This window comes from Patella vulgata, chromosome 5 (assembly GCF_932274485.2).
Source record: "Patella vulgata chromosome 5, xgPatVulg1.2, whole genome shotgun sequence".
In the NCBI taxonomy this organism is placed as follows: domain Eukaryota; kingdom Metazoa; phylum Mollusca; class Gastropoda; family Patellidae; genus Patella; species Patella vulgata.
Window position 1 is genome coordinate 21,564,711 of NC_065883.2, and position 144,179 is coordinate 21,708,889.

The 144,179-nt window shown below is 36.3% G+C and overlaps 3 protein-coding genes and 1 long non-coding RNA gene across 9 annotated transcripts; 2 read left to right on the forward strand and 2 right to left on the reverse strand.

Annotated features, from left to right (window-relative positions):
- The first annotated feature begins 18,431 nt into the window (after positions 1-18,431).
- On the forward strand, positions 18,432-60,992 carry LOC126821506 (complement C1q-like protein 4). Of its 2 annotated transcripts, none has more exons than XM_050549951.2 (4): positions 18,432-18,861; positions 56,775-57,046; positions 58,322-58,530; positions 59,798-60,992. In XM_050549951.2, the coding sequence occupies exons 2-4, from the start codon at positions 56,776-56,778 to the stop codon at positions 60,005-60,007; spliced, it is 690 nt and encodes a 229-aa protein (XP_050405908.1). In that variant the 5' UTR covers positions 18,432-18,861; position 56,775; the 3' UTR covers positions 60,008-60,992. The 2 variants fall into 2 exon arrangements, with proteins under 2 accessions (XP_050405908.1, XP_050405907.1); XM_050549950.2 differs by lacking the exon at positions 18,432-18,861 and adding an exon at positions 52,832-53,122.
- A 3,969-nt stretch (positions 60,993-64,961) lies between these two features.
- On the reverse strand, positions 64,962-77,318 carry LOC126820909 (uncharacterized). Its single transcript, XR_007680196.2, has 4 exons — positions 77,275-77,318; positions 75,375-75,446; positions 69,185-69,571; positions 64,962-65,404 (listed from the first exon to the last, which is right to left on the reverse strand). It is a non-coding gene; the product is annotated as an uncharacterized LOC126820909 (long non-coding RNA).
- Positions 77,319-91,021: 13,703 nt separating this feature from the next.
- Positions 91,022-106,078, forward strand: LOC126821106 (A disintegrin and metalloproteinase with thrombospondin motifs 12). 3 transcript variants are annotated; one of them, XM_050549428.2, is made up of 17 exons: positions 91,022-91,317; positions 92,572-92,792; positions 93,175-93,261; positions 93,885-94,008; positions 94,554-94,653; positions 94,894-94,990; positions 96,405-96,482; positions 97,174-97,342; positions 98,237-98,342; positions 99,831-100,001; positions 100,625-100,754; positions 100,977-101,087; positions 102,048-102,099; positions 103,065-103,235; positions 103,711-103,795; positions 104,334-104,500; positions 105,133-106,078. In XM_050549428.2, the coding sequence occupies exons 1-17, from the start codon at positions 91,233-91,235 to the stop codon at positions 105,315-105,317; spliced, it is 2,139 nt and encodes a 712-aa protein (XP_050405385.1). In that variant the 5' UTR covers positions 91,022-91,232; the 3' UTR covers positions 105,318-106,078. The 3 variants fall into 3 exon arrangements, with proteins under 3 accessions (XP_050405385.1, XP_050405387.1, XP_050405388.1); XM_050549430.2 differs by having other exon boundaries at positions 92,578-92,792; XM_050549431.2 differs by lacking the exon at positions 91,022-91,317 and adding an exon at positions 91,372-91,606 and having other exon boundaries at positions 92,578-92,792.
- Positions 106,079-106,970: 892 nt separating this feature from the next.
- LOC126821107 (NXPE family member 4) lies at positions 106,971-118,157 on the reverse strand. Of its 3 annotated transcripts, none has more exons than XM_056101277.1 (5): positions 118,032-118,157; positions 112,977-113,035; positions 110,273-110,459; positions 109,213-109,265; positions 106,971-108,571 (listed from the first exon to the last, which is right to left on the reverse strand). In XM_056101277.1, the coding sequence occupies exons 4-5, from the start codon at positions 109,247-109,249 to the stop codon at positions 107,796-107,798; spliced, it is 813 nt and encodes a 270-aa protein (XP_055957252.1). In that variant the 5' UTR covers positions 109,250-109,265; positions 110,273-110,459; positions 112,977-113,035; positions 118,032-118,157; the 3' UTR covers positions 106,971-107,795. The 3 variants fall into 3 exon arrangements, with proteins under 3 accessions (XP_055957252.1, XP_055957251.1, XP_050405389.1); XM_056101276.1 differs by having other exon boundaries at positions 109,883-110,459; XM_050549432.2 differs by having other exon boundaries at positions 109,638-110,459; positions 118,032-118,151.
- Between the last annotated feature and the right edge of the window lie 26,022 nt (positions 118,158-144,179).

Genomic DNA, 144,179 nt, shown 5'->3' on the forward strand with positions numbered 1-144,179 from the left:
CAGATTTTTTCGAGGGAATCGATTTCCCAAATTTCTGAAAATTAACCCACTTGACATGGAATGCCCCATTCTTAAGAACCCAGTATGTTCTTTATGTATTTACTTGTAAGAATCTTAACTGATTTAAGAGTTAATAATATCTTCCACCAGACTGCATTAGAGATTATTATGATGCGCATCTTCTATATAAGTTACACACTGATAGAGATAGACCAGTATTAATATCTATAACACTGTATATGGAGAATGCATTGTGTTATAGTTGTCATTCGTTGCTATCTCCACGGGCACCCCATCTTGTTATTTTTATTTATTGATATATACATGAATATTACTCAATAACAACCGAATAATAATATTTAGACATATATATGTATGTTATATTTTATGTACTATGGGGTTATGACCCATTGTCACTGAATAAATTATTATTATAAATAGGCCTAAATTGGTTGTGTAACTAGCTGTTGATTTATTGGGTCTTAATTAATTTTGGGAAAAGGGAGACAACTGCAATTTTTCTACAGGACTAAAGACTGAGGGGTCTTCGATTGGCTTGACAATATCCTGTAATTTCACATGACAGTGTTATCCTATCTGGGTTGTCCTATAAAATTACATCCACTAGTTACGAGAAAGGGCAGCATAAAAGTCCAATATTATGGATTTGGGGCATGTCAAAGTAATAATAATAAGTATATTTATAATGCGCAGATTTCCAGACACGTATGCATGCTCTAAGCGCATGTACACTATACATCATTCACTATTTACACAACAGTATATTCGGTCAAATACAACTGTACTCACATTGAAACATGTCTTTAAATCTCCATTTTTAAGGGCAGATTTCACACTTATTGGTAATGACTTTCTAAGATTAGGAGCACTGAACCGTCAAGAATTGTATCCAAAAGTTTAAAAGTTAAATAGTAAACACTGATTTTGGGATCGTAAATTGCGTCGAGGAATATACACATGAATTAGATCAGACAGATATACTGGACGAGTTCCATTGAGACATGGCAGAGAATTTTGTAGTGGATTCTCAATTGGATAGGACGCCAGTGAAGATCTTTTAATAACAGTTGGATATTTACACGTTTCGAAGTGCGACTGACTCCCCTGGCACCAGTATTTAGAATAATATGTAGTTTTGAAATAAAGTTGCGATTTAGTAGACCACTCAAGCTGCTGTTGCAGTAATCCAGTGGTCTAATACGCGTATGAGCAGAGTCATTTGTTAGATGTCTGATATTGTCAATAGCTCTCAAATGAAAGTAACATGTTTTTCCATTGTTAGATTTGAGTCTAAGAATACACCAAGCTTTTTTTATACGCTCAAATTTTCATGTGGACGTATATTGTCGTCTCCCCTGTCCGTCCTTAATTTGTTTGTGGACACTCAACAGGTCATGGGAGCCACGGTGGCTAGGTGGGTAAGGCGCTGGCTCGCTAGCCTGGAGGTCGGGTGTTCGATCCCTGCATTGGCCGAGAAAGTTCATCCCGATTTTCCGACGTGGTTTCCACTTGTCAGTAATGCAGGACGGAGGGCCTGACAAGGGCAGCTGTCTAGTCCTTCGGATGAGACGAAAAACCGAGGTCCAGTGTAAATATTGGAATGCACGTAAAAGATCCCTTGGCAGTAGGAATTCGATATAAGAGTAGGCGATAGTGCCGCTGCCCGGGCAAAATTTCCCTCATGGCACACTTCATTAGCCCAGTATAGGAGCAGAACAGTAGGACGTTAAACCCCATTCCATTTCATTTATTTCATCTCAACAGGTTATAATTCTTATCAGATTTTGACGAAACTTGAAGTGTAGCTTTATTTGCAAAAGATCTCGGTTCCTGTCCATGTGGGCATGTAGCGGATCGAAACTTCATAGATTATGGCCCCTGATTGTACGAACAGTCACGTTTTTAGCTTTTGGATACTCTAGTGGTCACATTCTTCATCCGATTTCGATGAATCTTGAAATCCATGTTTATAACCCAAAGATCTTGGTTCCTGTCGATATTTGCGCATATTGTTTTGTACCTTCCTGAATTATGGCCCCTGATTGTACGAAAAATCGCCTCTTAGCTTGTCCCTCTGGGGGTCACAATTATTATCCGATTTCACAAACCATGCGAATATATCACCGTTACTCTGTAATGTCGGTTGAGGTTGAAAATCGGACCAAAAATCGTGTAAAGATATATCAAGGTTGTGTACCGCCGTCTAGATGTCACAATTTTGATGAAACTTGAAATACATGTTTATAACCCGAAGATCTTGGTTCCTGTCGATATTCGCGCATATGGGATAGTAACTTTCTGAATTATGACCCTTGATTGTACGAAAATGCACGTTTTTAGCCTGTGGTCCCTAGGTCACAATTTTCACCCGATTTAAAAACCGTTTGAATATATCACCGCCATACCCTAACACAGAGCCTTCAGGTTCACCATAGGCTAATAGGGTTGTTTCTGATAACTCATTGCCAAGAGGTATAGACCGTGTGCGACCATGTAGGTATGATCGGAACCATTGTCCGTCATTAGCTTGACAGGTGTATCTTTTCTTTTCAAATTTTCTCCAATTTCTGTTATCAGTTCATTCATTTACGGCAATAGAGAACTTCTAAAATAGTGGCATCATAACTTTTTCTTTCCTTTTAAATTTAACAGGTGCTCTTCTTCGGGGTCTTTTCCGGTTTAACATGGTCATAAAATGGTTTCTGGAACATGTACGACCACCTAGCCGCTTGTTAAGTTCGTAATAGCATTCTTTTATTCATTTAATCACTTACTGCGTTTACATCTGGGCTACTCTTTAGACATTCTGGAGCAGCTCCTCCTGTTCTGCTGTAATGTAATCTTACATTTTCAGGACTAATTGTGATATACCAGTAGATCTATTACAAGGCAGTAGAAAATAGATGTTATCAATTCATGTACCATACAATTCAAGTAATTACTTTATCTATTTACCGTAATGTTTACAGTAGCCCTAGTATTAATTGTTTGGATTGTTACATTATTTTTCTTTTAAGTAGACTATGTTGTCACCACGAGGATGTGTAATTCCAGATATAAACGAAAAACTGTAGTCCCGGAATTTGAATCATATTTTGTGCATACGTTGCAAGTTGCCGATGTCACACGTAATCAAAAAACGTGTTGTGTTTGTATTTTCAACAACAATCCAGGGGCTAAGCGAACACCAGCTGCAGACTGCTGACGACTTTTGTCCACATTCATAATGTGAACGTATTATGCCGTCGCGCCTACGGGGCGCAATTCTTAACGGATCATCTTAAAACTTTGTATACTTATTTCTTATACCCTAGGTTTTTTTTCTGCATGGCCGACCTCTAGGGACAGAGCCACGCCCATTTTTTGTATTTGTTTGTGTGTCGTTTACAGGCCGCATTTTTTAACTGATCGTTTTGCATACTTATTCCACCCTAAGGACCATCCCTATTGTGCATGCACAATCCCGGAGGCATAGTCACGCAGATCTTCTCTTTGTTTGTCGCCAACAGGCCGCAATTCTTAATGCATCTTTGTGAAAACTTTTCATACTTATTTCTTATACCCCCTCCCCCCAAAGGTGATCTCTGTTATTATTGCTGCATGCCCGACCCCGTGGAACAGAGCCACGCTCAATTTTTATGTATGTGTCGCCTACAGGCCGCAATTTTTAACAGATCATTTGGAAACTTTTCATACCTATTCTTTATACTCTACGGATGATCTCTATTGTGGTCAATGCTCGACCCCCTGGGCAGAGCCACATCCATTTTATTTCTTTGTGTGTCTGGCCTACAGGCCAGAATTCTTAATGGCTCGTCTTGGAATTTGGCATATGGAACTTGGGATATATATATGCTCAATTTTTGTGTTTAGCACCTGAAGGCCACAGTTCTGAATGAATCGTCTTGGAACTTGGTATACTTATTCCTTGTACACCAGGGTGGTAACTATTGATTTTGGTGCATGATCCGCCCCCATTGGGCATTCCAACACCCACGTTTTGTCAATATTTTGTCTGTAAATAATCTGCAGGTTGCAATTATTAACAGATTTGGATTCAATTCGCCATGATCTGTCATAGGGTTGTACCAATTTATATTGGTCCATGTCCAATCCCCCAGTGGAAGAACCACGCCCAATTTTTGTGTTGTTTTGTCTGCAGGTTAGAATTCTGAATGGATCATCTCGGAACTTAACACATTTATACCTTATACTGTAAGGATAGCAACTATTTATTTTGGTGGATGTCCCACACCCACATTTTTGTTAATTCCTTTGGCTGTAAATAATCTACAGGTTGCAATTATTGACATATTTTGTTCAAATTCAGCATAGCAACCATTTCAATAACAGGGCTGTCCTTTTTATATTTTTCCATATATCTGTAATTTTTGTTCTTATTGCGAATTGAATTTTGAGGCATTGATTGTTGAAATTGGATTATTTTTTAATTTTCTTCTTTTTGGGGGTGGGGGTGGGTGGGGTAGGGTGATGGTGTATTAATTTCAGCGAAGCAATTAATTGCGGTAGATGACCACCGAAGCAGGTTAAAGAAAAATCATCGGCTCTTGTACCCAAACTCCAATAATGTTTATGTGTAACTGTTATGTCCCTCCCTCCCTAAAACAATTAAAGCCTGACAATTCTAAGGTTTTATGTTACGGGAAGCCTAAAATCGTGTTTATTAATGACGACGGATAGGGATATACATGTGCATGGCAAATTTAGACGGAAATGAAGGCATATTAATGGCAATATTTTATATACTGACAATCCAGTGACGAGCTCCCATGGATCACAGTATATATTGTAGTCGTATAAATCAAACTCGTTTAATGTGGTCGGCCAACCCTAGTATCTTCACCTGTTAATCGGACAGTAAAATTGCCACATTTTGAGATTGTAACTTTTTCTGAAGAAGGGAAGTAACTCCAAAACATCTATTGGGTTGAAGCCGTGAAACATTGATTGCGGATGTGTGTTACACAGGAGCACATAAAACGAACACTTGAAAGTAGTTTCGTGATATAAAAATTTTACTGAGATTATCGGAAGACCGTTTACATGTCACACGATCCAATTTTTTGAGACCAACATCCCGAAGGTTCTTTCAGCCCACACGGTGATTTGAACCCGGTACATTCTGACATACCGTGATGGTTCAAAACATTTGTTTGACATTCAATGTAAGGCCTTCTATTTTGAAGGGTTAAGCATATTAAAACTCCCCACGACTTCCCATTTTAATAATGCTGTGCTAGTCCAATCTGGAAATACAGCTCTACACACCGTACATTTTGCAATATATACGAAGCATCCCAACAAATTTGAAAAAAACATAATCCAACAAAAACACCTACCTGTAGAGCGTTTGGAAGAAACAACATAAAGTACCATACAATTTTAATGTGTAAATGACGCCTTACGGATATTTTAATAAATTGATGATTTTGGAATAAATTAAAAAAGTTCTGAATTTTGTCTTCGCCCGGGGGGGGGGGGGGCTGAATGGTTAGCGTGCGCGCGCTGTATCATAAAGTCTGTCATTGTGTCGACTGGCGTGGTTTCGAATCTCCGGTTGTACGTGACAAGGAGTAGGGTCGCCTGTCCAACCTCGTGGGTTTTCTCCGGGTCCTCCGGTTTCCTCCCACTGCTAAAGACCCCTACGCGCAAGCGAATTATGTAAATAAAATTAAACCGTATGTTAGTCCCGAAATGACCTAGTTTGTGTCGAGTGGACGTTAAACCCCATTTCTCTCTCCCTCTTTTTGTCTTCGCCCACATTTCGTCAGTCCGAAAACCATTGGCTCGTTATCGCGATAGCGGCTATTACTATTTCAAATTTGGTGTGAAGCACTGGTCTCATGAGAGGACAAATCCTTATGATATTCAGCGTTCCTTAGTTACGACGGCCCATTCAAATTGTACCAGATGATTTTTTTTTAAAATCTTGTTTGAAGCAGTGAGCTCATAGGAGGAAGAACTCCTTCGGTCATGCGCAATTACCGAAAATATGAACTTCAAGATTAAGTTATAGTACTGTGAATTTTTTCGACTATAATTAAAGATACATTATGGGAGATTAGATAAAGAGCTGGCAGTTCTCACATATACACAGTTAAAAACTAGATAATGTAAAGGGAATTTGCTGAAAATTTAAGTGAAATTGATCCACTCTGAACCAAGATTTTAGCGATTGAATTTTCGCCCTATCCTCCATCATCATTACTATAGTTGGCATGATGATAAACATAGTCTCGATTATCCATTTCATGATTAAATCATGAATGGAAGTCGAACAGCAAACCGGAACCTAATCCAATAAACATCGCAGGCAAGCGATGACATCTAGAGTTCATTATGGTCTGGATAAGTTAATTAATGACTAATTAATAATTTTGATAACATTTCAGACCTAAAGACAGACCTACAATAGGCAGATTTAGCTCTTGGGTAATGTATGTTTAAAATACCACCTAGTCTTTTTTTGCCAAAAAGAACCAGGAATAACACGTTTTCTAATCTTGTCTTCAATTTGCCATTAAGTATTGAAGTGTATAAGAGTTGAAAAATCAATTTCTTTTCTAGAAGACAATTATCAAAGACAAGTGATTGCGCAGTTTAATTTTCTAGAAGCTGCTTATCAATTTTTCAGAATCAATAAGTACTCAAATTGAAAATTTAACTCGTAAGAACGAATTATATTACGCAAAAGATTCTAACAAAAGCACATTAACATTATTTTTGTATTTATAAAGTTCAAATCGTAAAACGATGCATTGTGACCCGAAAAGTATTCATGAACAATAACGTCTTTACTATCGTGTAAACAACCGGTACATACTTGAATTCATTGACTCGCCATTTGTACAGGAAAATTAAGTATCTAGGTGATTCATAGAATTCGTAAATACACGACAGGATATTGTAAGGTGCGAGAGTGTCCAAGTCAGAGGAGGGCACGTTGGGGACTTGTCAGTGGGGATTTCTGGTGCATATTTGTCCCTGAATAGAATAAGGAAGGCATATTGTAAGCGTAAAAACGGGCCTGCAAAGTCGACCTTTTTTGAAGCCACGAAACTGTAACATGATAACATTAACAAAGAAATTAACCTGTGTTCCACAAGTCAACCGTGCCTTCCCGATGCGACAAACTAATTGGGTGTTTCTTCCATATCGACATTTCTGCGGCAAAACTATTATCTGTCCAGGGGCGTCTGTCGACTTATATATATATAAATACTATTGTACAAACGGTACATGTTAGCGAGCCAAGATTTAACACATTATGCTTCAAAAGTTTAAAATCTTTTATGGACTCAGAACCAGCTGTGTGCTCCTGGTCAAGTAACATTTAATGATTGTGCCACGGACTGGTCATATTCAAGTACAGCTCAATATCAGTCTCTGTAATGATCATTATATCTTGACCATCTCATTCCACTCTCTTTATTAAGCAATCTATACGGCCATCTATACGTGTCTCCGAGCCAATCACTTGACCAATATTATCATTAGAATTATAAAGGCTAACTCACTAGAAGTAAGATTGATGGTGGTGGAGAAATTGCTTATTTAGGAAGGAACAGAACGTACACAACAGTAAGAAAATATTCCTGCATATTGATTTATTCCATCATGCTAAACAAATCATTCAAGCCAACAAAATAATAATACTAGTACTAAAAAAAGGAAAGGCTCTTGTCCATCAAGAACCTAAACAACAGCGATAAAATGGTAATTATTAAATCGATAACAGTTTTGTATCGAAATTTATAACTGAAAGTATATTTTTTTGTACTGCCCTACAGTGCCACAATCTAAGAACAAAACTTAACTAGCAACCAATTCTCCCTATATAAATTCTGACCTAAACTATGACACTCATTTGGACTAGTATTTCCGTGTATGACAGGGAATTCTTATTTTTCTTCAATGCATTAAATAAACGTTATTAATATGCTAAGTGAATAAAGCTATACTATTTTTCTGTTTTTGTTGTACTTCATAATAACCTTTGATCGCTTGGGTATTGGGAAATACGTGCAGAAATCTGAGGCACATGAATACCGATTGTGGTCTACTATGCAAACATTCAATGATACGAAGACCGATGATTATAATTGGCTATATCTACTGCTATTTGGATGGTCTTATGATATTCATGAATATTCTTTAAGCCAGACAGTCTGTCTACGGGCTATAACAATGATTCCTTAGTAATAACACTTGAATACAACGTACATTCTCGATAAATCTAACCGTAACTTAAAATTAAGTCAAATAGTTTGATCTAATTCTCCGATTAATGTCGTTTCAACGTATTTGACTTCGCTACTATGCTATTGACCATGTGTTCATCCCGTCTTCATTAACCCCGATGGAGCAGAACAGTAGGATGCTAAACACCATTTCATTTCATCTGCACATGAGTCTGTCAAAGAAGTGATTCCTGTCATGCATGCGATCTTATTGCTGCAAAGTAATGAACATAACACCACATTGTTTAAAACACCATGCCATTGACTGTTGTTTCTTTGATGAAAAAAACATTTTGAAACGAAATCGCTGGTAATATATTTTAAACTGGCATAGTAAACCGCCCGGACCCTAAACCATACCCATTATTAACTACACGAAACCGTCACGGGCCTTAATTTCTTATAAACAAAATCATTCTATTGCCTATACGTATTTTAAATTGTTGACGTTGTCTGTAATAATACATTCTATAAGATGTTGAATTGAATCTGTCATGCTTTGTAGATAAGTAAAAGACGAAGAACACATAATGACATCGTCTCCATGGTGAACTTGGGTCAGCGTTTAATGACAATAATGATGAAATATTGTTCTATTGTCATCTCAGTGTCAGTTAAAACATTTTTCAATGCTTGCCTTTCAGCGAATGAAAACCCTACGATGTGATATAAATACGATTCGTGTTCATTATTCTGCAACAGTTGGTTTATTTCATTAAATTTAAGTTAAACGTCAATATATCGACAAAAGGAATAAGCTAATATGACTGATAAGTGTGCGTAAAATTAAAACTATTTATTTTGATTTCCAACGAATCTATGACACTTTCTACTGATTATTTACTTCGGATTTTAAAATCTATGTTAAATACACCCCCAGATATCGTGCACAAGGCAGGGTATGATTCCGCTTTCTGAAAAACCTGATACCTATTCTCATTCTGTGTTGAAGTTGCCTTTTCCATAGACTTTTAAAGGAGCTAAATCGCTAATATTTCGGACCTAGAAATTGACACAAATGGGCCGCAACACATATAATAATGTAATATGAATGTATATAAACTGATTTACATTCAGCCGTTTCCGTTTTAAGTCTAATTTTAAAACAGTTATGTTCGGCGAAATATGCCAAAAGTCTCAATCGAATAGAAATCTCTCGCGTCTGGTAATTCGAGTCAACACTGATAGTATTCATTGCGCATGCTCTCCATATAAGAATATGAAGTCACCGTTTGACATGACTTGTTGAATATGTCTAGCCTCATTTTTCGAATTCCTTGTTACAAATAACCCTTAAACGCATTATGGTACACGATTCATGTACCAATGGTAAACTATTTATTTTGTCTTGAATATTGGAAACCCATCTTTTTCCGGTAACATGACTTGTTGAATATGTCTAGCCTCATTCTTTGAATCCCTTGTTACAAATGACGCTTAAACACATTATGGTACACGATTCGTGTACCAATGGTAAACTATTTATTTTGTCTTGAATATTGGAAACCAATCTTTTCCTGGTAAGATCACAACATCAATGTTGATTTAAATTGACAAACAAGATGACTAGTCATCACTATCCCGCGCCCTTGGACTTGTTTGGAAGGCATAAGGAAAAACAACTTCTTGGAATATCAATGGGACTAGTCAGACGATTCATACTCTGATCATAGTAGCTCGGCAAGGCAAAGTCGCTACTTTTTGTAAGGATTGCACAACAAATTTGCTTTCCTCAGAGTTTCTGAAAAATTAAATGATCTTCCGGTGTTCCTGGAGAAGACATCGACTCGTCTCAAACCCATCTTGCATCGATAACAACGATTAATGTTCCGCGACCTTCCGTTCTGGAGTCACACACCCTCCCGAAAACCTTGTCGATAAGCTAACGTTGACAACAGATGTCCTGCATGATAGGACAAACCCTTTTCGGAGAACATTGTAAACGCAATAGAGGCTAAATGTAAATGTGATAGATACTACAGTTTTTAATGTAATGGATATTTTTTCCCCCAGTAAATCAATGCGAAGCGTTATGGACCGCGTATGCTCACAAGTTCGCGGGTGTAGTAGTCCGCCGCTATCTATTATTGTCATTTTTACGTTGGATGAATACATGTAAATGCACACCCGTAACAAACTCTGACAATAATACTAAGGCGCCCACCCTGACAATGATACAATTCAACCTACCAATGAAATGTAACGACGCACCCACTCTGACAATGAAATGTAAAGCACCAACCCCGACTGACAATGAAATGTAATGCACGAACCCCGACAATGCAATTTACGCAATGCATCCACACTTAGGTTTTATCATTCGCTGTATCGTGATTTATGTGATATCCCTCAATATGTATGTGAACAATATAAATTCAAACATTAGATTATTTGCTATCGATACCTCTTTATACTTAAAAAATGAAGACCCAGAGGCAAGTGCTGCTACCATTAACGATGACTTAAATCGAATCAGAAATTGGGCTGAGACATGGCTGGTAACTTTTAACCCCCTAAAAACAGAGACACTGACTATTACTACTAAACCCCACATAGTTAACCCACCATTATTTATGAACCAGGTACAAATCAAAGAAGTAAGTGAACATAAACATCTAGGTCTAATCTTTCAAACTAACTGTAAATGGAATAATCATATAGATAGCATTGTAAGCAAAGTATCCAAACTAGTAAATTGCCTTCGTTCTCTAAAATATCGATTAAATAGAAAATCTTTAAACATAATATACTCTTCTTTTATTCTTCCACACTTTGATTATGCCGACATTGTCTGGGATGGGTGCAGTGATTATTTAGCTAACAAACTAGAATCTCTACAATTAGTTGCACTGCGCACTATCTGTGGGGCGGTAAGAGGTACTAGCCATGCCTTACTCTATAAAGAGACTGGGTTTGTTCCACTCTCGGAAAGACGTCGACGTCATAAATTAAAATTAATGTACAAAATTACTAACAACCTCGTTCCATCATATCTCTCTGACCAATTAGAACTGTCCTCTACCCCTATCAATTATACCCTTAGAAACAAAGATAAACTAAAGGAAACCAGATGCAGAACCGAAATTTTCTCAGAGTCCGTCATCCCTTCCAGTATACGAGAATGGAACAAACTTAACGTTGAAATTAGAAACTCTCGATCCCTTGCTATCTTTGGAAATTCACTAAATAAATTAGATACCATCGTGCCATCATATTACTATACAGGGATACGAAAATTACAAATAATCCACTGTAAACTAAGATTATGCTGCTCGAACCTACAAGGCCATAAATTCCTCAGACACGTCGATGATAGCCCTGCTTGCCTCTGTGGTCACAAATTCGAAGATACCGAACACTATTTACTCGTATGCCACTTATATTCAGATGCAAGAAAACGGACAATCCATAACCTTCAACATAATCATAAAACAATCAGTTGTCTGTTGTATGGGTCAACAAAACTTAGTCCAGAGATAAACACACTTATTTTCCAAGAAGTCCAACAATTTATTTTCTTGTCAAAAAGATTTAAATCTCCATAAACAACTCTTAAGTCATTCCAAGCCCTGCACTCTGTATAATCATCTAAGTCTCTATATTATCCATGATGTATCATATATGCTATGCTCTATAATTATGTAATTATGTATGTATGTATGTAAATATTTATAATGTGTACATGTACTTAAATCAGAGAGAGGGGTTACACATAGGCATAGCCTGTTCCCCAATCCAAATTGAATGATTAAAAATATTGTTTAAAAAAAAAAAAATATGTATGTCTTGCATTTTTTAAACTTTGGTAGTTGTTTAGGTTGATCGATATCTTTAATATTCGAAATATCGTTCTAATGGTTTTTTACATTACAGTATTGTGGTGTTAATTGTGCTCATTTAAGCATTCTCAGAATTTACCTCAACCTTCCATCACTGTTTATTAGAAATATCCTTGATTCAGAAATACAAAACTTTGCTCGTAATTTCTTATTGATGTATTTCATACATTAAAACAAGAGTTTTATAAAGGGCTATATTTTAGTTAAAATAAGGCAAAAATTTTGAGTAAATTAGGGGACAGCACTACACATAATTACACAAACCAAATCTTCGGACAAGACACAATACGCAGAAATCACAAACAAACGTACACATCAGATTAGGTGAATGGATCCAGGGGCTAGCCGTAAGCATCCTTTGCGCTGTACAGTCCCGGGCCTGTAGTGATACAGACTTCACTCCAAATTGAAAAACAAACAATCGAGAATATAACCCAGAAACATTTTGTAATACTAGTTCGAGTCATCTGCTATATGTCACATGAAATATGAATGTAAGCTTATTGAAGTAAAAAAATAACGATACAAGTAACCATATCGGTGAAATGCATAAAAAAGCCAGGTAGTCTAATAAAACTCAACTAATGGTCGATGTTATAGTGAGAAACATTTTAAGTTTTTAAAAGGATTGAGGTATATTGACTATAAATGAAATGAAATGGAGTTTAACGTCCTACTGTTCTGCTCCTATGCTGGGCTAATGAAGACAGGCATACGTCATACAGTGTGCTATGAGGGAAATTTTGCCCGGGCAGCGGCACTATCGCCTACTCTTATATCGAATTCCAACTGCCAAGGGATCTTTTACGTGCATTCTAATGTATACACGGGACCTCGGTTTTTCGTCTCATCCGAAGGACTAGACAGCTGCCCTTGTCAGGCCCCCCGTCCTGCATCACTGAAAAGGGGGAACCACGCCGGAAAATCTGGATGAACTTTCTCGGCCAATGTATATTGACTATAAAGTTACAGCTTATGTTCCATTTACCACAAAAAAAAGGGAAAAAAAAAACTGAATACAAAGAAGCAAGCTGAGAAAGTGCAAACCCTCTGCTGACTGAATGGCGTGACGTAAAAGGCGGTAGGTTGCCAAATGACGTGATGAGGTCGTTGGTTCTAATAATATCCATGTAACAATATTTTGACTCTTGACTTTTGACCTTGACCATGACAAAACATGACCTAAAACCTTCAGTAGGTCCTGCTGAATTATTTTGATACTCATATGCTATGCTCTATAATTATGTAATTATGTATGTATGTATGTAAATATTTATAATGTGTACATGTACTTAAATCAGAGAGAGGGGTTACACATAGGCATAGCCTGTTCCCCAATCCAAATTGAATGATTAAAAATATTGTTTAAAAAAAAAAAAATATGTATGTCTTGCATTTTTTAAACTTTGGTAGTTGTTTAGGTTGATCGATATCTTTAATATTCGAAATATCGTTCTAATGGTTTTTTACATTACAGTATTGTGGTGTTAATTGTGCTCATTTAAGCATTCTCAGAATTTACCTCAACCTTCCATCACTGTTTATTAGAAATATCCTTGATTCAGAAATACAAAACTTTGCTCGTAATTTCTTATTGATGTATTTCATACATTAAAACAAGAGTTTTATAAAGGGCTATATTTTAGTTAAAATAAGGCAAAAATTTTGAGTAAATTAGGGGACAGCACTACACATAATTACACAAACCAAATCTTCGGACAAGACACAATACGCAGAAATCACAAACAAACGTACACATCAGATTAGGTGAATGGATCCAGGGGCTAGCCGTAAGCATCCTTTGCGCTGTACAGTCCCGGGCCTGTAGTGATACAGACTTCACTCCAAATTGAAAAACAAACAATCGAGAATATAACCCAGAAACATTTTGTAATACTAGTTCGAGTCATCTGCTATATGTCACATGAAATATGAATGTAAGCTTATTGAAGTAAAAAAATAACGATACAAGTAACCATATCGGTGAAATGCATAAAAAAGCCAGGTAGTCTAATAAAACTCAACTAATGGTCGATGTTATAGTGAGAAACATTTTAAGTTTTTAAAAGGATTGAGGTATATTGACTATAAATGAAATGAAATGGAGTTTAACGTCCTACTGTTCTGCTCCTATGCTGGGCTAATGAAGACAGGCATACGTCATACAGTGTGCTATGAGGGACATTTTGCCCGGGCAGCGGCACTATCGCCTACTCTTATATCGAATTCCAACTGCCAAGGGATCTTTTACGTGCATTCTATCCGAAGGACTAGACAGCTGCCCTTGTCAGGCCCCCCGTCCTGCATCACTGAAAAGGGGGAACCACGCCGGAAAATCTGGATGAACTTTCTCGGCCAATGTATATTGACTATAAAGTTACAGCTTATGTTCCATTTACCACAAAAAAAGGGAAAAAAAAAACTGAATACAAAGAAGCAAGCTGAGAAAGTGCAAACCCTCTGCTGACTGAATGGCGTGACGTAAAAGGCGGTAGGTTGCCAAATGACGTGATGAGGTCGTTGGTTCTAATAATATCCATGTAACAATATTTTGACTCTTGACTTTTGACCTTGACCATGACAAAACATGACCTAAAACCTTCAGTAGGTCCTGCTGAATTATTTTGATACTCATAATTATAGTATTTTGTTATAGTGGTATACTAGTGAACCCGCGAACTAGTGGTCCCCTCGCTTATGGACTGCGAGAGGACGAACCTTGGTTTTTTTCAGCAGGAGGCTGAACCCTATTGATTTTCAAATTTGGAGTGAAGCAATGGCAGCGAAGCTTAGGCACCCTGTTGATTTTTAGACTCTTTGGTGCAGAGATATATTGATTTTGGTCAAATGATTTTTTTTCTCCAGACTAAACTAAGTGCATCGCTTTTAAAATTATTTTGTTGTCCGAAAGTATATACAGCCCATGGAATGCTGTGCCATTATTTGTTCCAGTTAGGTAGGGTAATTCCAAATAGATTAGTTAAGAAATGGCGTTTCTGTCCTTTAATGGATCTTAAAACATATATGTATATTCACTGTCTACGCGTTAATACTTTTAAAATAACTGATAAAATCTTAAACAATTCTAACCGTTATCTGGTATTAGACTTTATCCTCTCCACAGTCTACATCGTCTAAATGGGTCGCTAAAATATTGAATTTTCAAAACTAGATAAACATATTATACAAACCTATTTATTTTTACGTGTCAACTTTGGGACTTATTACTTCATCTATTTGATGTGCTTCTCACAATTGATATTATCAATTGGTTGGTGAATGTATAATCTTATCATCATGGTGTTGTAGCTACCCTTGTTGCCTTCTAGCGGCTTCCATTGCACGCATACAGTCTTACTGATTGTCCAAGGTTAACACCAACGGTAAATACAAGAATTGTTTGATAATGTCTGGAACATTTGTAATTGTGATTGATAAAAAGACGAAAACACATTCACTTAACGCTATCATCACTACTTTTTCTTTGGAAATTTGACATATTGAACTACTAGTTGATAAGAAAAACAGAATCGATTTCCGTAAGTAAACGAAAATGACAAATGTTTGGTAAATGCCGATTAAGTCGATCTGTGTAGAATACATTTCCACGTGATGGTTGTAGTCCCGGGGATGAGTTAAGCATTAACTGTTAGTTAATGCCGCTGTTCCGGCAAAATTTCACCCACAACCCACTGTTTGGCGTATGCCCGTCTTCATCAGCCCAGTCGGAGTAGGACGTTAAACCCCATTTCATTTTCATCAGGGTTGGATGGCCGGATGTAGACCAAACGGCATATTATCTATGGATTCAATCCCTTGTTTTTACGTGTAGGATATATGCGCGGATATTGAAACGAACCAAGATCGTTGGGTTGTAAAGATACATTTCATGTTACAGCAAACTCGGATAAAAATTGTGACTTCTAGAGGGTCAACAACCTTGTATTATACATACTTTTACACTATTTGTGTACAAGGAGAGGCCATTTTGTCCGGCAGTTTCGGTCCGATTGTCATGAAATTCGAACTCAACTGACATTATGGTGTAACGGTGATATATTTGAACGTTTGTTTTTCACAAAATATTAAATATTCGAACGCCATTTTAAATTGGGTAATAATTGTGACCTCTGGACGCGATTTTTCTTAAAACCAGGGGCCATAATTCAGGTAGTTACGATCCAATATATGCAAATATCGACAGAAACCAAGATCTTTGGTTTATAAACATGCATTTCAGGTTTCATCAAAATCAGATGAAAATTATGAATAAAAACGTGTTTTTCGTACAATCAGGGGCCATAATCCTTGAAGTTATGGTCCGATACATGCCAATGTTGAAAGGAACCGAGATAGACCTATATTTCATGTTTCGTCAAAAACAAATTGTGGACGGAAGTCAAGACGGACAGGGTGACAGCATAATACGTCCACATCAAAATATAGGCGCATAAAAAAATGCTAGTTAAATCACACTCTTTCATGCGCTAGCCTTTTGTACGTCGTAGCCACTATCCGTTGGTCCGCCTGTCCACAATTGGCTTGCTAACACGATAAGGGCTTTAGTTGTGAACGAATTCTTTTTTTCAGATTTTATCCGATGTTTTTCAAATTGTGTGTGAAACATTGGCACCATGAGATGACAAACACTTTCAATGATCAGCGTTCCGCAACCTTCAAATTTGGTCAACATCCAAGTTTTACTTTCGGATAAGCTACTGTCTAGGGCTATAATTCTTTTTCGAGACATATCAGTGTATGTGTTGGCGTATTTCCACGATTTGCGTGGCTGTCTTATTTAAGGAAACAAGGTGTTAGATGATTGCTGCAGCCAATTAGATAAATGAACATTGGGCATTGCCGTTGGATCTCATTTTCTGACAAATGTGCCTCTAGGGTAAAGACATATAACATTTCAGAATACTTGAAAGAATTACAGCTTCCTGGCCTGTTTAAAGTAATTTTCTTCGAAGAAAGTTGTTAGACATATTTAACTGAATTTTCTCCAAGGACTATTTCTAGAAAAAATTATAAAGGAAATATTATTTACTCATTCTTTGATTTCAACCCACATAGCCCTAAAATAGCAAACTTTTCTCCAAGAGACTAGAAGAATTTTAACAGAAATATCATTTACTCATCTTTGATTTCCACCCACATAGCCCTAAAATAACAAGATGTTTAAAGAATATTTGGAAGTTAAGATTTAAGTGTACTGGTGCGGTTACTACGCTGGGTTAGGGATGCGTTAGCGATGATATGTATACGTTGTCATTTTTTACTTTAGCACGATCCCGTATCTGAAATCAGCTCTTTTATTCCCAGTTATATCAGTCGGTGTTTCTTAGAGAGTGACCATCAGTTAATAAGGGTCAGTATCACTCCCTGTGTCAGTTGTAGCAGTTTTATTTACCTTTGGGAACATTGAATTTGACCCGTCTGATAAGGACCAACATTGAAATAAAATTAACTTATGTTTCAAATACACTCGTTAATAGTTTCAGGTGGGATTCTTAATATATCCATATTCGAATGGCATTGTACATGACAAGTAAAATTTCATGAAGTCTAAAAAAATTTTTGACCCATGTGAAGACATTTTGCTGCCAAGGAAATATTCATTCACCCCCATGAGGAAGGTTATATTCACAATTCCAAACATTTGGATTTTATTGCTACACTATGATGATATGACATTTAAGTTGGAAAATAATTATCGTTACATATTGTTGGTTAAAAGGTGCCATTCGTTTTGAATAAATGGCGGGATGCTTAAATTATGGTACATAGTGCAATGTATATTTTAACTCTAACGAAATCTGAATGTCTTGAAAATATCGCACTTTACGTTTCCGAAATGAATGCAGTTTTGGCCACTGTTCGTTTAAAACCCTTCCAGAAGAATTATTTTGTTGCAGAAGAACCTTTCAATTTTCATTAAATTGTGAAAACGGTCTATTGATAAACATTATCTGTTATTATATCTGATTAAATATAATTACCATGCAAATCAAACTTCTTGTCCTATTAACCAGGTTTTGTAGTTGTTGATTATCAGAAGAAAGAAACACAAGTTTTTGGTTCGTTTTTAAGATAGAACGCATTAAGTCAAGACCTAATCACCGGCTACTTAATGTAGTACAAATTGATGTTGATTTGAATAAGCCGTGGTTTAAATCGAAATCACTTCATGGACGCTGGAATCTTTTGAAAAAGATTAAAAGGGAAAAGAGGGTATAATTAAAAGATGGGAATCGTGTATGTTGTCATGTAAAAGCAGTCATTCATTTACCAAGTTGAAAGACGGACGATGTTTCTCTTGATGGTGACTTGTGTAAACTGCATTGATCAGTAATCGGGTGATTTCTGAGAGTCGGAGAAGACAATTTCCTTTCCACACGTAGCTCCAGATTGCAGGATATATTAGTAAATGTCGAAATACTCGACGAAAATTGATTTGCCAGGATTTGGTCGTAAATTGTGATTTGATGAACTATGGCGATAAGTGACAATTGAGAACGGAAGCACAACTCGGCACCATTGATCCTCGAGACTGTTAGAATGGTCGTCTGCTAAAAACATTCCATTCGATAAATAGACGTCACGCAGATTGGCACCTTTTTCACTTTTGCCTTCTAAATGGTGAAAACGTGTTTTTCAACAAAGGAATTATCTCAGAAACTTGGGAAGTCTCTTAATTCTTAGACAGAACACACGCGTAAGATTATTCTTTAATTAAGGTAAGCCGGTTCTATTTACTTCAAACACGTTTTAAAAGACATAAATGTTATGCCTTCAGATTTAACAATTTTATCCGCTCATCTTAGAAGAAAGCGAGACTTGAAAAAGATTTTAGTAGAAAAAATGTTACAAGACATCCTAGTACCAGTGTGCATGGCTATTGGAGCTTAATATGTGTAAAAGATAAGGAGGTGTGCTTACCTTATCGAGAACACCCGGTACCGCGTTTTCTTTAAGTGAAAAGCGCACATTGCTAACGCGTTTTGTCAAGGACTAATAACATCATGTTAACGATAATACGAGCCTAAAATATATTGACTTTTTCATTTAGAACACACAAAAATTGACTAATTTTATAGAAATATCGACTATTTGAGTAAATAGTCGAATTATATATTAGAAGAAAGCTAATTATGAACGAACAAAAATAAAAGTATGGTCTGTGATGATAAAACAATGCTTAACAGAATACTGGTTAGAAAATGAAATGAAACGTTATTTTATCTCCTAGTGTTCTGTACCGACTTCGCTAAAGAGTGTGCCATGAGATAATGTTGCCCGTACTGCTTAATTTATTTCGAATTCCAACTGGCATTGGTTCTTTTACGTGCACACTAATGTATACTCATGACCTCGGTATTTTGTCCCATCCGAATGACTTGGCACTGTTGGTTGCTAGGCCCTCCTTTACTGAGTCGGGGGCACGGTGCCTAAGTGGGTAAGACGCTGGCTCGCTAGCTTGAAGGTCGGGTGTTCGATCCCTGCATTGGCCGAGTAAGTTCACCCAGATTTTCGGTGTGGTTCCCCTTGTCAGTGATGCAGGATGGAGGGCCTGACAAGGACAGCTCTCTAGTCGTTTGGATGGGACGAAAAACCGAGGTCCCGTGTAAACATTGGCGTGCACGTAAAAGATTCCTTGACAGTAGGAATTCGATATAAGAGTAGGCCGTAGTTCCGCTGTCCCGGCAAAATTTCCCTCATCGCACACTGTATTGCGTATGCCCGTCTTCATTAGCCCAGTTCGGAGCAGAACAGTAGGACGTTAAACTCCATTTCATTTCATTTCATTTTCTTTACTTCCTTCAGCGGGAATAATGCCTTAAACAATCGAATGTCGTTGGAATAATACACTACGCACATCAATTGGGCAATTTATAGATAACCCCTTCTTTGAAAACTGAACTATTCGGACGCAGTAGCTTTTATAACCCAAAACATTATTACATAATTATTATTGTAATATTCGGAAGTATGTTACAACGAAGCACAATCACTACAAAATAGTAATTGCCATGTAACTGGTATTTTAAACACTACCATTATATAGAGACGGTTATCTTCTCATATAGAATAGAAATAGTCGAATTACAGACAGAAAATATGTTATGAATGTCGTTAAAGCGTGAAACATAAAAGACAGCAGAAGATAATTGGATTAAGACAGAATGGGGACACATGTAAATCACAACATAAAAGATTTTATATTTCCAATTTCGAGGGAAAAAAGCACATTTACAATATATAATCACTTTAAGATAAAAAAAAAGAATCTTACAAATCGAATAGTGAATTTCTGTATATTTTGTCCAGCTTCACGAGAATAAGGGAATGCTAATTTAATTTTTTGATAATTTCCCATAAATAATTGATGTTTTTGTTCATCTTCGCACAACTGGGTTTCTACGTCAATGTTGTCCTTAGCTTAAGTTCACTGACATATTTAATACTATACAATAATGTCCATTTTGTTGGGTGTAAAATGCACAAAATAATTTAGCCCAGGACAATGGTGTTCCTGATTACTATTCCTATAGTACTATGGACCTTGGTAGATGTTGTTACACCAAGAAAGGTTTACCTCGAATTGTCTCTTTTAAATTCCCAACTTACGACCACCTGAAATCAATTTAAAATATGATTGAATACGTGTATATGCGTTCAATTATTTTAAAATAGGCGGAGCTTTTATACATTTAGCAACCCACCTCATCGTTCCGTCATAATAAAAAATAATGTCGATCACAAAATGAACTTAAAGAGAAAGTTCTAGATGTATTGTAGTCAATAATACTAGTCAATTCCGATGGCGACCGTTTCTGAGTCTGTCAACGGTCTAAGAAATTCCCCCATTTGCTCTATTTCAAGTAAATAGAGAACCGTTATGTCGACCTTACGGGCATTACTCCTGGGATGTACCACTTGCTTAAGTCGAACAGCAACAATCAAAACAAGCCAATATGGAGGCTTTCTGCACTCTCCATCAGTTAGAATCAAAGTTATCTTGTCCCTAAGCATCGACCAAAGAAATTGCTTAGCTTTAGTGGTAAATTTTAATCTTTGAACTCAGTCAAGACATTCACCTAATGAACACCTACACCAAGCTTTTACATTCTACCGCAATTAAAAGCAGTTGTTATGCCCCAAAGTCTTGACCAATCCAATTGCTTATCGCTACTTGGCCTAAGCAGGAAATTCTCATCATCGAACTTAGTCAAGGTATTGGTATACCGATAATGAATCTATACTCTTGAGTTTCATTACTCCCACCCGATTAGAACCAAATTTATCGTGTTACAAAGTCTCAGCCAATACAATTGCTGATCTCTGCTTAGCTTTAATGGAAAATACACACGCTAGAACACTGTCAATGTATTCACCTTATAACACCTACACCTAAGTTAGAACATTCTACCTCAATTAGAAGGAGAGTTATTGTGTTCCAAAATCTCGACCAATCAGATTGAAGTATATACTAAGCCTATTAGAAAATGCTCATCATCGAATTTAGTCAAGGTATTGATGTAATTAAACTATAAACGAAGTTTCACCATTCTCACTCAATAAGAATCAAAGTTATCGAGCTCCAAAGTCTCAAACAATCAAATGATCATTATCAAACCTCGTCAAGGTATTGATATAATAATGAAACTATACACCAAGTTTTATCACTCTCACTTAAAGTAGCCAAGTCTCTAACTCAATATCACCCAAAGTCTTCCACATTGAAAACACGAAGTATTTGTCAATTTAAATCAACATTGATGTTGTGATTTTACCAGAAAAATATGGGCTTCTGATATCCAATATTTAAGACAAAATAAACAGTTTACTATTGGTACACGATTTGTGTACCATAACGCTTTTCAGCGCCATCTGTAACAAGGGACTCGAAGAATGAGGCTAGACATATTCCACATGTCATGTCAAATTGTAACCCTATATTCTTATCTGAAGAGCATGCGCAATAAATACTATCCGTGTAGACTGGAATAACCAGACGCTAGGGATTGCCATTCGATTGAGACTTCTGGCGTATTTCGCCGAACATAACTGATTAGAAATTATGGTAAAACAGAAACGATTGAATGTAAATCAGTTTATATACATTCACATTACATTGTTATATGCGTTGCGACCCATTTTTATCAATTTCTAGGTCCCAAATATTAGCGTATGCCAAAGCATAAACTAATCAAATTGCTTGTCCCTGCTTAGCCTACGCAGAAAATGCTCATCTTCCAATTCCGCCAAGGCATGCATCGAAAAAACACCTAAACTAAGTTTGAACATTATAGCTTAATTGGGAGAGTTATTATGTTCCAAAAAGTCCCCTGCTTTCTTCGCAGATAAAGAGATATCTGTATATTCTGATACTTTTTGGATATCAAGCCGATTCTAATTGTAGATTGGAGAAATATAGACTTATCGGTAGCGTTTTACAAAACCTCGCTTGTAGATAAAGAAATAATTACTTAGTGTTCAAGATTTAACCATGCAGTTTGCGTCTGGAATGATCAAAGTTGGGCATAACTTAAGGGTATTGGGTGAGTAATAGTGTAAACGGCTATTTCAAATGTAATATTTTTCAAAATGTATTTTTCCTTGTCAGGGTGAGACTGTCCCTTTAATATAGTGTATGCGAATGCATCTTAATCAATATTTTTTTGATTTCTCAATCAATAAAAAAAACTTGAATATTTGAAGAATATTAGACTGAAAAGGCGGAAAAACAGAATGTAAGAGGCTTATACTTTTTAACCTAGGGTTTCCTTTAAACACATACTTTTCCAATCTTATGAAAAAAGGCAATCTTTAAGAAAGTTCTAATATCTATTCGGTCAAAAAGTTCTTGTAACAGTAAAAAAGGATACAATATTACAAGTAATAATTTTGATTGGCTGGGTTTTTCTTTAGCTATTTGAGATAAGTTCAAATTGGGTTTAACATCAAATTAACAGACAATACAACTTAGTCATTTGGGACTAAGATATGGTAGTTATTTTGTTCAATTTATTGAAATCAGCCGTGGGTTCGTTTTGCCAAAACCGTCAAATGCCATTTTGATTTAGATTGAAGGTTTCGTTTAAAAGCAGTTCTTGGTCATTTTGTCTCTTTAAACTTGATCTGGATTTACAGGGAACTAAAATAGAAATGAATTATAATTTCAACAATTTTCTCGATATTAAAAGAGCGATATGGAGAAAAATACAAGATATTCTGGATTTCGAAATGTTTTTTTTAAATATCCAAACATGGAGAGGCTACTGTGAATCCCCCAAAATGTATTTAAGTTTAAAGGTCGATATATCGACTAAATGTAATTAGAATAGATAAGTTTGAGATGTAATAACTTAGACATATTATATTTTTAAGCCTAAAGGGATAATAATATGCCAGAATAAAAATATAGACATAATCAATTTATTCAATTCGACCAATTATAAGTAACCGCATGCCACTATGTGTCGGGGCACTAGTGATTTAACCCGTTTCCGTGACGTGTAAATCGTGCTTGTTAATTTATCGACTTTTGACATATTCCACATTTTCTACAAAACCGCTCATTCAGATTTGCTCAAATGACGTTGGTTGGCCTCTTAAATGTTCAGATATTATTATGGATCCTGTACATTATTACATGTAGATCCATGGTATAAGAAACTCGTAATTCAAAATCTCTTCTACCCTTAGATAGATTGAGATTGGATTTAACGTCTTACTTCTCTGTACGGACGGTTAATAAGACTGACATACACATTGGTTCTTTTACGTTCACACTAACGTGTCTCTTTTACTATGGACCTGTCAAAATAGTCACATAATGTTCATTCTGGAACTGAACTCTCTAAATTGAGTATATTAATCCGTTAAAATACAGTCCCAATTAAACGATAAACACACTAACATTTACAGTTGTCAACGATCGGATGTGAGAGTGGATCATGTCTTAATTAAAGGGATATTAGGTAAGATAAGATACAGAGCTGACAGTTCTTGCTATAATAGTCCAAAATAGATAAAGAAAACAGAATATGCTGAAATTTTCAGTCAAATTCCTTCACTCTGAACCGACTTATTCAATTTTAGACTCGCCTCGATCGTCATTTCTAACGTGGGTACGGTAAAAACAAAAGTCTCAATTATCCATTTTTACTTTATATTATCCAACACGAAATGTATTCAAATCCGCTAAAGATGGCATCTGGAGTTGATTCTGGTCTAGATAAGTCAATTAATGTCTAATTTAGATAACATTTCAGCCCTTAAGAAAGACCCCCAATAGGCAGATATGTTTAGATACACAGCTACACGGAGAGATGAGGGAAACAATGCCTTGTATAGTCTTTAGTCCTCACTAACACGATATCGTTTATTACTAAATGTGACGTGGTATAATAATATAAACTGTCATACTGTATACCGAGAGCATTATGTCTTCGTGAAAAAAATTAGATGTTGTAATTCAGTATATTATTTTATCTCACGAGCTTATCAATTCCTTAAAGGGAAGGTGGATATGTTAATTGATAACTGCAGATTTACAGGAAAACTACTGGTAGCATGGTTGACAAATTATGTTCGGAATATAATTTTGTATCGAAAATATTAAGTAATTTGTCCTTTTGGCGTTTTTTCCTGTAAACAATCCGCTCGTAACAATGACTTTTATACTGCAGAAAGCGCAACAAGTGTGTTTTCAATTAACGTGACGTTACTCAAGTTTATAAAAAGTGATCTTTATCTATTTATTAACAAACTTTTGTTCAGTATACGGGACCCTTAATGGTGCGATTGTACAAAGTTCACCAATTTACATTAAAATTTCAAGAATATTTGGTAATCTTGAGAGAATAATGATGAGATGAAAATTGTTTTTAAGACGCGCACACCTTATCTCGCCAATTATGTTTTCATGCATATTGCCTGAACATTCTTGCACATTGGGATTGGCCATGTAAAATAGTACCACGATTTCATCTGTATTTATTATTCATGTATTCAGAATACCATATGCTTAACAACATTACTGTATCGAATTTCGGCGCCAACAATTTCTTGAATACACAAATTGTTTCGAATAAATCTTTTCTGTATATTTTAAAATAGAATAAGTTAAGTAAAAGTTATCCGCGAACAATCTATATGCGAACCATGAATTTAGATTAAATTGTATGATGACGAGCGTAGGTATTCCATCACGGTTCTAGTATTGGAGCAAAGTGTAGGTCCTTAATGAAAATTGACTAGCTGCGTTTTAAAACAAGGAAACCGTGTTATAAAGTATTAGAAGCAATTTCCCCGGGGATCAAACTTCATTTAAATATCTAATAAAGCAATCTAAAGCATCTACTGTCTACATTAATAATAGTTTGTTAGTAAAGTAACTCCTAATAGATTGACAAACTGAATCTTATATAAAACAAATATGTCGCCGTGTTAAATTAAGGTCGTTTAAAGAGGCGTGTAGTCGGAAATTATTTTTTAAACGTTAAAAGCTTTGTATCACTTCAATGTTTTTGTCAACAAGAGTTCGAGTCGCAGCGAAATCTGAATAATTCAAGTGGACTCTCTATTCGCGACTCTGTTTGTTGCCAGATGGATACAAGTTAATGGTCGTTGTTCTTCTGTCACAATCATAATTCACGCTAGTCTTCAAATGAAATGAAATCGGGTTTAACGTCCTACTCCGAGCTAATAAAAACTGGCGTACGCCATGCAGTGTGCTATGAAGGGCTTATCCCGAAGTATACTTGTCAAGGGTTATTTTACGTGCACGCCAATGTCCCATTCGAAGGACTATACGCTGTCCCATGCCAACCCCAACGTCCTGCATCACTGACAGGGCGGAACCACGCCGGAAAATCCCGATGAATTTTCTCGGCCAACGAAGGTTTCGAACATGGGACCCCCAGGTTAGGGAGTCGGCGTCTTACTCACTGAGCCACTGTTACTCATGTAACATGGTTCTAGGAGATATGTCGAAAATATTGTTGCATCCGTAGTTGCAGACAGTAATAATGTCATCCCCGACTGTGATTCGAAATAACGTAGTCATTCTAATATATATTTTATCAATCAAACGTCCACTCGACACAAACTAGGTCATTTCGGGACTAACATAGGGTTCTTTAACAGTGGGAGGACCCGGGGAAAACCCACGGGGTTGTGCAGGCGACCTACTCCTTGTCACGTACAACCGGGGAATCTAAACCACGCCAGTTGACTCAATGAAGCCAATTAGAGGGAAGGGTCGAGACCGGAAGTGGGTCAATAGTTGTTGAGATAACTCTTTGGCCTTTCAATTGATTGTTAGATTAATTGGTCTTCTTTATTTTGTTAACTAATTGCTGACTATTCTTGTAAATAATGGATTTCTGTCCTAGATGTTAAACAAATCAATTATTAATATAGCGTGGAGTTTTGTTCTCTTTTAGTATTAACGTTATCATCTACCGTTATATTTTCACTGAAAAGGGTTTAACGTGCACCATCCTATATTTGATAAAAATGTATTTCATACGGTTCAAGATGCATTAGGTAAGAGCTAAATCTGTCTATTGCCGGTCTTTCTTTTGGCTTCGAGTATTACATTGGATGGTCGAGATTTACATGGATTTGAATACCCACGTGATTTAAACATTTAAAGATAAAATGGATAACTGAGACTTAGTCTTGGTTGAAAAGTAGCGTTGCTACGATAAATAAACGATCTGCGCTACATCTTCATGACTGCACCCAGAAAAAAATAATTTGAATGAAATTTTCAGTAGGAACGGCCAGCTCTTTATCTAAATACTGCATCTTTACATTGATATTTCTCGATTTCACCAGTTTGATGATCAACTACCTTTAAATGGGAATGGTTAAATTGGGCTCAGATATTATTTTGATATATAAAAGGAATCATATGTACACAACATTACTATTCGTTTGAATAGCAAGATGAGGTGAAAATTACTACATATAAAAAGTTCCATGCTTTCTACTAGACCATTACTATAATATGCGATGCATATTACGGTATTTCGGGAAACTGACTAACATAATTTACTATTAAATGCAAATAATATTAATTTTAGGCCAAATCTTAATAAAGATAATTCGCCAAATCATCATAAAAGAATCTCATTTGCGGAACATTACAGGAAAAACGTACATTACACCAAGAGACATCTTAAAGACTTCAGGGTACAGCTGGTGGGTAGCTTACCAATATTGACCAAATTTACTAATTAGTGTAATAATTTTGCGGGGATATCTTCGAAGCAAATATAAGCTTGGTGCCATCGCAAATTGCATGTCTTCCAGAAATGTTCTGTTAAAGAAATATTGTGGAAACTTGTCATGTTTTCTTTAATCATAGTACTGGTAATGCCGGTTATGTGCATTAACTGATCAAATAACAAGTTGTGGCCGATTTAGTCGACTAGAGAAAAGTAAATTTAGATAACACGATTTTATAATTTGATATTTCAATTTTCTATAAAACAAGTCCATTGTGTATATTGCGATTTGTAATTGCTAAATCATTAAATTACATGCCTTTCGTGTTTATCAGATGATTTCTCGATAACTATTTATTTGTTTTCATTTCTAACCGTTATTCTGATTAGAATAATTAGAACCAATGAACCATTTGACTGCACAGTCACTGTATCGGGTAATAATTATAGATATAAATACATGTACTATTATGGAATGGTTAATTTAACCAATAGTTAGGCACATCACTTATCAGTGTGCCTTTGTAAGCATCCCAAGGCAAGGAAACTTGGTACTCTAGAAATAGTAAGCAAATGCTGCCCCAAGTCACGATGCCTGCATAACGTATACATGTAGTTCTTCTGAGCGAAACTTGCAGATGTAATCCTGGCAGGTTTAACTGTGTTTGTTTTAATAAAGTATAAATCTCTTTTCCAAAGATGTATGGCCATTGGAAAACATTCGAACTGTATTTATGTAAATTTAGTATATATCGTTCTTGGAACTCGTCATTCAGTTTAAATTTGTGTCTGACATCTTGGATATTGTTGCTTACATTATTGGCTAATCGATCTAACACGTTACCATTCAATTGCGTCATTGACACTTTTGCAATTTTTTTTTATTTTAAGGTGGTTTTTTTTATCAAAAAGAAATATTATGTTGAATATTCCCCGTTATATGTTTTGCTGGATTAAAAAAAAGCTTTTTACGTTGTGATAATCGCTAATGCGTATTGAAACAGAAATCCATATCATTTTCAATGACATAACACGGTCTAGTACGTTTTGCACAAAAGGCAGATATTTTAGCAGAAATGGCATCGTGTTTTCGTCTATTTTCTCCAGTCTGTAGGACATAACAGGGAATGAAAGAAAACATTCAAGTAAGCAAGACGAAACAGAAGCTGATCCTACAATAAACAAGGTAACACGGTCTGGTGTATTTTGTGAAAGAGCCAACAGGACAGTCCATGTTAAGGCATAAAAGGAACGGGAGACGAAAACAAAGCAAGCAGACGGAAAATGTCACGATAGATCTCCTCAATCTGTCAATATAACTCCCAGCTAATAACTGTACACGAACTAAAATGAACAACTCTTAATCAATTTCCGTTTGTATCAATCCTATGCGTTTCCTTAATGTCTTCGTCTTATCCTCGCCAATAAATGTTTTATTTGGTTCCATTTAGGGCGGTTAAAAGTCTACAGGGATATTGAGTGAGACAAGTAATAAAGAGATGTCCAATTTTTTTGAACGAGTAGAACCGATAGTGGATTTATTTGACTAATTTATAGATGATTTAGGTGATTTATAGAAAATGTTTTTCCGTTATACTGAATGTTGACGAAATTACAAAATCAAGTATATATAACAACTGTTTCTCTTTGAAGACCCATAGAACACTGTGTAAGGGAGCCACTGCGGATCGGGGGTGGATGGCTGAATGGTTAGCGTGCGCGGGCTGTATCATAAAGTCTGTCATTAAGTCGACTGGCGTGGTTTCGAATCCCCGGTTGTACGTGACAAGGAGTAGGGTCGCCTGTCCAACCTCGTGGGTTTTCTCCGGGTCCTCCGGTTTCCTCCCACTGCTAAAGACCCCTATGCGCAAGAGAATTATTTAAATAAAATTAAACCATATGTTAGTCCCGAAATGACCTAGTTGTGTCGAGTGGACGTTAAACCCCATTTCTCTCTCTCTCTCCACTGCGGATCAGTTAGTAATTTGTTGCCTGATAATGTTCGTCGGGATGATGCCGCCTGGTGGGTAAACACGTTGGCGTGCGCGTAAAAATTAACCCTGGCAGTTAGAAATCGATGACAGGGCAAAATGATGCACACCGCATGCCCCTATTTATTAGCCGTTCTAGAGGATTCACAACCTTGGTATTATTTACGTTTACACGATTTGCGTACGTGGAGCGGCTATTTTGTTTGACAGCTTCGCTCCGATTTTCACGACATTCGAACTCGTCACACTATATTACGTACGTTGATATATTTAAACGGGTTTTTATGACAATTGTGACCTCTAGACGGTCCACAAGCTAAAAACGCGATTTTTCGTAGAATCAGAAGCCATAATCCAACACGTTACTGTTCCATATGCGCGAATATCGAAAAAGAACCGAGATCTTTGGGATGTAAACATCTTTTAAGTTTCATCAAAATCGGATAAACATTGTGATCTCTATTGAGTCCACAACCTTGGTGTTATATATTCTTACACTTTTTAGATACAAGGAGCGGCCATTTTGTCTGTAATTGACACGAAATTCGACCTCACCCATCATTCGGGTGTAACGAAGATATATTAGACCGGTATTCAATATAGAATAAAAATAGTGACCTCTAGAGGGTCAACACGCTAAACACTCGATTTTACGTACAATCGGGGTCCACAACCCTGGAAGTTAACGTCCGATATGCGGGAATATCAAAAGAAATCGAGACCATAAGGATATAAATATATACTTTAAGTTTCATCACAATCGGATAAAAATTGTGACCACTAGAGAGTCCACAACCTTGGTATTACATACTTTCACACTATTTTAGTACGAGGAGTGGCCATTTTGTCGGGCAGTTTCGATCCGAATTTTACGAAGTTCGATCTCAACCATCATTAGGGTATATCGGTGACATATTTGAACGGTTTTTAAGATGGTAGGGATATTTTTATATATATAATTTAAGTTTCGTCAAAATCGGATAAAAATTGTGACCTCTGGAGTGTCCAGAACCTTCGTATAACATAATTTCACACTATTTGAGTACAAGGAGCGGCGATTTTGTCTGGTAGTTTCGGTCCGATTTTTACGAAATTCAAACTCAGAATTCATTAGGGTGTATCGTTGACATATTTGAACGGTTTTTAAGATCATAGGGATATAAATATATACTTTTTAAGTTTCATCAAAATTGGTATTACATACTTTCACACTATTTAGAGTACGAGAAGAGGCCATTTTGTCGGGCAGCTTCGGTCTGATTTTTATGAAATTCGAACTCAGCCTTCATTAGAGTGTACCGGTGACATATTTGAACGTTTTATTTTAAATCAAATAAAGATTGTGACCTTTTGGGAGACCACAAGCTAAAAACGCGCTTTTTTGTACAACCAGAGGCCACAATCCCGGAAGTTACGGTTAAATATGCGCGATTATCGAAAGGAACCGAGATCTTTGTAAACATACGTTTTAAGTTTCCTCAAATTCGGATGAAAATTGTGAACCTCCTGAGTGACCACAAACGAATTGTGGACGGACAGGGGCAACCACATATATCCACATAAAAATGTGGGCGTATTAGAATTATTGCAAATGATTTCAATATCACGGCGTACAGTGAATTTAATAAAACTTTCCTGTCTTTTTCTCATTTTGTAGAAGGAAATAGTAATAAGAATTTCCTCGAATTCAGAGGTCCAAGTAACTTCGATGGGAGTCGCCATATTATTATGCTGGCCCTTTTTAATGGTATTGTTTTAACGATAAACGCGTGTGCTTTAGCGTTTATTGTTTAGCTGAACACTTGTTTATTAGGTAAATGATCCTTTAATAAGTTACATAATCCGTACAGCAAATCTAGCTATATATTGTGGGTTGGAATTATGAGAGAAACTGTTTGGGTTATTTCGTAATAGTTTGCTGATTAATTTGAATACTTGACCGCACTTATATTAACGGGTACCTTGTGGAATCTGAAACTGCTCTTTACAGCTCTATTCATCCTGCAAACTATATGCAGATTAATCGAATACACCGACAGTATACCATATGTGTCTCCAAAATTGTGAATTTATTATTGAATTGAAGACAAAACTAAGTAGTCAGAGTGGTTGTGTTATTAGTATCTGGTCTACAAAGGAGCAGGCTTAAAGTATAAAGTCAATCGAAATGTTATCAGATCATGACAATTTTATCATATATTTGCGCGGTTTTGAAACCTCGTCGTGTATTAGCTGCAAATCATATTAGTCTATTTTTCGTATAAAGTTTAACCTTCTATTTTAGTATTTATTTTTTTTATTAGTATTGATCGTGATAATTAATATATTGCAATAATCTAACCATACAAGTCATTTCAAAAGTTATTTCCCAATACTTTACAGACACTAATCAATAGAGTTTAGTAAGAACATTGGAAGTGTTTTTACTTTGCCAATCATTGTGGGTGTTTACTATAGACTACTAAAAATTAATTATAGCAATTTACTCGTATTATTCAAATTTTATTTTTGTTGTTGCTAGACAACAAAACATACTTACTCCTGTGAAATTAATGAGCGTGAAGTGTAATCAAGAGGTCGTAATTAAAGCACTCTCCTTTCTTATGCAAGAGCAATTGATTCTATTAAGAATAAACAAAACACTTAAATCGATCAACTACTGGTATCCAAAGTTCTGTAATTTAGTGAGCCAGAATATTTCAGATGCTTCAACCTAATACTACCTTCGAATATGAATTATGAAACACTGATGTGTCAAAAACTAGACTCCATTTGCAAATGTATAACCATACACGTGGCGTAAACAGATTCAATCCATTCGAATAAATGCAAACTCGGTTGTCTTGTTAGCCTGCTCATATGTCATAAAATTCAAAGATGGCACTAGATAAGTTTGTTCGTTCGCGGGGCTTAACAAGCCCGTTTCCACCTAGGGTGGCCTTAATCGGATACTCGAGATAATCAAATTAATTAATTTCTTAAATCAGTTGCGTTACCCTATTAAACGGTCCAGTACTTTTAATTTGGGGGTAAATAGATTATTTCGCCTTATTTTGGCGTTTGATTTAGATACTTTAAAGGAGCTAAATCGCTAATATTTGGGACCTAGAAATTGACAAAAATGGGTCGCAACGCATATAATAATGTAATATGAATGTATATAAACTGATTTAGATTCAATCGTTTCTGTTTTTACTGTAATTTCTAATCAGTTATGTTCGGCGAAATAGGCCAGAAGTCTCATGTGAATGGCAATCTTTAGCGTCTGGTTTTTCCAGTCTACACTGATGGTATTTATTGCGCATGCTCTCGAGATAAGAATATAGCTTCACCATTTGACATGACTTGTGGAATATGTCTAGCCATGTTCTTTGAGGTCCTTATTCCAAATGGCGCTGAAACGCACTATGGTACACGATTCGTGTACCAATGGTAAAATGTTTATTTTGTCTTGAATATTTGATATCAGAAGCCCATCTTTTCCCTGTAAGATCACAAGACCAATGTTGATTTGAATTGACAAATCAATATCGAAGATTTTTGATGATACCGAGTTAGAGACTTAGCTACTTTAATGTAAATGTATATTACAGTGTCGTGTGAAATCTGGGACTGTTCCTGCTAAGTGGATGAATTCTATACCGCTATACTGTTTATATTCAAATCAGTAGGGTTCTTAACAAAATTGCTTAATGTACGGAAATAATTCGGTTCTATTGTTGCAAAGTTTTCTTGCCCACTCCAGGTATTAAAAGGCTTTGTACTTCATTCACACTAAAACCAGAATCATTTCCATATGTGGGTCCTTTGTGCTCAACTGTATGGCTGTCCACATCATCATTTTATCAGACATGTAAAGCTATAATCAGAGTGTTTACCTGATCAGCTGCTTGTTGATGGGAGTGTTGACAGGTCGTATTATCGAAGTCAATCCGTCCATTTCAACCGACAGTGTACGATCAATCGTCATGTCTGATACTCCTCTGAAACTATCACCCAATCTGTGAATCAATGGAAAAACAGAGACTATAGAACATATTGTATTCAGCTTCTAAGGGGCATTATCATCTTCAACACGAAAAACAAAACAAAATCCCTTCAACTCAAGTAATACTGGTATACAAATCAGAATGCTTAATGTATTATTGTCATATTGGAAATGGATCAATGGACTAGCCTCAAAGTTTGCACTCGATCAAAATGGATATCACTTATATCTAATTTAATTTTATTCCGTAACAATTTTAAAGTCAGATCGCAAAAGTGAACATTTCTCTTTAAGGCAAATATTAAAATTGTTGACTGTTAATAAATGGATTGTTTCAGTGGTATTCTGTGTAATTATGGAGATTTCTATAATAGAAGTTTTATTGAGGGGATTTTTATAACACCGATATTCACTTAACAACAAAGTGTTGACTACGTTAGATTAAGGGCAGTTGGTTCGATGGTTATATGACGGAACCTAACGTACAGTATCAACAGAAGACGTTTCTTGAAAGTCTTTTTAGGACAGAATTCCACATATGTCTCAGCTGCCGATTGTCTTAGAAGTAATCATTTTTCAATGCTATGGTTAAAAGGCAGTGGCGATTACTACATTAACTGTTGTACTTACACGGTTCCTAATAGAAATATGCTAGAAAGAATAGAATCTCCGTGTGTACATCAAATGATGCATAAATCATGGTTACTTGTACCAGACGTTGGTACGAAATTGTGGACATCTTCAAAACGTTCTAATTATCGGTAAAAGAAATGAAACGATATAATTTTAATTGAAACATTCGTTTAATGCTGCTGTTTACGACTGTCTACCTAATAATGGAGATGTTTCTGTATGAAGCTTTTTATTTTACATTCAACAAATAGTGGAAGAAGGTTGTTAATTCAGTCCAGTGGAACTAATAAAAGTAGTCCATTAATCTCAATGAAATGGGAGACACGTAATGTCTACATGTCTTTCGTATTCCGCTTGACATGCGCCACCTCATTTCATTGAAAATGCATGTCAAAATGTTATATGTCGTGTACAATTTTCCCCGGACTGTCATTATGCCATTGTGAATGGGCTCTGAATAATTTCCCGTTGCTAACTGGTTTACTTTCATTCAATTTAATATTTTGACCCAGTGTTGGCGCAGTGCATTATTTCTTAAGCATTTTTTCCTCATACAAGGTCTGAAAGTTATCTTGCAGTTAGTCTATTAAAATAAAATTATTCTCCCTCTTGGACTGCATATGCAGCAAAAGAACTAACTTTTGACCAACATAAAGTGTGGATGGGACGCTAAATATTATTCCAATAAATAAAACTGTTCGGCCACATTGGCACCTTCATGAAAGCTATGTATTTGTTTGTTGCGGGTATTATTTTTCCTAGAATAATCGTTATACTGGTGGGTTAGCTCCTACACACTTAAAGGGCGAAATTTTGTTCGCGTGTCTAACGTCTGTTGATCCCGGTAGCGTGTACCTTTGCTTGCTAATGATGTAATTAATGTAATACTATGTATGTGCCGTAAATTGTTAACGCAATAGAGGCTACAGTTCTTAAAAAGGTTTATTTCAAATTTGGTGTGAAGCATCGGGGTCATTGTTCCCCGATCTTCTCTTCCTGAGTTACCTCCCCTTTACTACTTTTTTTTTTAACACATTGTATTTCCAAATGTGGCGCAAAGCATTGGGATATTGAGAGGACTAGATTTTTTCAACGATTCGAGTTCTAGAAAGCATAAAGATCCTTGGGTGCGTTTTAAGTGTCCATTATTCAAGCTGTACGCAAAAGAATAAATTAGCAATTAAATCTCGTGTATTTGCAAACTAAACAATTGCCAAATGTTAGGAACTTTCCATGCGTATGTTTCCAAAATTGAAAACAATGAGAAGGAACCGAACTAAACTATGGTAACCCACGCCATCCATCCAAGCCATTAGTATTCAAATCACCATTTGATGCACAAAAAATATTTGGGGTAATTTCCAGTCATTTATTCCAAAGGATTTAACTTATAAATTACTCTGCTGCAAGGTAAACATGTCAATCTACTGTTCATTTACTGGGTTATTACGTGATTGTTAACGTGCCTTTTTTAAGGCAATAAAATCGGGGAAGGCATTTATATTGTCCGAGAACCTTATCGTTACATGATGTTATGTCTGGATTTTTTTGCTAAGAATAAAATACAAAATTTGTGAAAAGGACCGGACTTTTTTTATTATCGCAAACAAACTTATGAAGAGCGGTTCCAGGAAACAAACTGAAAAGATACACGGTACGAAAACGTTTTGTTGACTTTGCGCTCCTTCCGCGCCTTGTTACAAACCCTGTTGTAATAAATGTAATCAAATTTCACTTAATCTCTATTGTTGTATCAACCCCCATAATGTAATAAAAATTCACTTAATGCCTATTGTAGTATCAACCCCTATTGCAATTATTCTAATTACTGTATTTTACCATACAAAAAATTCGACATCTAATTTTAAAAGTCTATTGATTTTGATCACCAGTTCCGTATGATGTAGGAGTAATAGTATGCGTTTATACTGCATAGAATATTATGAAAGAAAACCACCGAAAACATTAATATTTTTGTAATCATTAATATTTAAATAAAAGTGAAGAATGTCCTCTGAGGAATTTGTTCATCTTTTCCGCGTGTATATCAGATAAGATAATCCTCCTGGTAGCATTTTGTAAATGCTTCACTACTCTTAGACACTTTTATTACAATATAAGTTGATATTACAACAGGGGTTACATGATATAACCCCTTTTGTAATAAAATTTCTCTCCACCCCTATTGTAATAATTTTAATAAATGTGTTGATAAATAGGGTTTGATAAATCCCCAAAACTCGTTAACTGCGTTTAATCATGTTTTCAGGTGGTACTAAGATATACCTGTACTCATATATTCATGCGGAAATCGGCAATACTATATACCGGAAAACAACCGGAAAACACCATTTTATACTGAATACGGAAAACACCGGAAAAACACTAAATACCGGAAAATACCCTAAATAGGTAACCCGGAGACTGGCACCCTAAATAGGTAACCGGGAGCCTGGTCCTCTGTGTGCCTGGGTTAGGGTTAGGGTTAGTTTCCGGTTTATAGTATAGCCCTTCTCCGGGTTACCTATATAGGGTGGTTTCCGGTATTTAGTGTGTTTTCCGGTATTTAGTGTGTTTCCGGTATTCAGTATAACATGGAGTTTTCCGGGTGTTTTCCGGTATATAGTATGGCCCTACGGAAATGGTGATCAAAATCTATAGACTTTTAAAGTTAAGTGTCGATTTTATTGGTATGGCAGAACACAATTATTAGAATATTGGTTAGGCGAAATTTTATTTCAATAAGGGTTATACCCTGTAACCCCTAATGTTATATTAACCCCTATAGTAATAAATATTACTAAGAGTAGTGGAGCATTTAAAATATTCTATCATGAGGATTACTATCTAATATAAACCTGAATAAGATGTTCAAAATCCCCAGACAACAGATTTTTCAGAGAACATTCTTCACGTTTATTTAAATAGCAATGATTACAATAGGGGGTTTACATTGCAATACGGAATAGGTTATCAAAATCCGTGGACTTTTAAATTTAGATGTCGATTTTATGGTAAACTACATTAATTACAAAAGGGATTAATATTACACTAGGGTTTAAGTGAAATTGCATTACAAGTATTACAATAGGGGTTGTTGTAACAATGCCTCCCCTCCCCACCTAGCCCTAACATCATCAGAAACTCACTGGGAAGGGTTCTACTGTGTTTACACGTAAAAATACGCTTTGTTAAGGAAATTGGTTTTTAGTATGGACCATGTCCGTACATTGATTTTATTAGAACACACTTTTCTCTTTTTATTGTGATACTAATCCCTCAAACTACCTACAGAAAAGTCTGGATTTTTGTGACGATAACGTGATAGCTAGGCTTTAATACTATCTGCATACGTTTGAGGTAATATCGCGTTCTAATGAAACGCTGCATAATAGGACTAATATCCGGTTCTTTGATGGATTGGGAACATTAGCTGGTATTTATTGAAAATACAAAGAAACTGCCATTTTATCAATACGATATCTATAACGTTATGGATAATACGATTAATCTTCGTAAAACAGAGTAACCGGTTATTATTGCTTTACCAGTTATTTATTTATTCATAATATATAGCTGTATGAAATAGACATTTGTGCCCATAAGATAATATTTTATGGGCATCTTATCTCCCAGCTGTGCTAAGATAAAGCTTTTGGATTTTCATGATCTCCTTAATACATAACCATCGATTTGTTCAAACTACCGGGAATTTAACATAAACATCGTGGAAGGAATTGAGGCTTAAACAGAGTCGCGATTGTATAGTACACAAGGACAATGAATAGGACTATGCCAAAGAAACTCTGTTGACGATTTGTATTTATTACAGTATTTAAAGTAGATAAGTCTCTAACTCAATATCATCCAAAATCTTCAACATTCAAAACGCGAAATAGCCATATTCAACAAGTCATGTCAAACGGTGACATCATGTTCTTATCTGGAGAGCATGCGCAATAAATACTATCGGTGTAGACTGGAATAACCAGACACTAGAGATTTCAATTCGATTGAGACTTCTGGCGTATTTCGCCGAACATTACTGATTAGAAATTAAGAGTAAAAACAGAAACTATTGAATGTAAATCAGTTTATATACATTCATATTACATTATGATATGCGTTGCGACCCATTTCTGTCAATTTCTAGATCCCAAATATTAGCGATTTAGCTCCTTTAATTCATTGAAGGAAAATCATGCACCCTGAACTTGTAACTGTTTCATCCCATACCCTAATTTAATTCCTCCGTCTAGTCTGACCTTCCGTACCAGTTTTTGAAACGCATTAACAATTGAATGCACTTTGATAAAACTTGAATATGTCTTCAATATCAATGCCAATCTCTGAAATTCGAACGGCAACGCTATCCATGCATATTAAATTCATTAGCCCACTGCAACTTGATTGGCCGACCCTTTTTTAAACACAATAACTTTGTTTCTGGGGAATGGAAGCTTAAAAATATATTATGTAAAATTTAGATAAAGAGCTGACCGTCCTTGCTATAATAACTCCAAAATAGATAAATATGAATATATTGGAAATTTCACTCAAAATAATTTATTCTTAGCGAAATTATCACTGTTTGAAGTTTTGACAAGATGTGGCATATATACTGTTTATTATCGTAGTAACGGTTAATCTAGCTTTGAATCGGCATGTTTTAATCAAATCATTAAATGACGATCGCGTTCCAATCCATTTAAATCTCTGCCATCCGATGCCCTAGAGTGTTGATTATATAGGCTTCTAAATTTATATAACATTTGAAGCCCAAGTAAAAACCTGCAATAGGCAAATTTAGCTCTTACATAATGTATCTTTAAGTTCAACATCAGAGAGGTTGATTTCATTGACGTTTTGCCAGATGTAAAGTATTCTGGCGTTTGACAAACTATGGACAAACTATTTATATCTAGACTCGCTGTATCGTGAAAGGCAAAATCAGCAACAGCAGCAAAGATGACAAAGTGTAAATGTCCCCTTTACGGAGCTTGTCTTTCAGTGGGCAACCATGCACGTTGTGACGTAACATTACCAATCACAGAATGGACAGCTTTAATAAGAGATCGGCATGAAATTGATGTTTAACTAGAATCTTGACAACGAATAAAGATCATTGATTTAAATATTATTCCAATTAAGCATATTATCTTACTTTGAAGAACACGCGTTCTGTTCTTTGATAAAAAAAATTAAAGATTTACTGGGGACTTTATTTTCTTTTAAATTTCCGGTTCAATCTAAATACCAACGCATAAATTCCAATTAAGCTTCATGGGAGTTTCAGAATGGCCGAGGTATTGTTTTAAATCTTACTTCATTTTCTTAAGATTGTATTTGTCCGGTATGAAATCTTAACATACTTATTTTGAATGTCTTTCGAGATCTTTTGAATTTGTTATACCGTTTAAATTTAATACCGGTAATTAAGCCTATAAAAATATGTTTTGTGTGGACAGGGTAATGATATGCAAAAAATAATATTAGTAAATCCAACTTATATGAGGCTGGTATTGATGGTGGCAAAGCGTGTAATCAGCGTTATATGGCATAATGTAACTATATTTTCTCGTAAAGTTTGGCTAGATGATATGAGAATGGATTGTTGAGGAGCGTTAAATGGGCTTCCCCTACGAAATATGCTTATTCTCTGAGTGAATCATATGCAATTTCGTGCATTTTAAGTTGATATTTAGACAAGAGAGATTGTTTATTAAGAAGTTTCATCATTCAAACTTTTGACTTTATTGGTGCAATTTTGGTGCATTCTAATTTATTCTGTACACTCGTATTGGTGACATTTTTCCAACTTTATACATATATAATGAGAATACAATTATGAGAGCATGGGTCGGGGTAACATCCCCTCGGCATAAACTAGGTCATATCGGGACTAACATATGATATAATGTAGCTATGGGAGGACCCGGCGAAAACATACTCCTTTGTCAATTACAAGTATATGATCGAACCACGTTACGTGCCGCGACCAGTGACAGACCTTTCGGCCGCTCGCCTGTCATACTATTGCATGCCCCATTACAACAATGTGTCTTGTGCAGTCTAAAATAATAGGCAAGTCTCACATCCCAGGGTTAGAATCTATAGAAACACTCCCTTCTATCAATAGCAATCTGTGTGTCTGCCCTTTTATAGCGTATAGTTGAATATTTTTGCTCAAGAAATGGAAGATTCGAAAGGAATACTAGATTGCCTGTACATTTGAAAGAGATCACACTTTTCTGTAAGGATTACAATTTACGTTCTTAAATTTGACAGATCTATTAGGCTGAAAGAGGATACAGAACAGAATGGGTTTGAAAATATAACCTTGATTGCAGACGAGTAAAGATAATGGCCTTGCCCTCCGAAGATCGAGTTTAATGCCAACCGGTAAAAGCCAACCGTGGTTTCGATATTCACAAATATCAATAGACTTCAGGACATGCTGCCAAACAGTGGTAATGGTGGTAAATGGCAACTAAGGGATTCCATGTGCACCATTGTCTCTGAAGGCCAGACAATTTAGAATATGGAAGAAATGGCTATGAAGTTAATTCTTCATGACAAGAGATAACACAATTAAATAAAATCTCCATATGTCTGCTACTAAACAAGTCTGAAGAGTACTCGAGAAGGACAGCTATGTCAGTGTAAAGTATCGGATCCAGTGGTAATTTATTAATTTTGTAGACATAAGGATAAACTGCATAGGAAATACTCTTGGTGTGGAGTAGGCGGTGGTGTAATAGATTAAAAGGAGCTAAATCGCTAATATTTGGAAACTAGAAATTGACACAAATGGGTCGCAACGCACATAATAATGTAATATGAATGTATATAAACTGATTTACATTAAATCGTTTCTGTTTTTATACTCAAATTTCTAATCAGTAATGTTCGGCGAAATACGCCAGAAGTCCCAATCGAATGGCAATCTCTAGCGTCTGGTTATACCAGTCTACACCGATAATATTGATTGCGCATGCTCTCAGATAAGAATATGGCGTTACCGTTTGACATGACTTGTGGAATATGTCTAGTCTCGTTCTTCGAGTCCCGTGTTACAAATGGTAAAATGCTTATTTTGTATTAAATATTGAATATCAGAAGCCCATCTTTTCCCGGTAAGATCACAGCATCAATGTTGATTTAAATTGACAAATAATTCGTGTTTTCAGTGTTGAAGACTGTGTATGATATTGAGTTAGAGAATGGGCTACTTTAAATACATATGTACTGGAAATGTGGAAATACACATTTTGATATAAGCATGTACAATTGTTCTTCTCATGTGTCTTGATATGTTTCCTTCGTACCACCCTCTACCTGTAAATACCATGATCCGTGTTTCTGATCTTATACGTCTATCTAACCTCCCAGACAGCTAAGTAACTGGCAAAATGAATTTGCCTAATTAAATTAGGCTAAATTGGCGTTATGTTCTGCATCAGTTTATACACAGATTTACAAGCTACACATTTGAAAGACTTAAGCACTGCCTTATACAACCTCTAACAATCTTTGTGAGATTTCCTCAATCCAATTACATAGTGCCCTCCACGCCAGCCCCCCCCCCCCCCCGCGCTTACTAGATGGTTCTTCTCAGTATATACTGGAATCATACCTAAATATTAAGAACCATTCTAATAGGAGGCTATTTATATAGCTCACACTTAACGACCCCTCGCTGGCCTTTTCATAGGACAATAATACGATTTAATTCTACGAGGTCATGTGGGATCAGCAGTTAATTACACACAGTTAATGGAGTCAACTAAGATACAGAATAGGAGGTCATGTGTGCTTAATAGGCCATCGATATGTACGATCTGAAACTATAGTCTCAATAGCATAAGATAATATTCTTTGGTTGCGAAAACCGAGGTCCCGTGTACACATTGGCGTGCACGTAAAAATCCCTTGACAGTTGCAATTCGATATAAGAGTAGGCCGTAGTGCCGCTATCCGGTCAAAATTTCCCTCATAGCACACTGTTTGGCGTATACCCGTCTTCATTAGCCCAGTTTGGAGCAGAACAGTAGGACGTTAAACCCCATTTCATTTCATTCCATTTCTTTGGTTGCGTACTTAAACTGCATGTACATTAACCCGTCTAAATACGCTTACCCTAAACCAGTTTTGTTGAAAGCATGTCTAGTAGCTTGCTCGAATAGTGTAATGTCGTGTTGGCTTGCCTATAAAAGACGAAAAAGGCTATAGATTTTAATTTATATCTGAAATTATTTTTGAAAGTTAAACCCCTTTGTATCAGAACTTTGCCTGCTACATTTGGCGTCATAAATTATCAATTCGCCCGACTTGTGAAAATGTACTTAGTGGCCTGTGTCACCGAAATTTACCTTCAACTTAGATTTAACAAATGATCAAACTATAATTTTTGATAATTGTGTTCGCAGTCTTGATTTAATGCCGGAAGAATCCTATTGATTTTCGAGTATTTCTGACGTTATTTTTCCGAGTTATTATAAGACTGACTGGACAGGGTAACCATAAGCGGGTAATTCAAGATAAAGTAGAGAAGATCTTTCGGAATTGAACCCAACCCATTTCACGTAACATCTAAAATAGTTCTATTAATTAACAGCGATGGACGATTAATCTCATTGGGCTCTTTTATTAACGCCAATACGGCTAATTAGAAAAACAAACGGTTGCCATGCAACACACGCCCACATTTTGCAAGAAATGGATACAGAACAAGCTAAGCAAGCCTTTGACATTTAAGATACGCCCACACTTTGCAAGAGATGGACACAGAACAAGAAAAAAGAAACGATTTCAAGAACAATCAGGGGCTATAATCCAGGAAAGTATACGATCCTTATAGTGTAACGGTGATGTATTTAAACGGATCTTTATAAATTCGGATAAAAAATTTGACTTCTAGATGTACCACAAGCCACGAATGCGATTTTTCGCAAGATCAGGGACCATAATCCAGAAAAATACGGTCCAATATGCGCGAATATCGAAAATGTGTAGGTATAAAATTGTTGCATAGTTATGGTTAGCTACATACATTATATCAAGATGAAGTAATGGTGTCATGTATAATAATATGTGTTCACAAATCTTGTAATGGGGATTGGGGGGGGGGGGAGCTGAATGTCTAAGAATTAAGAATTACGTCGATGTAAGAACCGGATCAATACGGCGTATCTTTTTTCCTGGCCATTGTCAGATATTGAGTGGAAATAAATATCCCGAGTCACCACAGTTGTTAAGCATAAAAAATAATAATGGGTTTTGTAGTAGAAATCAATCTGGTAACTTCTTTGCACCATACATAAAACGAATGTCTAAATAACAACATTCCCTGTAAGGATATATATTAAAATTGATGTAGTGCAAACCCGCTTGTTGTAGACGAATTGACTATAGTTTGATAGATGAGATACATGTTGTATTCATTTCAGACCATTTACAATTAGATTAAAGGCGATACCGGATCCAGCAGGAATAGCTTTATTAACAGCCGATTTAAAAAGTTCTCATTTTATAACTTAAAGTAGTTATAAAGTCCGTAACTCAATATCATCCAAAATCTTCGACATTGAAAACACGATTTTTTTTGCAATTTAAATCAGCATTGGTATTTTGATCTTACATGGAAAAGATGGGCTTCTGATATCCAATATTTAAGACAAAATAAACATTTTACCATTGGTACACGAATCGTGTACCATAATGCGTTTCAGCGCCATTTGTAACAAGGTGCTCAAAAAATGAGGCTAGACATATTCCACAAGTCATGTCAAACGGTGATATCATATTCTTATTTGGAGAGTATGCGCAATAAATAACATCGGTGTTGACTGGAATAACCAGACATTAGAAAGGGACTTGCGGTTGAGACTTCTGGCGTATTTCGCCGAACATAACTGATGACAGTTCACAGTAAGACGGACACGATTGAATGTAAAACAGTTCATATAAATTCATATTACATTATTATATGTGTTCCGACCCATTTGTGCCAATTTCTAGCTCCTTTAACTAGAAAGAACGCCAAAAGCGCGTTTAAAGATGCACTGTGTATGATTTAGATAAAGAGTGGTCCGTTTGCTACCATTGTTACGATAATAAACAAAACCTCGATTATCCATCATTAACTGCCAATCGTATTTATATCTTTTGAAAATCATAACCATCCGAAGTTCTAGGGAGTTGATATGGGCCTCATATGTAAATAAATGTCTAATTAATGATTTATATAACATTTGAGGCCAAACAATAGATCTGAATTAGCCATGCAGATTTAGCTGTTGAATAATGCACCTCTAATATACATAGATATTCTACCGATTTATATCCACAGATAATTTAAATAAAATAAAACCAAGTACTAACAATCCTAACCATTAGACAAAATTCGAAGTCCTAAAAACAGTATCAGCAAAATAGTGTAACCAGAATGGACTGTTCAAGGTGTACCAAATACATGATGAACAGTGGTAACAGATATCCGAAAGAGTAAGCTTACCTTGCCTGGCGCCACACCAGCCATAGCTGTACCTAAACCATTAGACGAAATCTCTGTAAAATAACGATATGACGGCCATACAACTTTTTAAAGTTTTTTTTTAAGTTTAGTGAGCAAGTATCTCTGTATGTGAAGCTTAGATGTAAAATGGTTCGATCTTCTTAAAAATTCAGAATAAAAGGAACACGCTCTAACCTATAGAGCCATATTCCTGAATCAAAGGCCCGAGAAATCCCTCTCTGGGCATTGCTGGATTGGCTTCTGATACTTGAGCTTTTAAGGGACTGTGTCTGTTCTTCCCGTTCAATCAAGTCTATCCCAAGTACAACAACACGATAGTCATTCGTTTTATCTGGGGTCTTCCCTAAAACTTTGGACAGTGATTTAAGGTATTAAAAACGGTGAAAGTATTGCTGGTAAGAATACAGAAACAAATTAGCAAGCAAATGCGCCTGTTTGTGCCCTGGCATGGAGATACCTACCACTTGACGTTATATTTCTTTCTTTGGTTTGGAGATAAGACCGAAAGAAATATGGTATCATCGATCCTAGTAGTGTGCATTCAAAGATTTTTGTGGAGGGACGTTCATCAATATCTCAAAGTATTTTCAATATGATAACATAACACATATGGCAGTTACATATTTGTAGATTGCTTTAATAAAATAAAACCAAGTATGAACAATCCAAACCATTAGACAAAATTCGAAGTCCTAAAAAAAACGGTATAGGCAAAATAGTGTAATAAGGCAAAATAGTGTAATCAGCATATGGACTGTTCACCGTGTACAAAATACACGACAAACAGTGGTAACAGGTGGAATTTAACGTCTAACCTTTCTGCACTAAGACATTTTGTCGTTTGTAAATCAGCCATTACTAATTACTTCCGCATTGTCTTGTAGGATATGTTGTTCGTTGTTTATTACAAATGATGGCGGAAACCATAAAATAAACGACTTTTGTAGGCTGTCTCACTGATTATTAAATGATTATTGTGTCTTATATTAGGATCCCATATTTTCACAGCAAGATAACATTGGAAGTGGGCCAATGTTGAATTCCAATTCGTGTTTTAATTCTAGTCAGATAATTTAGACCCTTTAAAGTGCCGGGAGTGGTGTACACATAACTTCTGAACCACTGACAGGGGTAAACAAGGCACAATTTGAAGAACTTTCTTCGCCAGCACCGGAATCTAAATAGTGTCCACGGCCATACCAAAGGAGTCAGAGATTGCTTTGTAACTTTATTTGAGAAATTATTGAACTTGATTGGTTTCTATACATTTTATATCACCATCCTTATGTGTCTTTGACTAATAAGGTGACAATTCTGCAATATTTTTCATATAAGTCAGGCAGATTATAACTTACCGTTGATATTTCTTTATTTAAATGTTACTTAAGTCGATTAAGTCGTGAAAACTAAATATATATTGTCCGAAAGTGCATATAATGATCATCGGCTTTAGTTAATCTTTTATATTAAGGCCTTGTGTATACCATATATTATTTTAAATTGTACATGCATTCTACACTCTGTGGCACAAATGACATAGAAACTTCTTTGGCTTAGTTCTATCGTACCCAAGTCTTAATGTCTTCAAACTGCAAACATGTTCTAACCAAATATTTTACAGACAACCTTTACTCGACAGCACCTAGTTTCAATTACGGTCCAGTGCTCGTAGAATATCTTCAAATGATTGATTTTAAATAAAGTGTCATTCAATTTGAAATAGAGGATGATCAACTGTAATGTCATACAGTATTTCTGTGTGGGCTACGAGCTGCTAGTTTGTACGTGAACGACTTCATTATTCACACTACGATTAGTCAAGATTAAATTGTACTTGAAGCAACGCTAAGCAAGAAGGGTTTCATATCAAGTAGATGTTATTGACTGGAGAAATGATGTTTAAGTTCTAAATCTTTCTGATGGATATACACGTAAACCTTGTTGTTTGTCTTGGTTTTTAGGACACCGGGCGTTTACACGATACAATCATCCCATACAACCGTCGGAATCAACATATTGGACGACCGTTTACACGATACAATGATTTTATCCGTTGTATGGCAACATGTGTTCCTTCCTAGTAACTGAATAAAATGGCAGCAATAGACCTCAAGGCGACACTTCTCATCTCCATCGTCGTGTATTTTTGATGCCGCGGGTGCCACAAAGTCCATGGTTCCTATACAGAGTTATTACATATTCTAATTCAATTGCGGATAGGTCGAGATCTATTTTAGAGGACGTCAGATATGACGTCATACAGCGTATAGCTTTGTCTAATATAACGCAATTCGATTGGCTATTGCATCAGTTGGTCAGATGAGAATGGTCCTATCCATACAACAAGCTGTCCATTCGACCACTTGTCGGATGGGTTTGGTCGGATGCGACAGTTGCATCCGACGGTAGCATGGATTGGTTGTATCGGATGAGAATGGTCCTATCCATACAACAAGCTGTCCATTCGACCACTTGTCCGATAAGTTTGGTCGGATGCGACAGTTTTTGTTTTTTGTCTTAATAATGAATAATTGCTCTACCAATCCTCAGACATTCAGCATTTCGTCGTGGCATGCTCCTAATCAACCGTCTAATCACGATTTTTATAATAGTTTCGGGGCCGCGGTGGGTTTGTGGTCAGGACTCGTCACTACGTCAGGAAAGTATGTCCAGTTGTTCGGGTGTGACGGAAATCCGAGGTCCCATGTACAAATCAGTAGTGCAGGTAAAAAATCCACGGGGCAACATCACCCCCCCCCCCTCGCATTGTACACCATATCTTAAAATCGAAATTACCTAAATAGTGTATCAATATTAAAATGTATGACAATAGAAAATGTAATTACTCAAAGATATGTGGATTCCGTTATAGCCATCGATTAAAAATGCATACAAAATAGCGGGGAAAATATATTTCTTACCACGATTATATGTTACGAAAGCATGTAGGGAATATATCCTAAAATTTAACGTAGTCACAGCTATATAGTACGAAAATGTTGGACAATACAGGTAATATAGAGTGGTATAGAGACGATCTCTGTCTAATAATCAGTCTCTATACTATACGGAGCTGGAACTAAATACGAGAACAACTGGTCAGGTTTCTAATAAGTTTATGGTTAGTAAACGTAACTAAAGCACTGACTGTTTTTTGGGTTTGTATAATTTTATACTGAGGCCCAAAAGAAAGTATACACACTAAAAGTATGACTAAGTTTTGTTTAGATTAAAAATATTTGATAAAGCATTACTGAGTTTGTCTCTTGCGTCCAATCTCAACAAAATAAGCAAAATAAAAATGTGAAACAAATTTACATTCAACCCAAATACCGTATACCATGGAAAAACGACTTTGGTTGATGTAGCAGAAAATGCACAGTGTATACTTTCTTTTGGACATTAGTATATCTTTGAGTTGTTAAAGTTCCCAAATCTATAAAAACTGTTACTAACTTATAAAAAAAAACCTAGCAGTTGTCTCACTACGATTACGTAAAGTGGTTAATCCCCAACAACTTTAACAATTCTAATTACTACTATTCAAAAAAAGTAGGGGATATTTGATTTTTAAGTGTTATTAAAGTCACCTAATGAAACTGACGAAGAAACAAATGACAAAATGAAATGAAGTTCACATTCATCGATTTATTCCAAATGATCGTTAGACTAAGTAAGGCACAGACTGACCATTATAAGGGTAAAATGATACCCGGGGTCAAACAGCAAAGTTACCACAGTCTGTCCAAAAAATCAACAGTGAACCTTGACTCATCTGAAAACATCACATTGCTCCAACGTCGATTATCCCAGTGTTGACGATCCCTACACCAACGACGTCTTGCCTGAATGTGATGATCTCTCAAACAAGGGATCACGCGAGGACGTCGGGCGCGAAGGTGACCCCTATGCAGTCGATTCCGAATCGTCTGGCCACTCACTCTCACACCAGTGTCTGTTTGAAGACGAGCGCTGATCTGATTTGCTGTGATGGCACGATTTCTCAAGGCCAAGGTACGGATAAATCGATCCTGGGCTTGAGTTGTCGCCCTTGGTCGACCTGAGCGTGGTCTGTCCTGTACAGATTGTGTATCACGGTATCTGGACCATAGCCTGCTTATGACAGACTGAGAAACATTCATCGTCCGCGCCACAACCGCCTGTGTTGTGCCGATCTGTAGCATGCCAAGGGCACGTAACCTTTCATTTTGGGTAAGCCGACGCATATCAAAATTTGTTTTCTGGTCACTAAAACAATTAAACTGATGTTTCCACCCTGGAATTCAATGCCACAATGACTGTAACATTCAAAGTCAGAGTCGTGCAAATCTTGGGTTGGACCCCCATGATGATCCCAAGCATCACCTGCATTCCATGCGGTAGCTATTGGTGCGTTTGGGCGTCACATGTAACTGGAAATGTTTCTTCTGTTAGGTTCTATAGTGACTTTTTTCGTAGTCATTTGCATATTTTAGTATTATGCCCCCAAAATCAAATATCCCCTACTTTTTTTGAATAGTATATATTGTTTAGTTGATTATCACGAGAACAGAAGTTATAATATCTAATTATGCAAATTTCAATAAAGCCTTTTCGACTGAAAATGTACAATATAATACAGGAATGAATGGTGGCTTGTCCTCGTAACTGCATGATCTCAGTCAGTAGCAGAACCACTGGTTGACGATGTGTATTGATTATGTTGGTCAATTGAATGTGAATATTATGCAGTAAATATCTATAATTTTCCTGACCATTAGACATATTGGATAATGTACCTAATTTATACAAAAGGAAAATATATTTTAGGAGTGGCCAGGATTAAATGTTTGTAATAAGCCATTTTCCACTAAGCCTTGATGATCAAATAACAAAGCAAAACATATCTCACCTTTCAATAAGGAAGTATTTAAGGCCCGGTCCCACTGCACTTACGGATGCAAAGAGGATGTAAAGCGGGGAAAAAACGTGCCCTCCGTTTGAAAACGCCATGCATCCGTTGTGTACTCATTGCATACGTGTTTCATACGCTCTATCCATCGAGCATCCGTTCACTTTGATTTCATCCGCGCAAAAAGTTTTGAGCTGCACAAAACTTTTATTACGGATGGACTTTCTGCCGTGTACGAGGTAAATGCGCGACATATACGAGCACCAAACGTTCCATGTCCGTTATCATCCGTTAAACGTCCATTGTATCCTCTCTGCATCCTCGCATCTCACATCCGCTCCAGCTGAAAACGGAAAGAGGGAGGAAAGATAAGGTACATGGAACGTCTATACATCGTTAGTAGCACGGAAATAGAAAGGATGTAAGCGTATGCATCTCGTATATAAAGTTTTCAAAACGGACAAAGCGTTTGTATCTGGGGTGTATCTGGTATATTGAAAGGATGTCTGGAGTTTCTCGGAGCTTCCGATGAACATCCATTTAACATTCCCGCTACATACTTCCAACGTTCGTTCTTTTCCGTTTTTTTTTTCGCAAAGGTTCGTCAATTTTGTCCATTTCTGGAGCGGATGAAAACGGATGGAGCTACCCCCGAAAGTTTGCTCGTCCGCTGTGTCCTTTTTGCACACGTTTTGTGTCCATCGGCCACTGGGACCGGGCCTTTAACAATGGCATTTTTGCAAACAACTAAAATTAGCTAAAAATTGCAATAAAATGGGAAAAATTAATGTAAATCGCAAATAATATGTGTTTATCTCCTTTAAACACAATTTGTTTGAATGTTGGAATCGATCCATTACTATATATTAATGGTTACTTTTAATAGCCATGTTTAACTAACCGAGCTAATATATCAACGCTACCTGAATACAAACTAACATGGTTCCAATTACCAAACATCATTTCTGGGTTTCCAGGACGCACGGCGGAAGAATACGTTATTTCGAAGCACAAGTAATCGTTAATAATGTAATTTTTACTAATTTAGGGATACATGACTTCACGTAAATGGGACATATGTGATCAACTGTATTTCGCGTATAATTTAAACATGTAGTCTTCAGAAAATGCCCAATAAATGTCAAATGTATTAATCTTGTATGCAAGTTCCATGACACTTTGTGCACACATGCATGCACACGATCCCTACATGTACATTGTGTGTAGTGATGCAGAATATAGTATATCCCCAAAACTGCGAATGAAAGAAAATGCGCCGATAAATTAATTTAAATTTCATTCGTTCAGTCACCTTTCTGGTTCAGTGCTACGTAATTTCCAGTTATATGTGTATCTTCAAAATCTGAAAATATGCATTAAAGGTTTTCAAAAAGGCGTCAGAACAGTTATAGAGTGCTATTTGAGACGTCGTAGGTGTCGGTTAAATTACTATTTATAGTATCTGTCGATCAGAGAATCTCCTTCATTAAATATCATTCCATTACAAATGTGTGACCCTGTAAATGCCACCACAATAAACACATGTTTTTATTTCCTGTACAATTGGATATCGTAAATTGGGAATGCTGATTATGTTCATTTAAGTACCTTTTTCAGGCAGCTTTTTCCTAATTTTCTTTTAATCAATAGCTTATGCACAAATACAGAATGGTTGGGAAATAGACATATTTCACCGTAAGAGACAATAATATAACACATATTTTCCAGTGTGAATTCCCCTTGTCAGTCGTACAAGATGGAGGGCCTAGTCATTCAGATGGGACGATAACACCAACATCCCATTTAATTATTAGTGTGCACGTAAAATAACTCTTGACAAATATTGTCCGGGCAAAATTCATTAACCCGGTTAGAGCACAAACGTAGGACTTTAAACACGTAAAATAACTCTTGACAATTGTTGTCCGGGCAAAAATCATTTTCCCGGTTTGAGCAGAAAAGTAGGACGTTAAACACCATTTCGTTCGTTAATTCGTATGCCAAACGAAAACTAACCACGGTTACGGTATATTGATCACACTACACAACATACTATTTTGATGATAAATCGACCAATAACCCAAACAGATCACTACATAAAGTAGGTTTGCATAGATTCGGTCTTCTAGTATTTTAATGATTAGAATCAGAAGATAAAAAGGATCGTTGTATCGATCACGAAAAGTAAACTGGATGTCTCGACAATCCAAATTTTAATTATTCCCCTCCGCTTCTTACGCCACTTTCAACGAAGGATCTTAATGGCCGAATAATGCCTGATTGTATTTCGACGAAGCCGCTTGATAAATGTTTGCACGTAGAACATACATGTAATATATTGACATATTCAAGTCATGTGTCACATATAATTCAATAAATAGCTTAAATTAGGGATAAATTGAGCCTAGAATTCAGAAGCCCACACTCCTATTATCTAATTAAATTGTCTCTACGAGTCTTTGTTTTGTAGTGAATTTAAAACTGAAGTGCATAATTGGGATTCTTAAGTGATTTGGAGTTATGTCTTTTTTTTAGATAACTAGAATTGTTATTAAACCGGACTATAACACGAGGTACCACATGTTCACGTATTTCGGAAAGTCCACACACAACTACTTATATTTTACTGAATATGCTGAATTGTTGATAACATGTAATATACGTCACGCCATTAAAGGAGTTAAATCGCTAATATTTGGGACCTAGAAATGGACACAAATGAGTCGCAAAGATTATATTTCAGATTAATTAGGTTGTTCAATTTATAAAACTGTGATGTCAAATACGAAATTGACAATATTTCATTTTACAAAACGCATGTTAAGGTGTTTTTTTTATTTTATTATTATTGTTGTTATTGGTTTGCGACGATGCTGCTATATGGAGCATTGCCATGTGAGAATTTGCAAACTTAAAGTTTTATTATCACGATAATTACTAGTAACAATTCAAACAAATAGCAAAAATAATTTCTTTAATTGGGTTTCTTAGTTCATTAAACTTTAGAAACCACTGGCCATAATACACGGTACATTGTTCCACCATTAGCAATATAGACCAAATAACATACACGTCATACGTCATTAAAATGATTTAGAATAATGCATGTTCTATCGAACCAGTAATCCATACCGAATTAAAAGACTATTAACCTTACTGATAGTCCACAACAAATATGCCAGTACATCAGGTTTTAATAACCCTTAATAAATCTAATTCCAGTCATACAAAAGACATTAGTCCCTTTATTTAATAATAAAACAGTCTCTGGTAATTGATTGGCAAGATTTCTAGAATGAGCCTAGTTTGTAATGGTCCGGGTTTCTAATGTCCGCTAGTTCGCTTCCACAGCACGGGTCGATTACATTCTCAATAGAATCGGCGACTTCAAAAAAACTCCTTTCTTCTCAAAACATTGTTTAGCACTTACACCAGCATGTAATAGCGGCTTCAAGAACCAATTCGTTTTCAATGAGTTGAATTCACAAAATGGTTGATAAATGTCCTTGGTATTTACTATAGAGTGTGATCGTGTTAGCTAATTCATTTTCTACATAATCATTCCGACATATTAAAATCTAGGTTTTGTGTCGAAGGTTTTAATTGTTCAGTTGAATCAAGGAGCAGTAACGTGTAACAGGGAATATTAACAGCGTTAAGTCAGACTAAAGTACATCAACGTAAACATACTGTTACGGGATATTCATGTAAACCAGGTAAATGCAATTGATATAATAGGTATATATGTATACATTAGATGTATTTATGTGTTGTATTTATTCTTTATTTAATTTTTTACAAACGGATATATTCCTTTGGGATATCTTAAAACCAATTTAAAAATGCGTCTACGTTGTGGGATAATCTTACCCACATAATAATAATTTAATTTATTTGATAGTTTGCCTAAAACCCAACTTCGGTTAAATTGCTCAGTAGTGTGGACTCTCCGGAAACTGGGAACATAGTAATGGCCCCAATAAGGATATGGTATGTATTAAATTCTAATGGGCAGGGAAAGACTATAAGAGAGAGAGAGAGAAATGGGGTTTAACGTCCACTCGACACAAACTAGGTCATTTCGGGACTAACATATGGTTTAATTTTATTTCAAGAATTCGCTTGCGCGTAGGGGTCTTTAGCAGTGGGAGGAAACCGGGACTATAAGACGAAAGGCAATATCGAGATAATATAGCTAGTGAACTTCCTAAAATGTTAAAAATACCCAATGGCGATTATATAAATTATTACCGGATTTAACCGACCGATTTTATAGGTCGAAATAGTGCACTAGATAGGGCGTACTCACCTTATCTTCTTTCGAGAGAATAACATCTATGGAACGGGTTGATTCATTTCCGGTAAGTCTGGATTATTTGTTGGCCGGTATATTGTCGGACTTACATTTTAAGACACCAGTTTTCGTCTTGGTCAAATCTATGTTCATACAAGTCAGTGATTGACTCGAGGAAAGTATTTGGCATTGTATATTCGAACTGGATCGGTGGAAGATTGACTATCCCCGATTCTACTGAAGTTGGTAATTTAACATACATGTACTGTATCTGATTTTGATCCGAGTGTTTGTGGTTCGAATTGTAACAGGTATGTTTGTCGTGTATTTTGTACACGGTGAACAGTCCATATGCTGATTACACTATTTTGCCTGATTACATTATTTTGCCTTTTTTTATTATTTTTTTTTTAGGACTTCGAATTTTGTCTAATGGTTTGGATTGTTCGTACTTGGTTTTATTTTATTATTGTCGATATTTATTACTTTATGGCGTGTTAGTATAAGTTATGTTCGACCGTTTATGTGTGATTTAAACATTGTCTAAAATTCGTAAGTCACAGAAAAGGCTTGTTAAATAGAACAAAATGAAAAGCACATGACAAACTTAGGACTGTGTAAGGCAGACACGGAAACATGTGCGTTTAAGATTATGGTATGATAGAAAAATATTCAACTGACTGCGATTTTTGTTTTAGTCCTACGTTTTTGCTTAATCTATACTGTCAATTATTACTCCATCGCCAATATACATTTCTAAATATTCCAATCCTAGATAAAAAAAAAATACTAACCAAAGCACGTCAGCGATCTTTAAACTTAAATGTGTTTATTATCATTAATCAAAGATTTATCTGTTTCTCTGACCCAACTACCCGACAATAGCTGCACATTTGATGTGCGGTTAATGCTGAATTATTATTGCAAATTGCCAGAAAGCACACGGTCGCGTTCTACTTAGGTCTGTTTACGAGCGATCTACTCTTTATTTGGTTGTTGAATTACTGCTGAAGTTTAAATTACAACCTTTGCTTGCCAACAGCAAAATATATGGAGCGCAGTCGGCATCAAATAATGAAAGGAGGCAAACATCCTAAAGGCTATTTTCTCGTATAAAACATGCATCTGCAATAAGAATTCTTTGAGGAAGTCGATTTATCCTAGGACTTGTACATCAGTTGGTTAAAGTACACGTTTCGTATAATATCGGTCAAGCCTACATATAACTTAAAGGGCGTTTGCTCTGTTTTTTTGGAACCTTGAAACCCACTAAAATGGTTCTAAAAGCATATATTAATGTAATGATTTATATTCAATTTTTGAGAAAAAAAAACTTGTAATTTCTAATCAATTATGTTCGTTGACATACGTGAACAGTTCAAATTAAATAACAGTCGTTTACGCCTGCTTAGTACATTCTACACGGTTTTTTTTCAATTATTATTTTGTCGTTTGTGAATCAGTGTTTACTAATTACTTCCACATTATGTTGTGCGAAATGTTTTTATTTGTTCATTACAAAATCTCTTAATTATTGGATATTAGGATCCGGTAGTTTCACAGTTAGATAACAACATCAATATTGATTGAAATTGATCAATATTGAAGTCTAATTCATGTTTTTAATTTCGAATATTATGGAAAATATTGAGTTAGAGACTTGTGGCATCCAAATACATTTTCTGAAGTTCAATAATATATCAAATCGCGTATTAATATTGTATCACTGCATTAAGAAAAGCAAACTAATGTATAGTTTTGAGCACACATTGTTAATTACCATTACCAGTGAATTTGGGGTGAAATGTGACACTACAATGTACTTCTAACGACTAAAGATACATTATGGGAAATTAGATAAAGAGCCGGGAGTTTTTAACTATAATAGTTAGAAACTAGATACTGTAAAGGGAATTTGCTGAAAATTTCAGTCAAATTGATTCACTCTGAACCGAGAATTTAGCGATTGAATTTTCGGCCTAGCCTCGATCATCTTTACTAAAGTCGGTACGATAAAAAACATAGTCTCGATTATTTATTTCATGATTAAATCATGAATGAAAGTTGAGCAGCAAATCGGATACTAATCCAGTAAATATCGCAAGCTATCGATAATTGATTATGGTCTGGATAAGTTAATAATGGCTAATTAACAATTTAGATAACATTTCAGGCCTAAAGAAAGACCTGCAGTATGCAGATTTAGCTCTTGCATAATGTATGTTTAAGTCAAATTATACACTGTACTAGAACAGGATATGTTGGTAATGATACAGAGATGTATATTCGAATCGGGATATGATATATAGCTGAGAAAGCAACAAATGGGCGGTCAGATTTGAGTTTGCTTGGAAGAGATTTATTACTTGCCGTTACTGATGATACTGCCAACAAAATATTATTAAATGTGCCCCCGTGAGTCCAATAAGCTCAGTCTGATGCTGATTAAAAGCTTGCTCGTCTTTGGATAATGCTCTTATTTTTAACAATATGGTCTAAATTGTCGCTACTAAATGACATACGCCAGACATAATAATAATAACATAGTCCATGAATATCACCGTATAAAAATATAATATAATATTAAGAAGATATGCCACATTCATTTGTAATAAAAGATTTTAGAGGGGAATTAATTTAGACTAATGACCAATTTGAAAATAGGCAATTTGATTTTGAAGAGAGTCTAGAATTATTTTATAAAATCTTAGCAGTCACCATCGAATTGATCACTAAAACTTAAAAATATTAAAGAAGGGACTGTAAACAAGTCAGTGTATATCAGTTCTACAAATAGCAAACCATTTGTTATACAGACAGTATATACGTCTAGACATGGGTATTGTTTCAGATGGCGTGCTTACCGTACATCCACGTGGTTCTATTCATGTCCGTAAATTCTTGAATAAGATCACCGACTTCACGTATAATCCTGTCTAATTACCTACATATATTATAATCACATATAATCATTATGTAGGTAGAGGCGAATCATCCTTTGTTTCGGGAATCAATGCTATTGTAACACTAAATTATGCATCCAAAAATGAATTAGTCTTTTGATATCGTTGCAGGATGATGGTGAAGGGTGACATATGTATTTTGATTCTGGTTTTATTGACGGTTGTGGAAAGCAAAAGATATCCACGGCGCAATAGGAACAAAGAAAAAGATGAGGCTCAGAGAGATGAAGGAGAACCGCACTGTGAATTAGAAGTGGCATGTCGAGGTGAAAAGAACATACCAATCACCTTACCAATTAGAGGCGCCAAAGGACCACAGGGTAAAAATGGTCAGAAAGGCGAGGCTGGTGAACCCGGATCACCAGGTATACCTGGTAGAGAAGGTAATAATTATTTTTTTTTATGGTGGGGCCCAACATGGTGAAGGTATCTCAAAGTTGAATCTCTAATAGGAATATCAGGCCACATATTGTTCAATTTCGTTCGGTATTGACAAATATGTCGAGCTGTTCATGCTGTTCCCTATATGTAAATGGTACACGTTATTTTCTCTTTTCTTGCTTCATTTTCTTGGCCGATTCGGTCTACTCTTTTTCGGACTTTGAATTATCCGCCATGTTGCATCTATCCTAAGTAGCGGTTAGATCTAAATATTAAGGCCACCTGCAGATTATCGGTGTTAATAAACCTACGCTGATGAGATAATAACTATTATTTAGTTTTTCGACCAAAATTAGATTTCAAGATAATTTAATCTCTGCGGGTTTCTTCTAACTTAAATATGAATATGCAGATTTGTCTCCCGTCTTCATTAGCCCAGTATAGGAACAGAACAGTAGGACGTTAAACCCCATTTCATTTCATTTCATTTCGCAGATTTGTCTGAATTGTTGCATACTTTGTAATGTAAACATGTCCAACGAAACATTGCCGACCAGAGGCGATAACCAAAGTGTCTTTTAATAAATCTACGTTGATGAAATAAGTAAAAACAAAACCCCAACACATTCCTCGCAATGCGTTATACGACATTGTTAGCTGCATTTTACATTTTATGATCATTACCCCAAATTATGTTGAATGTGATCTTATTGACATTTAATTACCTTTTATTAATTACATTTAATAAAGATTTCATAGTATTATGGAATTTAAATCTAAGTCTTTGTGGTCATGGCCATGATACAGTTCTGGTATCTACTATCTGCACCTATAGTGTGATACCGAAGAGTAAGACAAGAAGAAACAGACTGTTTGAAACTTATAAATGCCGATATCCCGCAACAGGGAACGACTGGGGTAAACTGTTCACTAACAAGCTCCGAGAGAGAGATAGAGAGAGATGGCGTTTAACCTCCACTCGACACAAACTAGGTCATTTCGGGACTAACATATGGTTCAATTTTATTTCCATAATTCGCTTGCGCGTAGGGGTCTTTAGCAGTGGGAGGACTCCTTGTCACGTACAACCGGGGAATCGAAACCACGCCAGTTGACCCACTGACAGGCTTTATGATACAACGGATCCGAAATAACAGACAAAAAAGATATAGCTGTCAAGTGTTGTCAATTCCATTTCTCACGAAAGCGGCCCTTTTCATAGCCCCTTATAGCAGATATGCTTTTATGAATTATTGTATACTTTTGTTTATTTCTAGGAAGGTCTGCGCCACCTGTACTGCGGGTAGCTTTTTTCGTTGGTTTACAGAAAAATCAAGGTCCAGTAACTGAGAATACGGACTTGGTGTTTGACAGAGTCATTACTAACGTTGGTAAAGTGTTTAATCAAGATACTGGCCGATTCACAGCCACACATAATGGAACGTATCAGTTCAACGTTGTGGTAGCAGCACAAGGTAGACAAAGGGTGAGTATCCTAATCAAAATCTTTAGGCGGAGCCGTTGTATTTAAAAGATTCGTTATTTTCTTTATCCTAACAATAGATGCGATAACAATTTGAATGTATACGAATACGGCTTTTAATACATATTTTAAAATAGGTTCTCCACCATCAACAAAATCAGGAGTGGTGACGCTTGTACGCTACGAACTACGTTGGTATTTAATAAGTGATTTATCTCCCCTTGCCTAAACTATTTCCCAGGCCTAAATAGGAGGACGGGTGTGCGCAAATATATATTGCAAGTTGAATTAACCATTTAAGACTACAGTCAGCGAACTAGAAATCAATACTGGCATGTGTTAGTGAAAAAAACATGTCACCTGCAGTGTAATTCCACTGGGATATTTGGTAATAGTTGGTTAGAGTTTCGAAAATAAAAGTGTGATTAATAGCAGACGTAAAATATATACATTTGTAATAAAAAATATTAATCATACATCATCTTATCGTTCATCTTTTAAGAGCAATGTTATTCTGTCAGATATGAAAATTGCATACTTTACGCAGCATATCAAAGTAAATTTATAAATAGTTTGAAAATGATATATAATAATATATTATGATACATTTTCAACAAAGGAAAAACAGTAACAACGTTTCTATTTTTTTTGTCTTTGAACTATCAAGAAATTTAAAATGATTCGCTAATAAATAACAAATATTTCAACGCATTTCATGTCACCTATTTCATCCAATTGTTCCTATAAATCGTAATGGGATGCGGCAGTTGTATTTGGCGCACTAACAGAATCGCCCATCAAAATTTGTTGAATATACATGAAATCACTACCACGACTTGTCGGGATCGCCAAAAATGTAGCCTAATTAAGCAGGCATTTTGTATCGTAAAAGATAAATAAAAACAAGAAATCGAAAACGAGACATTTTGTTTACTTTTAAAAGGGCAATAACTATTAAATCGCGTATCCCCGGTGTAATATTACGTACTGTAGACGCAACGCGTTTTCAATTGAAACATAGTGTAGACTTTAAGTTCATCCGATACCATTCTTTTCAAAACTGATAGATTAATATTATTTTATTGGACCAGGCTATTATGTTCGTCATTATTATTAAAGGAATGATAATCTAGAAGGCTGGGGTAAGGATTGAATAACACCAGATAATCTAGAAGGCTGGGGTAAGGATTGAAAAACACCAGATTCGCTTTTATTGGCCGAACAATTCATATTTATGTTAGTGTGTACATATAAACCTTGTTGTTTTCAGGCTGCAGTTAATCTTGTTCGAAATGGAGAAATGGTTGCCACAATCTGGGCTGAAAGCATCCCATACTGGGCATCAGCATCTAATTCCGCCATTTTGGAATTGAAAGGAGGAGATCAAGTCTGGTTGGTGTTGCTGAGTCGCGCACCTTACATCCACGGATACATGTACTCCACGTTTTCAGGACATTTATTGTTTCCAGCCAAAGAGTAAATAAAAAAACACGCAATTTTCTGTTTGGTTCAAGATTGGTTGTGCGAACAATAAGATAACTGATTTATTTACATTAATTAGTGTTAGATTGTTCTGAAGAGGGTTGGCTTTGTAATTGTGTAGAATGTTCCAATGATTTTGCCTTGATTGTAACATTTCTATTATTTCAAACATAGTTGTTAACGAAGATTAATAAAATACCATAGAACATATCTATATATATACACAGGTATCTGTATATCACGCACATTCATATTGTTAGGAATTGTGAAATAGTTCAAAGAATATTGAAAGATTTATTGTTTGGGATAAAGGGGAATAACTCGTATGGTTGGACCACTCTGCAATAAACATGCTAATGTTTACGTTTTTAAAATCAAGAGAGGGAATATGGTCGATCATTGTCAATGATAATATTCTTTAGTAGGTTTAACTTTTTATACCTGTAGGTAACCCTATTTATATATTGACGCTTTTTATATCTCTTAGTATGTGATGGTATCTGTAAACTTAATTAAAGACCTTCTCTTATAATCCAATTGTTAAGCTAGTTGGCTAGGGCAGCATTCCTAAACTCGGGATATGTGATTCTATTTTCATCTGGTTATTTTCATGGAGGTGAGTGGGGAAACATTGTTCCTGGGTATTTGTTGTGCGAAAGTGCTGCCAGTTGACAACCGAAAGTGTGAGTGGAGGTTTTAACCCTTTTCTATTACTGTTTAGAATGAATTGTTATAGTGATATATTGCTGTTATTTTTATTGTTAAAAGATGGTCTTAGTTGTGGGTAAAGATTACATGTTTGTTCTCTAAGCACAAACTAGGCTTATGACGTCAATGTGAATTAATTTTGTCCTATTTCTCGTAAATGGAACCATATCATCTTCTTGTTAACTTTAAATGTGATTTATTTAGAAATAACGTTCACCACGGTTGTTGTTGGTTAGTTGTTAAAATTATATTGTAATAAATATTTATACCATTAACGTACTTTAATGTACTTTGATATATACCATATGTAGTCACTAAACAATTCTACATTTAGAAATTGCGATGGTTGATTCGGTTTTATCTCAACGGTGACATCGGCGCGAACACTTCAACACTCGGCATGGATTTGCTGCAGCGTTCATATTGAAGTCTTTCTGGCAAAGATGATATTTGTTGATAGTCAGGCTACTGAGACAGGGAAGTTTAATATCGACAAATAACGAAATATTATGTTTTAACGTGTAACAATTCTTTGTTTACAAATCAGTAATTTACAAATGCCAAAATTATTTAAAACTTAATAGAAATAAGGCTAACTCCATCTGGCACATGCTACAGCCAGAAAACATATGGCCTACTGGATGTTTTTTAATCGTATTTACTTGGGAGTTTGCTGCAGTCATTTCAGCTAACAAAAAGCTATGTAAATATTGTTATGTTACTATGTTTCTATATTCCATACCTGTTCATGGCTCAAAGCTGTTAATTATTTATGGCAATTCCTAGTGGAAGATTTATTTTTTGTATAGAAACCCAGACAAAGGTAATTTTTTTTTTTAAAAAAAAACCCATCTCACTATTGTTTGTATAGGCCAAGCTATATTCTTTTCAACCATTTACCCATTATTTTACTCGATTGTACACCATATTTAACATGCTTCAAAATTCTGCAATCGGAAATGATAGTTTCAACCAAGCAGTCCTTTGGTGTTTTATTTCGGCAATTTGATGCAAACAGAGGCAGATATATCACAGGTTATTATGATTGTCTCGTGGTGTTTCTCCGGTGCCCATCCTCCGACGTCTAAAAGATCCCTGCGTCATGCAAAGTATTTACATATGCTATGTTTCAACATTATAATCATAATCATAATGATTAACCGGTGTCAAACATATACCGTGGGTCAGATATGCTAAAATCGATTCTAGCATTTTCCACACAGCTCCATATTACCCGGCGGCACTGGGAGCGACTGTCACCCCACCCTTCCCCCCACACACAAATAAATATTGTTTCTTGGGGGCTGGGACTGTATCTTCTTCCTCATGCAAATCATTAAAGTTTCTCGCAATCCTTCTTCTACAACATCGCCCAATACCTATCGCACGTACTACTTTCTCATCTTAGTACAACAGCAACGCACTTCACTAAAAATTCGGGTGAATTTTAAGAGAAAAGTTATACTTTTTAGATATATGTATCCACGTTTACTAATATACCACTATCCACCGACAACTTCCTACGCTTGTTAAAACGATAGATCTATTCCAGTATGTGATGGACTCGCATGTTCCACAGAGCCCAATATTATCCGGTAGCACTGGAGAGGGGGTGGGGCTGCCACGGCCTCCCCTCCCCCACATAAAAGTATTGTTTTTTAGGCCAGGGCGGGATCTTGTTCCACATGCAAAATCATGGGTCACCACGCCCCTGCTGTAATTAACGAATAATTAGACGTGGCACTAATTTCTGTAAATGTATAGCGGATGAGAACATGACAAGTCCATTTCCAAATATTGATAGGGTGACCCATGTCCTCTACAGAAATACAGTTCACCGCTGATAGTTCGAGACTACCACTGAAGCGTGCACATTCGCCGTGCCGAGACCAACTTTCTGACAGTATGATACTATAAATAGCCATGGCACGTGCAATTCTCTACACATCTATCAACTATTACAGCCGTAAAAAATTTATTGTTGACGATTTTGAATAGCAGTGAAATTAAGCTTCTTGGTTATTACAGGAGATTTAGAAATTACGTTCGTTTCATTTTTTAAATCGCTTTATCATTAACTGTACCGTTAAGAGCGGCATCTTTTGATTTAGTACAAATAATATCTCTGAATCACTCGGGTTAAGACAGGAACATGATACTAGCAGTAGTTCCATTTTACTTTAACAAGGTTCTTAAAACGATTGTTGAGCTACCTAACGTGCTTATTTCTAAATTCAATTTCTTGTTCTAGCTTTCTGTTATGTTTCGTAAAAAAGTAGTCTTGATTATCCCGACCTGTCAATCAGACGTAGAATGGTCGATAGACTGTTTAAGCGAGACTAATTTCAAAACAAGGGCACGTAACCTATCTTTTACTCAAAAGTGTCTGGATGTTATGGACGACACTTGGAACCAGTTTTCAGTCTATTATTTATAGATGATTAATGGTCATAGCTTATTAAGTACAACATGATCGTTTATTTAGTGACTATAATTGTGTGAAACTGACTTGAGGCTTGGCATATATATAAATATTGTTGCGTAGTTGTCGAGATATATGGAGATATATGGAGATATTTATTTTTGGTGGGTCACCCTAATATTGATGACCAAGTTACAAAACAGGGACTGAAGCTGTTTTAAGGAAACTAACGGCGATATCAAACCAAACTGCAGAGGAAACTGTCGGGGTTCCTGCTCACATACCCTGCAATTGATAAAACATTTCCTAAATTGTTATTTTGGAAATGTCCTACGAGTACACAAACGCATAGGATCCTAACATCAACGTTTACACGAAGCTATCATAGATAAGTTTATATAGTCCTAACTGGGATCTAAACTGCAGAGCTATCCACTTTAGCCGTCATACAATACCTTCTGGCTTGATGTACGAAACGACTAGAGTAAACACTAAACAAGGTCAAATCACAATATTTGTACAATTTTTTTTTTGTTTCTGAACTATGTATTGTGTTTGTTGTAACAATGGTTCGAATCCCCACCCACCCAAAGTTATACAAAATCCAGATAAGAAATGGAAAAAGAAAAAGTGTAGAATTCCAGATAAGAAACGACGAGAAAAATCAACATACTTCCGATGCAAAAAATGTACAGAAAAAAAACCATAACTGCAGAAAGGCTGCCAATGTTTTTGGCATTTTATAAGCCCACATTTTCATGTGGACGTATATTGTCGTCGCCCCTGTCCGTCCGTTCGTCCGCAATTGTTTGTGAAAATTCTACAGGTCACAATTTTTTTATCTTATTTCAGGCCTTATGGTGCAGCGCTAACCATTCGACCAACCAACACCCCTGAAAAGGAAAGACGATTCTTAAAACACTTATTACCGTCCCTCAAGGAACGCCGAATGGTCTCTGATAGATCGATTCAGCTATCAGAGATAGCCTTTATTCCACCAATTAGTTTGATAACCACGAGGGGAAATGGTGTTTCTTGAATTAATGACTGCATTATGTTCTTTGCCTTTCCTTTTTGTGCTATCTTATAAAACTTATACGCGTTTGAAACCATTATTATGTCTTGGCTATAAATATTGCTACATGTTATTTAATAATTGTGATATACGCAATTCATTTTGAACGGTGAACATATTCGATGAAGATTTATGCCGGGGCTATAAATATTGCCAAATATGTTATTTACATATGTTCGGGGGAAGTCAAGTATACTTTTGTCGTATAGTCGTGGCCATACAAGAGCACCCAAAGGCTGCCCAGGTTTCTGCAACAAAGTAGACCATTAAACAAGATTATTAACATGGGCGGCGAATTTTCAATTGTTCTTTTCGTTAAATAATCAGAACGTTTTCGCTCTGAATAAAGTCGGTGGAGTTTAACCGGACAATAAGTAAACATTTGCACACGTTTTAGTTTAGGTCAGTTTCAGTCGAAATCATTTGAGAAGCGGGGTAGGTTTTCTGTGCAATAACATCGAGCATGGATAATATTATTTCGTAACATGATCTGTAAAGACGCCACTCCTATGCACGTGTGTTGATCCGACAGTTTGACTCGACAGGTTCCAATGTTACAAGTAATTTATAGCACTATTTCATAATTTAAAAGGTTTAAGCACCGAGACCGTCTTGCTGAGGTGTTAAACCTGTTAACGAATGGAATTTCATTAAAAACAAATGTTAAAGAATACAAAAATTTCATTATTTCAGTATTCATAATTACATATTCAAGTTTATGGTTATCTAAACAAACCAAAGGCTTGAGTTAATGTTATCAGTCGAGTTCGTGAAAAATCTAGCTGAGGATCTGATCTCCCGCTGTTATGAAAGGAATTGTCACAAATGTTCTGGTTTTGTTGTGTGGCAATTTTCAGTCATTTGTAATTACTGCGGTTTCTTCAATAGTTGGAAGCATAACATATGCCTCTACCTTTCATTCCATTACATATATTTAAATCAATTTAATCGATTAAAGTAATAAGACCATTCAGTGTCGGCTACTGTACTAAAAGGGAAAAATGTAGTCGTTCCTGATTTAAATGCCTTTTTATCAATAGTCTGACAATTGTCATAACCATGGTTTCTTCTGTACTTAAAAGCATAGCATCTAGTGTTGGCCATACAGGCTTTACAACATAAAATGCGACTTCTTTCAGTAAAAGTCGTTGATTCTACATCAAGTCTGTAACCAGAGGTTCTAGTAAATACTGAAAGTAAATAAAATGATCTTAAACGTCATATTTTTCTCCTCCGACTAAACGTTATTTTTTTTAAAAATATATCTGAACAAAACTAAATATAAGTTTAAAGGACAATATTGGTGTCAGTCATTATAAAATATGTGATAGAGCTCGTTGAATTGTGAGATACCCTCTCACCGTCCCATATAATAACTTTTCAACTTCAACGGAATTATCAGTGAAATGAAATTCGATCGTTTGTCTGTTACCGCTCGTTACTTCAGTCTGTTATATAGAAGGACAACTCGTGTTTGTCATGTTTGGCGTCACTTCCTGTTTCTTCACGTGCTTGTTACAAGTCTCCGTAGCAATGATCTCTGTGTTAAAATTATATTTGGAATGTATTTAACCAGTTCTTTCACATATGTAATAATGTCTGACACCAATATTGCCCTTTAAATGAGGATTATAACCTAACCACAGGCAGTGATAAGCAGACATATCAAGTGAAGCATACAGAAGCCGATAAGCTCAACAGGAAGGCAAGAAGAAGCGAAAGGGTGCTTATCGACTTATACTCAGTGGAAGAATTGCTCAACATCGATATTCTACAGCAATCATACTAATTATCAATCAAATTAAAACACAGATCCAATTTCGTTTCGTTTTTATAGTTCAAAATTTCGATTTTACTTGCCTTTACTACACTTGGATCTGGAAGCGTTGTTATTTAACTCGTGTTCTGCTTGAAATGAGGGGTCAGCCAATCAAATGGTCTGACGAATCGAGCGTTTGACCTTTTTTGCGCGGAACTGTGGGTAGACAATAGAAATCAAACCAAAGCAAAAGTAGATAAAAAAAATACATGCGGTCGCTAATTGGTTAATCGAATGACTGACGTAATCGGGTCAAATGTCGCTTGCTTGGTACCTGACGTCATAGAACGTGAACTCCCACTATAACTTGTTAGATCTACAAGTAGTGTAGGCCATCGAAAGTATAAAAACGAAACGAAATATATATATCTATATTTCAATCAGATTGACTAATTATTTAAGGGTGTGTAGGTCTTTTCTTTGGGGCTGAAATGGTCGACATTAATTCATGTAGCATGAAAGTATATAAATTTATTTACAGCCAATATTTTATTTCTGTTATTGCAATTTATAATAAGTTATGTTCGGAGAATACGTGTGCAGTTGAATGACAGTTGTTTGCGCTTAGTTAGGGTAATCCACAAGTTCATCGTTTAGTCGATTGTATATGACTCTAAGAATTCTAGCACTCGATTCGTGTGCTAATTTTATTCTCATTTTGTCTTAAATATTTGAAATCAGAAGCCCAACATTTCACTGTAAGATAACAACATCAATGTCGTTTGTATATGGCTCTAAGAATTCTAGCACTCGATTCCCGTGCCAATTTTATTCTCGTTTTGTCTTAAATATTTGATATCAGAAGCCTAACATTTCACTGTAAGATAACAACATCAATGTTAACTGAATTCGACCAGTGTCGACAACTGTGGATGATATTGAGTTAAAGATTTAGCCCCTTTAATTTCTTATTCGTGTTTTGAATGTCGAATATTAAGGAACCTTTACATTTTATTGTTAAATCGGTTAAACTTGTTATAACCTTTCTTCAAAAATGCAGGTTGACATTTTCCAGAACCAGACAGGATACGCCCACATTTTGCAAGAGATGGATAGAGAACAAGCTAAAAACAAACGTGATTTTTTGTACAATCGGGGCAATAATCCAGAAAGTTATGGCCTGAAATGTGCAAATATCAAAAGGGACAGAGATATTTGGGATACATGTATAAAGATATGGTTTAAGTTTCATCTAAATCGGATAAAAATTCTGACCTCTAGAGGGTCCATAACCTTCGTATTACACACTTCTACACAATTTGCGTACAAAGAGCGGCCATTTTGTCGGGCAGTTTCATTTCGATTTTCCCGAAATACGAATTCAACCTTCATTATGGTGGAATGGTGATGTATTTAAACGATTTTTATAATCGGAAAAATATTGTGACCTCTAGAGAATCCGCAAGCTAAAAATGCGATTTTTCGAACAATCAGGGGCCATAATCCAGGAAGTTAAGTTAAGGAACCAAGATCTTAGTGTGTAATGGTGATATATTCATCTGGTTTTTTTTTAAATCGGATAAAAATTGTGACCTCTACACGTGATTTTTTGTTCAATCAAGGGCCATATTTCAGGAAGTTACGATCCGATATGCGCGTATATTGAAAGGAACCAATATCTTTGGGTTATAAACATGTATTTCAAGTTTCATCGAAATCGGATCAAAATTGTGACCTCTAGCTAAAAATGCGATTTTTCGAACAATCAGGGGCCATAATCCAGGAAGTTTAGTTAAGGAACCAAGATCTTAGTGTGTAATGGTGAAATATTCATCTGGTTTTTTTTTAAATCGGATAAAAATTGTGACCTCTACACGTGATTTTTTGTTCAATCAAGGGCCATATTTCAGGAAGTTACGATCCGATATGCGCGTATATTGAAAGGAACCAATATCTTTGGGTTATAAACATGTATTTCAAGTTTCATCGAAATCGGGTCAAAATTGTGACCTGTAGAGGGTGCACAACTTTGATTTACCAGATGTTTTCACTATTTGCGAAACAGGGGCGGCCATTTTGTCCGGCAGTTTTGGCCTGATTTTCAATAAATTCGAACTCAACAAACATTACGGTGTAACGGTGATATATTCGAACGTATTTTTAAATCCATTTTGCGTACACCATGAGGCCATAATTCAGGAAGTTACGATCAGATATGCGCGAATATTGTAAGGAACCGAGATCTTTGGGTTATAAACATGTATCTTAAGTATCATCAAAATCAGATGAACATTGTGACCCCCAGAGGGTACACAACCCTGATACACAATATTGTGACACTATTTGCGAACGAGGGTCGGACATTTTGTCCGTCAGTTTCGGTCCGACTTTTACGAAATTCGAACTCAACCAACCATAGGGTATAACGGTGAAATATTGTAACGGCTTTTTAAATCGGATAACAATTCTGACCTCTATGGAGTCCACAAGCTAAAAACGCGATTTTTCGTACAACCAGGAGCCACAATTCAGGAAGTTGTGGTCCGATATGCGCGTATATCGAAAGGAACTGAGCACCGTGGGTTATAAACATGCATCTCAAGTTTCATCAAAATCAGATGAACATTGTGACCCCCAGAGGGTCCACAACCCTGATACACAATATTGTGACACTATTTGCGAACGAGGGTCTGACATTTTGTCCGTCAGTTTCAGTCCGACTTTTACGAAATTAGAACTCAGGCAACCTTAGGGTATAACGGTGAAATATTGTAACGGCTTTTTAAATCGGATAACAATTGTGACCTCTATGAGGTCCACAAGCTAAAAACACGATTTTTCCAACAATTAGGGGTCATAATTCAGGAAGTTATGGCCCAATATGCGCGAATATCGAAAGGAACCGAGCTCTGTGGGTTATGAACATACATTTTAAGTTTAAACCAAATCGAATACAAATTGTGACCTCTACAGTGTTCACAAGCTAAAAACGTGATTTTTCGTACAATCAAGGGCCATAATTCATGAAGTTACAGTCCTATACATGCAAATATCGATAGGAACTTAGATCTTAGGGTGATAAACCTATATGTCACAAACAATTGTGGACGGACGAACGTCCGACGGACAGGGGCGACGACATAAAAATGTGGGCGTATAAAAATAAATCCAAAACCGTTTTATAAATTTTTTTTTATAATATCCTACTTACACGTATAATCAGGAAAGATAATTGACAGGTTCTCCTTTGCAATCGACCGGAAACCCACATAGCTTACATTTCCATTCATAGGAAGAACACCAAAATGACTTTCTCCAACAACGGACCCTAAACCAAAGTTAACAACTCCGGTGCCCCATTCAAACCAATAGGATCTGTATTCTGTGGTGGAGAAATTAAGACTGGCAGCTATAGCTGAGGGATCTGTTCCTTTATTATATCCACTGCTGGTTATATACATTTCGAAGAACATGATGGAACTATTAAAGAAACCAACATAAAACCGATCTGTCGATTTACATTGAATCGTGAATGAATTTTTAGTTGTTACATCTTGAAACTTTCTGTAACCGAATCTGTCAATGAAATAGTCATACCCTGAAAATAGAGAATATATAATATTTATAACATAGATACAATATAATATATATAAAATACAAAAACTATAAGATATTGCTTCGAATTACCAATCCAGTTGACAAAATGTACTCGCTACGAGTGATGTGAGTTTTTTTGGAAATAGTATGCATTTTTCGTAATGACAGTACTGTACTATAGGCGTGGGCCGAGAATCAGTTGGCTCGTTTTAAGAAATTGTCACAGCTTTGTTAAAATCAGAATTACATCCCAATTTACATGTATTGAAACTCGGCTTTTACTTTTCTGTGATGGTGCATGTGCGACTTGGGCGAAAATTGTAGAAGTCGTTCGGTCGAAATAGAAGCTTTGTGACCATTAGAACATACAGTATCCGGGAAATTTCAAGCTTATCTTACACTTTTCTGTGATGCCCTTGTGAGGCTGGGCCGAAAGCGTGCTCACTCCTTGGGATGAGACTGAAATAGTTCCACTACTGATGAATTCCGTTTTGCTCCAGCCACAGTAGTAGATCGTCTCAAGGAGTTCCTTTGAACAAGTTTTGTTGTCATTTGACCACAAAAAAGTTACTGGCTTATAAAATTTCTAATTACATTGACCCTAAACTGTACTGTACATAGCTTAACATATGATAAACCAATTCCCATTTAACTAAAGGTGAAACCTTGCCGTATAATATATGATTTGATTAAACCCAACTGCCGTGCGAAATTTCAGTTCATTTTAAAATGACCGCCGAACCAGAATAATGTGATTTTACGTCACTCGAAAATACAGAAAAACTGTTCGGTAAGATAAGATTAAGATTTCAGTGTTCCACTCCTCACTATTTGTAACATAATTACTTATTTCCATGCAAACTGTGATGATATGTGTTGAAAATTTGCAACTGACTTCATTTTACTTGCGCAAAACGTCTAATAGTGAATCAGTTGTTGCCTCGTATAAGACAGGAAGCGGGTACAATATTGTACCTAGGATTAGACAAGACAGCTAATTTAAATCATATTAGAACCCTTGCTAACCAGAATTCGAAGAGTAGATCATAGAACAAAATGAATACTCAGCAGAAATTCACAGATCCCTATTTACAGGTGACTATGACGAATACGAATAAAATTACGGCGTATGATCTTATAACAAAATGGCAGAACTGTGATGATAGACGTTAAATGCGCTTACGATTTTTATACGTATATTATCGTCGCCCCTGTCAGTGGACACTCTACTGGTAAGAATGAATATCCGATTTTGACAAAACTTGTCCACACACTAATGGTCACAATTTTTATCCGATTTAGATAAAACTTTAAATGTATAGCGGACCGCTTGTAATCCTTCTAGAGGTCACAATTTTCATCCGATTTATAAAAAAGACCTTCAAATATATCACCGTTACATCATAATGATGATTAAGTTTGACTTTCGTGAAAATCGGACCTAGACTGCCTGACAAAATGGCCGCTCCCTGTATGCAAATAGTGTTAAAGTATGTAATACTCAAGTTGTGGACCCTCTAAACATCGCAATTTTTATCCCATTTTGATGACACATAAGAATATGTATATATTCCAAACATCTCGGTCCATGTAGATATATTTATGCATATCGGGCTATAACTTCCTGGATTATAGGCCCTGGTTCGAAAAATCGCTTCTTTTTTTTCAGATTGCTCTCTGCTGCCCTCCTCTTGCAAATGTGGGTGTATTTTGCATGGCAACCGATGGTTTTCATTAGCTCCGTAGGAAAAAAAGAAGTAGAACCTTAAACCCGTTTTCATTTTTATTCCTTTCGTGACTGGATAAAGCAGGTGGGGGCGTACCTAGCCGGAAAACTAGACTCCCTATTGATCACTGCCACACGATATGATTGTTTTCCACCCGCTGCCCCCCCCCCCCCATGTGGTCAAGAGCGGCAAAATAATAAGATTAGAAAACTTAGCTAAAACTTTTGTTACAAAATGTCACACATATGAAAGTGACCACTTCAAGATATACTATTCAAAAAAAGTAGGGGATATTTGATTTTGGGGGCATAATACTAAAATATGCAAATGACTACGAAAAAAGTCACTATAGAACCTAACAGAAGAAACATTTCCAGTTACATGTGACGCCCAAACGCACCAATAGCTACCGCATGGAATGCAGGTGATGCTTGGGATCATCATGGGGGTCCAACCCAAGATTTGCACGACTCTGACTTTGAATGTTACAGTCATTGTGGCATTGAATTCCAGGGTGGAAACATCAGTTTAATTGTTTTAGTGACCAGAAAACAAATTTTGATATGCGTCGGCTTACCCAAAATGAAAGGTTACGTGCCCTTGGCATGCTACAGATCGGCACAACACAGGCGGTTGTGGCGCGGACGATGAATGTTTCTCAGTCTGTCATAAGCAGGCTATGGTCCAGATACCGTGATACACAATCTGTACAGGACAGACCACGCTCAGGTCGATAACTCAAGCCCAGGATCGATTTATCCGTAACTTGGCCTTGAGAAATCGTGTCATCACAGCAAATCAGATCAGCGCTCGTCTTCAAACAGACACTAGTGTGAGAGTGAGTGGCCAGACGATTCGGAATCGACTGCATAGGGGTCACCTTCGCGCCCGACGTCCTCGCGTGATCCCTTGTTTGAGAGATCATCACATTCAGGCAAGACGTCGTTGGTGTAGGGATCGTCAACACTGGGATAATCGACGCTGGAGCAATGTGATGTTTTCAGATGAGTCAAGGTTCACTGTTGATTTTTTGGACAGACGTAGGAGGGTGTGGCGTCGTCGAAACGAGCGCTTCCAAGACGTTAACGTCATCAGACATGATCGATTTGGGGGTGGTTCTGTTATGGTGTGGGGAGGCATCACTGTTGCTGGAAGAACGGCTTTCCATGTTGTTGCAGGGCGTGTTACAGGCCAGTACTACAGGGACAACATCTTGGCAGTCCATGTTGTGCCGTTCGCACGACGTCATGGCCGCCGTTTCATCTTCCAGGATGACAACGCAAGATGTCACAGGGCCAGGATCGTTACAGGTTACCTCCAACAACAGAACATCACCACATTACCTTGGCCAGCACTGAGTCCCGACCTCTCCCCCATCGAGCATGTCTGGAACATGCTTGGACAGAGGTTACGTCAACGTCAACAACGTCCTGCCAATGTCCAAGAACTTGCTGCTGCGTTGCAACAGGAATGGGACAATCTGGACCAAAATGACCTTAGACGTCTCATTAGGAGTATGCCACGTCGGATCAATGCTTGTTTGGCAAACAGAGGAGGATTTACCCGTTACTGACTTGGTTGTGATGCTGTGGTAACTTTGCTGTTTGACCCCGGGTATCATTTTACCCTTATAATGGTCAGTCTGTGCCTTACTTAGTCTAACGATCATTTGGAATAAATCGATGAATGTGAACTTCATTTCATTTTGTCATTTGTTTCTTCGTCAGTTTCATTAGGTGACTTTAATAACACTTAAAAATCAAATATCCCCTACTTTTTTTGAATAGTATATTTTTTGGCGGTGTTGCCGTTTTGCCAGCTATTTCACCACTGCAGCTTATCTGAATGGAATACTTGGGTGTTGACCACATTTTATAAGGATCAATCTCTATCGGGTTCACAAGCTTTTCCCGACACAATATAATTCTGGAACAGAACGTCCAGGATTGCTGAAAATGAACATGGGCCAACCTTTCTGATTCCGATGTTTCACACCACACTTGAAAAGTAACGGCGTTAATCTCCTCACAGCTCTGTACCAAATTTTAATAAAAACTGTAGTCTCTTAATACATTAACAACGTTATCAGAAAACGGGGTAGGTTGAAAAATTGTATACCAAAAACTAAATCAAAATTGTTTTTATTGAGAGAGAGAGAGAGAGAGAGAGAGAGAGAGAGAGAGCGCATTCAATAATTCGCTATCTCGTAGTGGTTTTTAGCAGAGGGTGGGGGGACTGGTGGACCCAGAGAAAACCCACGATGTACTCTTTGTCACGTAGAATCTTAAGATCAAAACATCGCCACTTGACTCAAAGGGAGACCTTATGATCTAAAGCGCACGTGTTGAGACCACTTTACCGTCCAACATCCCGTTTCCAAGAAAACACAAAAATAAGTAAATACATAAGATTTCTAATTAGCAAATGGCACAACTACTAAAGGCGTGGGACACAAAATACACAAATTTGAATTGCCTTTTTCTATTGAATTGGGCATAGAAATAGTTCAATGAAAATCGGAATTGAGAAATAAAAACAAGAAATAGCTTCACGGTAGACCTATGTCTTGAACTATGAAGTAAATAAAGGTGTTTTTATTTAATCATCGATATGTTACCATTCGAATTCGGTGTAACATAATAGTAAAATAATATGACTGCTTTACGGGGTTTTGTTTATTCATCAATACGATTTGAATTCGATGTAAAAGAATACTAACAATTTCACTGTTTACGTGTTGCATGCATTCGAAATTAAAAAGTAAAACTAAATCCACTTCTCCAAATTTAATTTTACATCAGCAGCCTGCATCGGCAGGGGTGGTTCTTTTTCGCTAAAATGTTCTGAACCATCACCGTCGTTACACGCAATTATAATGTTCAGAGCGAAATCAATGTCTGACAAGCTGTCACTTTAATTGTAGGGTCATTCTGTCTGTAATTGATTGTGTTTTTGTTAACGTTTTACGTTACTATTTTTTTAAAAAAATAATTCTGAAATGCGTTACACGGTGAACTTTTACTGTAGCAAAAGATGGACGGAGAACACGCCAAACAAAAGATTTTTCATACAATCAGGGGCTATAATCCAGGAAGTTACGGCCCGATACGCACAAGAATAGATATCTAGAGGAACCCAGATTTTTGGAATATAAACATATTAAGTAAGTTTCATCCCATTCGGATAAAACTTGTGACCTCCAGTGGGTAAATAATTTTGGTTTTACTTTTTAACACTATTTGCGTACGGGGAGTAGCCATTTTGTCAGATTGTTTCAGTCCGTTTTTCAACTGAAATTAGTGTGTAACGGGGGAATATTTCAACGGTTTTTAAAGTCGGATAAAAATTGTGATTTCTTGAGTGTCAACAAGTTAAAAACGTGATTTTGCGTGCAATCCAAAGTCATAATCCATTCGCGAAAAAAGGAACCGTGATCGTTTGGATACAAACACGTCATATCTCAAGTCTCGTCAAAATCAAATAAAAATTGTGATCTGTAGATGGTCCAGAACAAGATATCCACATGAAAATATGGGCGTATAACAATTGTAGCCTCTATCCGCGTTTACAAGCCAATCTTTTGTTGTCAAATTTCTTTTGTCTCCGTCAACAAAATGTTCACTACAAATTGCAACGTGATCAACGAGCACATTTTGGTTTTCACTTGTTTCCAAGATTTTTATGTTCCATGCCTTTTTAATAAATTATCACCTTTTAAGTTCCGAATCACCTTCTGAATGATTATATATTGAGGTTTTTCACAAGGACCTATATTACACGATTGACGAACCATTTTAATCAACTGTTTTTGTTTAGAAATAGAAATGTTATCCAACGTAACGTATGCCTGTACCAGAATATGTACGGCTGGAAGTTGCCGCAAGTTTTTCTTAAGATCGCTATATTAAACCTCTCTAATACTTTAGATCTCCGGTAGATCACTCTACATGCGAGTTTCTCAATATAGGGAGGGGGGGGGGTAGTAACTGACGCTCTAATATCTGCATAAATCCCCTCAGTATTTGATGGATTTGACTTGTCGGGTTTAGTGCCCGCTTCTACCTCGGGTGACATTACCTGAGCAATTCGACCAAAATAGTAAAACCATCAACAGACTCGTTTGTGGTGCCTCCATATTCTTTGATTCCTCTGTTAAAATAAAATGAAATAAGCTTTAAAAAATAAAAAACAAAGTTTGCCAACTAAAGGGAGATAATGCTGCATGTCGATTTCCATGCTTATGCCGATTGTATCAACTTGTATTTGATTAAAAATGAATCAATTTTTAAAATTTATTTTAAGAAAATTGTATTTTTAGAAGTAGACATCACATTCAGATGGTTAATATAAGTGCCATTTTGGTTTCTGCACAAGACACGTCAAGCTATTTTCTTTCATGAGCTCCTATGAAACAAGACTGCCCCGCACAAACTGTCTGGCAGTGGTCATTCATGATTCCTGTGGTGGTACTAAACAACTTCAAAGCTGTTTTAGGTGGTACAGATTTGAGCTAATCTAGCTTAGCTTTGGTCTGGAAATTAGATAACTCTTGTCAGGGATACTCCATCACTACAAATGTCTGGCAATTACACAGCTCTGTCAGGGGTACCCCACCACTAGAAATATCTGTCTGAGTGTTTTTGTAATACCTGAAGATGTACGGTACATTGCTGTGCGATTTTCATGTGATACACTTTTAAGCTAATCTAGACTAGTTGGGGGCATGGCATTTTGGGCGTGGAATACCACACCCACCGCCAGAAACCCAGCAGACTTACATTCTGATGATACCAGATATACATACATTGATACCATACAGGAGAAAATTGGTACACTTTTAAGCTAGGTTAACCCCCTGCGCTCCTGCTCTATGATATGATTGATTTTTTTTTTCAATCGCCATGACGATAAAGCATTACATCGCTTTTATTTAGTTTCGTGTGTTGTAAATTGGGGGGAAGCTATAGTATTTTTATCAAACGTTCAGATCAACGTCATCACCTTGTCGGAGCAGAACAGTATGACGTTAAACCCATATCATTTCATTTACTTGTACCACTGGCCAAGGTCTCGGTTGCGACCTCAAAAGTGTTTCATTTCGATACACGAGAGCGTGTTCGTTTCTTTTATTCTAATTTGTTTGAAGTAGACATTTGTTATCTAAGCTACAGGTATACTTGCCCACTTAGAAAAACCTGTAAGATGTTTTATGGCCGTCATGTTGACTGGTTATTAAATATGACAGGTCGATTTTGGCTATTATACTAGATAGATAATTTGATTGACGAGTATACTATTTTCCTAATTATGTATACATCTCATGCTGTCAATTATGCATATGGACAGTCCATTTGTTGATTACGCTATTTTACCGAGATTTCGTCTAATGGTTTCGAGGCGGGTGTAAGCTTAATCTTCTGAACACGTGTGACCGTTATTTATCATGTATTTTTTACACGGTTAGCAGTCCATTTGCTTATTTCACTATTTATCTGATAGGACTTCCAATCTTGTCTAATGGTTTGGATTGTTCATATTTGTTTTTTTTTTATTCACCATCCGTTAGAGGTGCGGGACGACGGGCTGGAGAATCAGCATGGACAAGTGAATCGCACGGTAATACATAAAAACGTGTAAATGTAGAAGTGCACGTAAAATAAATCGTGACACTTGAAAACGCAGGCATAGCGTATACCGTGCATGTTTAAAGGTCAGTTGTTGGAGACTTGCACTCCACATAGTTTCAAAATCTGGCCCAGCTACCGCCTAGTAGAACCGTTTACAGATGGTAACTTTGTGTCTACAACATGACCATTTTTTTTAAATACTTGCCTTCTAAACTTAATTATTACAACCATACACCTCCACCGAACATGAGGCAATATTGATGACTTTCTAATGTCTTGCAACCGAACATGACCGTCGCAAATATCTCTAAAACATTTCAATAATATTGTGAAAATAAAAATACACCAACCTTATACCGAGCAAAACACAGTTCGATCTTTCCTCGGCAGTAACTGCTCACTTAATTTACTAACATCGTAAAATGCGTGATGATAATGTCTCCCGACTCGTGAAACTAACTAATTCATAATACAAAATCAATGCAGGCGGCGTTTTTTTTTTCCTTTATTATGGTTAATATAATGTTTATAGTGTTATTGTTTAAAGAAGCTAAACCGCCAATATTTGGTATCTAGAAATTGGCATAAAATGGGTCGCAACGCATATAGTAATATTAATAATGTTATATGAATGTATATGAACTGATTTACATTCAATCGTTTCCGTTTTTACTCTAATTTCAAATCAGTTATGTTCGGCGAAATACGCGAGAAGTCTCAATCGAACGACTATCTATAGCGTCCGGTTATTCCAATCTACACCAGTAGTATTTATTGCGCCCGCTCTCCAGATAAAAATATGGCTTCACCGTTTGACATGATTTTTGGAATATGTGTAGCCTTGTTCTTCGAGTCTCTTTTTACAACCTGCGTTGAAACGTACCCTAGAACACGGATCGTGTACAAATGGTAAAATGTTTATTTTGTCTTAAATTTTATATTATCAGAAGCCCATCTTTTCCCGCGGGGGGGTTGGATGGCCGAATGGTTAGCACGTGCGCGCTGTATCGTAAGATCTGTCATTGAGTCAACTGGCGTGGGTTCGATTCCCCGGTTGTACGTAGGGGTCGCCTGTCCAACCTAGTGGGTTTTCTCCGGGTCCTCCGCCCCCACCCCCTCCACTGTTAAAGACCCCTACGCGCAAGCGAATTGTTAAAATAAAATTGACCTAGTTTGTGTCGAGTGGACGTTAAACCCCATTTCCCTCTCACTCTCACTCTCTCTCTCTCTCTCTCCCATCTTTTCCCGGTAAGATCACAACATGAATGTTGATTTAAATTGACAAATAATTCTTGTTTTCAATGTCGAAGGCATTGGATGATATTGAGTTAAAGATTTAACTAACTTTAAAATACTGGTTGCTAGTCGGAAATTGCTATTTCAATATATTTGTGTTTTTGTATCGCACAATTCTACATGAAAATAATGTTGGATGTATCTAAATTTGTGTCGGATGTGGCAAGAAATGAATCCTTTTGGTTATCGGAGAAGAATCACGGTGAAAAGTAGACGGTAAGGATTCCCAAATAGCCTTAAAACCGAGATGGGGCAAAAGCCTTATTTTCATATTAGTTGTATATAGCATGCAGCATTAACGTATAGAAGGGTATTAGTCTGGTCAAACTAACATTTGACGTAGAACAAATTGCAACAAAAGGTTTTTTGATTTCTATTGACTCATTATGATGTCCTAAGTAAGGAAAAGAAAGTTTACCAAAATCGGAGTCCAAAAAAAGACAGGGGGCGTGACCAAATCCAAGACGGCGGCTGTCGATCAAAAATTGCAAATATCTTTAAACCTATTGGATTTAGACACCATAAATGTATTGCGGACAGATAGAAAGTCGTTATCAGCGAGTCCAAAAATTGCGACGTTATGTCTCTATGACGTCATGACGTTGCTGTGACGTCACAACGGCATATCAGACGTCGCATTTCTTCCAAAATTTGTCCATTTACATATCTTAACAGCAGAAACGAATGATGATGCAGAAAAGAGTACATAACCATTATGTTGGGTTGATAAAGAAGAACAATGTGTTACAATTACGGAGAAGGGGGCTAAAAGTATAACTACTGCTGCATTGCCGATAGGTGATACTATTAGAGTAGCTGCAGGAACACGGATTGATTCCATTTGTTGAAGAAATGAAATGAATGAGGATACATCCTATTGTTCTGCTCGGATTCGGCTCCCTTAGTGTGCTATGAGGGAAAATTTGCCCTGCAATGGCGCAACAGCCTACTCGTATATCGAATTTCATCAACCACGAGGTCTTTTACTGGAGAAGTAGTGCATCAAAGGGCGAATGGGTGGGGCTGATAAATTTTGACATTTGGCCCAAAAATCATCAGAAAGATTTATATTTTAACACCGGTTTTAAAGATGTACACGAGATGTGTTACAAAACCAACTTTGGCGGTAATGTGAACAGCGCCCCCTGGTGGTGTCCCCAAAAGCATTACTTTAAAGTGGCGTTTTGTGGGTCCCGATTATATGTGGACAGATAGGAACTCTCAATTCCAGAGAGTTCAAAAAGGTGAAAATCGGTCAGCCCTGTCCATGCAACATTCCATGCACTTCCACAGTACAAGCACAAACTGGGTGTCAAACATCGAGTCGCTGAGCTCCTTAATGCTGCTTTTTTTTTTATCTATTTGGCCACGACATAATCGCCCTCATTCGGCTTTATCCTCAAAATTGATACTATCGTCTTTTTACTAGTTATGTTAGGCCACATTTTGAATATTTGTCCCGATACATTTTCTGATTATTTATTTCAGACAGTTTGAAGGTTGGTTTTTACAAGAATACGACTAGCTGAATCCGAAGAGCTTGGGCACTACCCCCCCCCCCCCCACACACACACACCCAAAAGTGACGGCAAATTCCGCTAGGAAGCCAAATTCAAAATGAGACCCATTTTTGAGAGAAATTCAGGTATGAAATATGTTCCACACAAAGGTATTCCTATATGACCACTATATTTGCATCGGCGGTTACGATTGGGGGGACATTTCGAAATGAAATGGGGTTTAACATCCAACAGTTCTGCCCCAACAGGGATGATGAAGACGGGGGGGACATTTCAATGTTAATTGTAGTAATGTGATGGTGTAATAAACTTGAAGTTTTCGAGGTCGCCGAATTCATATCTCAACTGCTTAATTTACTATTTTCTTCCATAATCTACTGAACATTTTGTCGAATTCGAGTACCATATTGGTACCATTTTGCGGTTTAGATGTTAATTTACCTACCCCGAACACCTACTATTTGACGTATTATGCCATCACATTGCTAATATCACATTCCCGCTAAATGTGGCCATATTTTGAATAAAGTCATCATATTGGAATACTAATTTGTATTGGCATCATCCCGATTCTGAATCGACACATATTGAAGATATATAATCCATCAAAACACATTGGGTGGACTTTATTTCATGGTCTGCGACAACGAAATCCAGGCCCTGGGACAAGCAACTCGGCGAAACGTTTTGAAAGACACACTACAGACTTTTGGCATGCGTAAATTCCTGGTCCGTGTCGCGTATCCGTATGGATTTTGCGCGTGACGTCATCAATGTGCGTGTATTTCTCATACGTGATACGGCACACGCATACGGCAGCAGGTATCGAACAGCTTTCATACATTGCCATCTTTTTACCGTCTTTCTTTCTATCTTTGCTACTTTTAGACGCTAAAATGTTGTATCATATCGTTTTTATGAATCTGTGCGTATCCTAAACACAAAGGTGTTAGTTGATGTGATTTTAACCATGATAAAGACTGGAATTTAATCATTATTTTGATGAATTTTCACACTTTTCCTGTCTGCATGTCTGCATGATGGTTGATCTACGCGCTAAATTTAAAGCGAGAATTTCATATTTTCTAAGAAAGTCAAAACATAATGATTTTTATGTTTTTGCTCAATAGGTTGTCAACTCACTATTATACGATCATAGGTATCATTCTCACACTTAAAAACCATTCACCCCGGAAATAATAACACAATTACCTCCCTTGTTTTTTCTATTCCCCCATGGAATAGCTATCTTCAAACGTTTGAATTTGAAGTTGAAAATGATATTTTTGCCAATTTCTCAACTGACAATAGTGAATTATAGGATTATTCTTTAACAAGCTAGGACTGTTTATAAATACCATCTATTTTAAGGCTTTATTTTAATACATTTTAAAAATACAACTTAACAATATGAAATTATCGCTTTGGAGGTGGGACATCGCAATCATTTTATTCTACAGTAAGGGGTATAAACTTTCTGAAATGATACCACAGTGAAACCAAAAATGCTGCCGAGTCGAAGTCTGTCTGCATGCTGGTTGATGTACGTGCTAAATGTAGAGAGGTTATACCTTGCAATTCTGTAAATGATTTTATTCTATGGTAAAGGGGTAGAAACTTTCTGAAATGATACCATGGGGAAACCAATAATTGCTGCCGAGTCGGAAGTCGAAGATTTTTAATAAAATCTTTTATTAATAGCTGAGCGACTGTCGAGCGATTCACTCCCTTTGGGAAAGTGTAGGCTAGGCACTCGATTAGTACTGATGGTGATCTTGGTAGATATCTTCCATCATGCTGTAATAGAACTAAGCTACGCTCAGCGGCTCATGTATACGTACGGGACATGAAACTCTAAAACTAGAGACTTTTGGCAAGTAGAATTTTTCCCATCCGTATCACGTATCCGTATCATCACGTGATACGTTGCGTCAATGTAGTTTTTAGTGTTTTGGCAGACTTTTCGCGCCGCGTACGTATGGCTAGCTGAGCTGATGTCAATTATAACATGATGGCAGTTAGTGACTAGCCTACAAATTCCTGAAAGGAGTAAAGTCGCTCGACAGTCGCTGAGTTATTTAAAATTTAAAAAACATTTAGTGTCGAATCTTATTAAAAAAAATCTTCGACTTCAACTCGACAGCAATTTTTGGTTTCTCTAATGCATCATTTCAAATAGTTTATACCCCTTTTACAGATTTGCAAGGTCCCACCTCCCTAAATTTAGCACGTAGATCAACCAGCATGCAGACAGACAGGAGAAATATAAAAATACCGCGAAAAGCTCATCAAAAGTAATGATTAAATTCCAGTCTTTGCCATGGTTAAGTCTCTAGCGTCACTTGGCGTATATCTGAGGTAACTGGAGGTCACTTTACTAAAGCACATTGGTCGGAAAAAGTTCCGCAATTGGCAAAAATATCGAAAAGGTTCGAGATTTTTAGCGCCTAATAAAACGAAGACGAAAGTTTCGCGTTCAGTTTCGATTTTAATGATCGGATACCAGTCAGCCTACCTACAGCGATCATTCATTCATTGTTGCGTTCTTCAGGCCCGGACTTGACCCGGATACCCTGACGATGACGATAGCATCAACCGGAACGAGAATGGGCCGGTTCTCCACGGCGCTAAGGCTTCGGCAGGTGATTTATAGTTTTAAATTTACCGATTATTCCAAAAAATGTGAACTGACCTAATCTTACCCATGGGTTACTTGTTTTCTTCTGGTTTACGATCAAGTAACAGTGTATTTGTTTTATTACTTTTTACCAACAAATGTTTTTTAAAACATTACCGGGCCCCTGGGCAAGTGTCCCAGTTGCCCCCTCCCCACCCTCTGCTTTATTTCCATCGCAAGGCTTAACCTGGTGTTTGACTACCGAGTACCAATACATCCCAACAGACTTTCAGCTAGAGCCAATGGCAAAACGTAAAAAATCGGGTAGACCAGTTTTCATCTTTTTGAACTCTGTGGTATTGAATTCCTGTATGTCCACATGAACGGGGCCCCCAAAACCTAACTCTTTAAGTGATGCTTTTAGGAACACTACCATGGGGCACTGTTCGCATTACAGCCAAAATTGTTTTGTTTTTTGTAACACATCTCGAGTACACCTGTGTCAAAATATAAATCCTTATCATGATTTGGGGGATTAACCTACTTCTGAGTGGCCCAAATGTCAAAATTGGTCAGCCCCGCCCAACCTTTAATGCACTTCTCCTGTAAAAGAACCCTTTGCTGTTGGAATTCGATATAAGAGTGCGTTTGCGCCACTGCAGGGCAGAATTCCCCTCATAGCACACTGATTGAGCCCAGCTGGAGCAAAACAGTAGGACGTATATGTATAATACCATTTCATTTTATTTCTCTTTATTGATGTAGGCTATTTTTGTCAACAATTGAAATGAATCCGTGTTCCTACGGCTACTGTAATAGTATCACCTTTCGAAAATGCAGCAATATTTATATTTATATCCTTGTGCGTTATTGTAACACACTGATCTTATTTATCAACCCATAATGGGCATATCCTCTTCTCTGAATCAGCATTCGTTTCTACTGTTAACATGCATAAATGGACTAATTTTGGAAGAAATGCGACGCCTGATATTCTGTTGTGACGTCACAGTAACGTCATGACGTCGTAGAGACATAACGTCGCCATTTTTGGACTTGCTGGTACCGACTTCCTATCTGTCCACAATACATTTATGGTGTCTAAATCCAATAGTTTTAGAGATATTTGCAATTTTCGATCGACAGCCGCCATCTTGGATTTGGTCATGCCCCCTGTCCTTATTTGGACTCCGATTTTGGTAAACTTTCTTTTCCTTACTTAGGACATCATATTGAGTCAATAGAAAACAACAGACTTTTTGCTGTAATTTGTTCTACGTACCACATCATTTAGCCGTCGCTTGACCCGTCTATATCGCTGCCAATATTAAATGCTCTGCGACAATGTCGTTTCCATTGATTATATGTAAAAGATGCAATGTACAAAGTCAATATACCACCACAGCATAAGGAATTTAAGTTCCCATAAAGAGACAACAGCCCTTCTTTTCTAGATGCCTTTGTACGTAGAAACGACAAATCGCCCCAAACTTCAGTTTATAAGAAACCAAACGACACCATTCACTATCTCCATTACAATTTGTGACCATGATATGCTCGTTAATGGAATCTCCAACAAGTCATTTTAACATCTAACCTGCTAATGCAGTTTAACAAACATCGTTCATATTGCGGTTAGGTACAAAAAATAAATCGTCCATAAAAAATGCCCAAGTTAGATTGCGGTTGGTCTACTTGATTTTTCCCAAAAATTTTGAGTGTCTTCTACCTGCGCAAATATAAAATTAAAAACATTTTCGTCCACACAATCAACATAACGGTCTTTGTATACCTAGATGTGCTTAAGTACATGAAAACAATAGGCTTTAGCTTAAAAAAATATGTGGACGATATGAATTATGCCTTGAAATTGCCATTGAAATTACACAGAAAAACATTTTACTCAGTTTAAAAGAAACTACTCGATGGCTTTCTATTCCAATAAAGGAAACGATAAACTCCATTTATAAATTATTAATCACCAATTGATGCCTGGAAACAATGCCAGAAACCTATTATCACAATCATTAAAAAAGAATGAATGCAATGGCATAGTAAACACAAAGCAAAATTATCCAACTCTCTCGAGATCCATTAGTTCTCCCCAATTGAACCTCTTAGCAACCGTTAAGTGTATTGAAAGGTATTTACATTCTAAAAAAGGGTATTTGACTGTTTTTCATCTTTATCCAGACCAAAGTTTTCAAAATGAGCATATTACAAACGCCAGTATGACCCCATTAACTTGAGTTGAGTTCAGATGACTAGTAAATAGTCAGTATTTGTTGATTAAAGGGGCATCGTCAGAAATTAGACAAAGAATTGGCAGTTCTCGCTATAATAGTTTAAAAATAGATAACGTAAACAGAATATGCTGAAATTTTCAGTCAAATTGCTCCACTCTGTACGAGATATTAGCTTTTGAATTTTAGGCTAGCGTGGATCATCATTACTAAAGTCGGTACGATAAAAAAAACCTGGATTATCCATTTTTACGTTTCAAATGTATTTTAACAGCTAAATATAGCAGGCTGGCGATGGCATCGAGACTTGATTATGGCCTGGATAAGTTAATTAATGTCTAATTAATAATTTAGATAATATTTCAGCACTAAAGAAAGACCTGCATTAGGCAGATTTAGCTACTGCATAATGTATGTTTAACGGAGCTAAATCGATAATATTTGGGACCTAGAAATTTACACAAATGGGTCGAAACGCATATAATAATGTAATATAAATGTAAATAAAATGATTTATGTTCAATCGTTTCCGTTTTTACTCTAATTTCAAATCATTTATGTTCGGCGAAATACGCCACAGATCTCAATCGAATGACAACATCTAGCGTCTGGTTATCCTAGTCTACTTAGTATTTATTGCGCATACTCTCCAGAAATGAATATGTCGTCACCGTTTGACATGAGTCCCTTGTTAAAAATGAGCCTGAAACGCATTATGGTACACGATTCGTGTACCGATGGTAAAATGTTTATTTTGTTTATTTTGTCTTATCAGAAGCCCATCTTTTCCCGCTAAGATCAGAACATCAATGTTAATTTAAATTGACAAATAATTCGTGTTTTCAATGTCGAAGACTTTGGATGATATTGAGTTAAGAGACTTCGCTACTTTAAATATTGCTAGCAGAATTGGTGTCAAGATTACACAGTATGTTTTTGTCAATAACTGTGTGGTTCAGTGATTATTTCTGCTCAAATGATATTTCAAACTATCGCCCTATTTAGCTATCAGTCAACTACACAGTAATTTACTATTTTCCAGGAAATATGAACATATTTTAATCGATTGTTTTACACGCCCACATTTTCACGTGGTTTCTATTATATACAAGTATTGGTTGGAACAGATTATGCACGGACCGTACAATGTAAAAGTATTTATATTTTCATAAAATTTCGTGATTTCTTATAAAATTATCCTAAAATGGAAAAATATCTTAAAAAAAACATAAAATGTCACTATTTCTCATAAAATTATCATAAAATGAGACGAAAATATTTTCTAAATATAAAATTAACCATAAATCGCTACTCCCAATAAGAGATGTCTATACTAATAAATCCGGATGTGAATAAGACAATCATCCAGGTATTTTATGGCCCCCGTTTGCTGCTCTTTTTCATTTTCTTTTTGACAGTATTCAGTCAATGTAATGTGGGTATATGAACATAGGAGATGACAGCGACCATTAATATCACCAGTGCTACTGGTGGGACGTTCTTATCTGCATAATACTGGCTGAACTCTACTTATGGACCGGAGATAAGTTATATGATAAAATCATAATACAAAATTTGATAAAAACATAATAATATAAAATTTGATAAAAACATAAAAAAGTAATCATTATAAAATTTGATAAAAACATAATAAGTTAGTTCCATTAAAAGCCCTCTTAAAAATTAAATTTTTTACAAAAATCTTGCTATACTTCAATTATGTATTAATCGATTTTATATATGTATTAATTGTTTATGTATCAGACATGATTTTTTCCCGCTTTAAAGCAAAATTACGCTTTTTGCTTTTTGTCTGGTACGGTTCCGATATTTTTACAACACTCTTGTTCCGGTATTGTTCGTCTTTAATTCAAGCTCCTTGTTTGAAAAGCGCCCGCTAATATAAAAAATCTTTAATTTTTTTCTAACGAATTTGTAACTCATTCATCCCAAAATATCTATCCATTGGCATTACCGGTAGCCATACTGTTAAATCGGTAACCAGATGTCGGCGATGTTACCACTAACAGTATCGTCGCATTGTCACTGTGTACGTAATCGTCATTCTGTATCGTAAATTCACGCGAGATTGAGCGAAATCGCCATGTCATTGAGTATATCGTAATCGGCATTCTCTCAACAGAGTTCTTTCCTTTTTTTCCTCCATGGCTAAGGTTGTGCATTGAGAATTCGACATAAAATCATTAGATAAAGGACTGATAAATATATAGAAATATGAATGGTTGGAAAGAAAGGTGGAAGGCAAGCTTGTGGGGCGTTTATTCGCAAAGTTGAAATATGAGGAATCACGAAATTTGATCTATGCCGGAAGTTCTATGTATGCTCTTTTAGGCTGTCCCACTTTGTATTCTTTCACACTGTCCTAAATTTTGCACCCTGGGAATGTGTGTTAAGGGGAAATTAATAAAAATGGTTTGTACCAAATAGTAAGTGCAGGGGGACTGCACCACACAAAATTTACACAAAAACAAATACACGGACAGGACATCATACTCAGGAAAACATAAACATACAGACAATTCAAAAAAAGTGAATGGATCCGGTGTTGCATATCCCCAGATATGGCATTGTTCACTCTTTTGAAATCTATTACTGTGTAGGCCTATATTAATATGATTCTTGAGAAAATTCAGTTTGCTTTTAAAATATATAAAAAGAAACAGACGTACCTTTGTATATATAAATAAGTCAACGAAATCCCGTTTAAATCCAAGCTGAATCCAGGCCATCCGTGGGTCTACAGAGTTGATTTTGTGCTTGTTGTGTAAATAAAGATCTAATTTATAATTTCTATGACATCTGAAGCCTAAATAATGACTTGCAATAATCAGATTTAGCTCTTGCATAATGTATGTTTAACTTATGGTTTCTCTTATTATTGTTCAATGTACCTATATATAACACATTGTTTTCCTCATTTGTAATTTGTATGCTTGATAACGACCAGTGATTTCTTGTCGAAACGTCATGTGTATATAATATACTGATTGTTATCCATAGAACTGTTTTGTGTTATATTATCTTCAATCACTAAAGGCCATTCAAAGAATATATGAATTCCAACTACCATGGGATCTTTACGTGCACTCTAATGTGTACACAGAGCTGCGGTTTTACGTCCCATCTGAACGACTAGACAGCTGTACTTGTCAGTCCTTCCGTCCTGCACCACTAACAAGAGGACACCACGCTGGAAAATCTCGTTGTACCTTCTCGGCCAACACCGGGTGCGAACCCGCAACCTCCGGGATAGCGAGACAGCGTCTTACCCAGTTAGCCACCGTGGCTCAAACATGAGTACCAAATACCACCTGATATAATGGCCGTTCGGACAGAAGAATAGAAGTAATACCTGAGTATAACGTAATTATAGTGTGCTTTCTTAGATTTGTAGCCAAAAATATAATATACTTAGATACCCTTCTATTAAGACATTTAAAGATACATTATGGGAGATAAGATAAAGAGATGGCAGTTCTCGCTATAATAGTTAAAAACTAGATAGTGTAAAGGTAATTTGCTGAAAATTTCAGTCAAATTGATCCACTATGAGCGAGAAAGAAGCGGGTGAAATTTTTGCATAGTCTCGGTCATCATTACTAAAATCATTAATATAAACAGCATAGTCTCGATTATCCACTTTTATTGATTTAACTATCACTGGCCGTTAGCGGCATATAGGAACCTAATCCAGCCAACATCGAAGGCTAGCCTTGACATCGAGAGTTTATTATGGTCTGGATAAGTTAATTAATGTCTAATTGATAATTAGATAGCATTTCAGGCCTAAAGAAAGACTTATAATAAGCAGATTTTGCTCTTGCATAATGCATGTTTAACTGCTCAAGTCGTTCCAAGATTTTTATATTATCAGATAAATCAGAATAATCAAAATTAAGTTACAGACCAAGCTTGGATTTAACACCGAATCAATTTAAATCAGGTTCCAGAAAAATGCTTATAAAACCGGGTTATCCCCCTTTAATCCTGCACTACGTAATGCTCTCGAATTCGACCTCTGATTATAGAGCTAAGATTGCTTGTTGGCAGTTAGAGTGGTGCGCAACTGGATCCGTAGAGTGATAGCGGCGTGGATTGTTTTCTTATTATTATATTTCATTGTATTTTCTTTTTTTATTCCCCTTTTCTCTCAATTAAATAAGTTTTTCTCCATTTTTAGCTATTTTTGCACACATAATACGATGATAAAGTCGGACTTTTAAATACCCTACTTCAATTCTAAATCGGATGGTTCTTATGCAATCGAGTTGGCTAGGCGTGTCCCCTTATCTGTCATGGTGAGTAACATGTAGGTTTTTTTTAAGTCCGGCCAGTCTTGTACACATCACTTTGGGTTAGGATGTGTGTAAATCTTAGCCAACATACTTGCACCACCCAACTGTGGCTCCCTACACGTGTTAATTTGAAAGGGGTGTATCCCGCGATTCAGTTAATGTGTGTCAATCAGTAGAACTGATTTATTTAAAACTAAAGTCATGCTGTTGAGAAATTGCCTTTAAAGTTTCTTTCCTTGTCTCATGTAAACCCAGGTCTCGCAGATGAACCACAGAAATTGACACTGGGACCACAAGAAGACTTTTTTCTGAAGGCGCGTGATTAAGAAGATGTTTTGTAGATTTATAACCCATAACAGAATTCCATGTGCTAATTAAACTTTGATCTTTCATGCCATACACCCTGGAATGTAGTATTATCACTTATTTGAAAGACAAACAGGAGAGAAGGTAACGCCCCCCCCCCCCCACATGATCATTTTAAGGTCATCATATTTTTTATATTTTTTCAAAGAGAGCGGGATACTAGGAGAAATCCAAGGGGTCATTTTCATCGAAGAGGAAAATAAAACACCTGGGGCCTGTTTCACGAAATTTTAACTAAGATAAAATCCAAATTTTAGTAATTTGGTTGGATAATATTAGACTGATTGTAGTGCTTAGCCAATCAAAATTGAAGTATCTACTTTATCTTTAGTTACAATTTCGTGAAACAGGGCCCAAATGCATAACATACATACACCATGGAAATGTATTTTCAGACTAGAGAATCTCAGAGAACATATACGTAATGGATTAAATTTTAGAGAGACAAAATGATCGAGACGAGTTTGTTTTCTATTTAAATACATCCCATTCTATTCAATAACGGAACGACCTCGCTACATCCTTTATAACGAAAAGAGGTAGTATACAATGCTAATATTATTGCTATAGCTACGCCCTAATAACGTTTATAAATGTCCTGTAGCAGTTACACCATATCCAATGTACTATTTGACTGATTTTTTTATACACAGCAAATATTCGCCTGAAATATTATACAGAGTATATCATTACAGTTAGATAAAAGACCATATTCGTGTCATTCTAGGCGCATTGATCTGCACTTCATTGAGAGCGCTTTACGGTGGAACGTTACTTTTTAATTATTCCCAATCTTCATTAGCCCAGGCGGTGCAGAACACAGTAGGACGTTAAACCCCATTTCATTTCTATCAGACTACAGTTAACCGGGGAATAGGATTTCCTATACCGGAATGTGTCGGAGCTATATATTCGCAACTCTTTCTAAAAGGATATGCCAAAGACACCTGCCCGCACGGGATTTATTGCAATAAGATATACCATTATGGTCTAGTGAGTACTGAGCACACTGCACCTTTTAGGAGCTTTATAGCCCTGTATGCCACGAAAATCGAACTACTTGCGTTTTACTTTGCATAAAGACCCTAGTTGCTATTATACTGAAATACCGAAGATAGCCAAGACCAAGAGGTAATCAAGTACAAAAAAACCATCAAAAAACCAACAAAAGCCACAAATCGAGGCATTAAATAGTTGATTTCTAAAACTGAAATAAAAATTGGAATAATCAATAAAATAAATGATGTGAACTCGTACAAGGTTTTCCGGAAAGATTAAGCATATATAGTCACTCTATCAGACAGAATGAAATTTTAAGCAAAAACAATGACATTTCTTGCATGCCAGTTTTGGTGGTTCACTAACCTGTCCTATTGTAATGTAAAGGTGCACAAATTGCCCAAATAAAATTTATATACGTATTTGTCTTCTTTCTTTTAAATTTTCAATCATTTAATGACATTTAACGATTTGATTGTGCACTTGTGTAATCTGTACGATATAAGTGTACAGCCTACAGTATAATAATAATAAGAAAAATCGTTTCACTGTCACATTAATTCAGTGTTATACTTAAAAAGATATATTTAGTTATACAATTTGAATAGTCGTCGCGTTTATATTTGTATAGTTTCTGTACACACCCACTTTGTGGTGTCGTTTCAATAGACCTCCATCGGGTAACAAACACAATATACTATTGGTAATCGAAGAAGCCCCTAAGTGCTGTGTATAACGTGAATGACGTGTATATCATGGTCATTTTCTTAATATATCATAGGTTGACTGTTTACCTAACTTTAAAATTAGCCATGAGTAACTTGACTGCCTTGTCTTTTTACATCCGCTTTTGTATACTATGAAGTGAAGCATGCAGATATCATTATGTAATGTGTGTCCAAGTGTTTTGGGGTGCCTCTCTTAACTCAGGATATTTCAGCATCCCCCATCATGTCAAGCATGACAGGGAGATGTATTAAACGTTTTGTGGCATTGTTAGTGTGTTGGATATTAATATTATTTACATGTGTTCAAGGTAAGATTATATTCACGACCAGTCTACTTCGTGTCTATTTCAGTGTATAAAGAGGTCAATGGGTGATCGGACCCGGATGCACACGTATTGAGTCGTGTAGCTGCTGTTTTTTCCTACCAATATGCGGTGATAAAAAAAAGTAAAAAGCCATCTAAATGTCCACCAAACAAGAGGACGCATTGGACCAATCACACTGAAGAGTGCCAGTATCAGGAGATTTTTTCAAAATGGCGACTCCCATATGTGGGCCGAAAGGCATGTACAGAATTGACATCCCTGATTCAAACAAGTAGGGCAATTTCTTAAATTCACTATACAAGCCACCAACAGAGCGGGGTTGGGGGAGGGGGTGAAATAGAGAAATGGGGCTTAAGGTCCACTTGACACAAACTAATTCATTTCCGGACTAATGTAGGGAACGATTTATTTCTATAATTCGCTTGCGCATAGGGGGTCTTTAGCAGTCTGGAGACCCGAAGAAACCCCACGAGGTTTGCCATTTGACCCTACTCCTTGTCAGGTACAAGCAGGGCTTCAACACCACGCCACGTGACTCAATGACAGACCCTGTGATCTAAACCGCACGCGTTAAATTATTCAGCCCCCCCCCTCTTCCACTGTTTTGAAACAGTTTGATGTTTCCTTAATTTTCTTCCATTTTATTACCTTGTCGTGGGTCATAATAACATTCAGTATTTAAATTATAAAGAAAGTTTTTCAATTTGCATCAGTTGAAACAATTAACCTCAACGGAACAATTCTTTAAAACTGTTCTAATTTCAGCCTGGTTTGTGCAGAAAAGTAGGACACTAAAACCTATTTCATTTCTAAATGCATTATACTTAAAGAGGTTAGGTCTGTATACAAATGACAATATACCGACGCAAGCTTCTCTATTTGGTTACAAATAACAATAAAATTTAAAATTAAAGAATGCGTTTAAAATATCACCGTGTCATGTTTGATATCAAACCAAACATCAACTTCCTTGTAGTAACGAATAAAACAACTTAAGTGCAACTAAAGTGTAAAATCTGTTGTGAATTCGGTTTCATTTACATATTTCGAGGGAATTCCCCTAAATTTTCCTTTTGGGGAATACGTGAATTAGGTTATAGATTACTCATGACAATTATAAAACATACTATAAATACACACTGCTTTCTTAATATCCCGTTTTCTTTCTTCAACTTTATCATATATTCAGACTTTTTACCTTTCGATGTTGTTTTTTAATGGAACCTTTATATTGAGTTATAGGATTGGATGATATTTATCGAAATGTGGATGTTATTACCAAAGTTGGGAATCCTTGTAGTTTTCCATCCACAATTCCTATCATCATTACGACAGATAACCTACATCTCAGTCTAAATTTAAGGAAATCTAGTGCAATATCTAGTTCTTTACCCGTGTATATACAGCAACCAAATTCTACACATATCACAGCAATGTACTCCAACACTGATGGGCAAGTAAGCATTGTCTTTAGTTGTTTTTTCTATCACACCTTTACCGGTCTGTACTATATTTAGTAACCACTGATTCTTGTGTGTTTAATAAACACAAATGTTAAATTACTCTTGTTCAATAAATAAGGAGCTAAATAAGCGGCAACAGATGTTGAAAATTGTCAATTTTAAATCCTAATTATTCGAATTTATAAAACCAACAATTCAGGCGAATCTTCCTTTTTCTGGTTATCTTACCAGCTCCTCCAGAGTCGGGTTGCTTTCCGTATTGACTATAATATTTCAAAATTACTTAAGACTAATTTAGTAATATACTAAGAATCTTCCTGTATATGGCATATGATTAGTCCAACTGATGGGTTGTCCTTGCTGTTTAATTTTGCAGGTGATTGCCACTTACCAAAACAGAGAATATAACGCAGCATTTGTCATAGAATGTATAAATCTAGACGAAAAACATATACAAAAATGGGTAAACTAAGACTTGTTATAATATAACTCCACAATAGAAATCTATATAAAAAAGGTGCAATATACGACATCGTCAGAGTCACTGATTGATCTTTGTTATACGTACAATAAATCATGTACAACCAAAATTACCACGTTCTTTGGCACACATTTTAACTTAATTACTGTAAGATTATGACATGTACAATACTCTGATTGTTCAGATTTTGTTTCGTTTCAAAACATCGAGAACAAATATTTTTGAAATGTTAATCGATTACTGTAATCGTAATTACTGTAATCGTAATGATTTTGAGATGTACAAGACCTCGATATAAAACAGGCGTTAGTAGTTATTTTGTTCAATTTCAAAATACTGACAACCAAATATTTTTCGAATTGATAACTGCGCTGTCTTTAAGACAATATAATTGAGCACAGATTTGATGTCGGATTTTTCACCCATCGATACTCAAGCTATAGTACACAAACTTTGTGTATATATTTTTTCACATTGCTCCATATTTCTAATAATTAATACTGAATTTAATCAGTTAATGAAATATATACAGCCAAAGATAAACTTCTTTATTATTATCATTTGGAGAATGTACTTATATATACGATCACAATAAATCTTTACAGCATGGAGAATTTACATTGAATAATATCAAACGATACTTTCTTCAACCAGATAACGTATACCCGTCTTCCGGACATATATTACAATATATTGGAGATCATCAAAGACCATATATTAATACCAAAGGTAATGAATGGCCTTGATGATAAGTATAACAAAATAATTATTTTCCCATGGAATGAAACTTAACATTCGAAGTTAAACATAAACAACAACAATAAAGAAGTATGTAGTAGATTGTCTGGAGCACCAATGTGATAATTATACTTGTTGTTGTTCTTAGTGTTTAACGTCCGCTTCCACCGAAGGTGATATCACAGAAAAGTCTCTTTTTTATTATCTTAACGCATGCGCAGGGGTCTTTCCTGTGGGAGGAAACCGGAGTATCTGGTGTAAACCCACGAGTTTGAGAAGGTGCCCCATCTCCAAGCCACATACGCTCACACAAATGATCGAAACCACAGCCGCAAACCAGAGGTGACCGGCCAGCTAGAGGTCGAAACGCGGCACTCTGGACCACTAGGCCATACCACCCCCACCCTTCATATAATTATACTATTAATCAAATACATATATAGAGTAAGACTGTCCCATCAATATGGGGAATTGATATTAGTGTATTTGCTGGGTCAAGTGGCTAAATCGTTGATTTCGTGTTATTTTCTTTACAGAATTAAATAACATTCCCAGGGAACGGTTAAAGAGAGCAGCATCAAAAGTAACTTATTATATTGAAGTATTGGTTGTAACAGATTATCTTATTTTTCAAAGGTAATGTAAAAATATTTCCCTGAATAAATCCCCCCACATCCGCAAAAAAAACCCAACACAAAACAAACAAACCCCAAGAAAACACAACCCAAAACAAACCAAAGAAGACAAGGCGGGTACGGCGTATTCGGCATCACGACGTTTGACCGATTTAGTCTAAAATCAAACAACTTTCAGTTGAATGGGCTCTTTTGACAGTTTTATCATAATATCGCTTTCTAACATATCTTTGCATTCAAGGTTCTTCGATCAGATAGAAACTACTACCTCTACGGACGAGAAAAGGGAGATGACTCTCGATAAAATTAAAACCTACTATGCCCATGCCATTAACGCGGTAAGATATTTTCATTTCAATTCACTACAAGGGACATTATCGCTCGCAAATGGTATAGTTAGTGGAAAAAGTTAAACCTATTTTCAATGTTAAAGATACATTATGGGAGATTAGATAAAGAGCTGGTAGTTATCACTATAATAGTTAAAAACTAGAAGCTTCATTTGATTAATACATAGTTCTGGAAGCGGAATGTGCGTATCAGTAATTTTTATTTTTTTTATTTTTGGTCTTACAACAGTTTTGCCCAAGACCTAATCTAGAATTAAAAATTACAATTACATATAAATACTGATCATGGAAAGCTAAAACTATTTGAGAATGTTAGCGATTTAGCTCCTTTAAATATCTAAAGTAATGTGAGATAAATTTCAATATATTCATTTTGCATTATCTATTTTTGAGGTTTTATAGCAGGAACGGACAGCTCTTTATCTAAATCTTACATAATGTACATGACATGTATTTACAACAAATTTAAGTGGGGTGAAAGCTTAATCTGTTTCATTTAAATCTTTTATAACAGTCAGTAATTTTTAGAATAATAATTTATACATGTATTATTTTTGTGAATGATAGTTATGTTTAAGTTATATAACATTTTTGAAAAATATTCACAAGTTGATTTCCTTTATTTTGTTAATGTAGAATGGTAATGAACTGCTTTTTTCATTTTCTTTGTTTTATTTGTTTCGTTTGAATTTGATTTATCTGTTTAGTTTTTGATTGTTTAATTTTTGTTAATGAAGTTGATTCTTTTAAACTTCGTTTTTATTTTTTAACTCTACTTGGTGTAGGTGTTCATCAGGTAATACCTCGACTGAGTTCAATATAGAGATTAGCCGGTTGATTTGTTGGATATAAACCTTTGAATAATAGCGCCTAACAGGCAGCTGTGTTTAATTATGTTCTCCTGATTTTGATTGTTTCTGTGTGTTTGAAGTATATGTTTGTGATATGCGCTTAGAAACACTTCACGTGTAATGAAGCGCTATATAAATCGAACAATAATAATAATAATAATAATAATGTAAAGGGAATTTGCTGCAAATTTCAGTCAAATTGATCCATCCTGAACCGAGTATTTAGCGATTGAATTTTGGGCCTAGTCTCGATTATCCATTTTTTGATTTAATCAGAAGCAGCAGACTAGGTTCTAATCCAGTAAATATCACAGGCTAGCGATGCCATCGAGATTTGATTATGGTCTGGATAAGTTAATTAATGCCATATTAATAATTTAGATAACATTTCAGGCCTAAAGAAAGACCTGCAATTGGCAGATTTAGCTCTTGCATAATGTATGTTTAATATGTAGAAGTTACGGTCATTTTTTACTTCGTTTATGGCCTTCCCAAAGGAGCTCAGAGACTAATGTGTGTTTGCCATGATGAGTTTGTTTTATATCTTGCAGGTAAACTTAAGATATAAAAATATGGCAAGTGAAACAATGGATTTTGAAATTAAATTGGTTGGCTATTTCATATCCGATGTAAGTTTGTTGTGTTATTGTAAAGTAATTTATATAAAGGTTGTGCCATTAGGTTTGTCATTGAATCAACTGGCGTGGTTTCGATTCCCCGTGTGTACGTGACAAGGAGTAGGGTCACCTGTCCAACTTCGCGGGTTTTCTCCGGGTCCTCCGGTTTCCTCCCACTACTAAAGACCCCTACGCGCAAGCGAATTATTGAAATAAAATTGAACCATATAGTCCTGAAATGACCTCGTTTGTGTCGAGTGGACGTTAACCCCCATTTCTCTCTCTCTCTCTCTCTCTCTCTAAAAAACGTGAACCTGCAAACCACTAAATAATGTCTAAGTAAACTAGTTCACGTTGTCATACACGGGTGAACATATATTTTGCAAAGATTACTGAAGTACAATAACCCATATCGTGTATACTATGTCAACCAGTAGCCTCTATCATCTTAACGATTAAAACATCTAAGCTCACATTTATTAAAGTTAGGTAGTTAATCTTCATTTATTATTTCAAGGATTTGTGTATACGGATTTGCTTTGATTGAGTAATAGATTTCTATACATTTGGAGCGCTATTTTTTTTTTTAAAATTAGTTATTCATTGCGCATAGAACATTTTGGCTTCCTAAACAACGCACGCAAAATTAATCATGTTATTCAATGTTTATATATATTATCACGAATATATGTATATATTATAGTCTGTTGAAACATCTGGGTGGATAGTGCCGACTGACTCAACCCAGTTTCCTGCACAACTAATGCTGCAAAATTTTGAAAGGTGGAAATCTAAGAAGTTGCTTATGGATCATGACCATGCAATTCTATTCACGGGTTATGATCTGACAGACACTGACTCCAGTACAGAAGGTAATCATGTTATCATTTGATCGCTGAATATAATCGTTACATCTCGATCAACCAGACTCTAGTGACCTGTGTCATGTACGAGGCTCTTTATTCTGGAACACCTGAAACTGCACTACAATATAGTAAATTATACAAAGGTAACGTGTAATGTTTAATTTACATTCACGAGGGAAAACTATTAAAACCCGTATTAAGGTTTAATTTTACACTTTTTGAGTTGAGCACTCGTGCGAATGTAGTTTACAAGGTGGAGAGGAACATCATTGATAGTGGCAGTTGCCACACGAGTAAGCCTAAACTGACTTGGTGAACTTTCTTATGATCGTCAGTTTATTCTTCGTGTCTTGAAAATATGAAATGTATTCAAGAATGATATAGCTTTAACACATACAAAATGTCCCCTATTAAAAATAGTATTATGTTTTAACAGAATGCTTAAAGATACATTATGGGAGATTAGATAAAGAGCTGGCAGTTCTCACCATAATAGTTAAAACCTAGATAATGTAAAGGGAATTTGGTGAAAATTTTAGTCAAATTGATCCACTCTGAACCGAGATTTTAGCGATTTAATTTCCAACCTAGCCTCGATCATCATTACTAAGTACGATAAAACACATAATCTCGATTATCCATTTCATGATTAAATCATGAATAAAAGTCGAACAGCAAATCGGAACCAAATCCAATAAACATCACAGGCTATCGATGACATCGAGAGTTTATTATGGTCTGGATAAGTTAATTAATGTCTAATTAATGATTTAGATAACATTTCAATAGGCAGATTTAGCTCTTGCATAATGCATGTTTAATATTGGTGGGGTATATATCTAAGAACAGTTATCATGGTTCTCTATTCACAATTTATTCCTACATTTTATTTATTTACAGGCAGGGCCCCTGTTGAAAGTATGTGTACTGATAAGAGTTTTTCAGTTGTAGAAGATAGGGGTATTTCGAAAACTGTAGCAATAGCTACTCATGAAATGGGACATAGGTAAGAAATGAAAGGGTTTAAAACTAACATTGGTCACGCATACAGTCGTAGTTATGAGAATTTGGTAAGGTCAGCGGCGTTCAATGTTTTGTCTTTAGATTTTAATTTCTTTGCTTTTGTTCAAAGGAACAATTTGTATCTCTGAAAATAAGACTTATTTTACGGACTTCAATGTTTCAAAGCGGCATTGGCAATTTTGGCGCCATCGTCGGTTGGTAAATATACAGGTGTTTTCTTGTCGTGACCTGATCTGACTATACAGTTTTAAATTAATGAAATATTAACGTTTAACTTCTTATTTTCGATTATAAACGCGCGAGAAAAATATCTCTCTCTTAGTAGGTCAGACGGGTTGGGTGGCCGAATGGTTAGCACGTGCACGCTGCATCATATTGAGTCAACTGGCGGGGTTTCGATTCCCCTGTTGTACGTGGCAAGTAGTAGGATCGCCTGTCCAATCTCGTGGGTTTTCTCTGGGTCTTCCGGTTTCCTCCCACTGTTAAAGACCCCGACGCGCAAGCGAATTATTGAAATAAAATTGAACCATGTGTTAGTCCCGAAATAACCTAGCTTGCGTCGAGTGGACGTTAAACCTCGTTATCTCTTAGTAGGTCAGTGCTTGGTGTTTCGATAATAAATCCAAAGGACATCTTATATAATATGATAGACACAATTCAATATAAGGGTGAAAATGAATCTTTAGAAATCAACGCAGCATTATGATTATAAGTTTAATTCGACTACATCTCAAAGGATTATGTCCTTTTAAAGGTTCCATAATCCAGACTAAATTATTTATGTACTTTCAGTTCATGCACTTTACAATTATCACATTAAAAACCATAATAACACTACATTTAATAAAATCGATCATTTCTAATATATAAGCTATTTTCATCTTAAGTTGCTATAACTTTCTGTTGAATTAATTATAACTTTCAATTGAATTCATGCCGTCATCTATTTATGTCTTAAAGTTAAACCACTCACTTCAATCCACGAACATCCAGGTCAAAATGACCTCTAACCAAGATTTTGTGTTTTATATTTGCCTATAGTACACTAAAGCCTAGCACACACGAGCTTTTTATTTTTCGCTTGTTCAAGCAATTATAAGCAACCAAAGATGTTGTCAACACCAATTTGTAGGCGACGGTTCAGGGATTGCCACCGCTGATACTGATTCTGATTCTAATGGATGAAGATCTAGTTCGAGCGAATTGCACGATCATGTCATATTTAAGTCAAACAAAAACTTGCCACACGAAAGATTGAGCAGAAACGGATGTATGACTTGAGTGTAAAAAGCAATTCTAATCTCTGCGAGAGGTGGCCGACCAGCTAGAGCTCGAAGCGCGATACTCTAGACCATTAGGCCGCCCCACCCCAGCCCTTAATGGATGGCAATTGGGTATATTTATATGGTCCAGAGTTATGGTAATTAAACACTGTTCACGTTAAATATTATCCTATTACTAATTGTTTCAGTTTGGGGTCATTACACGATAGTGACGCTGGGTGCAACGATACAGATCGCTATATAATGGCGGGTTCCATTCAAACCGAAAGTTCTGCAAATAAGCTGAATCCATGGTATTTTTCGTCGTGTTCTGTTGCCGCCATAGAACAATATGTCGACTCGGTTAATTCTATAAAGAGGTTCGTACATTTATATATTATTTTGTTGAGTGCCAATATTTAATTTATGGAACAGATTGTAGATAATACCTTAAGCAAATGGCTGCCCTGCATTGTAAGCTTGGTTTCTTTTAAACTTATACCAACACGTTATAATTTCTATATCTGTGATTAAGTGTGAGATATATTGTAGCGTTTCTACATACTCGTATTCGAATTCTGGCTGTTAAGGGATCTTGCACCAAGTGAAAACTGTTCAACTAATACCACAATGAAAATACGATTTCAAAAGCTTAAATACTACACGGAGAAGTAATCTGTTTATGTATTTGTGACCAGTAATCACTGTATAATTTACCTATAAAATATTTGGATACAGCCGTCTCGATTTTTACCTTCGCTTAATCAAGCTTACTATAAGCATATGCTATTTTGTTTCAGAAAAGGGGATCCAAAGACTTCATTTGCTATATGTATTTTAAGGACACAGTAAGCTGCAGATGTATCATGTAGTATGTTTTACCCAACGCAAGGCTTAATTTGTGTTATGAATCAATAACACCATTTTCATGTTAATTAATAAAATTGTTACGTCGTTGGTAACAAAGACCGAAATGTTTAGGCGATATATTTTCATTTTTCAGCGTAAACTGTTTAACAGAAATATTGAGTTCATCAAGCGTTGTACCGGATATAAGTGATATGTCTGGACAGGTATACAGTTTAGATGACCAGTGTCGCCAGTTACATGGAGCTGAATCTTTTTATTGTCAGGTAGAGTCCGTGTTCTCCTTCATCAGAAGGCATTAAGCAGAAACAAAACCAATAACACACAAACAACTTGTGTTTACATTAGTTCAGATGTGTTAAGAATTTTACCCAAATATGGAAAAAACAAACCGCAAAGGACATAAATTAAAGACAATATATATTTTATGGTTTTAAAGAAATATTAACAAAAATGTTGTAACCGTATGTCTTGTTTTTTTTCTATAGAATCGTGGTAATTTATCGGGCATTTGTAGAAACCTGCCTTGTTTTGATCCTAAGACATTTGACTGTATTTCTCAAACGGCAGCTACAGGCTCGTCGTGTGCATCTAAAATGGTAAGATAAACGTAAACCATGCATTATCCTTGTAACCTAAACCATCCCTGTTTATTTCAGCTAGTCTGTATAAATGTTTCATTGTGAGAAAACCGCACTGGGTCGCTAATCTGGAGGTCCCGATTTTGACCCCTGTATTGTCATAATGCAAGATTAGTCTGCAGGGACAGTAAATATTGGTTCGGATGGGAAAAAAACCGCGGCTTCATGAACACGTCCTCGACAGTTGGAATGCAATTGCTGTCTGGCAAAAAATTCCCGTATAGCATACTGTAAGCCCAGAAAAGTAGGACGTTAAACCACATTTTATTTATGCATTGTGTGGATAAAGAGTCCTTTTGATACATTAGGATCGAATACCATTCCATTATCAGGAATAATTATTCTTAAGGCGCATTTTGCATAAATCTATAGTTATTTTCCTATAATAATTTTGTTTTATGAATGTTGTCGGTGCAACATCCGCTGTTTGGTCTTTTGATAATTGAACCAGATTGATTTCATGTATTTAGATTAAACCACAACCAACTTGTAGATTATGCAAATGCGTGTTTTGTCCGTGTTCATCAATATTCATAAACTCGACTTAAGTTGCCCAGCAACTCGATTGGTAGGTAACACGAACTTCATCAAGAGACCACATTACCGAGAAATTAAAAAGAGTTGCATTGGCGAGAATAGATTATAAGGTTTTGGCAACTGTATGTATAAATCACTATTTTCTGACAATGTCCCTTCCTATATGATACTAAAATACACTCTTGCCAAGCTTCAAGAAACACCAAGGACAGTTTACTAGTAATGCCCATGGACCAGAACTCTGGAATAATCTACCTAACATCTTACGCGAAAGTTAATCAATTACTTCCTTTAGATCTAGTTTACACTCTTCCTATCGTCTGAAGGCATGTGCTGTGCCAACATTAATGTTAAATTTGACACATAGCCTTGTCTTTTCAGTGGTGTTTAAATGGCGAATGCAAATATTCTAACAATGCCCCTAACATTACAGGTGAGCTGAATACTATCTTACCGGACATCTGCGACAGTTTAGTCTTTGCAAACACAGACTAGTTCTATCTTGAACATTTTGATTAGTTTCTATTATAGTATGAACCAACCAAACTCTAGCATCGCTACCTCCGGTCATCTACAGAATGTAGTTTATGGTAGTGGAAAGAAAGCTGGGTACCCATTACGTATAATAATTCCGACTAGTTAATTCAGAGAAAACATGTTTCAAATATTGTTGTTCTTGATGCGCTCAAAAAACAATCGCAATTCTTGAATTTACAGTTAGATACATCGTAAAAGATCACAATGTCCAATACTGACCAGATCTGTTTCCATTTAAATTAAAGTCGGTATCCATCATTAATGTCCACGATAAATGGAGTAAATCAAATGGTTGAAGATGGTAGGTCTGCTGGGAGATCGGGGTGATAGAAACCTGACTATGGATGGTCAGGCTTCAGTAGTTTTTTTTACAGTGTCCCCACCAGATTGAGCACTAGTTATGTAATAATTCCAATGTTATTCCTCTAAGAATCTTTGCGAACATCTCATCATGACTAGCTGTGTAAGCACATATTTTTAAGGGCGTTGTTTCGGATTAATTATCCATTCAAACAAAGTATATCATGCTGCCTCGTTTAATTCCAGCTTGCAAACAGTTGCGTTTCTATTGCGGCCCAATATACATTTTCATCGATTTGAAAGAACAATCGGACCAGCTTGAAAATGTATTTGTTATTGAAAACATCGGGTCATTTTACCCTCTACGAATATTAAAGTAAACTCCATTTTGTAGTCATGAATAGCTGAAATACTAGATTTCAATCCACTTTTAATAAGTTCATTAATTTATCGTGGAATTATTTCATTATAAAAATGAAGTCTGCACACGTATTTCCTGGTGTCTATTAACATAAAATGGGGTTTGTCGGTCGAATAACCGTATTATATTGTACTTTGCAGATTGCTTTGACCAACATAGAATAGTTCTAAGTGTATCAAAAGCCGGAGAAGCAACCAGGGATCTTTATACCTGTCAATCTGCCGTTTCAAGTTTGGCTGGAATCTGTTACATACCTTCAGTTATACGGGGTTGCTGTGCTTCTTGTAATGAAGTAAAATCATCAGTTCAGGGTATTTCACAATATTCTACCTTTTCTAAACGCAACACTTCGATATACAATGATTCAATGACACAAAGAAAATATTGAAGAGTATATATAACATACATTTTGTTCACAGACCCAACATGTAATTGCCTGATTGCACTATAGCTATACTGGTTTAGCACATTATGACAAAGGGCGACAATATCTGGAAGGTGATTAGTCAGATTTGGTCAAATAAATTGAGGTTGGGGTCGAATTGGCGGTATCAACGTAGATTTGGCAAACGATTAAGTCGAATTGCTACAGTAATTCTGAACACTTTTTGAATCCCGGGTTTCCTACTTAAAAAAAATAAATCTCCAAACCCGACGAGGAATTTAACATGGGTTTAAATTATATTTCTTGCATTTACATATATATGGATTAGAAACACTACCCACGGGATACTTTGTTTATTGTTAAATGTCAATAAAAACAAATGGCTAACTCTTTTCCACAAGGTTGTGAATATGGCGACAGTATAAAAGGGTGTGTCGAAGAAGGGTGTAATCGAGTCGAACCAGATGGCTATATTTATAATAAAGGGTAAGTAAATACATATTCCTGAAGCAATGGCCCGAGAAACGGAACACTGCGAGGAGTATGAAGTAAATATAAAAATACAAATTAAGATCCGATTTCGTAATGAATGGATACTAACCTGAAACATTGTTGATAAATTGCGCAAAATCTTTTACCACTTTAAAATGTGGGAGTATCAAAGTAGAACAAAAACAGGACATTAACATTAACCAGCCAGGGCCTTTGTTTTCCATTTTGTGACGACTTAAAATTATTATATATCTCGCGGAAAGTCGAGACATTCTTAGGCGTGGGTGATTTGTATAAAGTTCCAGAGCCCGGTTTAGTAAACAGCGAATTGGATCTAAGTGATTTAAGACCCATAGATAACAGCACCTCGCAAATCTAGATAAACTTTGTAATTCCAATTCCTTTGTAATTATGGTAGAACTTTTTGTTTGGATAAATGATTATATACCATACAAAGCTCTTATCTCCCGACATGGTTATTGAATTTTAAACCGATTAAGAAAAGGCATAATGTAAATTAATATTTTTATAGATGCTGTAGAACATGTAAGCTCACATCTGAGTTTAAATGTATTGACCAAGATGAAAATATGTGCACATCTAACATTGCTATAAATGGTTATATTTTCTGTTATAATACCTCATTCGCTCATATCTGCTGTAAAAGTTGTGAAAGTGTACGTAATACTGCAAAAACGGGTGTGTATTTTTAATTTGCTTTGTGACATTTATTTAGCCTCATTTTTCACCATGTTTGGTGCAGTATAGCCTGACTGAAGCGGACGTCCCAAAAATCTAAATTTCATTCATTAAATTTTCACTGTTGTGTATTATTTAGACATCTATCAAAACGATATTATGAAAATATTCAGAATATGGTCACTTTCAGTTGTCCGAAACCTGACATTAGATGGACAATCTGTGTGTCTGAAATTTTGTTTGGAATAATATTGCCTTTCTATATCGCTTATTGTTAAATACGTTAGAGATAATGATAGATGGTAATGTGTTTAAGCACACTTTCGAAAGAAAGTTAAAATGATTAAGCTTTAAATCAGGAACACAATCCCTTATAAATTTGCCAGAAATCCCAGACTCTTTAAATCTCAGCCTAATCTCCTGTGGCTGTCTAATATCATAAAAACATCGAAAGGGCCAGACATTTCGAAAATCATTCAATATGCTACGAAGATTATTCACTGATTGTAAATAGCCACGACTGATTGACTAATTTCGAGAGATCTTTGATTTTAAACAATTAACATTGAAATCAATATCACATGAATTAATTTAATTGATAATAGTTTTAAGATGTCTGCTTTGTTTTACAGGCTGTGAATATGGTGACCGAATCAATGGCTGTTTACAGTTTACCAATAACGGTACAAGGAACTGTGATCCATCGTGCTGTAAAACTTGTGCTCGTCCGACTAACCTAGCAGTTTCACATAATCTTCCTTGCCGTGTCTTAATCTTACAACTATTTTCCATTCTAATTATTTTGTCGATATACTAATACATACATGTTTATGGTGCCTTCAAAATATGCCAAAATTATATCATTTGTAAATAGATTTGGGCTATTAATAGAAAGAGATCGTACATGTTAGTCATCTTGGGACCGTGGGGATAAATTGTTCTTGACTTATTTTCTCAACGTTTTCAAGGTTAGTAGCCGGGTATAGACGTAAAAGTAGTTCCAGGTTCCAGGGGTTATTGATTGCTAATCAAATATATCAACGGCTCCAGCCATATTCCTGCAAGTTTTCAGAAAAATGAGGTTCAGCGATGCTTAAACATCGACTTACAATTTTAGTAAATATGGTCCATATTGAATTGGGGCGTTTTTGTATAACATAAATAGTTATCGTAAATAACGTTGCTACAAAACAGATGTTCATATATTGGAAAAGGGTAGTTTTATATTGTGGCAATGTTAAATAACCCCTGATACCTAGAAATCGAAGCGCAAAGGTCAGGGCTATATTTACTGGGTCTTATTAACAGGTTGGGACAGAATGGTAAGACGTTCAAGTTTAAGTTCAATCCCATTTCATTTCCCCTACCATGTAAACCACCTACACACCAGAACCATCAGTTAACATGTATTAAATGTAACCATACCTACAATCAGATATCTATCTAAACCTTGACAACTTTATCCTAAATCTTACCAATAAACCACAAAACCAAATGTTTATAAAGTCAGACTTATTACCATAATCCGAAAACATGTTTCCTGGTTATGATAAATTGAAATAAACAACTATTAACATATCTACCATATTCATTGATATAAATACATCTGGGACCCGAGAATATAAAACAATATTAATACAATAGTATATACAATAGTATAAAAATGGGAGGGAGGAGGGGGTCTGAATGGTTTAACGCGTGCGCGGTAGAACACAAGGTCTGAAGACGGGTCTATTTTGGAATGTAACCTCTCCATATGCATACAGGGGGGTGGGCTTCGCTAACCAGTGGCCCCTGATTCGATCCCAGTGTTGGCCGAGAAAGTTCTACGGATTTCCCAGAGTGGTTGCGCCTTGTAGAACGGAGGGTATGTGTCTCGTTGTTCGGATGGTACGAACAATAAAACGAGGTTCCGTGGCGCACGTTGGCGTACACGTAAAAGAACACTTGACGCAGGAATTCGATGGTTGGTGCAGAAAGTAGGACCTTAAACCCGATTTTATTTTATTTCATATAAGGTCAGCCTTTTCTGTCTCAAACACGAAACCCTTCAGTACTTAAAGCGATGTTCGGCTTCTAATCTGACAAGAAATGTGTTTCTAGTTGTTCGGATGGGTCAGAAAATCGACCCATGTACATATTGTCTAAATTGGACGATATTTATGTCATTCAACATCGACGAAAGATGAATTAATTTGTAATTTCTAGCATTTTACGCCCGGTTGGAGTAGAGCAGTAGGACGTTAAATCCCATTTCATTTCATTTCATTTAACTTGCTTGTCTTTTGACTATGGATGGATCGTATCATATGTCTGTACACGGACATGTCGAGTTTATCCCTGATCTAAAAATAAATTAGATTGATTTTTTGTACGTCTGAGATGAATGACATTTTCATTTTGTATCCACTTATATGGACGTCAAAAGCTTTACTTGTTACGATTTTATTAATTTAATAATAAATATAATCTTTTTGCATCTAGTTCTTATTTGTCTAAATAATAAACATTCGTGCTGTGTATTTTTTAAACCCCTTCGTCAACCTTTAAAATTTGCACAATCGTACAATATCTAATTTTTCACTGCTTAATCCACGCGAAAATTACAAAAATTAATTATTTAACAGTTCATTAAGAAAACAGAATCAATATATTGGAGGTGGAATAAACACCAGGCTTATATGCAATCTGATGAGAGAGAGAGAGAGAGAGAGTGAGTGAGAGAGAGAGAGGGAGAGAGGGTTTAACGTCCGCTCGACACAAATTCGGGACTAACATATGGTTCAATTTATTTCAATAATTCGCCTGCGCGTAGGTGTCTTTAGAAATGGAAGGAAACCGGAGGACCCGGAAAAAACTCATGAGGTTACACAGGTGATCCTACTCCTTGTAACGTACAAGCGGGGAATGGAAACCATGACACTTGACCCCCACCCTTTGATTAAAAAGAGAGTCGTCAAACGATTTCTGACCACACCCCATTCAAATCGCCTGCAAAGGATGTAAGTGAAACATTTTCGGACATATCGCGTTGGAGACCGTTCGAATGGGATGAAAAACCGAGGTACCATATACACATTGGGGTGCACGTAAAAGATTCCTTGGCAGTTGGCAAAATTTACCTCAAAGCAAACTGTATGCCCGTCTTCATTAGCCCAGTCGGGGCAGAACAGTAGGACGTTAAACCCCATTTCATTTCAATTCCCTTTGATAATCAGAGACATTAAGTATATACATACTCTGTATATTGAAATCATTTCCTAAATAGATGATTGTATGTAGAATGATTTTATAATTAACAAACATAGTCAAAGAAAAGTTTAACATTTTCATTGACGAACCATTTTGCGGGATGTATGGGGTAATTCTTTGCGGAAACAGACATATCCCAGAAATCCATAAACCATATCCTGTCTCTAAGTTCAAACAACTCTGTCTTTAGTATATGTATGTACACCTTTCCTAAATAGTCATTCTTTACTATAGGTTTATTGTCAGCGTCATAAAATGCATGCGGACCTTTGATAGCGATTTTCACATGGGGTTCCTTTTTCAACAAATTTACTATTGTATCCCTTAGGGATCTAACTTGCGACACAAAAATGCTGGTATGAAAAAACAAGAAATGCAAGTACATATGAAGAATGACAAAATGTTTTCCCTGAACATGTATCGCTTCCAGTCGTTTTTGAAAACTGATAATATTCGCAATCGCATCCATGGAATTTGCAACAGAATATGGGAAGCCGTGAAGGCCAAAAGTAACTTTGTAATTTAACTCCTTGTCCAAACACCTTCTTCCACTCCTTTTTGTTTTAGACACACTGTCATATATGTCATTGGAACAGTTCGTTATTTTAATAATAGATTCATACCACTGTCTAACAGTAGAATCCCCTATTAAGGTTATTGTTGTATTGGTAATACATCTGCGCAAGCTGCGGGGGGTTATCGTTCTTTGGCAATACGAGGGGTACCAGATATGCTTCTTAAAGTGCCCTCTCGGGGCCGTGTCTGTCCAGGTAAGCGATTTCTTAATGTGACTACAGTTTGGCAAGTTGATCATGGGACCTAAAAAACAAAACAAAAACGGAATAACAAAAAAACAAAACACCCAAAACACTCAACAAAACAAAAAATCAAAGACACGAATTTTAATTTTTTTTAAAGGAAGTACATATCTATTCTTTGGGCCCTAATATGTACGAAAATGTGTCAAAAAGCAGAAGTTATATGAATCTATTTAAACTGATTTACATTCATTTTTTAAAAAAATTTATTGTAAATTATAATCAGTTTTCTTCGAAGAATAAGTAAAAAGTCCAAATTGAATAGCAGTCGCTCACGTCTGGTTAGTCTAGTACAAGTTTTAAAATTGTTCAATGGGGAGCCATGGTGGCGCTCTAGCATGCAGGTCGCGGGTTCACTCTCGGTGTTCATAGGAATTTTCCAACGTGGTTTCCCTGTGTCAGTGGTACAGGATGGAGGGCCTGGACAATGACAGCTGCCTTGTCGTTCGGATCCCTTGGCAGTTGGAATTCAATATAAGAGTAGGCCGTAGCGCCGCTGTCCGGGCAAAATGTCACACATAGCACACTGTATGGCGTTATGCCCGACTTCATTATCCGAGTCGGCACTGAACAGTAGGACGTTAAACGCTAAATCCCATTTCCGTACACGATCGTCAGCTCTGTATTAAAATTTTAACTTACCATTCTCTATATGCACTGTAATGGAATCTTTAAACATTATTAAACGACTTTTTCTGAAAAATCAAAATATTACATTTAGCAGAAGCTTAACTCGTGTGTAATTCTTGGGCGTTTCTTATCTTTAAAAGTGTAACATCGTTTTATTTCTGCCAATACTATATTAATGATTCGACCAACTCGACAAGTCATTTAGTTTAAATAATATTTTGAATACAGTTTATATGTCTCCATGGCGCATAGCATGCATTAAAAACATCTGGGATTTTATATTTTAGCATTTAGCAATACTCCTTCAAGTTGTTGATATTTAGCCTTTAGCAGATAGTATCATCTAAATGATGAACTCGTAGTATAGGAAATAACGACACCTTATCACGAAAAATTGAAGTCGAGCAAACCCAAAGGATATGATAAATAAACGTTACCGCGACAAGAGCTTTCTTTCTTGGGTTGTCATAACCTGCTTACTGTATCGAACCGTATAAACTTCCTTCCAATCAGAACAGTTTAAATTATGGGAATACGGAACGCCACAGTAATAAGGGTTGGAGTTCAATTTAGTAAAATTGCATACATCGTGGACTAAAGGTATATCAGAAAACGGCGAACAGAAAGTTAATTCCCCACTATCTTCATTTTTTGCATATTTTGCAATTGAATATCTCATTACTTTCAATTTTCGACGATTGTCCAAAAGCACTCTCGCTTCTTCGCGGGAGAAGGCAAGGGCAGCCTGTATGGAAGCCTCTCCTGACCAAAGAGCTTTCAGCCTTGCACGATACGTTCCATTGTTGAGATCTGTTACTTCCGCTGCACATGATGAATCACTATTCGCCATCCATACTCTCACGTCATCACCACCACGCGTTTTGGGTTTTTGATACCCATTGTTCATCTGTATTAAAATGTCTATTGTTTCACCCAAGACATAATAAACACGTTTTGTTGTGAGCACCGAATATTTGGGATTTGATATGTCTTCTATTTTCACTAATGGAGGATCAGCCAATAATTTCTCCTCATTTTCTATAAAATATTCATCCGCCATTTTATCATCTACCTTAACAAAATTCTTAGCAGGGAAATTATACATCTGCAACAGCAACCGTTGGTATGAAGCAGGATTTCCGTAACCTTGTAGATTTCGTTTATTAAATGTTTGGAACTTGAAACGTTTTTTATCCTGAACCTTTGTTTCACCAGAAGTAAACTTTATAATTTGTTTAAATGCGTATTTACTGTTGAACCTGAAAATAAAATAATAACGATTTTCCAAAAGGTAAATGAATTAATGACAAATAAGTTTCTGGTAACCTTTTGGTCCTGGGGTTAGTTTCTATTCAGTAGCTTTATCTTATCATTTGTTTGGTACCGCTTAATCCCTTGAGGAAATTAAATTCTAACTAAAAGGATATTATGTAATATTTGTTATTCAACCCTTGTATGACCAGTTTCTTCGCTGCTGTTGTTATCTTACATAGTACACGTGCAAGAGACAGGGCCACACATATTGAACGATAGCAGCGCCCAAAAAGATGGTTGGCCAGCCATATTTAATAAGTTGCTGTGCAATTTGCTGGTAGCTAGAAATATAATTCTTTTAAATATAAATATGTACACAACGTGAAGTCAAGTGAAGTCCACATTGGGTTGAATAGACTGTATAACTCTGATCGGTATACACAACCTTTAAACACCCTTTTTATCAACAGAGATCCTATGTAAATAAATAATATTTATTTTTGTCGATAAAACCATCTAAACGAAGCTATTTGCATTTACCTAAGCATTCAACGCATAGCTAATTAATGTCTAAACTAAATGTATTGTTAAAGGGACTATCCTGGTTTGAACAGAGTCTCAAAAGCAAAAGTGCGATTACATATGAAATTTAAGCGCCAAAATATAAAGAAGTGGTGTATTTACCTTGTCTCAAAATTTCAGCTCAAAATATTGATTCGTTTGGACGTGAACGTCAAAACTGCTTATCCAGACAAGTAACCCTTTTGAGATTTCGGGTCAATTTTTTGGGGGGTGACCTGATGATCGATTCCCGTTTCTTTAGAGGTCTATACGCTGAATGACTCGTGTGCTGTACTTGATAACGAAAGGTAAATTTCACCTACACTTTATTTTTATATAAAAAAGGCTGGTTTTATCCAGACAACAGCTTGGGACACCGGTCTCCATTTCCAGATAAATACTGACGGGTTTAAGTTGATTGAAAACGTATCACATATATTGAGTTAGTTGCTCGGCCCTAAGGTAGAGGATTTTAAGGGATTCAGCACAAATTAAGCAGTTTTATTCTCCAAAATATTATCGGGATTGGCCCTTTAAAAGTTATATACATGTACGTATATTTCAAAAACCTGTTAGTAACGAATATTATTATCAAAAGAACTCAAAAAGTCTTCAATTCTGGAGCGTAAACATACCAAAACAAATCACGTAACCAAGATTGTATTGTTTTTTAAATCAAAGATTTGTTTATGCCCAGAGTTGTAAAATGATAAGCCCCTATTAATTTTTTTTTTTACCAATAAATATAAGCGCGAATAATAGTCATCTAATCGATATTTAATTCTTTATCCAACAATTAATGAAATATATTTACTGAGATTTAGGAAAAAAGTTAGTTACGAGAAATGAATATATTGAATATTTCATCCAAATTGTTATTGTGAGCGGAGTTATGGCAGTTTTTTGTGTTTTTTTGTGTTTTTTTTTATTTGTTTCGGGTTTCAGATAGCGGACAAATTATGTGATTATCAATGCATCGCTATTCCAATTAGCTCTCTTGATCGGGGATCACGTGGCTAAGTGGGTAAGACGCTGGCTCGCTAGCCTGGAGGTCGGGTGTTCGATCCCTGCATTGACCGAGAAAGTTCATCCAGATTTTAAGGTGTGGTTCTCCCTTGTCAGTGATGCAGGACGGAGGGTCTGACAAGGTCCCGTGTACACATTGGCGTGCACGTAAAAGATCCCTTACCAGTTGTATTTCGATATAAGAGTAGGCCGTAGTGCCGCTGTCCGGGCAAAATTTCCCTCATAGCACACTGTATGGCGTATGCCCGTCTTCATTAGCCCAGTTCGGAGCAAGGTAGGACGTTAAACCCCATTTCATTTCATTTCAGCTCTCTTGATGACCGAATACTTTGGACCAATATCACCAAACACTGAGATAAAAGTACAATTATTTGGATACAATTATTTGGATAACAATATGTTTGTTTGTGAAACATACATTATGTTTTCAGTGTTTAACCGTTCCATTTATCACTGGGAGCCACAGTGGCTAAGTGGGTCAGATGCTAGTGTAAAGGTTACAGGTTCGCTCCAGGTGTTGGCCGAGAAAGTTCACTGAGACGTTCAGTGGCGCAGGACCGAGCAAGACAGCTGTCTAGTCGTTCCGATGGGACGAAAAACCGACGTCCCGTGTACACATTGGCGTTTGCCCAGTCGGAGCAGAGCAATAGGACGTTAAATCCTATTTCATTTCATTTTATTCACGGACATCTTTCTGAGATTTCGTCTTTAAATCACTGATTTCCGAATCATGTCAGTTCAGATCGAACGGATTTAAAAAAAACCCAAAACCCCCCCCCCCAAAAAAACCCACTTTAAAGCCCGATATTTCACAAAAGAGACATCAATGTCACTGAAAAACTTTAATATAGACAGCAGCTCATATTTAGTGAGATCAGTCATTTTCTTTCTGCTCAACACAAGATTCCGGACAGAATAAAATAACACATACTTACGCTAGATAAATAAAACATATAACTAACAACAACAATACTGCAAACAACTGTTTCCTCATCTGAAAACACAGGATAAAAATGATTTTACATGCTGTCATTCCGCTGAATATATCATTTAATAAAACCACTGCTTGTTAGAAACGTCCCTGGTAAATACAGTTTGCATACGAAATCGTAAGTTACATTTTTTCTATTTCATATTAGGTAAAGAAGGTGTGTCGTCTTCACTTTCTGCTTAACAAGATCAATTCAATCTCGTACCCATCATGAACAATAGGTATGAGGAACCTTAATATGGCAAGAAATTGTACTCTCTTATTACGATATACATTAATCGGTTGAACTGAAATAAAATAATTTTATTGAACACGGGATCCAGATGTTGCAATAATAAAATGGCCGGGTTCGGACTATGAAGAATATTAAATAAGTACCATATGTCTTTAAATGTCAATAATATATATATATATATATATATATATATATATATATATATATATATTATGAATACTAAAACACTGGCGGTAAATGTAAATCTATAAATAATTTTAACTATGTGCATTTGTTTTTAAAGAGTTCTTAAACCAAAAGAATAACCAATAATATGTACAACTGTGGGACTTTTAGTTATACGATATAACTTATCCTCGTTTAATAACAAAATGAAATGAAATGGGTACGTCCTACTGTTCTGCTCCGACTGGGCTAATGAAGACGGGCATACGCCATACAGTGTGCTATGGGGGAAATTTTGCCCGGGCAGCGGCAAAATGGCATATACTTATATCGAATTCCAGCTATCAAGGGATCTTTTACGTGCACGCCAATGTATACACGGGATCTCGGTTTTTCGTCCCATCCGAACGATTAGACAGCTGTCCTTGTCAGGCCATCCGTCCTGCACGACTGACAAGGGGAAACCATGTCGGAAAATCTATTTTCAGAAATTAGGTTTTGTCTGATAGCGACATATTTCTTTTCTCAAACGAAAGAGTGTTTAATCTCATATAAATCATGCAATTATGAATGTGCCAGGGAATAAGTAATATATTGAAAGATGGATAAATAAATAAATACTTTTCGTTCATGCATTACACGATAACCCGTATTTTAACTTTTAAATCTCTTCCATACATAGCATGACGTATTCCCGTCTTGAAGGGGCCGCTTGTTACAGAGAAGTAGTACGTTAAACCCCATTTTATTGCACTTTTGAACCGATCCTTAGCTAAACGACATTTACTTTTACCTAAATCAAAGGTGTTTAGCTGTTTTAACTGTACACGTAAGCCCCCGGAAACCATATTTAGCAGCTTATACACGATCACAATATTAAAATTTAATATAATGTTAAATAATATGTATAGTTTCCGTGGTGTATAGAAAATCTTAATCTTTCTTCAACGTGAAAAATACACGAAACATAATTCTGGTCATGGGTGGGCTTTGTGGGCGGGGGGTGGTGTGTGTGTGTGTGGGGGGGGGGGGGGTGGATACTTCTTTTGAAAATCTAACTGTAAATGATGTTTTCTAGAGTATATCCAGGGTATAGCCACGTCGCCAAAGACTGTAAACCATCAATCAGATAATATTTCAAATGACAGTCTTACCAATACATAAACAAAACTACGTAAATTCCAGACTAAAAAGGGTACGGTACCCTGACAAGCAAACTTCTTTAAGGGATACCGGGACTACTATACACACAGGTTCCCTCTCAGCCCACCCCTGAGTCTGATCATTTTTGGGACATATTCCTGCGTATAGCTAGTTTTCATTTTTGAGTGAAGTCTGTATCACTACCGGCCCGGGAATGTACAGCGCGGTGGGCACTTAATCCGATATGTACGTTTGTTTGTGATTATTGTGTCTTGTCCGTAGATGTTTTGTGTAATTGTGTGGGGTGCAGTCCCCCTGGACTTACTATAAATTAAAAGATTATAACATAAACACAACAGCAATATGTCATTATAAGGTTCGTGATAAAAAAATCTTACCGTATATATACGTTACGACGATGGGATTGATTATGATCCTTTTATAAAAGTGTTGTTTGGATTCATATGAGTGTTTTAAAAAAAATCAATTTAGTTTGTCCTGGCTAGTATTCAAGTATTGAATATTATACATTATGTTTATAACATGATCGATGGTGAATAATGAAATGGTTTAAACTGATAACATAATAACACGAAAGTGAAACATACGTTATGCACGAGCTAAATCTGCCTATTGCAGGCCTTTCTTTGGGTCCGAAATGTTATCTAAATTATTGATTAGACATTAATTAACAAAACAAGATCATAATCAGCTCTCGATGCCTTGGGATACTCGATATTTTAACTAGATTAGAACATTTAAAACTTAAATTTAAAAAATGGGAAAGCGAGACTAAGTCTCGAATATACCAATGCCCTGGTTACTGCACAATACGGGGATCACGTGGCTAAGTGGGTAAGACGCTAGCTCGCTAGCCTGGAGGTCGGGTGTTCGATCCCTGCATTGGCCGAGAAAGTTCATCCAGATTTTCCGGCGTGGTTCTCCCTTGTCAGTGATGCAGGACGGAGGGGCTGACAAGGAAAGCTGTCTAGTCGTTCGGATGGGACGAAAAACCGAGGTCCCGTGTACACATTGGCGTGCACGTAAAAGATCCCTTGGCAGTTGGAATTCGATATAAGAGTAGGCCGTAGTGCCGCTGTCCGGGCAAAATTTCCCTCATAGCACACTGTATGGCGTATGCCCGTCTTCATTAGCCCAGGTTAGGAGCAGAACAGTAGGACGTTAAACTCCATTTCATTTCATTTCATTTCATTTCACTGCACAATACACACATCTTGTCAAAACTACAAAAACTGATAACTTGGCTCAGAATAGAGTAATTTGAATGAAATTTTCAATATTTTCATTTTGCATTATCTATTTTTGAGCTGGTATAGCAAGAATGGTCAGCTCTTCATCCAAATCTTACATAATGTATATTTAAAATGTTTGTTTCAGGAGAGTAAAATGTGCGGTCCCAACATCTCTTGGGACAATATGTGTTAATGTTATCGATGTCACAACATCCTACTCAAGACACTATCTTCCGAAAAGTAATACATTATTAAACCCGCGCGGGAACCACGGTGGCTCAGCAGGTAAGACGTTGCTCGCTTACCTGGAGGCTCCGTGTTCGATCCCTGCGTTGGCCGAGAAACTTCAACGGGATTTTCCGGCGGGATTCTTCTTTGTCAGTTGTGCAGGACCCATGACCTCACAAGGCACAGCGTATAGTCGTTCGGATGGGACGAACAATCAAAGTCCCGTATACACTATTGCGTGCACGTAAAAGATGCCTCGGCAGTTGGAATTTGATATAAGTGTAGGCCAGAGCGCCGCTGTCCGGGCACAATTTCCCCCCATAGCACCGTGTGTTGCCGCCTTAAACTCCATTTCATTTCAATAAACCCCACGCGTTTGTCATTGAACTTTTTTTTAAATAGATAAAGAGCGCAATTGCGGATACACCCAATTGTGGTGCAGTTCTGTGATAATAATAAACTAAGGCGGAAGAGCCTGCTCATTATTTTTAGCGATTTTATAATTTCGTGCACATTCCTTTCACATTAATCTGTTTTCAGTTAAATATGTTTAATGTATCAAACTAGGAAAGATTGACTTTTGTTCTGCAATCGCCCCCACGCTGTTCTAAACACATTTAATCCTTTTGTGACCTGGAGGGGTCCTGAACAAATTGACGCCTGGTATAAATGATAATTTGTCAAGAAGTTTTAGTTTAAAATTAATCACGGATAGGTCCTGCTAATGGTACAGGCCATGAGTTGGTATTTAAAGGACAATATTGGTGCCAGTCATTATCACAGATGTGATAGAGCTGGTTAAAGACATTCCAAATATATATTTTAACACAGAAATCATTGCTACGATATATAACTGACTGATGTGACGAGTGATAACGGATATACGGGCGAATTTCTGCTTTTTGCTCACTAATAATTTTTTCGAAGACCAAAAGTTGTTGTGTGAGATTGTGAGAGGATATCTGACAATTCATAAAAAGAATTGACTGCCACTAGATAAGTGAACACAAAAGAAAAACAGAAAAAAGTCCGTGAATTACCATGTTTTTATAAGGTATTGAATGAATATAAACAAGGGAATGTACGAACTATTTCTATTTTTTCCCGTGTTCTCCTATCTAATGACATTCAATTACTCTATTGAATTGTCAGATATCCTCTTACAGTCCCATATAACAACTTTTGGTCTTCGAAGGAATTATTAGTGAGCAGAAAGTCGACCGTGTATCTGTTATCACTCGTCACATCAGTCAGTTATATAGAGAGATCGCTCGTGTATTCCTTTGGCGTTCGTCACTTCCGATTCAGGAAACCTGTATTACTCAGCTATCGTAGCAAGGATCTCTGTGTTAAAATTATATTTGGAATGTGTTTAACCAGCTTTATCACATATGTGATAATGACTGGCACCAATATTGTCCTTTAAGCCTGACATTCTCCACTGGTTACAGATCCGAAAGATCGAATAAACGCTTTTATCCTCCTTCACTTTTTTAACTTTACATTTTCAACTTATGACCGGTCACTATTCACAAAGACATGACCTGCTGATATGCCGTATGCTATATGGGCATTGTGCCTGGACAACAGAGCCATGGCATACTCCTATTACGAATTCCGACAATCAAGGGTTCTTTTACGTGCAGACCAACGTGTACACGGAACTTGATTTTTTTTTCGTCCCACCCGAACGTTGTTTGTTTATTGCTACATGTATATATGTATCTTTCAATGTTACAAACGTCATACCATCGTATATATAACTTATAAATTCTATATGACTTGATCCAGCTTTCCTGTATCTTATTTCAACATTATTTATATATCTGTAAAGCATTGCTGTTGCTACATTGTACAACTTGCCAGTTGAAACTACTAGTTTGATAGTGTACTTCGCTTTCTGTATACTTTAATATCGTCGATTGTTCTTGGCGATGCTGGCGCTTGTTTGTCTTTAATATTAGAATATGCTTACCCTTTTGAGAACACCCGACATCACGTAACAGACCGACAGGTTGTAGTTTTCAACATAAACTACATACACCGTAAAGTTGTTAAAGTTATTCGCTAGCCTACTTGTGAGTGACCCGGAAATCTGTGCTTTACAACATTATGTCGAGTGGCCCGCAGGCTCAATAATTTGTACTATATAAACTGTAGTGCAGGCACGCGGATAAAAACAGCGTTTATGAGAACAGTGCTCTCACGGGTTCGCCCGTGCACTGTAGGCAGCAAACAGTCGTCCAAAAAAGACATTCACGTGACAATAATTCATTTACTTATTTACCAATAAAGCCATGTAAAAAATTCTTCTTTACTCGTTGGACTTTTAAAAATAAGTAGTTACGAACTAGATTAAAATTTTGGCTAAAACTCGGCGATTTAATTTCTAAGTTAGTTGATTGTAACCAATGACGTATACATTGTAACGGTTCTTGGTTCAAGGTCAACTCATGTAGTTTCGCCCTTTTTCTATCTTTTAAACCCACTCTCGCGGCAACATACCGACACTGCAAGACTGTGAAAGTTACTTTTATTTAAAAACTTGAGACTGGAAATTAATTGAACCAAATGTATTTTCCCTAGTCTCGATTAATCAGACGTGTATGATTAAAATAAAATTACGGTACTGGTCACAAGACTCGAATTCAAATCATTTTAGGGCGCTGCGAATTTGGCCTCCGGTTTTGTTTGTGTCAAATTTATGGCTATGCCATTATTCGTGTTTAGTATTCTTATGCTTTCGCGCCTAAAAACTGCATTTGCAATTTCTAACATGGTGGTTACAAAACGTTTCATTTATTATAAATTCAGCAACAACTCATTTTTCTAGAACTGAAATATAACTAAAAAAGGCGCGCATTGACTGTTTTATAATTATTAAAAATATGAAAACGCGACACAATGCGTAAATTGTGCGTCTTACTTTCAAGAACAATAGCTATAAAACAGAAATTCCCAGATTGATACATAATACGACACAACCAACCATAAGTGGTAATTGAAACACAAAGAATATATTTAAACTTAAATTAATCTAACATTTCACTAAAAGATCCTTATTGTAGAACTTCCAATTTATTAAGTAGTCATTTTCATGCCGGTTGTTTTTAATAACAGAATTTTCCCATCATATAACAGATCAAAGAATTTTTCGAGACGCATTGTCACGTAACGACTTCTATTTTTAGATTATCTGGCGCCTCAAAGAGCCCAACCATATCAAAACGCATGCAGTTCCACCTTGAAATGGGTTCAATTGATTTACGGTTTATTCTATAATTTATAACACAGTCAGAGCGCAATGTGTAGGAGTCGCATTTTTGACTTCTAAGTAGATTCTTACAAGGAATTCCGTATGATAAGACATTTGGACCACTGTTGCCGAACCGATTTGAAAATGATTTCGTGTGCTCCGTTTTTGATGTGTATGATTTTTATATTTGTGATAATTATTTGAAACAAAATAGGATTATCATAAAGGATATACTGTATAACGTCTATAATATGAGTACGACAAGCACTCGCTACATATATTGCGTTTGTAAACCACGAAATTAACGATAGTCTATTGCACGTAAACGTTAAAAAAAAATCAGCTCAAGCTAACTGATAAATACAGACAGCCTCTCTCTCTAACTAAGGGTTGCACACACGTACAAATGTTAAATCCAATCGTTAATTGTACGTAGGTAAAAAAACGAAGAATCCCGGGTGCGGAAATTAAGAATTCGTTTTTCAGAGCAAAATTTGAAACGCTACTTGGGCGATCTTTTCCACATTTTCGAAGGTCACATTCAAATGGTTAAATCACACAAATATCTAACTTAGCAATAGTTTAATTGTTCATGAATGATGATGTTAATGGTAAGTCTTGTCATATTTGTTGAAATAAGCCCCAAATTAAGCTCTTTTATTGGATATTTGTTCTGTGCATAAAACAAGTGCTCAGGTCACTTTTTAATCATTTTGAGTTATTAGTATCCAGATGAAGCTCAGGGTTATCTCCGCCTGCTGAAAGTCACATTATAATAATTGCCAATCAATTAATAGAGTTACTTTTGCCTAACTAGAAAACGCCAAGAAAAACAAACTGTACAGCCAAAAAGATTTGATAAGTCTTATTCAGGAATGTAAGTAGCTACCAAAAGAAAGTTTGCTTAATTTTACTTTAGTAATTCTTAAATATTCTTTAGAATCAGTGTTAAGTGAGAAAAAGTTTATAAGTCAATTCGGTATCGAAAACTGTTATCTGATTTAACCTTCTAAAATCAATACAGAACCTACTGGAACCATCTGGGGGGTTTTCACTTTGACAATGGGCGACGAATATGAACAGTTTGAAACTTCAATTATACCCATGTTTAACATCGATGACACTTCTTGTTCGATAACATCTTTCATTGCATGATAAATTGGATAAGTGCGTAGTCTTACCTGGTAAATCAGTTAGACATCCATATTGATCCAATAAGTTCTCCATCTCTAACAATTGATTCTTAGTCAACCTTTGATCAAAATGACATCTCAGATCGTCCCTTTAGCCATCAATGGAGGTAAAACCACTTCGCATTCATTTACAGCCGTGTCCACAGGTTCACAAATTATTGCCGCTGCCTGTACTAAATTATGTTGATCAACACTGGAAGATAATCTACTAATGTAAGGTTTCAACAAATTAGCATGAAATGTTTTAATCTTACCGTTTACTTCCAATTTGTAATCAAATTTACCTTGAAGTTCTACAACTGGATACGGGCCTTCCATTGCATTAACAATTTATTATTGTCAGTTGGTAATAATATTAAAGTCTTATCCCCAACCTTAAGACTATTCTTACAACTCTTTTTATCGTAATAATATTTTGATCTCTTACCAGCCATGGCCAGTTTACACGTTTCTTCAAGGCGATCTTTCAAACCTAAAACGTATTGATGAGTTCTGTTTACCCCAGTTGATGATATTTAACCAGTCCACAGTTCATGCAAGATCTGCATAGGACCTCTAAATTCCTACCATATAACAACTCGAAAGGACGAAAACCTAAACTATCCTCATTAGCTTTTCGATACGCAAATAAGATCGGTGGTAAATAGCGATCCCAGTCTTTAGGCTTTTCTGCACACATTGTTTTTAACATTGATTTGAGAGTGCCATTAAATCGTTTTACAAGTTCGTTTACATCATGAAATGGGACCTCCTAACTGGGCTAATAAAGACGAGGTCTTAAAAAGAATGTTAATACATGTAATAAAAATGGCCGACAGTTCCTTTTAAAGAGAACTAATTATTTTGATAGCTGGATTCCGTTTACAGTGGGTGCATATACGGCATGTGAAATATACAAGCATGCATATCGGATATCATTATTTCAAATTATATTATTACCACTGGTAGGGTGACCCGTGGGTTGAAAATTTTCTCTACAGAAAGTTGGACTCGACACGTCGAATGTGCACGCTTTATTGGCTTGTCTCGAAGTGACTTCTGTTAACCACGCAGTATGATAATACTCAGCACTAGAGTCTATGAGACTATAAATAGCCATCGCACGTGCAATTCTCTACACATCTATCAACTATTACAGCCGTAAAAACCTATTGTTGACGATTCTAAATAGCAGTAAAATGTAGCTTTTGGGTTATTAGAGCAGATTTAGAAATTGCGGTATTTTTACTTTTTAAATTTCTATAGGAGCTGCATCTTTTGGTTTAGTACAAATAATATCGTGCAGCCCAGTTGTTCTGTTGGGGCGATAAGTCCTTCATCTGTGAACATACTCTCAAAGCATGTCAAGTGTCCATGACTAATTATCATATCACAACCTGCATAGGTATTTGCATTTCAATATCCTCTACATTTTTTTTTTTTTGAAGCGTATATAACACCCTTTAATCTGCTGCAAATCCCCATTTTCGCAATTACATGAAAACTCGTTATTAAAATTATGTCTACTATGCCTTTCAATATACCTATCTGCAAATTCGGCAGTTTCCGCCACATTACTATAGGACAATTCTCTCAAATAAACAGTGTCAAATCCCTGGGACAAGACTGCATGTACTGTTCACGAAGTAAGAGATCTTTCAGACCATCAAACGTCTCTGCTGCCTTGGCCAAATTATCCACCTGTTTAAGTAATTCTCTAGTCTCACACAAAATAAATTAGCAAACTCACCCTTTTGTAGTTTGGCTGTTCTAAACTTCTGTCTGAAAACATCTGCTGTCAAATCATACCCTTTTAAAAGAGATTCCTTTAAAACATCATAATTTAAAGCATCCTCAGTTGATAACCTTAAAAAAACATCCAACCCTTTGCCTGTAAGCATTCCATTAAAATTAACTGCCTAGTCCTCGTGGTGCCAACTTTCAGATTTCGCGTAGTGTTCGAAACGATATAAATTCGCGTCAATATCATCTTTCGTTTCGTCAAAACTTGGCAATTTCGGTCGACGAGCCGGCCTACCTTCACACCTACTCGAAGCATCAATTCTTTCTATCGTTTGCCGTTTCATATGTTCTAATAATATCTCCTTGTCAACAATATGCCCTTGCATTTCTAAATCTTTACTAGCTCTCTCACTTTCAGGCATTCGAAGCTCACGTTCTCTCGCTCTTTTCTGTCTCAAGATCTCGCTCCTCCCGTGCAGACTTTTTTGTTCATTTACAAAACCTCTCAATTCTTCACCCTCTAAACCAATCTCCTTTCCAGGCTTAACAAACTCCAGTAATGGACATATACACATCGAAATAACCCTTCAAAACATAAATTCCACTATTCCTTGTGTGTCAGTCCGAACTAAATTTGCCCACTTTAAATACACCCAGTCATTACTATTAGTTTACGTTTATCTTACATAACCTACAAATTACATTTTTAATATTTATATATGTCTTAAAACAATTATACCATTGATTAACACATCAATGTACATTTATATTCTAGTACTAGAATGTCTTTATCTTGGGATAACAAATGTAGTTTAGAAGATTATCCCACTTCTGACACCAAATGTTACAAGACGGACAAACGGCCACCTCTATAGCCACACATTTACTATCACAAGAGACAAAAACAAAGCAGTTAACAAAGTGTATTACCGGTAACAATATACAAATACAAAATACACATATAATTTATTTTCCAACTCCCGTGTCGACAAAGGTTATCATCAGGAACAACTGTATCCAAAACAGCTTCACTGGTGGTTCTGTTATTATGCCTAACAAATTCATTATTTCTATGATGGACTGATATATGAGTAGCCTAATTATTGTTTCAAGCTTGTTACAAGTTCAAGAATAAAGATGTTTGAGTGAAATTTGTCTGTTACATTAAATACGACATGCATTATATTTTAAAATTTCTACCTATACAGTTTCAATTTGTCAAAAGACCCAGGGGAGGGAGGATACAGGATTTTTGCAAAGGGGTTGGCGCAAATGAGATTTTTGTTAAGCGCAGTGGTAAAATGATCTAAAATGTAAAAAATTTTACATTTTACATTAAAACAGTTTGTGGCAATTCCGGTTCATATGTTTGCGCAATATTTTCTGTAGCGCAGTTTTGATTTCTTACCGATATATGGAAACACCCATCATTCCAGGCAAAGAGATATTAGAAGACCACCGTACGAACAACTGTAAAATCCCCAAAATATTGTCCGACAGTCCAGAATAGTTGGAAAAATATAGTATATCCAGAACGTGCACCCTACACCCTCTTTTGTATCAGCACCTGGAACCGTTATCAATATCCCTGTCTTGTGTATGAATGAATATTCCCCAAAACAAGCCAACTTCTTCCCATATTTCAACGGTAATAAGAGATGCTTAGGAAGTAAACAGTCAATTATTTTGTTGTTCAAGTAAAAAATGACTAAATATATTTTCTCAAACCAGTGCTCAACTCAAAACTATATAGATCACAGTTGCATAAGTCATTTTTTCTCTGCATGTAGGGGGATCACGTGGCTAAGTGGGTAAGACGCTAGCTCGCTAGCCTGGAGGTCGGGTGTTCGATCCCGGGCATTTGCCGAGAAAGTTCATCCAGATTTTCCGGCGTGGTTCTCCCTTGTCAGTGATGCAGGACGGAGGGGCTGACAAGGAAAGCTGTCTAGTCGTTCGGATGGGACGAAAAACCGAGGTCCCGTGTACACATTGGCGTGCACGTAAAAGATCCCTTGGCAGTTGGAATTCGATATAAGAGTAGGCCGTAGTGCCGCTGTCCGGGCAAAATTTCCCTCATAGCACACTGTATGGCGTATGCCCGTCTTCATTAGCCCAGGCCCTGAGTTCACAAAGCATTCTCAGACTTAAGTTGAGAATTTGCTCAACTTTCAATCACAGTTTATGAGAAATATCTTTGATCCAGAAACACAAAACTTCATACGTAGTTTCTTATTGATGTATTTGATTCAATAAAACAACAAAAGTTTTATAATGGGCTATATTTTAGTTAAAATAAGGTGAACAATTTTGAGTAAATTCTTAACTTAAGTCTGAGAATGCTTTGTGAACTTGGGGCCCTGTTAGGAGCAGAACAGTAGGACGTTAAACCCCATTTCATTTCATTTCATTTCTCGGCATGTATTGACCTTGCAGTAAACCGCCTCTGTTGAGATAAATAAGGCTTTTATCATGACTGATTTGAACATAAAAAAAACTGTGTCCTTATACTTATAGCACATATAGGGAAGTTCTTTTTTTCGCTTATCTCAAAACATTAAAAATTGAGGTGAGCATTTGTTTTATTATCGTGTCGATATACATGTACATACAATGTATAGATTAATACCATATTCGTTCCTTGAAATTTAAAACTTTTGACATGACATCTGCTTCATGAGAAACACGCTGAATTTAGATTACAGTTCACAGTGTACTGTACACACCAGTCTGTTTTGCTGAACAAGCGTATATATAATAATATGAATTGTAGTACGAACAGTGTAATTTATGTTCTTGTGTGCAATTAATGAAATAAATGTTACATAGGAGAATGCGATACTGAACTACAAGCACGCATCCGAGTACACAGACAACAAATCATACAAACAAATCCTGTTTTGAAAGTTTCTAAACATTTAAGAAATTGTGCCAAAAATTTGAATGTTAAATTTAGTATTTTCCCCTTTTACAAAATCAAAACTGATGTCATTAAAAGAAGAAACATGGAATCACATTTATTTTATTCACTAGATTTTACTAGACTTATACCCTCTAATATATTATTTTTATCGGTATAGTAGTAGGTAATAATATTGATTTAACTATCGTAAACATACATATACTTGTATTTTATCTAAATTAATCTATATTCATGAATTCCAACCTCATAAAATCTGGATAATATAAGATCTATGGATTCAACCATAAAACTAATTTGCCAACGAACAAACTGGGATTAACAAATATGACGAGGCCGCACAAACTCAAGAGTTGACCAAACCGATTGATTCCCGCTCCAAGGTGCCCTAACATTAAAGCAATTCTCCAAATACACTGAGTATACCACTATGTTCTTGTATATGTAAGGCACTGTCTTCGTTTATCCCCTTTACCATCATTCAATAAACGTCCATGCTGATGTATTTATAAGGGATGTTCACATGAAAGAGGACTTCAAATGCGTTGCAATTGTGATCGCTTTACCAACCCCACCCACTGTCTATTTATCAGTTACACAGCGTATATACATGTACTAGCTATCCGTTTGAAATTACTCTGGATAATCCAGTCGTTTTCCGGCTGATCAACTGACATGGATTATCGAAACTATGGTATAAAATGAAATTGGGTTAAACGTCCTATAAACGTCTTGTATAAAGATCAGACGGAATTCCAAGAATAACTCAACCAGCGGCTGCCAGGCAGGATACGCCCACATTTTCGAGAGATGGATAGAGAACAAGCTAAAAAGAAAGTGATTTTTACTACAATCAAGGGCCATAATTCAGGAAATTACAATTCGATATGCGCAAATATCAAAAGAAACCGAGATCTTTGAGTTATAAACTTACATTTCAAGTTTCAACAAAATCGGATAAAAATTGTGACCTCTATAGGGTCCACAACCTTGATATACCATATTTTTACGCTATTTGAGAACGAACAGCGGCCATTTTGTCTGTCAATTTTGGGCCGATTTACACGAAATTCGAACTCAGCCGTCCTTAGGGTGTAACAGTGATATAATAATAGGGTCCACAAGCTAAAAACGCGATTTTTCGTACCATTAGGGGCCACAAGTCAGGAAGTGACGGTCCGATATGCGCGAATATTGAAAGGAACTGATATCTTTGGGTTATAAACTTACATTTCAAGTTTCAACAAAATCGGATAAAAATTGTGACCTCTATAGGGTCCTCAACCTTGATATACCATATTTTTAGGTTATTTGAGAACGAACGGCGGCCATTTTGTCTGTCAGTTTTGGGCCGATTTTCACGTAATTCGAACTCAGTCGTCCTTGGGGTGTAACGGTGATATAATAATACGTTTTTTTTTAAATCGGATAAAAATTATGACCTCTATAGGGTCCACAAGCTAAAAACACGATTTGTCGTATAATCAGTGGCCATAATTCAGGAAGTTACGTTCCGATATTCGCGAATATCGAAAGGAAACGAGATCTGTGGGTTATAAGCATACATTTCAAGTTTAAACCAAATCAGATTAAAATTGTGACCTCTACACTGTTCACAGGCTAAAAACATGATTTTTTGTACAATCAGGGGTCATAATCCATGACGTTACAGTCCGATACATGCCAATATCGAAAGGATCCGAGATCGTAGTGTGATAAACCTATATTTCAAGTTTCGTTGAAATCGGATAAAAATTGTAACCTGTAGACTGTTCACAAACAATTGTGGACGGACGGACAGGGGCGACGACAATATACGTCCACATGAAAATATGGGCGTATAAAAATAATTAAATGTACTGTCGACTGCAATACCATCCATGTAATCTGTATTTCAACGGATTTTCATCAGAAATAATTTAATCAAAACAAGGGTATGGTGCACATGCACAGGTATTCTTGAGAATTCCAATGATATCCCCCGTCTTCATTAGTCTGGCTGGTTGGACCAAAGGATTGCAATGAAGCGCAACTATTGGTTAGCTTTGTTATAGTTAGGAGCATTGGGGGAACCGTGGTGGCAATAGTACCAAAATGCGTTTACGGACAATTTGTGGATGAAAATAGGCTCTGTACTGGGAAGTTGATGCGATATTAAAGGTACATTTTGTGCTAGGTTCTCATAAATCGCCCTAGGATCGAAATCGTGGAGTAATTGTTAGGTCTTATATATTGCGGTCAGGGTTCATCGTAACAAAACGTATCCCAACGTATCTGCACGTGCCAGATCATGGACTCAATGGGGACAATATGATCGTAACACATCGCACGACAGTGTGAACCTAGCATTACTAAAATGAAGTGTTGTCTTTCAATAATTAAACATACATTATGCAAGAGCTAAATCTGATTATTGCAAGTCTTTATTTAGGCTTCAGATGTCATAGAAATTATAAATTAGATCTGTAGACCCACGGATGGCTTGGATTCAGGTTGAATTTAAACGGGATTTCGTTGACTGATTTAATTTGAAATGGCGTCGTGAGCGGAGATTAACCGTTACGTTGACGTCATACTCCCGGATCGAGGCTAAATGATAGAGTGTACGAAGTGAGGCCGCTGCTGAGCGAAGCCTTAACAAATGGCATCTAAACTATTTAAAGTGCAATAAACTAAACACAGATAATGATAAATTATACAATTCCTGGAGATCGTGTGATGACTAATACAGACGGACAGGTCTTCTGTCTTAATAATATCAATAAAAATAATTTATACTGGTGTATACCTCTAGATTTATCATAATTGTATTATACTATTATGTCCTATATTCAATTGTTTTAATACATGCACAAAATATAAGTAAGAATGACAATTTACCCTCTCCTTCATTTTGTCCAATTGCTATAAAAATCCAAAAAGGTAGAACACAAATTCGGATATGATGACAGCAGACAAAAGACAGCAGAGATTATGTAGGTGGAGTTAACGCCTGTCAATCAAACGATCGGCCATACTAAGAATCGGTGAAGATGGAATTCAATCCCATTTCTAGTCAAAAATTACACTGGTGATAATAGGCTGGTCAAACTAACTAACGTTTGACGTAGAACAAATTGCAACAAAAGGTTTTTTGATTTCTATTGACTCATTATGATGTTCTAAGTAAGGAAAAGAAAGTTTACCAAAATCGGAGTCCAAATAAGGACGGGGGGGGGGGGGGGGGGCGTGGCCAAATCCAAGATGGCGGCTGGGATCAAAAATTGCAAATACTCTAAAACTATTGGATTTAGACACCATAAGCGGACAGATAGGAAGTCGGTATCAACGAGTCCAAAAATTGCCTCTGTCTCTATGACGTCATGACGTCGCTGCGATGTCACAACGGCATATCTGACGTCGCATTTCTTCCAAAATTAGTCCATTTACACCATCTTAGCAGCAGAAACGAATGCTGATGCAGAAAAGAGTGCATGCCCATTATGTTGGGTTGATCAAGAAGAACAATGTGTTACAATTAGGGAGAGGGGGTGGGCTAAAAGTATAACTACTGCTGCATTGCCGATAGGTGATAATATCAGAGTAACTGCAGGAAGACGGATTCATTTCAATTGTTGCAGAAATGAAATAAAATGAGGTTATACATCCTATTGTTCTGCTCCGATTTGGCTCCCTTAGTGTACTATGAGGGAAAATTTGCCCTGCAATAGCGCAATCACCTACGCATATATCGAATTTCATCCGCCAAGAGGTCTTTTATTGGAGAAGAAGTGCACCAAAAGGTGAATGGGTGGGGCTGAGAAATTTTGACATTTGCCCCAAAAATCATCAGAAAGATTTATATTTTGACACCAGTTTCGTAGATGTACCCGAGATGTGTTACAAAACCAACGTTCGCGGTAATGTGAACAGCACCCCCTGGTGGTGTCCACAAAAGCATTACTTTATAGTGGCGTTTTGTGGGTCCAGTTCATATGTGGACAGATAGCAACAGAATACCAGAGAGTCCAAAAAGGTGAAAATCGGTCGAGCCTATCCATGCAAAATTCAATGCATTTCCACAGTACAAGCACCAAATGGGTGTCAAACATTGAGTCGCTGGGCTCCTTAATGTCGCTTTTGTTTTATCTATTTGGCCACTACATCCTTAAAATTGATTATATCGTCTTTATACTAGTTATGTTAGGCCTCATTTTGAAGAAGTTCTAATTTTGTCGCCATACATTTTCTGGTTATTTATCTCAGACGTCGGTTTGAAGGTTGGTTTTTATAAGAATACGACTCGCTGAATCGAAAGAGCTTGGGCATCCCCCCGCCCCCAAAAGTGACGGCGAATTCCGCTAGGAAGCCAAATTGAAAATGGGACCCATTTTAGAGAGAAAATCATAAAGTCCCCTGTATAGTTTTTCGTGGTCTCCTAATTCAGGTATTAACATAAACTATGTTCCACCCAAAGGTATTCCAATATGACCACTATATTCGCATGCCCCAACTGGGATAATGAAGACATATAATGTTAATTGTAGTAATGTGATGGTGTAATACGTTCAACTGGAGGTTTTCGAGGTCGCCGAATTAATACCTGAACTGCTAAATGTAATATTTTCTTCCATGGTCTACTGGACATAGATATTTTGTCAAATTTGAGTACCATATTGGTGCTTTGTTCGGTCATGGCACATTTTGGGGTTCAGATGTTAATTTGCCTACCCCGAAAACCTACTATTTGACGTATTATGCCACAACATTGCTAACATCGAAATTTCCCGTCAAAATAATGTGGCCATATTTTGATTAAAGTCGTCATATTCGAATACTAATTTGTATTGGCATCATCCGGATTCTGAATCGGCACATGTTAAAAATATATACTCAGCCAAATTAAAAACTTGACACTCTGGATTTTTGGGACAAGATTTTTAATATTTGGTTTAAGGCAACTACTTTAGTGTTATGTTGTGCACAGACGACCTTGACATCAACAGAAAGCAAGAATACGTCTCGCCTAAAGTCCTTGACATTGATAACGTTCGTGATGTCACAGTACCCCCTAAAATGAAATTCCCAGACTTGGAGAACAATCGGAATAAAGTGTTTACTAACGGGTGTGGCCTCCTCTAGCGTCACGTACTGCCACACAACGTCTTCTCGTGGATCTCAGAACATTAGTAAACACTACCCGAGGAAGACGTCGCCACTGCTCAGCAAGAGCATGTTGAAGGTCCTGCAGCGTCAGTGGTGGATTCACTTGCTGACGAACACGTCGACCCAGATGTGTTCAATAGGATTACGGTCGGGGCTAAGCGACGGCCGATCCAGGACTTGGACACCGGTATTTCTTAAAAAATTCTGGGTAGCTATTGTTGTATGGGGTCGAGCATTGTCTTGTTGAAACGTTAGTCCAGGCCCATGTCTCTGCATAAACGGAAGAACAGGTTGCAAAATCTGGTCCCTGTACTGGACAGCATTTAAGTTCCCTTGGACAACAACAAGAGGAGAACGTCCATGTGCACAAAAAGAACCCCAAACCATGACGCTGCCGCTACCAAATCGGTCAACTTCTCTGACGCATACTTGAGCGTAACGTTCACCTCGTCTGCGGTACACTCGGACACTGCCATCGGCAAATCTCAAAGTGAATCGAGATTCGTCCCTAAAGACAACCGAATTCCACTGTCTTTGGGTAAATCTTATGTGTCTTGTGGCCCACACAAGTCGGTTACGGCGATGAAGAGGTGTCAATATTGGTCCATTATAGGGCCTCCGAGCTCGAAGACCAGCAGCAAGCGATTTCGAACAGTTAGTGCAGTTACCCTTCCACCAAACATCTCTCTACTTGTGGAGGTTGCAGTGACAAATCTGTTTCTAAGATGACGTAATCGTATTGCTTGATCTTCCTGGAGTGACGTCACACGTGGCGCTCCCGCCCTTGGGCGGTCGGCAATAGTTCCAGTTTGAAGCACTCTCATTCTAAGATTAATTATTGTCTGGCGTGAACAATTAAAGGCTCTTGCAACAGTGACCACAGACTGACCAGCATAGAGCCTACCTATAGCACGTAGACGTTCTACATTTGAAAGGCGCGGCATTTTCTAACAAAGATGAAAATAACAATTTTAATTTGTTTTTCCAGTTCAAGTTACGTGTGCGTGTTCAGTTTAAGCAAACTTGCATCGATTGACCTCACGAGTTTGTGTTTGCACGTGTTGTTCAGGTTTTTCATATTTATATGCTCAAAAGTCACGTGATCCACGTGACTTTACAATTTTATGAAATTAAAGGCTTCTTACTACTTACTATCGTTAGAAACACTTTAAAATTTATTTGACTTACCAGAAAAAAAAAAATTGTTGAAATTCATCAGTGTCAAGTTTTTAATTTGGCCGAGTATATAATCCATCAAAACACATTAGTTGGACTTTATTTCATGGCCCGCGACAGCGACAACCAGCCCCTGTGACAAGCAACTCGACGAAACGTTTTGAAAGACACATACTCTCTAGCGTCACTTGGCGTATATCTGGGGTAACTGGAGGTCTCTTTGCTAAAGCACATTGGTTGGAAAAAAGGTCCGCAATTGCCAAAAATATCGAAAAACTTCCAGATTTTTAGCGCCTAATAAAACGAAGACGAAAGTAAAAGTTTCGCTTTCAGTTTCGTTTTTAATGTAAATTGTGCTTTATAGAGTATATCTAGGTGTTTCTAGCTTCTGCACGTCTAACTTGCGGCAACCTTACCAATTCATCAAAAACGACATAATTCATGATTAAACGGGGACACCAATTTACGCAAGAACCTAACTAGTTTTGAGAGCCCTGAAACTACTATACTCTTGTTCAACCCATCCCTAAAAAGGGAGGGGAAAGATGGGATGTTAAAACGTGTTGCAAATTTCTGCGGTACCTGATTACTTTAATCATCAGTAGAAATATGCTATATAAAATAATAATTCGTATATTATTTTACAGCAACAATAACAAAAGAAAAGTATGTTTCCGTTTTATTCTAAAAGCAATTTACTGTCATTTCATGCAGAAAGATATGGTGTTAAAGAGTGTATGCTTTTAATTATTATATAAATTAACACTTGGTATATTGATCGAGTATTTTACAGCGACAGGACCTTTCCGTTTAATAGAAAATTCCAATAAACAATTTATTGTTAGTTCGAGGGGAAAGTGCTACAGGTGGTAGATATTATCTAATTTAATGTTGTTTAAATGTATAACTTATTATGCAGATAGATGTTAACATGGAAGGTCCATATGGATATAAAATAATATTTTGTGTGAAATATGCGTCTTGAATACAATACAACATAGGCGGCTTATGAAATTTTGCAGTCTAGTAGTCTATTTATCCCTTGATTCTGAGAAATAAAAAAACATTTTGCCATCAAAGCTGGTTTTAATAGGCTACTGTTTGATGCAAAGTGAACGTACCCTTTACTGCGGGTCCAGTTTGCAATATTTTAGTATGTTTACGGTAATAACATGTCTTAAAATGCTTCTATTATAAAGGTAACAATTATTATCGTGATACATATAAATATATATATAGGTTTTATTCACGCTAGGTATATGTTTGCTTATTTCATTTTGAATAGACCTTTTCACGGTTAATGACGCCATATTGGATAGGGGGCAAAGGGCATGACGTCATGCTACCAAATATAACCACGAGGTGTCGACAGGAAAACTAAAACTAGCAGCATGCTTCGTTACTCGTAATCATTGATATTTTGAGTGTTGAATAAAATCGGAAATTAATGGTTTCAGGAAACACACCTCACAAAAAAGCATAATAAATGTTATTTGAGCGGAGACTAAACTAAGTAGGTCAGTAGGACAGAACTGTCAAAACACAGAGATCGGTGATACTACACTAGGCCTAATCGAGAACGTCCGTAAAAGAACGCTGACATAAACTGTTGTGTTGCTACCTAACATTAAAATACAGCTGAAATGAGAATATAATTTGTATACTATAATACGGTATAATTAGTTCAATTTTGCCGCAGGTATCCACAGCTCAGACAAAACTCGTGCCATTTTTTGTCCTGCGTCCTACGTGTGTAATTGTTCAATAGAATAATACATCGTTTTTGATTTTAGATTATTTTCTTTTTAGATTTAGATTAAATTTTCATAATAATCCTATAAGAAGTAGCATGATAACCTGCAATAAGCACGGGATAAAATGCTATGTTTTATTATAAGAAATTAATTCGAATTTTATTGATTCTTGGCCATTCAGGTCCGGATTTTGTAGGGCATTGTGTGCAGAGGCCAGTGTTCAATTAGCGCTCGAATAACCAAGGAAACATAAATAGCTTTTACGATTTTTCAAATACGGCATGTGCCGTATGTACAGTACATGACAACCATGGGCTTATTACAGAAAAGGCCTATAATACAAATTCATGTGAGTCAAGATCATAAAACGTAATTATTTTATAATTAATCAGGGGAGGGGGTAGCTTATAACATCAACTTTATAATTTAATTTAATAGCAGCTTTCTTAATATGGAGGGAGAATCGTTTAGCCTGGAAGTATTAGCTAATTATTTCCTGAGCTACTTTATGGCAAGGACTACATGGATAGTCGTCAAACCGTTGTATTTATTTCTGCTGATTATCATATTTCAATTCAAATTTATCAATTGTTATCTTTTTTATGAAATTGTGTGCTCTCATCTTTTTCAAACAATAAAATAGATGTCAAGCATTTTCCCCTACCATTTCAAAAAGGTTTTACGGGCGATTGCTGTTGGGAACAGTTAATATACAATAATTTGTATGTAGACAACATTTGTTTGGAAAGATCAGATTTTTAATTTCAGATTTTTCTAAACAAATGTTTAATTATGTGTTATGTATTTAGAATAAACTATTACACTTGTAATACACCGTATTTAAAATATAAGCTTGTAATTAATAATCTTCCATTAATCGCGGAAAAATTGGGCTAATAAAACTGAACATTTCCATGCACAGGACTACTTATTTCGAATTTCGTTCCGTGGTCTACATTTTTCGTCTATATAAGTTATTATTATTATTATTATTATTTACAGCATATTTATGAGAGAGAAATGGGGTTTAACTTCCACTCGATACAAACTAGGTCATTTCGGGACTAACACATGGTTCAATTTTATTTCAATAATTTGCTTGCGCGTAGGGGGAAAACGGGGGACCCGGAGAAAATGCAGGCGGTTGGACCCTACTCCTTGTCACCTACAACCGGGGAATCGAAACCACGCCAGTTGACTCAATGACAGACCTTATGATACAGCGCGCACGTGCTAACCATTCGGCCATCCACCCCCCCACCCCCCCACCCCCCAAGCATATTTATAGTGCGCCCCTTTCATATAAGGTGTTCAGGAGCACTTTACAAAGTGACAATGTAATCGTATAAAAAAAAAGATGAATAAAAAACCCACAATAAGATTATGGACATGTTACAGTTATACAGAGTAAGTTCAAAGCTTGTTTAAAGTAAATTCAACTAGCTAAGTCTCAAATTCAATATCGTCCAAAGTCTTCGACATTGAAAACACAAATTATTTGTCAATTTAAATCAACATTAATGTTGTTATCTTACCCTGAAAAGATGGGCTTCTGATATCCAAAATTTAAGACAAAATAAACATTTTGCCAATTTCTCAACTAGCAATAGTGAATTATAGGATTAATAGGATTACTCTTTATCAAGGTAGTACTGTTTATACATAGCATCGATTCTAAGGCTTTATTTTAATACATTTTAAAAACATAACTTAAAAATATGAATGTGTAGCTTTAAATAAATGTGTTTTAAGTTGTTTTATATGAAATTGTAGCTTTAAATAAATGTGTTTTAAGTTGTTTTTTCAAAGAATATAGAGATGTGCAACATTCTTAAACTAAATTTTAAATTGGTAGATTATTCCGTAAGTATAGTATCATTAAACATATTCCTGCATGTCTTCGCCTCATTATGAATATAAGTATTATTTAATTTTCATGTCAATGCCTCTATTATAATATCAGAAAGAATACGATCAGAATTTTATTTATTAAAAAAATCCTACTAGACACGTGTATAAGTAAATTTACTAGGCCGTCTGGAGTGCCGTAGCCTACATAAAGACCGATGGTGCTTCACGTTCTTCCCTACTTAATCTCCGAGCTAACAAAAGAAATATTTTATGCTTTTTCTTTGAGATGGGCTCCGTGTATGTAATTACGATCAGAATATTATTTATTTAAGAAAAATCCTACCAGACACGCGTATTATTAATTTACCAGGCCGTCAGGAGTGCCGTACCTAAAGACCGAAGATGTTTGACAGTTCTGCCCTCCTGACCTACTTAGTCTCCGCTATCAAAAAGAAATATTTTATGCCTTTTCTTTGAGATGGGCTCTATGTAAGTGCTCATTTCCATTTTTGTTTCAAACCCCCAAAAATAATTATCAAGACTAGGTACGAAGCATGACGCTTGTTTTTCTTTACCTGTCGAGAACTCTTGTTCGATTTGTGTAGCATGACGTCATGCCCATTGCCCCCTATCCAAGATGGCGTCATTAACCGTGAAAAGGTCTATTCGTGTGAGAGATTCCGCTCGGTGTATTTCTTCACAGTCAGAAGATACTACATCTTGTGGTAACTATTTATTGTGACATCACATCTTGCCGTGACTATGCTTGACATCATTAATAAGTATGCACAGATAGTTTTTTATATATAAAAAGACAGAACTTCATTTGTGAGTGTTATTAAAGTAATCTTATTGTTGTAGCATTGTAAATGTGCTAATTTTCTTATATATTTTTAAACCTTTTCCACGTTTTCGCTTAAAAATGTGGTATGTGTTTTCTTGAAACTCAATAAAAAAAATTACCAAAAATATGTTCTTCAAATCAGTTCAAATAAACAGCTTCATTCTGGCCTTTATTTCATATAAATTGACGGAAAACTAGAGCGGGTAGGATAAAATTGATATATTATCGGCGGCCATATTTGATGACGTCATTGTGGAATAACCTACCACGTGGTGAGTGTCCACCCAAGTTCAAAATACTCAATAAAATAAATTACCAAAAATATGTTCTTCAAATCAGTTCAAATAAACAGCTTCATTCTGGCCTTTATTTCATATAAATTGACGGAAAACTAGAGCGGGTAGGATAAAATTGATATATTATCGGCGGCCATATTTGATGACGTCATTGTGGAATAACCTACCACGTGGTGAGTGTCCACCCAAGTTCAAAATACTTACTTCGGCACCCACTAAACATTTCTTCAAAAAAATTCTCCCTACTCAAACTTTCCTAAGGAACCATTGTCAGATGCTGGATTAGATATCCTGACGTTGACGATAGCATCAAACGGAACGAGAACGGGTCAGGGCTCCACGGCACTAAGGCCTGGGCAGGTGACTTATAGTTTTAATTTTCCCATTTCTTCCAAAAAAGGTGAACTGACAGAATCCGATTCTAATCTTACCAATGGAACTAGATACCCACATTCAGCAAAGTTACCTGTTTTGTTCTGCTTTACGATCAAGTAACAGTGTATTTTTTAATTACTTTATATCAACAAATGTTTTTTTAAAACATTACCATTACGCGGCATACCCCGGGGACCCTCTAGACTCCGGGACCCTGGACAAGTGTCCCAGTTGCCCCCCCCCCTCTTACGGGCCCTGCTTTATTTCCATCGCACGGCTTAACCTGGCGTTTGACTACCGGAGTAGTACCATTAGCCATGCTCATCAGGAAAAATACATCCCAACAGACTTTCAGCTAAAACGTAAAATATCGGGTAGACCAGTTTGCATCTTTTTGAACTCTGCGGTATTGACTTCCAGTGTTTAGGAACACTACCAGGGGGCGCTTTTCGCATTACAGCCAAAATTGTTTTTTTTGTAACACATCTCGAGTACACCTGTGTCAAAATATGAATCCTTATGATGATTTTGGGGATTAGCCTACTTCTGAGTGGCTCAAATATGAAAATTGGTCAGCCCCGCCCATTCAACCTTTGATGCACTTCTCCAGTAAAAGAACCCTTTGCGGTTGGAATTCGATGTAAGAGTGCTTTTGCGCCACTGCAGGGCAAAATTCCCCTCATAGCATACTGATGGAGCCCAGTTGGAGCGGAACAGTAGGACGTATGTATCACCCCATTTCATTTCTTTTTATTGACGTAGGCTATTTTTGTCAACAATTAAAATGAATTTGTGTTCCTACGGCTACTGTAATAGTATCACCTTTCGACAATGCAGCCATATTTATATACTTTTAGCTTACTTCTACGTTATTGTAACACATTGTTCTTGTTTATCAACCCATAATGGGCAAATCCTCTTCTCTGAATCAGAATTCGTTTCTAGTGCTAACATGCATAAATGGACTAATTTTGGAAGAAATGCGACGTCTGATATGCCGTTGTGACGTCACAGTAACGTCATGACGTCGTAGAGACATAACGTCGCCATTTTTGACCTCGCTAGTACCGACTTCCTATCTGTCCGCAATACATTTATGGTATCTAAATCCAATAGTTTTAGAGATATTTGCAATTTTTGATCGACAGCCGCCATCTTGGATTTGGCCACGCCCCCTGTCCTTATTTGGCCTCCGATTTAGGTAAACTTTCTTTTCCTTACTTACGACATTATAATGAGTCAATAGAAAACAAAAAAACCTTTTGTTGCAATTTGTTCTACATACGACATCATTTAACCGTCGTTTGACCAGCCTATAACTATGTTCAGAATAAAGTAATTTGACTGAAATTTTCAATATATTCTTCTTTCATCATCTATTTTTGAACTGTTATAGCAAGAATGGCTAACTCCTTATAAAAATCTCCCATAATGTATCTTTAATAGTTTCAATTTTAGTGGTAAAATGTAGTCAAGCGACCCTTTATCTAGCAGCGATGGCATATATCGTTGGTATTTCTTTGCAGTTGACTAATAATAAGTATTTGTATTGGAACTAAATAGTCTAACAAAGTGGATGATGATTCAACGGTCTATGAAACATTGTAAATTATGATTATTGCGAATCGCCATTAAAAGGTTTAATAAAATTGCAAAATATCTGATTTCAAAAGACACAATAACATATAGTCAGATACTAACATGTGAAAGTATAAAATATATTTGGATCGTGTCTTTTGAAATTTCCAATCTCTTTATGCTTCGAATTTAGCCCTTTTTTTAGTTAAATTTCAATCTGATTAAAACACAGATCCAAATTCGTTTCGTTTTTTATAGTTCAAAATTTTGTTTTTACTCGTGTTCTGCTTGAAATGAGGGGTCAGCCAATCAAATGGTCTGTCGAATCGAGCGTTTGACCTTTTTTGCGCGGAACTGTGGGTAGACATTACCAGCGATACAAATCAAAACAAAGCAAAAGTAGATTTTAAAAAGCATGGAGGTCGCTAATTGGTTAATCGAATGACTGACGTTATCGGGTCAAATGTCGCTTGCTTGGTACCTGACGTCATAGAACGTGAACTCCCACTATAACTTGTTAGATCTACATGTAGTGTAGGCCATCGAAAGTATAAAAAACGAAACGAAATATAGATATATATTTGAAATAGATTGGTTAAATTTAATCAACACGAAAAAAAAAACCAACAACACAATCACCTAATATTCCGAATAAATGGAGACTGACGTCAATCTTATGTCTAAAAAAAAACTGTCTCTATTCAATTGATCTATTTTCGACTTCACGAACAGTTATTTTTTTTTTAAGCGAGATCAAACATGAAATGTGATTTAACCAGATTCGATAAATGCCAATCCTATTTTCATTTCAATGAGATAATATTGAGCCTTCAGTTTTAATCAATAAACTTTAAATATAATTCCAAGCATAGCAATCGATATGACCGGGAATAATGATGTTCTATTTCAGCGGAGCTTTTCATAGAGTAAAGCAATGGGAGATTTGGTGGGGGTGGGGAAGGGGGTTCTTACAACGCTGCAATTGAAAACATAAGTATCCATGAATTATGTGGTACAAGACCAATAGCCACGGGTATCTAGAGCAATAGGTTGGATTTGGACCTCTGTATCGATGGTACTTAGTGGAATGTAACCTTGGGGTAACGATTACTTCTAGCAGCAGTCATAGATATCGTGTTTTGTCTAGATGTCAACTCCCCAATAAGAATTTAAAAAAAAACTATGCAAACCCATTTTTGTATGGATCGACTTACATTGATCTTTAGTTGTGTTTCGTTTTTGTTTTTGTTTTTTATTTGTTGCTTTTTTTTCTTTTTGTATTTGCTTTTTTTTGGGAAAAAGTGTGTGTTTGGATTTTCCGATAAACATAGTTATATCCATCAGATACAGGAAGTGTGACTCAGCCAGTATGCATGGCTCTGTCTCACTAATCAGGACGTCTGGGATTCGATCCAAAGATGTTCCTAGATATATTGAAGTATATTGAAGTTTAGTCTCTTCTACTAAATTTCATACCGGAACTCTTATTTCTTCCAATCCATTGCACCCATTGACGACATGGTCATATTTAAGTCTTCGGTCTCGCAGAGGTTGAATCCGTTGCGAGCAACATCGTCTGCAGACTCAATTCCTACTGTGTCGACATGGGGTGATATCCATATAAATTCTACAGTTTTATTTTTATTTCGAAGGGAATCAACACTTGGAATAATCACAAAATAAAATCCCCTTGACATGCCTAGCAACACACTGACAAGATTGTTATAGAATACTAAAAGTTTTTATTCCAGACACGTTGCGGGCGGCAGACCTTTTTCAAATGGATGAAAATAATTTTCTTCTGATAGTGTTTAACGCCCGAGTCTACCGATGGTGATATCACAGACAAATTGTCTTATTTTATTATGCTTAGCGCACGTTGAGAAGCCGCCCCTATCTCCAAACTACATACGCCCACATCGAAACCAAGACCGGAAGAAAGATGTGACCGGCCTGCTAGAGCTTGAAGCGCGACACTCTAGACCCCCCCCCCCCCCGACTACGCATGAAAATAGTCCTTACTCTTTTAATTTATGTACAGAATAGTATCTAGCACATGCGTGGTAGAATAGAGGATTAATAATCCCTATACTGGGATTATTCTAAAAATAGCCTGTTTTAGATAAAACAATAATACTCTTCCAATAATTTAGTAAAAAAATATAATAAAATTTAAAACATTTTAGCAGTCAAAACATTTAGAGGGTTTAAACAGTATCGTTGAAGTTGAAGAGAATAGGGACCGGTCTTTCTTCTGGGATTTTATCTAATTCTGGTTGATTTTCTCCATTTCTTCTGGATCGAATACCTTTCTCTGGGTCTAGCCTCAACGTGGGTATCCAGGTGTCAGGCGGCCCGAGGATGCAAGTAGGAGCGATGTCTATTTATTTAGCAGGAACTGGAAATTTAAATGAATTGGGTGGTTTAATGTCCGAGAGATTCCTCTATCCACGACATCAACTTTAGTACGAAATTTATACGTCGCAGTCATTAACTCATTGTTCGAATATTCGGAACAATTTCTGGTCTAGATGATCTAGAGAGAAAGAGAGGGAGATTTACGTCCACTCGACACAATGGCGGCTCTTTGAATAGTGGACGATTAAAGCCAGTCAAGAGCTGTGGGTATTGCTTTTAATTCTGCTGTATAGATTATGATGGAGCATCAATCTGGAAACCGTTTTGAAATATTAACATTAAATTCAGAAATGTTGATACCTTGCTCCCCAAGATATGCCTGTCAGGGATCTCATTATATTCAGAGCATTCTATCCTCTTTTAACAACATTTTCAATATGTGGAATAAAAGTTATTTTGCGATCAAAGGTAATTCCTACAAGCTTTGCCAGATCTTTAATTTCAATCCGGACAGTGTTTAATTCACGTTTCAGAGCATACCTACTGCTGTACGTCCAGATATTCGAAATTCCCACTCATTAGACCATTTCGTCCATTTATCTAATGTTTCTTGCATTCTTGTTGAGACCGTGCCGTGGTTATTCGCTGCATGCCAGACCGAGCTGTCGTCTGCATAGACAGCGACGTCAATAACTTTCTTTATGGAGTTAATAGAGTGAAGGTCATTAATGATGATATTGAAAAGTGTCCGATTTATAACCTTGGGGTATGCCATTTTCGAATCCATATTTGTTGCTGATTGAGAGACCTACATTAACTTGTATTTTCCCATCTGTTAGAAAATCCTTGATCTGGTGAAACATTCGCCCTGTTAATCCTTGTCCATGTACCTTATTGAGTAGGCCATCCACTCAAATTCAGTCAAATGCCTTGGTCAAATGGACGAAAACTGCTCATAAGTAATTATTCATTTTAGAGAGTGAAGTGCTGATGTCATGTTGTAACTTTACAACATGATCAATAGTGAAGCGCTGTAGTCTACATACACTTTGATTTGGACTAATTAAACCATTGCTTCTTTCACAATAATATCTTAGCCTATTATATACCATAGTCTCGAGTGTTTTGCATTAGATAGAAGTCGGGTTTAAATCGAACTGTAAGAAACAGTTTCATTGTTATCTTTTAACAGTTTAATTAAAGGGGTATTGTTGCTTGTAGGAACTTATCCTTCTGGCCATGATTTATTGAATAACTACTTAGTGACCCTGAGAGTTTGTTCGCTTTTTTAACATACTATATATTATTTACATCTTCGGCAGTCGCCGGGGCGACTTTTCCACGTCAACCTTTAGTCCTTGTTCTGATGCTTTTGTATTTAAATTAAATCATAGTACCTTTATATACCTGTATCGACATCTTTTCGCTGATAATATTGATTAAATTTTATCTTCCTTTCATGGCGTTGTGCAATATTGGATGTTGTTATTAACATTACCTTAATGAACCTTCATGACTTTCATAATTATATTAAGTTTATTATATGTTCCTTCAATGTAACGTGTCTCTGGTTAGTCAGCATTAAACAAGTATTGTTTTTTACATGTAGATGTTGTCTCATTACATTTTATATTTTACCATTGCTTAAAGGAACTAAATCGCTAATATTTGGGACCAAGAAATTGTCACAAATGGGTCGCAACGCACATAATAATGTAATATGAATGTATATAAACTGATTTACATTAAATCGGTTCTGTTTTTACTCTAATTTATAATCAATCAGCTATGTTCGGCGACACACGCCAGAAGTCTCAATCGAATGGCAGTCTCTAGTGCCTGGTTATTCCAGTCTACACCGATAGTATTTGTTGCGCATGCTCTCCAGATAAGAATATGTGGTCACCCCTTGACATGACTTGTTGAATATGTCTAGCCTCGTTCTTCGAGTCCCTTATAACAAATGGCACCGAAAGGCATTATGGTACACGATTCGTGTACCAATGGTCAAATGCTTATTTTATCTTAAATATTGGATATCAGAAGCCCATCTTTTCAGGGTAAGATCACAACATTCATGTTGATTTAAATTGACAAATAATTCGTGTTTTCAATGTCGAAGACTTCGAATGATATTGAGTTAGAGACTTAGCTACTTTAAATACTAGAGAAGCCTGGTCGAAAAGTCGTTCAGTATGATAAGCAGTAATTATATTTCATAGAATGGTGACCTATGTGAATCATGGTGTGTTTGACGTAAATCATTTGTTATAAATTATTCATAGATGGATTTTAGATGTTGAGACCTAGTACTGTTTCATATAAATATACTTCAGGGGTATTCATATAGTAAACCTTTTCTAACGTTCATAATACCTGATATTACACTGTTGAAAATAAATGTAAAAAGACATAGGGGCCCGACAAGGATAACTGTCTAGTCGTTCGGATGGGACGAAACACCGAGGTCCCGTGTACACGTAAAAGATCCCTATTAAAATTATATGTATATTTACTGTTATAAGTATACTTATAATACAGTGTCCGATTTGTAATATCACATAGTTTGTTAATTTACATTTGAAACGATGTAAATGTATATGAATACAAAGCGTATGTAAGATTACATCAAACTTAAAAATACATTATGGGAGATTCGATAACGAGTTGGCAGTTCTCATTATAATAGTTAAAATCTAGATAAAGTAAAGGCAATTTGTTGAAAATTTCATTCAAATTGATCCACTATGAACCGAGAACTAAGCGTTTGAAATTTTCGCCTAGCCTCTATCATCATTACTAAAGCCAATACGATAAACAGCATTGCTCGATTATCCACTTAATCGTTCAATCGTGAAGGAAAGTTATGCAGTAAATAGGCTCTTAATCCACTTACGATCGCAGGCTAGCGATGCCATCTAGAGTTCATTATGGTCTGGATAGTTTAAATAATGTCTAATTCATAATTTAGATAACATTTCAGGCCTAAAGAAAGACCTGCAATAGACAGATTTAGCTCTTGCATAATGTATGTTTAAGGTAGAAATACAACCATATGTCAGTTTACATTATGTGAGTTGTATATTAACAGAAATGCCATGTGAATTATTATTATTACAGCAAATTGTAAATTAACTTTCAAATAGTGGCCACATGTAAGATTACATCAAAAGTACTGTAAAAATACAACCATATGTCAGTTTACATTACGTGAGCTGTATATTAACAGAAATTTCATTTGAAATAGTACTTTTACAACAAATTGTAAATTTACTGTCAAATAGTGTTCAAATATGTTATTCCCCTTCGACTACATATCGAATTTTGTGCCAAATATTTACTGTTATACCAGTCAGATTAGTCTGTTTTAGAGAAATAGGTTATTCAAAATCTGAATGCACCTAACTGGCGTATGGAGGTAGTAGTATGCCATACATAGGGTTGTGTGGGATATTTTGCTGCGTGTCATGCCTCCTACTCCTTCTATTGTAAGAAGCAGAACAGTAGGACATTAAATGTCTTTCCATTATCGAATGATGTTTTGCATGCTCGGCTGAAAGGTCAGCAAAACCTTATGTGTTCGCCAGGATCTAATTTAGGACTACTTAGACGAGTGGGGACAAGTATATTTGAAGTAAATATACACTTCAGATTGTAT

What these genes read in the sequence shown, in the direction of transcription:
- LOC126821506 (XM_050549951.2), top strand. Translation starts at nt 56,776, where the DNA reads ATGATGGTGAAGGGTGACATATGTATTTTGATTCTGGTTTTATTGACG. An exon ending in AGGTATACCTGGTAGAGAAG is followed by an intron (nt 57,047 to 58,321) that starts GTAATAATTATT and finishes GTTTATTTCTAG; the next exon opens with GAAGGTCTGCGCCACCTGTA. An exon ending in CAGCACAAGGTAGACAAAGG is followed by an intron (nt 58,531 to 59,797) that starts GTGAGTATCCTA and finishes TGTTGTTTTCAG; the next exon opens with GCTGCAGTTAATCTTGTTCG.
- LOC126821107 (XM_050549432.2), bottom strand. Translation starts at nt 118,052, where the DNA reads ATGTCGGGTGTTCTCAAAAGG. An exon ending in ATATGTTTTATTTATCTAGC is followed by an intron (nt 110,460 to 112,976) that starts GTAAGTATGTGT and finishes TTTTATTTTCAG; the next exon opens with GTTCAACAGTAAATACGCAT. An exon ending in TACAGTGCATATAGAGAATG is followed by an intron (nt 108,572 to 109,212) that starts GTAAGTTAAAAT and finishes TTTGTTTTTTAG; the next exon opens with GTCCCATGATCAACTTGCCA.
- LOC126821106 (XM_050549428.2), top strand. Translation starts at nt 91,233, where the DNA reads ATGTCAAGCATGACAGGGAGATGTATTAAACGTTTTGTGGCATTGTTA. An exon ending in TCGGTTAATTCTATAAAGAG is followed by an intron (nt 100,002 to 100,624) that starts GTTCGTACATTT and finishes TTCATTTTTCAG; the next exon opens with CGTAAACTGTTTAACAGAAA. An exon ending in CTGAATCTTTTTATTGTCAG is followed by an intron (nt 100,755 to 100,976) that starts GTAGAGTCCGTG and finishes TTTTTTCTATAG; the next exon opens with AATCGTGGTAATTTATCGGG.